General features: G+C 41.8%; 1 protein-coding gene across 2 annotated transcripts; it reads left to right on the top strand.

The window, feature by feature from the left end:
• The first annotated feature begins 50,387 nt into the window (after positions 1 to 50,387).
• On the top strand, positions 50,388 to 121,273 carry cdh11 (cadherin 11, type 2, OB-cadherin (osteoblast)). Of its 2 annotated transcripts, none has more exons than XM_047602117.1 (16): positions 50,388 to 50,885; positions 82,576 to 82,636; positions 97,206 to 97,534; positions 98,764 to 98,903; positions 99,611 to 99,905; positions 102,404 to 102,523; positions 103,959 to 104,126; positions 108,356 to 108,543; positions 112,920 to 113,033; positions 113,202 to 113,341; positions 113,648 to 113,784; positions 115,712 to 115,833; positions 115,930 to 116,047; positions 117,521 to 117,772; positions 118,286 to 118,437; positions 118,643 to 121,273. In XM_047602117.1, the coding sequence occupies exons 3-16, from the start codon at positions 97,390 to 97,392 to the stop codon at positions 119,003 to 119,005; spliced, it is 2,454 nt and encodes an 817-aa protein (XP_047458073.1). In that variant the 5' UTR covers positions 50,388 to 50,885; positions 82,576 to 82,636; positions 97,206 to 97,389; the 3' UTR covers positions 119,006 to 121,273. The 2 variants fall into 2 exon arrangements, with proteins under 2 accessions (XP_047458073.1, XP_047458072.1); XM_047602116.1 differs by having other exon boundaries at positions 82,572 to 82,636.
• Positions 121,274 to 144,179: the final 22,906 nt, after the last annotated feature.

Raw genomic sequence — 144,179 nt, 5'->3', positions numbered from 1 at the left:
AGCTACAATTTCAGCCTGTAACAAAGGTTCTGCCTCCATGCCTCCAAGTAGTGAAATAATAACTTCAGCCTTTAAAATTTAAAAAGGGCTCAAGGATGTTTTCCAGTTATTAAAATCTACATTGCTCAGTTTCTTTTCTTAAAGCCTATGATGCACCATATCTGATCAGGGATCACAATTCAGAAATTGAAATCGAATTAAAAAAATTGAATTGAAATTCACCGCCTTTCTGTGTGGAGTTTGCATGTTCTACTACCATCCATAGACATGGTCATTGGTACATTGGTGATTCAAAATTGGCCGTAGGTGTTAGTGTGAAGGGTTGTCTGTCTCTCTGTGTTGGTCCGTGATGGAGACATGTCCAGGGTGTACCCCATCACTAGCCCAATGACCATGATGGTGTGTTAATCTAAATTCTATAGCATATGTTTCAACACACCAACATGTATTTGTTAATAAATGTACCTGTAGGTCATGTATAACTTTAAAGTAGGGTAGGGTTACTATAGAGAGAGCTGTGCTCGAATGTTTTGCTTAGGTCCTTGGATGACCCTTGATACATCTTATTTTCAAGCTATTACACTACACGAGAGGCTTTGATGCAGGACAAGGGCAGTGTCATCTGCAAAAAGGTGCTTTCAGAGTGCTTTGATTTTGAAGCCTACTTTTTAATGAATGACGCACACAGCTATCAATGCACAACTTTCATTTTGCTTATTTTTGTAACCTGACCGAGCTTCTGACTTTCTGAGATGAGATGCTCACCGTTGCCAATTAGTCTCAAAACACCAACGCAGACAACACTCAGTATCAGAATGGTGGTTGGACAGGGCTTAGGCATTACAATTTACAATGTTACAAATTCCCGCAACAAAAGTCTGCACCATAGGGGGTCTGCACTTTTGTAAGCATTTATGGCACTGATGAGTCTGCATCATTCTGTAACTGTGTTACTAAATATCTGTCTATGAGGATATTCAGCTGTTTTAAGTCTCCATGGGCATTACAAACGATGGCATTTAGAAGTGAGCAGGTCATGTTGAAGTTGGAGCTACAGATGTTTGAAACCACTTAATTTTAGTCCAGAAAGAGGAGACATCTGAGTAGATGGTATGTTGGAGGAGTAAGGAGTTGGAGATCTAAGCGAGGAAACACATTCAAAGCTATTGCTACTCCACTGGGGAGGTGTATGTCGGGTAGATCTATGCACAGACCTACTCCTGCATGAAAAGTTAGGATTTGGTTTTATTTGGGCACAGATGGATAGGTTGTATGGGTTTTCATCTTATAAGGATCAGGGAACCCATGTACCAGTAGGAGCAGTAAAATGTTGTGTATTTATTGGATGGTGAACTCTTTTCTTTTAAGTTTTATTTACCATCCAAAGCTTCCGATAGTGAACAACACATGAGACTTCCTGTCTAGTGTCCCAGATTTCTTGATAGAACAACATCTAGAGTGTGCATGTTCATTAAAAAATGGTTATGAATCAAATAAAAATAGGTCAGGAAATAAATCAGGGTTGGTGAGATGTACCCGTGGTATTTTGGATGTGTTCTGACCTCTGGTCCTGGACAAAACCGCCAAAAGGTGTTCAGTTGGAGAAGAGACTCTTTGGTTTTCAAGCTCAATAAAACCATTCTGGTCCCATCAGAGTCCTATTTTTTTTTTTTTTTTTATCTGTAGGGTTTCAGTTTGGTCAGGTGGATGAACAGTGACACCACTGCTGGGGTGGTCACTTTTACAAAAGGATTATCAATGAACTGCAGCCAACTTTTAAGCCTCTTTCCTTTTCTTATCTGCGTTGTGTCCTAAAAAGATAATCACTTAATTAAATATTGATGATATTTCAAACCGGATGCTGGCAATCTAATTCCTGGATGGGCAGAATGATTAGAGGGCAGGGTTTACTGAATCATAGCAGCTGTTTCAAAAGAAGATAGAGAGGCCTGCGAGGGGGATAGACAGTGGAACAGCAGATGAGAGGGGGATAAACTATGCATAAAAAGAGAATGGAAAGCATTGAACGAGTTAAAGAAAAAGAAAATACTGACAAAAAGAATTTAAACCCACTAGCAGACTTATTGGGTGCTCTTAAAATCAAATGATTAATTCACAAATGTGTAGGTATGGGCTCTTCTATGTATTATATCCCATCATGCATTTTTCATTCAGCTGTAATACCACGATTGGCTTTCCCCCCCGTGGACACTTGGGAGCCCGTTGGTCCATTAAAGTGTGTGTGTGTGTGTGTGTGTGTGTGTGTGTGTGTGTGTTGAAATGGGATCTTCGCTTTTAAGAAGGATGTCCAAGCAGAGTGAGGGTCATGGTACGGAATAAGTAAAAAATAAATAAAACTACACACACACATGCATGCACACACACGCAAACACACACAGAAATACGTCCTTTTCCATCTGCTGATGTTTACTTTAGTAAGCGAGAGCGTCTGTTCCTGCAAGAACGGAGGCAGCAGAAGGAGGGGGGTGAGCTGCAGAGGAACAGTGATAACAGAGGGATGAAGCAACATACTGATGGAAAAGTGAATATTCCTCTGGTAGAAATCTTCAGATTACACGCCTGGTTAGATTCTATCCCCCCCGAAGGAATTTTTCACGGTGCATGTATACTGCATGTACTCAAGTGATTTCAATCCAAGACAGCCACTACTTGGGGATTTATTGATGCTTTTCAAACAATACACTGACCAGGTATAACATTATGACCTTCCTAACAATGTGTAGGTCTCCCTTGTGTCTCCAAAACAGTTGAGACTCATCAGAGAATGAATATGTGCCTTCTGAGGGTGTCCTGTGGACTGTTGTTAGTGGGGGCCTTTGGGTCCTGTGAGTTGAAGGGAAGGGCCTCTGTGGATCATCCCACAGATACTTGATCAGTTTGGGATCTAGTAAATTTGGAGGCCAGGACAACACATTCTGTTGTTCTTAATGTTAATGTTTTCATGTTTTTGTGTCTGTTTCAGGCTGCATCCTGCTGGGGATGGTTGCTGACAACAAGGGGGTGGGGGTATCTGGTCTGGTCTGGTCTAAGTGGTTTGGTACATGTCTAAGTAACATCCCAATGAATGCGAGGTCCAAAGGTTTCCCAGCAGAACACTGAATTGCCGAAAGATAATCACTGTTATTTAGTTCTGCTGTTGGGTGTTTTAACAGGGCTGATTGATCGGTGTATACCTTGTCTCCACATTGGGTACAGATTTACATGTATGTGTTTTAAAGCAGATTCACAGTGTAAGCACAAATAAAATATTCATCATCTGTGTTGCCTATGTTAAATGGGGATGGTAGATTTCAGCTAGATTTCGTTAATTTGTTCTCTACATGGCAAACGACGAAGCATAACACCACTGTGAGCATGCCAACAAAGCATTTGTTTGACACAGTGAAAAGACGAAAATGAACAATTGTGTCGAAAAATGTCCTGTCTCTGAATTAATCTTCATAAAGCCCCGGGTTAACTCAGCGTGCATGCTTGTATTCAGCAACATCATGTAACAAATGAGCAGCTGAAGGTTAACGGCCTTATTCAGGGGCACCTTAACATCAGGCGCTGAGAAAATCTTTCACATTACCTGCCATTTTTTTTCCTAGGTTTTTTGATATTAAGTACCGACTCTGTGCTGCTCTAGTCTTCATAAAGAGCTGCCTCCCAAATAAAAGTCTGAATCATTATAGCTGTAAGGAGTTTTGACCATAGTGAGACCTTTGCCTTTAATAGATTTTCTCTGTTTCTTTTACTTTTTAAAACTTGCCTCTGTGGGAACTTTTTTTCAAATATTTCTTCAGGCTTTACCTTCAGTATATAAAATGGAAATCCATACTCTAGGCCTTTCTACAATAGATTTGCTGCTGTGTCAAGTACAAAGGAATACAACACTGATAAGAGTGACAGAGTTATTATTTTTTTCACAGAAATGACAAAAATACACAGACACTATTTGGGTCTATTAGATCCGGGTTTTGATACATGAGAAGGCGGCTATACAGCCAGTAGGTTTTATCAACGTTCTGCTCAATTGCTTGCCTTCAGTGCATGAGCCAAGTGACAACTCAGGAATGATAGTTTCTGTAGGAGAGGCTGCACTGTTTCATCCTTTGCCTGAGGCAAGTTTTCACCCAGAGTGGCCCTCTGCGTCATCCATGTAGACTGTAATACACAGGAGGCAGCTAATGATCTTACATTCCCTGCATTTACACTTCAAGCTTTTAGTGGACCCCTTTAAATAAGAGCAGGAATTTGCATAAATCAGCTCCAAGATTGCATGACCACGTGGTGAGAATACTGCACTGCCTGAGTCGGTGGCGTGGCTGCACCTGTGATCAATACATTCTGTTAGGCGTGCATTTAAGTGCTGACCAAATGGCCTTTCCGGGTTCCAGTATGTAGCTCTCATTTTCAGTGGCCATGTAATAAAGACGTTGAATCAACTATCATAGGCACAGGACGTCATGTGATGCAGAAATGCCACCCCTACATCTGTGCTTCAAGCCATACGTTTGGAAAGTTGACTTTGTTTTTACTAAAATTTACTGCAAATATCTCCGCTTCTTTCCATGTAGTTCCCTTTCATATCAGATGTAACATCATTCATTTTACACCACCACTTTTTTTAGTAACTTTGCAAATTCAGGCGAATGCATGTAAAAAAAAAGAAAAGAAAAAAAAGCTCAAAACCATCAGACGAATGAAATTGTGAAGGATGATGAAATGGGTGACGTGAGAGGCAGCATGTTTAGATAGGCCGGGTTTAATTAAGTCAAACATTAATGTGTTCATCACATCGATAAAGATTGAGCTGATTTAAATGCTGCCAGGTTGTTTGTAAATTCACCACTGGGATCGATACAGTCTAATTACGTCATATTTTATTTTTACAATTATACACCGATAAGGCAAAAGATTATGACCACCTTCCTAATATTGTGTGGGAATACTTTTGTGTGTGTGTGCCTGTGTCAGACTACTGCCATCAAGGAGTGCCATTGCTATGGGGTGGGGGTGACTGGTCTGGTCTAGGTGGGTGCTATATGTCTAAGTAACATCCACACAAATGCCAGGTCCAAAAGTTTCCCAGCAGAACACTGAATTGTCACAAGATGGTCAATGTTATTTACTTGTCCTGTCAGGGGTCATAATGTTGTGGCTGATTATGTATTGTATTGTATTCTATGTATTGAATTCAGTTATAAATGCTAAAATAAGGCTGAAATAACTGCATTTAGAATGGAAGTCAGCACCTTTATCTCCTAGTCATTACAAATAGCTGTGGAGAAAATAGTGGACAAGGTTACAACAAAAGAGAGAGATAAAAAACAAGGAGTGAGATGACAGAGGCCAAACACACAACGCTGTGAACAAGAGGCAGGATAAAAGGTTGTTCCCTGAAAGATATGAGATGCTAATTGTGAAATCGCATAAAAGGCAAAGACACTTAACCAGTGCACAATGCAGAAGTGTGCCCTGCTAGACACAGGGCTGGATGCTAATGATGGAACCTGGTTCGGATGCAACAGGATAATTTAGATGTAAAAGGAATGCTTACCACAATGCACACACACACACACACACACACACACACACACACACACACACACACACACACACACACACACACACACACACACACACTAACCTCAAGACAATGCAACAAGCAAAACACTGGATAAAAGCTTGCTTTTATGAAGATATGGGAACTAGCTGAGAGCAGGGCAAGATAAAAGCCCATGGAAGACAGCTGTGTAATATGTGTGACTGTTTCTAAACGGAAGTGCTGAGTCATCAGGGTTGGGGAGTGCAGGATAACATGTAACAGGATTATATGAATCTGATTATGAAAAGAAAAAAAAAAGTGAAGCTGAAATCTGTTACAGTTACTGAAATAACACAGCACAGTAATCTGATTATCATTATTTGTTGTGACCTCTGTTTGATAGTGTTTGGTGGAAATAATGAGTAATCAAAGTCGCGGGGAGCCACAGATTATAAGAGAGAGGATTTTTAATAATCTCTGACAAAACAGCTTTAAAGCTGTCATCCTTTGATGAGTAGCAGATCTTCCGTTACAATTTCACGGCAAGCCCGGTGCAGAGGTGTTTAATAACAAAAGCCGATGTATATTAACTACTGGTTTAACTGCTGTAATCTTTGAGGTAATGTGGCCAATTTACCCACAAGACTCATTCATCTTTCATAGGTTAACAGCGAAAGAAAACTATTGGATTAAGAACATGAAAAATGTTCAAACGTCCCCGTGCCAGCAGATTTTTAATTTCATATCATCACACTATTCTTCATACAACACATCAGGCCAATCCACATCTGTAGGCTCTGTGTCCTGCCAGCTCAGTGGCCTGAGACCAGATTCACAAACCGCATTAGTGACATTATATCCATCCTGCACACACACTTTCAGGCCGCCGAGAAGCCATAAAAATAATCTTGAAAAAGCTGTTGACAGCCTCTATAATAGTGCTAGTTATCATGCAAGTGGCCCATGAAAGAAGCAATCCAACTGAATGCATTTATCTGACAGCAAACAAATCGAAGGACGGGACAATCATGGAGAAGAGCAGCAACAATACCTGCCTCAGAGAAGAGAGGGGGAATAAGGCGGAGAGAAGATACGGTTAGCTCTGAAGTATTGGACTTCACTTAATCCCCATCATGTGTTGATGTCAGCGCGCTGATGTTGGTCACTGCATTTGCCTCCCACTCATACGCTGTGCAGACAAACAGAGACACAGGCAGATGTTACTGCTATGAAGACAGATCACTGTGCGACCAACGTGTTCTCCCTGAGCTGCGTTTCAGGTTTATACACAGACCATGAGTCACGTGTGTCTGTGCTTGTTTGTGTATGAGGGAGAAAGACAGAGAGAAAGAAATGAGTGGGAGTGTGTCTTTAAATACATGTCATGTTTTTTTCCCAGTGTAAATACATGTAGCATTAGCACTGACCTTGTATTAACAGTTAGAATCAGACTACATGTGGCAGCCACTGAGCCTCACCCGGACAGGACATGTGACTCCCAGTGAAGAACACCTCAGCCTGTGGAGAATCAGCTGTTCTGGCCCTGAGGTGCAGGAAGCCCAGAGGTCTGGATTTTACTTCAAGTCTTTAACCCATTTTCAAAAAGATATATATTTGAAAATCCTTGAGCTGACAGTCATGTCAATTGAATTAGAGCAAATACATGGATTGATAGAGATGCTGTGGTAAAAATGTTTGTAGATGTTGAGTCTTATACCAAGAAAAAAATAATGAATCATTAAAATACAAAGAATAAAAACCTTCTCTGTCAGATACAGCAACTCTGCATTTTATTCTATATACGAACTACACTTGTCACAAAAGTGAAGTATGTTTATCGTAGGAGACTATTTAGAGAAAGATTGTTAGCTCAGGAAGCTGAGTGTCTCGACAGAGCTCATTGCATATGAAACTGCTGTCGTTTCTAGCAGTATTTCCTTTCTCCTTCCATTTCACACCCCTTTGCTCCGTTCCAGAACCCACCCATGTGTTTTTAATTTGTTTAACACACAGGTCCCCGTTTCTTCCTGTGCCTCCGTATTTTCTCTGTCTGCGCTGCCCTCATTCCCATCATCTGCCTACTTAATCCTCCCACCTCAGTCTGTCACCACTCTCACCTCTTACAGCAGCTACATCATTATGTAACGTATCTCTGCTCTCTATAATTACTGATTTTTCTTCTTTGATGTTATATTTTCCACACGTAATCAGACTGTAAATGTCATATACCTGCACCGGTCTCAATGTTAGTAGCTGAAACTCCCTGCCTTAAATACCAGCCAACCATTACGCTCTTCTGACTTTAGCAAACTCACCTTCCTTGGAAGCACAACAACATGTCATCCAAAAAATACAAAATATGTCAAACACAGGCTGTGGTACACAGGGAACACTGAGGATTAGCTGGAATCACAAGCAGTTTCCTTTCTCCCACATTTCAGCCCTGAACAGGGTACATTAAATATTTCTATTATTATTATTATTCTAATATGTCACACAACAAATATTAAAAAGGGGTATTTATGAAAAATTAATTAGCATGCCACGCCTGAATGTATCTGTTAGTGGAGGTGTTTTATGTGGTTGACCATTGTCATTGAACACTTTCTCATTTAGCAGTTTTATTGCTTGTGATGGCCCTGTGCAGGAAAGGTTTCACACATTTTAAGCCATAAAAGAAGGTTAAATTGCCATAGGCAATGGAGTATTTGGTCCTTGATATGCAACATTTTTCTCTGACAGTAGAGCTGGGGGAATAGTGGCAGCAGTAATGAAGCTCAATCCGTTTTCATAGTGTGTTACTGCTGTAAAAAAAAAAAAGTTGAAGGGAAGGAAGGAAAAGGAAGTTGAGGTACCAGTGGAGATGGATAATCTGCAGTGACTGATGTAGGCTTCATAAACCAGAGTAGGTTTCCCATTTCCAACTAGTATTATCGTTGATAACATAGTCAACTGCGTGCAGTGTGAGCACATATAACAAAGTCACATGATTAAACTAATTATATGGAATCATTTGTAATGACATCTACAACACTGCACTGATATGTCAAATAAATCAGTAATCCTCTATTCCAAAAACAATCTATAGATTAATCCAAAATCTATGAAATATCAGTCAATGGGAAACAAAACAAAAATTCACTTAAACCGAAAACATCAAATACGAACTCATTGGTTGGGTTTTCTACCCACCTGTCACAATGCAGTCACACTAACTTCCTGCATAGTCTTTACCTCTCTATTATCACAGAAGACATTCCCAGAGTAAATAATATGATGTAGATATTGTTCTCATGGACCATTAACAGGTTTGCTGAAATACTGTTCAATATTACTTGGACTATAAAGAAATAATATGAAAGTTGAGAGCGTCCTGATGAACTGATCCCATGCAAATGTCTAGTGACAAAAAAAAAAACCCCTCACATACAAAATACCCCTAATGTGCTGAAAGGAGCCTGCAGAGCTGAACTCATATGAACTGTAACCAGAGAGAGAGAGAAGTACTCCACCAGCTCTGCCCCCTGCCCTAATGGAAGTCAACACCACCTTTACTTGCAGCCACTCATTTCTTCTGCACTCCAATACCTTTAAAACTGTAATATATTAATCACGGTGGTAAGAATGTGGAGAGGAAGATGCCTTGTTCTACCAGGACAGCATTCGCAGGACACAGACATCTCATGAATCTTGCATACTGCACATTAAAGGTCAAATGTAGTGTGTCATGTATGTCAAGGTATATTACAAACCCTGTATATGTGGATGAAGGTGCGGAGGTCAGAGGGCGGGACAGAGGAGCAGATATGGCCAAAGAAAAGAGACATGCAGGGGTAACGAGATAAAGGCTGACCTTGGCAAAAGTGAAGACAGATGCTGAAACAGAGTGAGGGGAGGAAGAAGGGAGGAGAGAATGAGATTACTGTGGGAGGAATGGATTACAGCAGAGGATTGTGAAATGCAAAATGCAGTACCAGCTAACGGGACATTAAGATGGATTCGGTTCATGAGCAATGTTCTCGCTTCAGTGTTTCATAGTGTAGTTTGTTCTCACACGTGACATTTAAATTATCAGTGTGTTTAATCTAAACAGAAGACGTGTTGCGTTAATATTAAATAAACTTATGATAATTGTGAAAAATGCTGCAATGGGATGACTGAAATGACTAAATCACTCGGTGGCCTATTAATAATCATTGATCATTGTTGCTAAAACGCACCACACATCAAGAGTTCAACATATATGTATTTAATTTAACCTTTGTCTACAGGGTTTACTTAAAGCAACAAGTGTTGAATGAGCCAGCATAAATGTTTAAAATGAGACACCTTCATTTGTTTAAACGGAGACAGTATCAACACAAGGGGCCCTAGACAAGCAGCTAAACTAGATGCAACTAGTTCACACCCCAGACCACAGTTAGGTAATATGCAAGTTTCATAACGTCCTAGATTTATAAGAGTATTGTTAGTGCATCATTTTATTTATTTTTTTTAATGGCCTCAGTTCCCCTTTTACCTTTTCCCCCTACTGGTCACTTCCACCATGGCCTTAAGTGCTAGTTTGACAAAGGAAGGGAACAAATACACTGGAAGCAGAATGGAGATTCATCTCTGGAATAAAGTTCCAGCTCTCATAAAACCACTCTGCTTGGTGCACTAAACCTGCTCAAGTCTGGCCGAGGTGCTTGAAAAACGCAATTTGTCTCTGCAATGCGCCGTTTGACGTGACCCGTGTCTGAGTAAATTCTACCTACCACCAACCAATTTTGTGCCATGTCTGGCTGCATGTCCATCTATCTGTCTGCCTGTCACAATGCATCTTATTCTCATCTGTTGAAGTGCCACGGCCCTCCAGGTCGAGGTATCCTTCCTCATTCAGCACATTTTTGATGTTTGATAAATAGTCTCCACTTAGTGGCATGAAGCTCGCTGGAGACCTGACATCACCTTCTTCACAAGTGAACTTACTTCCTCTCCGACTGTCTTCTTCCTTAATTCTGTTGCCACCCTCAATATTTAGTTGTAGCCATTGGTAGTCTCGCTTCTTCTTCTCCTACTGAAAAAGAAACTCCTCTGTTCTTTTATTAATTCCCTTCATTCCCTTATTCAACTTACTCTTTTTGCATGTGGGTGAATCTATTATTGACAGTGAAGCTTTTCCTTGAGTGTTCACAGCCTGTCAGAGACACTCAGGTGTAATGGGAAGGGATATGGACCCAATGGCATTGGGACAATAAATAAAAAACAACCAACACAGAAAAGCCTACCTTTTAAAGGGAGAAAAACATGCTGCGAGACAACACAGACAGGAATAGAGAGGAAGAAAGAAGAACTAAGCACAAGAAAAGAAGGTGAGAAAAGGGAAATTCAGGTAAAATGAAACAAAAAAAAGTCATCAAAAGAAGAAAGACAGAGGCATAGTAAAAAAAAACAAAACAAAAGTCAAAGAGGAGTGCAGAAGAGGACAACGGAGCGGAAGGCATTCCCGGCAGTGCTAACATGTTGAGGCTTAGTTTGGAGCGCACACACTCATCCACGCACATAAAGTCGTTCCTCCTAACGAGTGAAAACCCTCTGAACAGAAAAACTGTGATGTCTCTGGTGGCAGGTTGCAAAAAGCTTTCTCTTCGCCTGTGTATCACCCTCTCTCTGTGCTTTTCTGCCTCCCTTAACCCCGATTTCCCTGCTGCAGTATACAACATGTGCTCTCATTCTGTTCATCCCTCTATAATGCACATCTCCCTCCATCCCACTAATTATCATTGCCATCCATTAAGCCAGTCTCTAGGCCATACATTCATCAGTCACATATGAAAATAACTCGAATGCCAATGCTACTCCACTGCAGTTGGGCGAACCTGAATTCAATATTGGATTATAGGAGCAGTTACGACTTCCTCCAAATGTGTTCTGCAATCGGAAATTTCATTTGAGCATAGCTAAACGAGAGGAGAGAAGCAGTGAGACGACAGAAGAAAAAAGAGGAAGAGATTTGAAATAGACAGAGGTCCAAGAGTAATAAACTATATCCCAACTCTGCACATGCTATTCCTGGAGCTTTGTTCAGTTATGAAATTTTGAGAAAGTGCTACTCACTTGTGGAAAAGTAAAACTCGCTTGGAGTGGTGTATGAAATGAAACATGCATGCTTTAATTTAACTTTTGGAAGTTTCTCCATAGGGTTTCATTAATACACTATAACACTTGCTACTCCTATCCATAGCAATGATTCTTTAAACCATCCACCCCAAAGCTTGTCTTTCTTCCTCATAAAAGCGTGTCCTATCCTAAAGTAAAGGTTCGGATACATCAAACCCACAAAAAGAAATTTCTGCAACAAAGGCTGAGTTTGACGTTTCCCCACACTGCCTATTAGAGACTGACCGATATGGATTTTTTAGCTGATGGCTGATACATGCTGCCGATTTTTCTGACCCAATATTTGGAGCCGATGCTGCTTTTTCTCCCCAAAAATGCAAATGTAAGCCTGATATATGGGCCAGCTGAAAAACCACTAGCGGGGCACTAAGAAGCTAGGAAGCCACAAACTATCCTTCATAATGGAATTTTCAAATTAGACGTTTGTTGCAGATGTTCTGTGTGTGCCCTATGATCTTTGTAATTCTTCTTCTCCACTTGTTTGCTGAGCTGGACAACCAACGGGGCGCTCCAGACTGGAGAAACTAGGGCCCCAGATGCTCCCCAATGGCCGGACCATCAGCTTGCTACGACAAAGCCTTATTAACGACACTAACCGACTCAGTAACCATTCCACTCATCCATCAACTCATCCCTCCCTCCTACTATCCCCAGCTCATCATCCTCCCCGTATCCTCACTGACGCCTGCAAAACTGAAACGACTGACAAATCCCTGAACAAAGAGATAGTGACACATGAACAAGGAAAAAAAAGAGCGTGCTTTTAATGAAGTGAAGTCTCAGCAGGCTAACCCACTAAAAAAAAGCTACTAAAGCCCCTACTTTGCGTGTATTTATATGTAATGCCCCTCTAATAATATACTATGATGCACTCTCGGTTTCTGTGGCAGTGTGTCTTGTAGGGTTTTACGGTGATGAACTCCTGAACTGAAAAAAAAAAGAAAAAAAAAAAAGGATGAGGAGCACAGAAAGAAAATTGAAGGCTGCAAAAATAACCAGAAGTCTTCACTCTGCCTCTGAATTGAAAGTTGCTCACAAGCTTCTCTTTGAATTTTTAAGGTGGCATACATTTATTTTTAGTGAGCATATGCTTCTAAAATGTAGAATCATCACTCGTCCTAAGACTTTTCACTTAAGTGCATTTCATCGTTTTTGTGCTTGCACAGACCTCAACTGGCCCTCAGGGAGGCGGAAAGCATCGGGGTCTACTGAGTAGCTCACATCCAGTGTCTGGCTTTGTCCGCCCCGCTGCTGTTTATTACCTAGAGACTACAGCAGATAGAAGAGGAGTGAGGACTACAGTGTGTTGTATGATGAGCCGTTTAAATATACAATTTACAATCGCATGCACAAAGCGAGCCACAGTGACACCAGCGGAAGCGGCAGTGTTTCTGGTCTCTGTCTCATGGGCTGTGGTTTCTACTTCAGTGTCATCCACAAAGCCTTGCTAAGTGGCTAAGATTAGGGTTCTTACATTTTTCAAATGACAAGTCATATTTGAGGTCGCTGCAGAGTTTGCACGGAACTTTCTTAGGGTCGTCCTGTATTTTATCCAAATTATATTGTACATATTTACTAGGTATTAACTTCATTTGCCATGTAAATGAAAATGGGATGTGATATGTGTCTGGTTGGCTGGGTATTCATTGTATGCATACTTACAATTAATATTTGCTTGGTTGCCAATTGAAATCTTCCTTAAATCTCCAGCATATAATCTAGGTGATGGCTCTACCACGCCTGTTCTGCCCACACACATTCTCTGTGCTAAAAGGGGCAAGAACACCTTGCGGTTCTCAATGTTTACCTGAAATGTAAACACTCTGGAGTCCACAAATGTAAAATCCACATACTGTTAACAGCTTGCACACATCCAAAGGTGAGACAAGGTTTTTAAATACACTAAGGAACAAGCGAATGTCCTAGCCTGAGGCTTTCATCAATGAAATGTCAGCCTTCGTGCCGAGAGACCGAAACTAAAACATTGTTCCTACTGTTTTTACAAAGCAAGCACAGTAAGTGTTGACACATTAATTGTCAAGTTGCTTTAAGGTTCGCTCTTCCAACTAACTGATTGCATTATAAGCAATATGATTGTACCTCACATTCAGTTTCTGTGAACACTGTGTATCTGCCTTAGTTCATCTCAAATGTAGAGTGTAGACTGCAACTATTTCATCTACTTAGTACTTTACTGAGTAGATGTACGGTTTCCACACCGGTTACTAGTTCCTGCATTTCTTGGTTACATTTGGCCACATTAAAAAGCTTTGCCAAAGCATATAACAGGAATAAAGTGGACTTTTGGGGGGGGGCTTTAAAGAAACAGCACTGCTCCCTTCAGACAGTGTCAGAACCGAACGGCTGAATAAAGAGCCAGTATAAGATAAATAAAACATTCTTGAACTGTGAATTGTGCAAAGCTGCTCTGGTGCAGTCCCTGAATATAAATATAGAGCTGGAAATTAGCATAAGTCCTCTTTAAGGATCACAACACACACGTATACATCCTCAAATGCCTTCTCAATTAATAATAGTGTCCTTTGGCTTTATCCACTGAGCGCCAACATAATGGACTTGAGCGAAAAAATACTTCTCATTTTCACTCTAAGCCTGTTTAGTGGAGTCTGGGTGGAAAGAGAGGAGAGAGAGAAAAAAAAGAGAGGGATTGTGATTGAGTGAGAAAAGAGGCAGAGAATAGGTGATCAAGAGAGGTGAGACACAGAGGGAAAGCATGTTTATACTGCTGCGAGGAGAGGGGATATTAGATACAAATTATTCATGTGCTTACTCCACTCCCCATCTCATGAGAAAGGTCCATTTGTACCTCAAAGACAACATCAACCTCAGATACAGAGGAGTGCAGTGACAAGCCTGCTGAGCCGAATTAGGTAATGGAAAGTCCTTAATAAAAGCTCAGTCTCCACCTGTTATGTAACGTTAGGTATTGTGACTGAAACGAGGTGCAATGAAAAAGGCTGAATGTATACACAGTGGAAATGAAGTCTAGAGTAAACTATCAGTGATCTGAACTTAACAAATAGCTCAGCTGTCAGTTAGAGAGCCAAAGCTATGTCTGGTAAGTGCCTGAATGTCCGTCTATAAGCAAGTGATGAATGTTGTCCAGTAGTTACTTGCTGTCAGGGTTGCTTTTGACTGAAACATATTAACAATAAAAAAAACAATAGGAGATGTACAAGTATGTCTAGTGAGGTTTTCTTCCTGTTGTTAGTATGACCACAGATGAGGATTTCGAGGCATTTTTCCTGGCTGTAAATTGAGGGATTTGCCTCAAGAATCAGCTCTCTCGCTCAAAGATCCTCAAAATAAAACCCCCATTCAGAAGCGAGAGTGCACCAGTCTCCTGTTTTCCCCTGCCTTCGCTGATGAACAACAAGCAAGAAAGAATACTTTAACCTGTGTATTTTGGGCAGCAACTCTCAACCCCAAAGAAAGCAATCCACAGCCCCCATGAGAGCTCAATGGCCGCAGACTCTCTGAGGGTGTGATTCTCATCACCGATCACTTCACACTTGGCTGCAAACCAGCCCAGTGATCACAGAAAGTCCTGGTTTGATGAAGCCAGCAGGCCTACGCCACGTACTCTCAAGGCCCACAGAAATTATGTCATTTGTTTTCTTACTCAACATAGCTTGTTTATAGCAGCTATTCTTTTCATATTTCATCATTTTAGTGTTTAGTGGCTGCTTTCCATCTTCTTCAAGGTTGGACGTGTTGTGTGTTCAGAGATGGTATTCTGCATTCCTTGGTTGTAACCAGTGGTTATTTGTGTTACTGTTGCCTTTCTGTCATCTCCAACCAGTCTGTCCATTCACCTTTGATCTCTCACATCAACAAGACATTTTCGTCCACACGACTGCTGCTCACTGGATAGTTTCTCTTTTTCAGATCAATTCTCTGTAAACCCTGGAGATGGTTGTGTGTGAAAATCCCAGTAGATCAGCAGTTTCTGAAATTCTCAGACCAGTCGTCTGGCACCAACAATCATACCATGATTAAAGTCACTTAAATCCCCTTTCTTCCACATTCTGATGCTCGGTTTGAACTTCAGCAAGTTGTCTTGATCACCTCTACATGAATAAATGCATTGAATTGAAGCCATGTGATTGGCTGATTAGCTATTTGCATTAACAAGCAATTAAACAGGTGTACCTAATAACACCAGTGAGTGTATAATTTGGCCGAGAGAAACGCAGGGACACAAAGATGGACGCGTGCCAACTTGGTTGAAGGATGTCTTAATGAAACCATGTTTACATCCACCAAACAGGGACTCACGCTGACGGAGAAACAGAGACGGATAGAGAACTTTAGTTAAGTTGGCGTTGAAGGGCAAATGCAGCAGGCAGCTGATCAATAGGAGATGACTAATAAAGACCGAGATTGCACGCACCAGAAATGTGTGTGTGTTTGTTGGTGTGTTTCTGTTCGTTCGTGTTAAAGCCGAACATGACGCCGTCCAGCCTGAGAACTCGGCAGTGATGTTTCACTGCGTGCACGGTGGATGGAGTGTGAGTTGGAGTGGGTCTGAGTGCGTGTCTGTGTGTGTGTGTAATATAACTCGACACACCCAGCAGCTCTCGTTAATGATGAGTGAGTAGTTGCTTCTGGAGGACACTAACTGAATACCACAAGCTCAGTGTGGGGAAATGCGCACACCAGGCTGCCACCTCACCCACAGCACACAGATCTGCATACGCACATCATAGTAACATGCTCAGTCTTTCACACACACACGTACAGGACAGAAGTGCTTCAGTGGTCCTTCCACTTTAGAGTCAGCTGAATAATTCAACACAATTAATGCTACGGTCCCATCTCTCTCCTGCTCTCTTGCTTCAGTTTGCTGAGTGTCTATCTTCACTCTCTTGTTTTCCATCATTTTCTCCTAGAATTGTCCTTTTTTTTTCTTGAGCTCTCATTGTTAAGGGCAAAGATTTTTTATAGTTTGCTATCTCAGTAAACCCCAGTAATCCAGGTTATGTATTGATGTACAATACCTCTAAATAAATGCCTGGTCTAGCAGTCGAGTATTAAAAGCAGGTCCAACGCATCGTCTTGACCATTTCTAGAAGGAACAACACTTTAATTTTAAAGAAATACTCAACAATACACAACAAATGTAGAATGAAGAAATACACATCACATCATTTCCAGAGTGACCTTGGAGAAACCGCGAGGGCTTCTTTCAAAAGACAGAGATGTAGAATGGAATGTGATGGATTCAGCGCTAACAATGCAGCAGCAGAAATTACTGATGCAGATTTATTCATCTCTAATGACGGTCATGGCATTTGTGTCATTAGGCTCTGGCAAAAAAAGAGAGAAATGCCTCGAGCCTCATCATATTCAGCAGAAACGTCACACTTACAAACCACATCTTTTTCATCTGAGTGGTGTGATTGATCTATTTTTTTGAAACGTTCCTCAGTGGCTTGACTTGGTTCAGGGGTCATGAATTGCATTTGGTGCAGGTGAGGGTATGGGACAGCTGTCAGACTAAAATCCCAAATTGGGGATACAAGTGAACTGTGGATATCACCGGCATTGGGATCTGTGTTTATTTGCCGTGACTCACCTTCATCTTCTATCTCTTCCTCCCCCTCTCCGTCTCTATATCTATGGTGGCCCTGAAAGGTCGAACTTTGCCAGACTGTAGCGGCTGGCAGACTGCTTGAAGCGTAATCAAGCATGCCAGACTATTTCCCCAAACTGAAACACACACACACACACACACACACACACACACACACACACACACACACACAGACACAGACACACAGACACACCTAAGCTATTTCCTGGTGTTGACACTTTGTCATTTGTTACACAGACATCTCTTCTCCTTCACCGGCCAGGCTGGACCATGGCCATAGTTTGTTTTCTCGTGTCTGCTAGTTAAATAGGAAAGACGGGGGCAAGGTGGAGAAAGAAAAAGGACCAAAAAAGTAGGAGAAAGGGGTGCAGACAAGAAGAGAAGGAAGATGGAGCACCAGGAGATTAAAAAAAAAAAAAAGAAGAAGAAGAAGAAGAAGAAATTCTCCATTTAGTGATTTATACCAGCCGAGATGGGGGACAGTCCAGCAAAATTACACCCAAACTTGGGCTTATTTTCGTTTCATTATTCTGGGATTCATTTGGGGATCTATTTAACAACGGCAAACCAGCTGTGGAAAATTATTTGGAAAACAGTCAACTCAATCATGCCATAAATTACGTGAGAACAAAATGAGTTTAAGGATCTTCTGAGATTACAGGAATGTCCTGTCCAGGCGGAACACATAGAGACTGTTTTCCCCAAAGTGGACAGACTTTCTCTGACAATCAAGATGGAACATACACACCCACTGAGGAAATACAGGAATCTACAAATATAGGGTATCTTTAAAAACACCCACTGAGTATATGTGTACCGGAACAAACACAGGTTTAAATTGAAGTTGTAATGAAGGGATGAATAAAGCTCAGTTTGAGGACTGAAGGACAAAGCAAACTTCAGGTAAAGCACTTTCTTTTTACATCTCCTCTCCTTGACACACAACTTAGGCCTTCTTTTGTGGGTTTTTGTAAAGCAACCTTGGCGCCTTCTATCTGCCACCAGTTACCAAACAGCTCCTTAAACCAATACCTTGTTTGCGAGTACCTGAGTTAGTGGCCGGGAGTTGGAAGCTCTCAGTGTTTGCAACTAAGAGAGAAGAGAAATTAAACTAGGATGGGAGGAAAGGAGATGAAGTGAAATTTAGGAGCGAAACGAAGGGAAAAGAGAGCGATATGAGTGGGCAAGTGATGCATGGAGTGCTGAAAAGGCAAGGGTGAGGGATAGAAAAAGAGGGATGGATGAAGTGAGGGGCAGATGAAGTAAATGAGGGAAGGATAGGATGGAGGACTGTATGGCAGAAAGACACAGTTCATCATGCACCCTGTCTCGCTGTGAAAAGAGGAAGGACAAAGTTTAACCAGGATTTATCACCTGTGTCTAGTCACTGGAATAAGGCTTGGGATATAGATCATTATGGAGGACACAAATAGACTTGCATGCACCTGAGATGGGGTCAGTTCACTTTCTTTTGACTCAGTTCAGAATATCTCAGCACTCAAACCGTGGGTGCAATTGGAGGGGATGCTGGCAGACAGAATATCAGCTACTGTCAATCATCGGTTCTAATAGGTGGAGAAGTTATTAGCGGCGCATAATCTCCTACAATCTCCTAACTTAGAAATTCCGATCACCTTGGAGAAGTTGTTTCCAGCTGCATATGCCTGGCAGTGTTTTGCAAATGTATGTATGAACAGAATCACATTCATACGGGGGTGGAGTGTGGGCACACAAAGTGCATTCTGGTTAACATACACACAGCAAAGTCCAATTAAGATGTAGACATTTTCTGCATTTAACCTGAGATTTAACCGGTTTAAGCAGCCATAATGCGGCAGTCATACGTTTATATTGTACTGCAGCATGTGGCATTTTGGTGAAATAAAATAGATGAGACAATCTGTAACTGTGTTATTGACTGTGGATGAATAAAATATTCATTCAATATATGTTTGCTGTTTTTCAAATTTGTTATGTATAAACTGTATTATTTGGAGGAGGATATGTGCTCTGGTGCCTGACAATTTGTTGCAATGCAACACAAAGTAGACTTAATAAAAAGAAGTATAGTTGAGTATAATACAGTTAGTCCCAGATGAAGCTCTAACATGAAACACAACTATTCACAAAACGCTAATGTGTCAGAAAACCATAATTCTCCTTCAGAAGACTTTTTTTTTTTTGTATCTTATGTATATTTGACTTGGCATTGATCAGAGCATGTGGATTAACCTCTGTGGTCGGCAAATTCTGCAGATTGTGTGATGGACCGATCTTTGGCAACACAATCCATACTGCCAGGAGTTTGAATGAATATCTCAGCAGCCTTTCCAAATTAGTTTAACCAGAGGATATGTAGAGGAAACTAATGTAACCAGTCTATGTTTATATCATTATCACATTTAGTGTGTCACTTTGAATAAAACATCTTTTTAATATTTATCAAACCGTGGGGATGGTAAAATATTAACACTAACATCAACAGGATTTGTCAATTAATTAATAAACATCACCAATTAAAAACCCATTAAATGAACAGTTCTGTTTTTGTGAAAGTGGCTTCTGCTTGGAATAGATCTACTATATAACTGAAGATTACAGGACGTCCTGAATTCAAAACATGTAGTGTTTAACATAGTCTGATAACATATGACACAATACCATACAAATTAGTGTGGAAACACGAGATTTTGAAGCAGACAGTGTCTTCACCAACACAAGAGGTAAAGAGGTAATCTACCTACCTACTTACCTACCTATCCATCTATCTAGTGAGGGTCGTAAGACCTATCTTAACATGTGAGGTAATATTTTTTCATGCATATATCACAAAATGAAAACCACTATATATCACCACCCAAGGAATGAAAGCTGACATCACATTTTCTTTAAATAAATTGTCCATATACTATGTATTTTGAACACTGTGCCACATGCTTGTAATGCATGTTTTCTCACATCAACAGGATAACAACTGCTGTGCCATAACGAGCTCATGTGCAAACATTTAGTAGTACATTTGCATTATGTTTCTCAGCTTGTGTCAACTTGGCTTGTCTCTGCGACTGGAGTCAATACATTGAAAATGTTCGAAGTAAACACGGTAATTAACCATGCAGCTTTGCCGTGAAATTCCTTTTTCGGTGACAGAAAGTGAGACCTGACTGAGCCGAGTCAATGCAGTTTCAGTCAGATGAAGACCAGTGAGTTAAAGAAGGAAAAATATAGTCGGCGAGACGTTAAGAAGTGTATATCAGACTCTATTATCATTGCGATGATTCACAGCAGATGGGCCTGAAGAAAAAGAGAGGGGGAGACGGAGGAGTGGAAGAAACATCAGTGGATGAGGAAGTATAGACGCTAAACAGAGAGAGAGAGATAGCAGGAAACGGAGGTAGAAATAGAAAGGAGTGTTTGAGAGAAAGAGGATGTCTCGACTGCAGGGTGTGTGTGTTGCTCTGTGGGAGGGTTTCTGATTGTAATGACTGCAGTCAGGTTATAGGTCTAATTAGTGGAGGGGCTCCACAATCAGGCACCATTACTGTACAAATACTTCAGATAAATTCAGCAAGGTTAAGAAGTTCCCTGTCTGACTTTAACTGCATACCAGTCTGGTATTCATTCCACCTCATTATTCTGCCCTGGTTGATTTCTGACTGCATATGTAAAGTGAGACGACACTTTCCTATACAGTTTAAGATCTTTGCCTTTAAATCATTACATGAACCTTTGAATAGTCTTTCTCTAAAAAATGTGAAGAAGATTACCCCAAAAATCTGTGTGATGTTGATAATTTTAGATACTGAAATGAACACTAAGTGTTCATCCCGGCTGAAAACCCCTATGCTGTATTTACAGTATTTTGTTTCGGTGACATCATTCTGTCTAATTAGAGCTTTACTCTGTGTTTTATGTCTACCGTTCTCAGAAAAGACCAGGTTAACTTCAGTGCTCACTGTGTGTACAAAATCTTCCATAGCTTTAGAGAGCAATTTCTCTGCATCATAAACTTGAGATGTGAGGTTTCATTTCTAAGTTTAATGAAAGTTGAGTTGCATTTTGAAAATGTTCAGCGATTTTGAAGCTTGGTTCATTCATAAATTAAAAGTCTGGATGTCCACATCTATGCTGTAATGATTTTTATCATTTATTTTTTAAATGATCTATATGTGTATTTAGAAAAAGTACAATGCTAAATCATTGCGTGTTACGCTAATTTGTCTCTCAATTTGTCTCTGAAGTTGTTTTAAAATAGTTGAAGACCAAATAGATCTCAGGTATTTCAATGATCTTTGTGATAAAATGGAATTGTTTTGCACATTTTCCCATGATGGTTAGCACTGCTTCATATGCTTCACTGCTGTGCGGAGTTTGCATGTATCTGGCTGGGCTTTCTCCGGGTACTACGGCTTTCCAGGTTTTTTTTTTTTTTCTACACTACTTCCCATTATGACAGCAATTTCCATCCACGAATTCTCTGTGGCAATCTTGTTAGAGTGCAGGGATGTGGAAGTGTCATATAAATACTGGTGGAGTTTCTCCTCCTCACCCATCAAGTTTCAGTCTTCTTCTGTTGTGTAATTGTGGTAAATACAAAATGCATTACATGCATTACTGCATCCCACAATGACAGATGGTATTACATGTGTGCAGGCACGCATAATGGGGACCAATGCATCGTTTGTGTCGACTAAGAATCAGGCCTGACAGTGATGTTATGGTTAATTTATACTCTTGTAACCAGGCTATGAGGAGCCTACGTCATAGGAGTTCATGGTGAAACTAGAGCATTTGAACCTGTGCTCTAGTTTGTCTGTATTGTTCTACAATCATGCTCCTTAAACATGAGGCAGAAACTAATCAGTGGTGTTGATTTTCACTGTCCTGGACACATTGGCAAACTGAGCGACTCACCCTGGAGTCACATTAAATAAATGCTGAAACAGAACATAGAGAAGGTGTCTCTGTGAGTAGATGTTGTGGAAGGGGGTGAACAGAGGATAACTCTGTACTTGTCTGGCACATGAACAAGGAAATGCCTTTTAGACCAGTCACAGTCATGAACACATTGTGACATGTCGTCACATTTGTTGGGAGGTGCAAGTGATGGGCGACTATAATGTAAGCTTTGCTCAAACACTTTTAGATGACAAAAGGCAGCAGATATCTTCTTTTGGAAGTTATTCATAACTGACAAAAACCTGATATATGCATCAAATGTTCTAGGTGATGGAATTATCCTCCTTTGGATTTGGCGACTGCGTAGGACCAATGTCAACAGCGCTTCATCATCTGGAGCTGCCAAGTCATTTGACTGTTTCTAAAAGACCAGTGTCAGCTTCTCTTTGGTGAGCTGTGGTTATCAGTTTTTTTTTTTTGGTCAAAGCATGCCAATCAGAGCACAACCTTGGCTGGATGTTTGATGGGCACAAGGATCAATCAGGCGAGGTAAGAATTTTTAATTAAGTCTGCTAGAGAAGTCACTTGATGTTCCCATGTTACTTCATGGATTAAATTGGATATTTGTGATGACACAACTACCTATATGTTTTTAAAAAAATCACGTTAGCATAACTTACAAACCGGTTCTGTCATTAAATAAAAGCAATCAAGTTAAATAATTTAAAACAACAGCACTAAGTGTGAGCGACCGGATTGTGCATATGCACAGTTAAAGCTGTGATGGTTGAATGAATGTGTTGCTGCTCTCCACTCACTGAATGCTCTTAGTCTAGACAGCCACAGTAACAAGAGAGCACATTTACTGATACATTTTGGCAATCATCGTCAGGGGAGAGAATGGCTCCGTCTGTGCTTAAAAATAATGCTGTAGAAGAGACTTAAAATGGGAAATCTAAAGAGAAAGTTGTCAGCACTGGGAGCAATAGCTATGGAACAGTGTGCTATCTTCATTTAGGACTTAATAATACATAAGGAGTGTGCTTTTAGATCACTATATCTATGAGTTCTAATAGCAACAGGATCACAATGCCAAAAGGCAGAAATTGTCAGTGCAGGTAAACGCAGAGTCTGATCCTCTATCTCGTATTTCGTTCTCCTCCACTTTCCTACTGTTCCATCTGTGTCTGGCCAAGTAACCTCACCAATCAGTCTGAGTTTTTTTCTGACAGCCTTTTCAGCAAAATCACAGACTTTCAGTACAGACTGAGAGGGCCAAGCAATTCCTGCCAAATGAGACAGCCACAGCTGCACCACCCTGGCTTGATTTCCCTTCTGCAGAGGTGAACTAAATTTTGACCGGGGTTATGACCGGTGATGGTAATCATACATCACTTGGTGGATCTGGACTGTTTTCAGGGAAGCTCGAACGGGGTCAGGAGGTCACTGGAGAGAGCTTTAACGAATGCCAAATTATCCTATCTGCCACCGCTGCCCTCTGGGAGGCTCACAGTGCCCCGGGTCGACAAAAAGACACACGCTGATGCACGCACACAAATGAAAACTGTGTCTGTTCGTCATTATCCTCTCCGCTCTTTGCCCCGAGGGAGCAAACCCAGTGCATATGGTGGTGTTCGTGTTGTGTTTCCAGTTAGGAAGGCTTTGTTTGCATGGGCGTATGGTTCTGGTTAGAAATGACAGAGCAGCTACAAGGGTTGATCTACATTATGAGGAAATAACTAGGGGAGTAGGGAAAGTAGAAAAAATGTATGCAATCATTTCTTGTATGTGACAGCGGAGGGACGACAGGTTTCCTAAATTCAGAACACTGCTTCTTATTTTGGCTTGACTATTCAGAAACAATTGAATCATAATAAATCAGGAAAACTCAGTTCACCCATTTCCATTGCTGTAACCTTTCATACATAATCTAAGCTGAGAAACGAATGCTTTTTACATACACACTAGCGATTCCGTTTACATGCTTCTGAATGAAAGAGAATGACTCCAGGCCTGGTTGGAGCTACCATGATTTGATCCAATACAGGGATTTGTTGATGATGTAATATGATGTCTGCAGGGTGGAGGGATGAAACGTTGCCTGGGCCATCTCAGCATATTTTATCATTCACTTCTCATTTCATCATTTTATGTTTCAGCAGATTTCGGCAGCGGCGGCAGACTAACCATCTCTCTCTCACCAGCTAGAAAATGTTTCCCTTTGTTTCCATGTCACTGGTACTCTCGTGGAACAGGAGAGGTTTTCATTTATTCCTTATCAGTTTTTCAGAGTCTGTTGTTTAGAAACGCTCATCTGGAACGTATTTGGTCATGTCCCCCTTTCGGTATATTTATGAGCTTAATTTCAAATATGCTCTATAATGTTTTTAACAGAAATTTAAACAAATTAACGTTATAAAAAAGGATTACAGTGAAACTAAACCCACTTGACATGGCCTTTCCATCATTTGATGGATGCATACATAAATTACTGTACAACCTAAACATACTTCGTGGTAAGCACTTACAAAGAAATATTAGATCCATGCTTTGGAGACGGAGCACGAGCAAAGGCTTTCGGAGGACATGATTCATTTTCATGTGTAACATGTTAGATTATTCATGTTAGATCTGAAACAGTGCATTAAAACAACTAATGATTAATGAACACGGACTCTTAGACAAGCTATGATTGTCTTTATTCTTAAGAATTAAGGCAAACCAGCTTTATCTTTTCTTTGTTTCAAGAGACAAAGTTTTCAACCACTGCACGTTGTGTATTGATTTACCAGCTTTCTTTGAGAGAAACACTGTCCATAATAACTACCTTGCCTCATAAACCACAGTCCACCTTCCAGGGGAATGGATTATCTACCCATTGCATGTACAACAGCAAATATAAATAAATAAATAAACAAACAAATAAATAAATAAATAAAACATTACAATTCCGTGAGCAGTTCTTTGACATTTTTTTTTTTTTTTTAATCTATTCAATTTATTTCTGCCGTTCATCTTAACAGATTTATATTTTATCGTGCCAGTTAGAGCTTATGGGACCATCCATTAAGGTGTCACGATACTGGGTGTCAGTTGTAGCTAATCGCTGTGCAGCATTTAAAACTTTCTACTTTGCACAGGCTTTTAGCGAATCCCTTCGAGTGAGACAGGTAATTAGATAAGCAGTCTTCTCTAGAACAGTGTGAGATGTGCTGTGGTCACATACAGTTTCACATTTCAGGATATTACACCTGTAAAACTATAGCCTGAGGAGGGTTAACTCAACACATTATAATTTGCAATGCAACATTACTCATTAACTCAAGATAGTGAGGCACAGGATCAAAGTATCCATACACCTAAGGCTTCAGAGACATCAAACAGCTGCCGTCAATAAAGACGTTGGTTTTCGTTGGATGATGTTGCCGCAAGTGTGTATCTGGACCATTGACTGCATAAATATGGACGGCAGAACTGCTTCTCAAAAGTGAAGCCAAAACAAGTAGAGCTTCACCTAGTGGCTGGCTGCAGTATAGATCATAAGCTCCACGTCCTCCATGTAAGTGGATGGGACTAAAACACTAAAAACCACAGCAAATAATTGTTTTTCAAGGATGTTTCTGTCATTTTATGTAGTTAATATAATGTTGACGTATGTTCAAGTTTCATTTATTTATTTTTTTGTTGGATAAGTTTAGTTTTAGTTAGTTATTTGACGCTATAGAAACAGGATGCGACATAATGGCAACCACCAGTTGCCATGACAACCACTCTGTTAAGCGGACCGTGAGTGGTTTTTTAAAAACAAGTATAGTTTGTAATCCAACATTTCTTTGTAACTGGTGGAGGTAGAGCAGAGCATAGTATTGATTAAACAAAACGTGAGTGAGTCTGGCGGAAGTGTGACTGGGACATCGATTCTGGTGGCTCCAGTCTTGGACCGTACTGCACAGACTCTGGGTCCAAAGTTGCAAGACGCCACCACCCGTATCCCCAGTAAAATAGTGTCACTTTGGTCAATGAGAGGAAGTGGCTGCATATGTCCATATTTACATACAGTCTATGATCTTGATCAAAAAGGTGCACTTGAGCACAGCGCAAAGTTGCAGCAAATGTCAAACAGCCACACACTGCGAGTTCTGTGACTCGTTAAAGAAGATAAGTCTTCACACCAGTAGGGGGCAGTATCTCTGTGAAGGTTCTCAGTCATCCAGGTCATGGTAATTCAAAAAGCATTGAAAAAAGGCAATTGTATTTGAAGACGTTTCTCCACTTATCCAAGTAAATTCTTCAGTTCTGAAGAAGCTACTGGTCTAGTTGTCCAGTTGACTTTTTTTCAACGCCTGATGGAGTAGAGGGCAGTAGTTTGTTTCATTATTCAAAGTATTAAAGTGGTAGACCAACTATTTGCTGGGAGGCTAGTAAGCTAGGAAGACCTGCAAAGCATCATGGAGGCCATTCAAACTGATCTGTTGGTCTAAAACTTGACACACTCCAGATTATTGTGTTGACGTGAAAGTATTCATGTATTATTCATGTGAAAGTTCATATGAGATGACCATAAACAGAAAATTAGAAGAATCTTCTATTTGCATTCTTGTTTAAGTGAGAGTGATCTATCTCACCACTGCTACTAATTCGACCTGCTGTTGAAAAGCTTCCAGTTGGTGCCAGAAATACCACAAAAACTAGGACCAAAGACAATCACTGGGAGCCCAGCACCGGCAAACGGCAGACAGATATGTTATATATTTTATTGCACTTTTCATAAGAACAGAGACCTTTCAGTATCAGCCACAGTGTTTTTTTCATGAGGTTGACTCATTGATATTTTTTGAGAAACATGTAAACAGGTTTTCGGTGTGTCAGCATGTGAGCTGTGAAGAAATGCTACTCCTTGCAAACCAGACTGTACACAGAGCATATGACTGTATGACGAAATACAAACCACATTATCCCGTGTAACTGTTTTATTGGGTATTCTAATTAAGACATGTGACTACTGCACTGAAATACTTCTGTCTTCTATCTAATTATGTGGCCAATGTTTGTAACTTAATCACTGTTGGGTTTATTTTTGTTTTTGCCCAAGGTAATGTTTAATCTTCCCCATTACACTGATACTGACAATGGTTTCTTTAAAACTGAATGGAAAATCATTTACCACAACACAGCGGTACTTTGAGTGTTACAGTAAAATGTCTAAACCACTGGCAGTCTCTTATTGAGACTCCTCTCACTTACATGTTTATTTCATATACTATACAAACTATATAAATATACACTATTTTTATGCTAGGATGAAATCAGGAATTTCGGCAGGTTGGAAGGTAGTTTTACTTGATCAAGAGCATAGCAGAACAAATGTCAAAGCCCTCTTAGCTTCAGTCTGAGTGTCTAGCTTCATATTTAGAACTTGGATGCTGGATTTACATTGGTGGAAAAAAGCTGAAGGCCATAGCTTAAATCATCTAATCTCCCCTTTGCCAGGTAATCTGATATCAGCTGGAGTTGGATGTTTGGGTGCAGAATCTGTGTTTAAAAGGTGTGTCACAAGGTAATGGATCACTGCTGAACCTGGTTTTCAGAGAGACAAGCAGCAATCCACCATGAGAGCGCTCGGAGGACTGACTTTTCCTGGTCGTTCACTCCAATCATCCTCAGTAGGACTGAGGTTTGTTGACGGACTACCAGACTGGAACCGTTTTTGAAGCTGTTATTTAATCTATGCGGCCATTTTCAGAAGGGAAGCGCTATGCTCATTGGCTACTAATTTAAGTTAAAAGGCTAATAAACATCCCACCCTCACCGGAGGACATATCTGTAGAGCTGCCAGCCCTTAGGCCTAAATTTTAAGTTCAAGGCTCATATTTTCAATAATTAGAATCTGCTGGGGTGGACTGGGAGGCCCTTCCTTCCTTCTACATCCCTCTCTCCTCTCGCTGTTCATATTTTCCCGTCCCTCTCATGATACTGGTTGATGCCTGAAGATATGGAAACTGACTGATCAGATAGTTAGTCACATTGTTGGACGGTTCAGCTTTCCTACCAAGATTCATGTGCTAACAACTCTGGTCCACACCACTGCTGGGCCTTGTCAGAAAAAGCATTTGAATATTTTGAATATTTATTTAACATGGGTCTGATATTAATGTTATCCAGTTGCTCCATCAGTCAATAGTTATGCCAACTATAGTAATAGTTTTTAGTCTTTGTCTCCTAGTACTTCTAGTAGTATAATACCAGAGAATATTTTTGTTTTCTCTCTATGATACATTTTTTTTTTTTTTTAAGATGAAGAATGACCTTAGAAGAAGAAAAGTTCAATACCCAGCAGCTGGTCTGTGGCACAGGTTTATTTTATGCTTTGAATATCCAGAGTTTAGCTTGTTCTGTATGAAAGTTGAAAGGCAAAGATTTAAGAGGGTGATCAAACAAATGCCTTAGCAGCGATGTGTAATGTGTTAGGAGTGTGAAAGAATAATAAAAATAGAAGCATACATAGAGTGTACAGTAATTACACTTAAGTGCGAAGCCACTACAGTTTGTGCATAGGATCATAATAGTGGTATTTAAAACAGCCAATTAGTCTGCACAGAGCACCGCTCACAACATGCACAAACACACAAGCATAAGGATGGTAGGAATGTCTGTTCCACTCTTCCTCCTCCACAGTCATCACGTCTCTTTGTGTCATATTTCTTTGTTTCCAATGCGAGCAGGCAGCCTGCTAGCAAACACTGGCCTGGCCTAAACATACCTGCTGTTGCTACGAGCTATTTAACATGACAGCAGGCCACAGTGACAGAAAGATCTGTGTATGCAGGTATGTGTGCCTGAAAGGCTAAGAATATTTGTTTCCCCCTTCAAAAAGAAGCATGTGAGATAAAAAAGAAAGGAAGAAAGAAAAAAAAGGAAAAAATGACTCAAGGATGGTGAGGTGTGTGTATGAGAGTCTGGTTGTCGCCAGATTGAGGCAATTTATGTTGAGCCAACTCTTTGTATTGCACACGTCATTTAAGTGTGTGTGTGTTTGAGGTCTTCAAAGCTGCTTGATTTCCTGTTAATGACTGTTCACTTCAAAGCCCCACACACACGCACACGCGCACATGTTGTCGTACATGTCCCCATCTGCGTTGCATCTCTTTCCCCTCCAAAAGACATCTCTGGTGTTCCCTCCAGCTGTGTGTGTTTATACTTATATGTGACTTTATGCATGTGTGCATGCATATGGGACAAATGAGTGTGCATGTGATTGTTTGTATTTGGCAGAGATTGAGTAAGAGAGCGGCAGATGTTGCAGGAATGCTGAATCCACAAGTCCAAGCGTTCTCTCTCTCTGTCCCACACACACACTGTACAAGAAGAATGAGTCGTCATTTGAAGGTCTAAAGCAGATGTATGTGCGTGTACTGTGAGATTATTGTGCGCTCCTTTCCAAAGCGTGAGCCGTACACAGACTGACGAGGAAACACTGCTAAATATAGAACAATCCTATACGTGGTGACCACATTCTGTTCTGACATGAAAAGAAGAGAAAGCAGATGATTACAGTAAAGGAAAGAGGAGAAAAGGCTCCATTTCCTTTCTTTTTTAAGCGTCCTGCTTTCGAGCTCATGGCCTCGGGGCTACGATGGTCCCTCGCTCTGTCTCGCTCACACATAAACACACACACACAGACACACACAGACACTGGCACTTCCCCTCTTTCACACAATCATTGTCGTGGTATGAATTATTAACTAATTGTCCTGGTTATGAGTGGTATGTGATGCGGCATGTGTTGGGCTTATTGTCTGACTAATGTTACTGCTTCAAAGCAGTCTTGAAATTCAATAATGAGCTCTCACTTCCTTTGTAGCCTCCCAATTTGGCAATATCAATCTTCTCACTATTAAAAATCTGTCTTTCATTTACACAAAGACACAGCTTTATATAAGGTGAAGATGATGGCTTCATATATTACACGTAAAAAGAATGGGAGAACTAGAGGAGAAGAGCGTTGGATCCTGGATCTGCTTGAACTGGAGTTCAGCTGACGCTTTTTTTTATTAGGCTCAAACAGGAACAAAAAGTCCATTTTACCCTGATTCTTATTTTATCTTTATTATTATTTCATTTACTGCTGGATGTGAAACGCCTCTGCCACCACATGCATGTTCCCAGTTCCTGATGCAAAGTAATATTCATCACATTCGACCTGTTAGACACACTTCTACCCGGGTCTCTTCTCATTCAGCCAATTGAGTTTCCTCTTGTCCTCAGTACTACAGTCCATCACCCAGAAATCAATTCATGTCCACCACTTTAGGGATGTTTCAGACATGTAATTGTCTCAGAAGTGAAGAGGAGCAAAGGAGCGTGGAACCAGGTGTATGTAGAAGTTCTCACTGCAAAGCAACAGAGCTATGCGTTTTGGTGTGCAACGGTGCAACAGTAGTGATACCGAGAAAAAAACACAGAAATTAAATACCATGCTATAAATAGAATCTCTCATATTTTCTAAACTGACTGAGTGTTTGGTTCGGTCGACTAGTTGCTGCAGAGGGAATGATGATGCTGTCATATTAAAATCACCGCCTAAATGGTGGAAAACAGCCCAACTACCTGTATAAACAGTAATAACAGCACCAACATGTCATTCATGTTTTTCTGAATTAAAAATGAAAAGCTGCTCCTTTTTCTTCAGTGGCTTAAATAATTTTTTCTGCTCATACTATCAGTAAAACGTAATAAATATTTGTCTTACGTACATACATATATGCACATATTTGGTTATTCTGAAACGTACAATATCCAGCCAATATTCAACTACGTACTGCACTAGGACACAAGGAGTATTTCTTAAATTCAATTCCATCATCTCCAGTGGGAGGAGGACACATGAGGATGAGTTGTGAGTGCAGGAAATATGGTCCTCGCTCAGCCTCCGTGGCTGCTATCTCTGTATTTTAGCTCCTGCTTTTTTAAAGCTTCATCTGCTGCACCAACCAGTGGCACAGATAACTTTACGGAACAGACAGCCAAATGTTGGACCCACTGCAAGGTCAGGTGTTTGGTCAGCGCTGATGAGCTCTGGCAGGATTCAAGATAGTTTTGGCTGATGGTGGGATATATTTCCCATTTGATATCCTAATATAACTGTCTTATCTCATGTCTACTGTCTAATAATCCCTCTGGGCTCGCCGTGTGTCCATGAAGCCAGTTTGATGCTAAATGTTTTGGACTGCAACAGAATATCAGTAGCGAAACCAGCATCAAACTCAGATTACTGAAGCTAAGTAACATTCTGCAAAGAGACTCAAGTCAAATTGTAGCAACGTTCAGAGATTCTGCAGAATTCACTGTTGAAAATCGATATAAATGTGCTGAGCTAGTCCATAAAGACTCCCATCCCGACTGAGATGCATACTTATCAAACTTTTACTGAACAAACTAGTAGGTTTGTGCAAATGTCAGAAACTATAAAAAGATGAGGAAAAGATCATCCAGTATTTTGTATATAAAACATGAAGGGGGGAATGTGAGCAACAAAGACTGCAAACTATATGACCTGAACTTTCATTACAAATAACACCAGCAGCTCAATATCCTCACCTGTGGTTCCTGGATTAATTGCAAGTCCAACTGAGTCCAAAAAGTCCAAAGTCCAAAAAAAAAAAAAAAAACATGGCTAAAACATTCTTTAAAATGTTAGGCAAATAGTCAATGATGAGATTAGAATCATTAAATACCACACACAATTCATACTTAGCTCTGCTTCCATTCAGCGATGACAAGAGAAATTGAGTCCCCACTGAGACACTAATTGGGGTTTAGGTTGGTCATAACCTATCATTGCTGTGCCATTAAATAATTTAATCCTCTACTTTCCACGGTACCCTGTAATTTATGACACTTTTAGCATATCTTCTTGCTACAAAGCCGTGGTAGTTATCTGTGTCTGCAACTTTGCTTCTTTAAGGCAATTAACCACTTTGCCGTGAAGAGTCTTACCTTGTATTTGATTTGTCTCATCTTGTCTTTACAAACACTTCAGCAGAGGATTTTTGGCAGCCGTTATGGAAAACCTGGTTCCTGTCCTTTAATACAATGTTCCTTACAGTTCAGTTGATTGTTTCTATGAATTGATGGCATGAAAAAAAAAGAAGAAACACACAACGCTGCTACAGCTCTCCTCCTCTACGCCCCTCTGTTCCCTCCACATTCCCTTCTCCTCAGTCTGCCAGACTTTTCATGCATAACAATGAGAGACCACGCTCCTGTTCCCACCACTAACCCCTTTCTAAAATTTATTCAGACTTTTTTTTTTCTCTTTGCTTCTCATTCACCAAATCCCCACACTGTATGGGTATTAAAATATCCGTTGCATGAGAGACGGGAAAAGGAGGAAGAGGGAGTGAGCAAAAGAAAGAAAGGCAATGACACGAGAACATGCGCATGCTTACGAGCATGTGCAAGAGTCGGGGAGAATGTTAGAGAGAGGGATGGAGGAACGAGAGACAGTGTCTCCTGGAGACGGCCTGTTGGAGAGACAGGATGTTAGAGTCGAGGAGGCAGAGGGAGAAGAGGGAGAAAGCAGACTCAAACCGAGCTCAGTCCTGCCTCGCTAGCCTGTTAATCTCCCTGGACTTGACATTTGAAAACCTCCACCCCTCTCTCCTCCCCCTCCCCCTCATCCCTCACCCCCCCCTCACACATACACCCATATTCCCAGCACACTGATGTGTATAAATCCAGCACTACCACTGAATGGGCTAAACTTCTCCTTGGTTCTAAATCCCTTCTGAAACCTGGTAGGACAACTATTTCTCAGTGGTAACATTCACCTTGAACAAATGACTGTGGCTTTACATAGAGACTGGAACTCTGTAATAGAGCACGTTATGGGCAATGACATGCAGGTAATTTTTGGATATGAGCAGTGTTGCCTCCCAGCCCAGAGTCCCTAGGAATCACATTCAAATTGCAGATTGTGCAGGAAGCAGTGTGCCACTTATGTAAGAAGGCAGTGAGTAAGGGTGTGGAGGACAGGGTGGTGGATGGGAAAGTACCACATTTAAGTTTCTCATCAGCCACAAGCCAGTAATTAGCTGCTTTTATCCACTTTCATGTAAGGTTTCACATGTATCTATAACACCTAAAGTAGCCCTTAGGTCGTATTCACATGTGTTAACTCCTTGAGCTGGTATTCCATATCATGCTTGCTTTATTTTTGTTTAGTTTATACCCTCTTAAAGTGGTATATATAGAACTAGGTGGTTATGCAAAAATATCCTGTCTGTAGTCTGTAGGTTTTTAGTTTTTAGTCTGTTTAGTTTGCCGCCACTTTTGGCCACTAGTCTGACCCTTGGTCAGCTTTTGAGCCTAGATTCTGCATGTTCATTCATTCATTCATTCATTCATTCATTCATTCATTCATTCAGCATCCAGCTCTGCAAGACAGTTTCTAGCTTCTAGCTCTTATTATCCATCCAGCTAATAATAGCTGTGGTAGTAGGGGGAGAGATTGAGGTTTTCTTTATTTAAAGTGTGCATACAATGTGTGTTTCAGCTGATTGTTCACTGAAGTCTCTGTTGTGTGTTTAGGTGCAACTTTTTGGACCAGACGCAGTAAATGCGAGGCCACGTCAAAGTTGGCCTTCAGTAGTTCTTTGACGTCAACTTGATGTGTCACAGCCTTTATGTGGTGGATACACATGCAGCACAAAGGTACACCCAGTGGAAAGCTATTGTTTCAGTAGTTTCACTCGGAAGTTGGAGTAAATGACAGTTTACCGGAATGCAGGTTGTCTTGTGGTGTTCTTTATTCCCGAGTGATTTAGGTGAATTAGTCTGTAATTTAATTTACAGGTGAAACCAGTAAATTGTGCTACGTAGTACGATTTTGAGGACTTCAAGAATATTGTTGTTGTATCGTGTATGTAACGTAAGAATATTCAGGTGATTTTGTTATATTAAAAGTGAAGCACACTTGCTGTATGTTTCTCTTCTCTCCATCTGTTAAATGTGAATCTATCCTCCTCCCGTAAAACAATATTCCAATATCTGTTGGTTTGGTTAAGGTCTCGAGATAATAAAAAAACACACACACATATTTTTTCCTCCCCTCTATGCAGAGGAAAATATTGCTTTTCTGTGGCAATACAAATACAATATTGGTACACAAAATAGAGAATGTTCACTTTGTGCAAAAACTGACCTGCCCACACTTAATGCATTTTCAGTATATATCATAAGTAATCTGTGCAGGAAAAGCATGAAGGGTCGCTATGTGCCCAGAATTCAGAAGAACTGTTGATCAGAACCCAGCTGTAGATTCAATCAGCTCAGACCTGCGATGTGTTATATGAAGCGGCAGCCACACTGAACTGATTCCATAGGTCGCAGGCGCGCACGTGTGTGTGTGTGCGTTTCTTTTTCAACTTGCAATGACCTGGTTACAGAAGCGGCATAATGATGGCCAAGGATCTATATTGGACTGAATGTACGGTGCTGTACAAGCTGACTGCAATCACATGATACCACACACCCATGCAGGCAGCATAGAGGGGTATCAGAAACAAGGCCAGATATACCAGGTGAAGGACAGTAACACTGGTTACACTACACACTTATCATACTACACTATATACATATATATATAGACAGTACAGTGCAACAGTATTGTGATAACATTCATCCTACTCTAGACTTAACATATGGCTGAGAAATTCAAAATATAAAGCAGAGGACGCCGACAGACACTCTTCGTCTATCTATATCAGTCTGTGCATGGTTAATATCTGAGGCAGCTGGATGCCAGCTGTCAGTCACTCAGATAACTGGCCTGACCACAAACGCACACACGCCGGACCACCCAGGGGCCAATCTTTCACCATGTATCTGTGTGTGTGTGTGAGCGAGAGGAAAGCCAGTTGTTTTCCATCCAACTGAAGTCACTGGCCCTCACCCTGAGCCATCCATCACAAGACAGATAAAGATAGAGATCTGGCCAAACATAGAAAGAGACAGAGAGAAAGTCAAGGGCTACTAAATGGTTGGACAGAAGAGAGACGGTAAAAGAAGAAGGAGGGAGTGGGAGGCAGGGGAGAGAGTGAGAATAGGAGACAGAGCCACAAGGCCAAACTGTGAGAGTGAAGTTACTTATTGGTTTAACAGACACAGAAGACATGAGAACATTGAGACAAACAGAAAATAGTTTGTTTACACTACTCCTCCTCAATTTAGGGTCACACAATTCTTCCCAAAGTCCACAGTTGATATTCGAGCATCTGGAATGTTTGATTCTTAATAAAGAAGACAAACACCAAGATTCCTCTCGAGGTCAAGCCACAACATATCTCTTATTTGAGTGCTATGTTCAAGCTGGTGTCCGCAGGAACAAGATCTGATTCGGTAAATGTGCAAAAAAATAACTGACACTGGTGACAAAGTGTTGCATTCTTAGAGACGCAAGACACAATGTTAGCCGTTATTCTCCTGTGTTGGCTCTCTTGTGTAACTGTGAGACTGACGACAACATCAACAACACAACATCATTCTCCAAAATGACAGATGCATCACCACAACATCGCCTCCTTCGTTCTGTTGCTCCAGCATGAACACTTGTCCTGAACTTTGACATTGAATTCTTGTAACTTTAAACAAGTATTTGTATTTACCTGAAATGTTTCCTGGGTTAGGGTTATTTATTTTAAGAAATTAGAATCTTATAGCCAATGTTCACAAAGCATTTTATGCTTAGATATTACATAGTGTGACTTGGAATAACCTTTGCTGAAGTCGTATAGTCTTTTGGCAGCATTAGCCAGAAAATTTACCCTCATTTGATTATTATTTCATTTTTTTTTTTTTTACTGGAAATTAGATTTGAAACTTTGGTGGTTATATCAGGAGTGGACAATATCATGCTTAAAGGCGACAGAGTGACTTGAATTATGGGTTGAAGCCTTAATGTTGCTAGGCAGGCGGGGGCTTTCAAGTCCAATTACGTTGAGTCTTTCAGAGTTAGTCAGCCATAAAAGGGTTTCATTAGCGCAGTCGAACCTGCAGGAGATCCTGAAGGTCCTGGACGGGCTTTGCTGCAAATAAAGACATAAATACACCAGTGTCTCCTGATGTCTTTACAGCAAGAATTAACGAGGGCAATATTATCTGTAATGGAGCCCCGAAATACAGGAAATACCGGTGACAGAGGTGACAATCCATGTGTGACTGACAGATGAGATGTGCAAATCAGGGTTGTCTCAGCGGGACTTGTGTTGTGTTGCTCAAAAACAGGTCCTAAATGGGGCTGTACCATACAGAGCAAAAAAAATGAATGAAGTGGTCTACTGATAAGTGAAAATGATTGATGATTTAATTATTCATGTAACATTTCCAAGGTGGACAAAGAAAACTGGACGTGAGTTTCATTCTAGTAAGTAAAATAATCTCAAACGTTAATGTAAATCCTGCTGATGTGCTATATCTGGTGGCGTTTTTTTTTTTTTTTCAGATACGCTTGTGAAGAAGACAACCATTTTCTGAGGAGCGTGTGAAAACGCTTACTGAAGACAAGCACAAAGCTATCAGGCGAACGCTGACTTCAGGCAAATGGGATACGTCCAATGTTTCCACTACCTACCTACATCACACCTCACAAAACAGTATCAACTTCTGATTTCGATTTTCCAATTGACACCCGTGCAATTCTGGCATTTTCCCTTTACCAGTGGCGGTCTGACATTTTCTCACAGTCGCTGGCTGCAGGTAGAGGGATGAATGCTAATCATGTCTACGCTGCGCTCGGGCGGTCTGTGTCTTAGAGGAAATGTCGACACAAAGATGAATTTTAACAGATCAAAAGTGGCTCATTCTTCCCTACACTGCACATGTCTTTACACTGTGAAGGTCTGCGCTCGTCATCTAATCGTTTTGTCCGTCACGTGTGCTCATGTACCCGCCGTTGCTATTTTTTATTTTTTACTAATTTGTGTGTATGTGTGTCAGAGAAGGAGGAAGGGTGTGAATCCTTATGAGGATCTACATGGCAGCTTCATAACTCAACCAACTCTACAGTGGGTGGTTGTGTTATGCTATTGTGTTACAAACATGACAAATCGCCAACTTACCCCTCGCTAATTGTCCCTTGAGCCTGGAACACAAGCGCTTGTTGTGAGCTAATTGTCACCCAATGGGAATGCACGAATCCGCTGAAGTGAGCTGAAACAGCGTGCACAATGTGTGTCGGAAACGCTGCTATTAAAAGCAGATCCGTAATAGATTACTGATCACCTGAAAATGGATTTTTACGATTAATCCACCGGGGATGTGACCGTTCAAAGCTCTTAATGGCTTTGGTTTTATGAACTGACCCTAAAAAATGAAATGAAGTTGAGGTCAGCTGAACAGTTTCATCTAATTTGCACTCTCATTCCAGCCGTCTAAAGCGGTAATTAAGTGCTGCCCATCGGGAGCTGCCTTAGGAGAAGAAGAAGCGGTTGTCCTAAACACTTTGTGCAAATAAAAGCATATTGCCTGTAACATAATCCTCAACGTGCCGAACGCTCGTATAAACCTGCAGATCTTCAGATTTGATTGCAATCTCAAACAGAAAAATGACATCATTTGTACATGAACTTTAATTAGATTTTTCTCAAAGAATCAAGAAATGATTTTGATTATTTAGCACGGTAGCTGTAGATATATAGCTACCTTCTTAAGGACTAAAAGACAATATTGGTTCTGACTCATAGGGGACCCAAAATGCAACTAATCTCTTTCCACGATCCTGGCCTCGATTTTATTGCTTTGTTTCATTGCTGACTTGTATTCTTCCTGTTTTTTTTTTTGTTTTTTTTTTCAAAGACAGACATGCTGTTATATTCACATATTAAATTTTAATCACACAATCTTTCCCCTGGATGCAACTGTGATTGGTTTTGATGAGTTAGAAGGATAACATTCCTCAACTGAATTATACATCTATCAAAATATCACACATGGGCACAGCAACATGTGGAAACACACATGCAGTTTTCATACTGATAATATTATGATTGAGGGAGTTTTTTTTTTTTTTTAATCCATTTAATTTTTTTTATATATGTCCACCACAGTCTCCTTGTCTCCCTCACACTGTTGCTACCCACTCTGTGTTCCTTCTGAGAGTAAATGTTAATTTTGACCCCAAAGATGTCGTGCTGTTTGTTGTTCTTAAAATGTTTGTGTATCCATGCGGGCGCATGTACAGTCTTGTGGTATCTTGCTGTTAGTTGCTCTAGATGTGAACCTTGGCGCGTCCATCTGATTCATCACTTCATCAATTATTCGTTGCCATGGCATCCCACGCTGAAGTCCCTCCTGAAAGAAGTGCAGTTCTCCGATTAAAGAGTACACCACACCACAGGGCTGAATCTAGCGGATTTCAGTAAGTGTGCAGGGTTCTTCTCAAAAGCCATTGTGTTGCCTCATCTGACCTACGGGGTACATTTGTATGTTTATATTTTGGGCCATTGTCCAGCACCTATAGATGAGTTGCTTATTTAGTCATAAATGTTACTATCTAAGTGCATACTACAACACAACACGTCATTGTCTGTAGATAAAGATGGACGAACCCTCAGTGCCATCACCCACATGTTCTCTTAAGAGCTTTAGAAGTGTGTCTCACACAGACTGATGCTGTCTTGGTATTTCCTGACTCTGCCTATCCCAAAAGTTGTCAAATAGGTTTAGCATGAGTGGAGCTGAGGTGACGTCTAGGAGAACAGTTGGCAATCTGAGAGTGTACCCGTCTGTCACCCAAAGGAACCACATCCTTATTTACCCATAATTTTAAGCCTTAATTTAAACAGATGGGTTATATAAAACAATAGCTAGAAACCATAACACCTGACTGTTAAGTTCAGCATCTTAACATGGAGGTCTGTGAGGATTCACTATTGGAGCCAGCCTCAAGAGGCCATGTGAGAAACTGCAGGTTTTAGTACTTTCCCATCAGGTTCATATTTCATATGAGACATTTTCAAATGTCTTCAGGCAGAGCCGAGTCTTTGTCGCACAAAATTCCTTATTTCTATTTACACAGTAGCATCAGTTTACAGAATTCTGCTCAACCATAGATATTATAATTTCTAGTCTGACTGGGAGAATGTGGCTGGGGGAAATGAACAATTAACATTTAAGTACATCTGAGCAAGGCTACACACCAGTGCAGTTGCTTAGGGGCCAGCAGGAGTAGACAGGAGCTGCACTGGGCAGCCTGAAGCAGTGATTTGCAACTTTACCCACTGCCAGGAAAACAAACTGTCTTGTGGAGAAGAAAGGGCTTAAATGTACCATAAAGCACTGTAGTGCTCATAGAGCAGCTATGTAAAGGGAGCCGGACAAAGAGAGAAGCAGACAGCGTGAAGGAGAAAAGTGTAGCAGCTCTGAAGGACATCAACGGAAAGAGGAATCAGAGGGTCTGTGTTTACTCATTCATTTTCTTTATCAGTCTCTCACACACAGATGCAGGCATGCTCCACTCAGTCATCAGCACGGGATAAGATAATGACAGGAGATGGACGGAGAGAGGAGTCCTGCTGTGAGAGGAGACGCAGGGAAAACACCAGAGTGTGTGTGTTGTGTCCTACTTGGCCTGTGCTCAGCAGGGAGTTATGTCTAAAGAAAACAGAAGTGGTTTTCACACGTTAGCCTGCAACACTTGATGCACACCCAAGGAAGGTTTTCACACGTTAGCTAGCCTAGCCCTGATTTGAAGGGATATTCTGCGCCTTAAATAAGGACACATAAGTGTAGCATCTGGAAAGTCTTGGAAAAAATGATACTTTATAGAAAACAGAGCTGTAAATAATAGCATGAATCTAATAAGTATAACTACCTCCACCAGAATGACCACACGGGTGCATGTTTATGTGTTTGCAAGGGGAAAATGGATTAAAACTTTAATTAGCTTTGCTGTTTTTAAAGGGGATCTGCTATCTCAACATAAACATAATGCTGCACCCCCCACGGAAAACCAAAACACACAATCAAACTGATTGACTGAGAGGTTTATACAAGACCTGTGGGTGTGTGTGACATCTGAACGGGAGGTCTTCTGGATTTCAAAAGCTGACTCAGCAAATCTGGCAGACACTGTAAAGTTTGAATTTAGTTGCTTGTTATTTATTGATGAAGGAAAGAAAAATCTCGCGTCAAGGTAAAAGTGTCTTGTGTCTTAGCACCAACCACTCTGTGTCCGGGGTGATTCATAAATACTGACTTGCACTTATCTGGAGTGATTTACAGTGTCAGCTTAATCGCTGAACAGCAAATTTGCTTACCATCAGCTGGAGTGGAGCACCTTCTTAGGAAGCATTGCATTTGTTTGGCTTCAACAGTGTGATGCACTGATGCGATGAAAGCTGCTTTGACACGAGTGGCCGGTGAAAGCATTGTAAGAAACAACATATGCTTCTGGGCAAAACCGTTCCGGGGACACCCTAAATTTACCCTAGGTGTGAGTGGTTGTTTGTCTCTGTGTTAGCCCTGTGACAGGCCGGAGACCTGTCCAGGATGTACCCCGCCTCTCACCCGATGACAGCTGGGATAAACTCTAGCAACCCCCACCACCCTAGTGAGGATAAGCTGTAGTAGAAGATAAATGAGTGATGAATAGAAGATGAAGATGAGTCCTGGGGACTACTGCCTGGGAGCTCCCTCCAGGACAACATACCTCGTTTCCACCTCAATCCAGAAGTGATATCATCGAATGGAGCCACAAGGCTACACATGACAGCATACATCAGCTGGATAACCCCTGGACTTCAGTGGGGTACCAGTTTTCCTTGTTTAGTTAAATTTCTAACGACTAATGTGTAATCTATAACACCGTAGTATGTTAAAAGCGTAGGGTCCAGAGCTACATGGTAGCCACGCTGTCAGTTTTGATATGGGCAGCCTCAGAAATGTAACTATAGTTAGTTATCACCAGGTTTTGGATTTTATCGACTTGGCTTCGATGTGCTGCGTCCACCCGCTAATTTACACCCGGTACGACTGTGTCATTGTAGAAGCTCCAGGGCTGCAAGCAAAGTTTTGGTCTACTCCCATAAGAGACCGATCTCTGAAGGGTAGAGATTTTTATCCATTTTTTCAATCACACAAAACCGATGGGCGAAAAGCTGTTTCCACTTTAGGGGGCGGTTTTCTGACGTGGCATAACAGCATACTACAATTTGACATATACGTTCAATAAAGCCTGGACATGTTCAGTCACATCTTTAAGGTTAGAAGTATGTCATCGGTTGGGATTTGCGTTGACTTCAGGTTACCGGTCAAAATTGTTTTCCATGAACACGACATGTGTCAGCAGGAATGAGCACTTCCCCTGGAATTAGCAGTTGGCAACTGTGAGTCAATCAATGCGGAAAACATTTACATCTACCTTGTTTTTAGATACCTATTGACTTCCCAGAGAAAAAGACCAGTCTCCCGCTGAAGGCTTGCATCCTTGAAACAAGTTAACCTTTGTTGAAGAAATGGGACAACTCAACAGAAACAGAAGAGCATAAATTAGACAGCTTGCATGTGGTTTTCGAGAGTGAAATACTTTGGTTCCCCACTGACAGTGACTACCAAATTCAAATAGGCCGCAGCTGCCAAATTCTCAAGCACAACAGCATGAAAACATTTTGGATTTCTTGAAGGAAAATGTGACATTAGTAAGTGTCGAAAAATCACCGTGGTTAGGGACTCATATGCGGGGACTTCTGAAAATGCCCCTCGACCCAATGCTTAACTGCAATGTGAGGCAGCACCAAGCCCTTGTCAATATTTTCTAATTGGAATGAATTGAGGTAGAAAGTGGTAAAGGGCATGCCGTGTCTGTGTGTGTGTGAGAGAGCAGGCGAGTGGGAGAAAAAACTCAAAGACTGAAGGATAGACAGAGAAGGATGGACAAAGACGAGGAGAAAGGGGAGATTAGGCAGAGGAGAGTTGCTATGCAGAGAACGATACTTAAACTGTGAAATCCAGTAGTCAATATTTTGTCAGAAGCTTAATCTCCCATGTCTGGCGAATGTGTGAGAATACCATTTTGTATGATGTGGTGTGCTTTGCTTGCGGTGTGCGTTTTAGTGTGTGCATAGGGAAGCTGTTTTTTTTTTATGTGTGTGCGCTTCTCGTCTCCCTCCCAGATGTCAGCCTATGACGTAAGGAAGCCACTTCTGGTCAGAAACTCTTGTGAAACAGTTTTAGATTCCTGTAAGGGCTGTTTTTTTTAAAACACTGAGTAATGTTAAATAATTAGGTCTCTAAAGTAGTACATGCGATATGTGTATTAAGAGTTGCCACTGTAGGACACTTTGATCTTAGGTGCATGTTGGGATTCATATGTAAGTCATAGGGTGGCCTCCCGCTGCTTGAATCTGAGAGCACTGGCCTAGTTCCCATCACGGTCTAACCAGCCATAACGTGCCACTGGAGATAAGAAGCAAAGAGGAGAGTGATCCAGATATGAAAGAGATTGAAATGGAAAGGGTGGAGCAAAGGCTGTCTCAGAGTAAGTCTTATTCTCCCCTCTTCTGTATAGTTGGTTTGTGTTTAGTTCTGTAAAGAAACGTATGAATAGAAGAAATTAAGGGTTTTTAGTCATCTTTCTTAAATTTTCCAAAAAGCTCTGTTAAGACTACAACTGTGGCTACCATAACAGTGATTTAAATACAATGTCTTCTATGACAGTAACAAAACAACGTACGAGAGATTGAGTTGATTTGCTGAACGGCCGGCAACTTTAGGATTGACTCACTGTCATTATGACGTTCCATTTTCAGTGGCAATCAGCAAAAACCCACACATCCTACTGGCTCAGCACCACACACCAGACACAATTAGGAACATTTGAAAAATGAAACGGGTAAGTAACCAGACTACTCTTCCAGGAGCTAATAGAGACCAGAGAATGAGCTGAAAAGGAATGGATATTGGATACATTAATCCAGTGGCCAGAAACAATTACTGTATGATTAATGTGTAAAACTATTAATGCTAACTTGGTGTAAATGTATGATTATGCTGTAGAAGCCAACATCACAAGTTACTGGGGATTTGTAATGATTAAAACACAATCCGTCATGGACAGAGAAACCTTAAGAAAGCAAAGGTTACTCTGTCTTCACTCAGCATATTGAAAGGTTTATTAAAGGCTGAAATGATTACAAATAATCATGCTGGTTAAGAGCTCTATGCCCTATTGCCTTCAGTGCAACTTTTAATAGTTTTGATTTGCACTGCATGATCCTTCTTCATTATTGTTAACATTACTGCATCTCCACCACGATCTCCAAAACAACTTGTCTGTCTAGTCTATAAACCTTTACCTGCTGCTTTTTCTGGTGCTAGATGTGCTTTATTAAAGAAGGGCAAAAGTCAACAGTCTTTTTTCATCCGTCTGCCTCTGTCCTTCTCGTTCTTTCTTATATGTATCCTTTGAAAGCCAACTTTTCTAGTACCTTTCCACTGCTTCAGACACTGATATATAAAGAGGAGCCTAATGCGTAGACTTAGAGCTCTGATTAAATGAGTCTAGAGAGTAGGAGGCGAGCTAATGTTTAGCGTGGTCTGGCTGATTAAAGCATAGCAAACAAGTGCTTGCTATGCAGCTCTGCTCCTCACTGCTAACTCATACACAAGGCTGCCCTCTGTTCTCTCTCTCCGCATCCCTCCATCTCTGGATCTCTCTCTTTAATTCTGTCTTTGCCCCTTTGACTCACTCATTCTGTCACTCTGATTTGCTCTCCCTTAGAAGAAAGCTTCATTTGCTTCCCTATATGCTTGTTGCTGTTTGTTTGCCCAAACCATTTTTTCCCAGATGGGACCAAACTTGCTGAATATAATAATAATAATAATAATAAAAAAAACAGTGTTTATAATATGGACGGATGGATTTCTCCCTCCAACCCGATCTTCTCTCTCATCGGCTTGATGTCTCAGCATTTTTTGTGTTCCTTTGTCTCCTTGTCCATTTCCAAATGACAATACATTCCTTTCCTATTCCCTGTCCCTTTAAGAAGGTCTCAGCTCACTCAATTTCCCCAGCTCAGTTACCGTGCCGACAGCCCAAATTCAATTATTGCAGACTGTGTGATAATCCCAGGCCAATGATTGGTCACTGCAGGCCTCCATTAAGTGAACACAGCATGGGAGGAAAGGACAGGAGAGGGGGTTAATATACAGAAATAGTAAGACTGGTAAAATGTGAAATATGACAAAGAAGGATGCAAGTGAAGAACAAAGGAAAAAAGGGGAAACCTAAGACATGGGTTAGAGGAATAAAACGAAACGTACGCCCCCAACTTTTCATCCCCGTAAAGCCTCTGGTATCCTTCAGGCTCAAGCTAAAACAAACAACCTTGCCCTTAAAAGCCCAGTCCATAATCCCTGTGTAATCACTCAGACAGCCTCACCACACATAACCAAAACATGAGAATAAAGACGCAGATATATGTGCGTGTTTTTGTTTAAAATGAATTGGCTGCGTTCCACATCAAAGAGCCGAGAACCTGGAACTGTATATTATCCTGAACATTACATGGATACGTCCTCTGAAAGTGGTTTCTATCTGCAGTGTTTACAAAGAAATCAAAGGAGAACAAATGTGGAAAAGACAGTTTAAACTATGATGAGGTTGGAAAAATGTATACAAGATTTCATCTTATATGAAGACACTCGGTCTGGGGAAAGAGATTACTGGAGCTCACTTTCTGAACTGGGGACGTGTTATTGGTATCCCCGAGGAGTTGGTCACTACAAGAGAAAACATTATCAGGTTTTTATCATCAATTCAAACTGTGAAAATGACACCTGGAGAATAGGGTGTTTTCTCACCTTTCGGGGTTCATATATAGAGTGCATGTGGAAAACATGGTTGAAGACCACAATGGCAACACAATGCAAATATGGTGACAAATGTATTTGTACGGCTGCAAAGCAACAAATCGATATTGTAGCGGTGTCAGGTGCTGTAGTCTACATAGGCCAAACCCCAAACCAAGGATGGTTAAATCAGACTAGCTGGTCTGTGAAGGATTTCCTATTTGCATCAATATATTTTCATGAGAATGCCCAACTCGTGTTATCTAGGAAGAAGAGTGGTATGAACCTAATGTGACTGAGACAGAAATTTTAATTTCACTGTTATTGTTTGTTTTCCCAGACCTTTTAAAACTTGTACTAAAAAAATGTACTACCTGACTGCTGTTTTGTTTGGAAGTCTGCTATATGTTGCTTTTGGTAAAAATAAATAAATAAATAAATCCAATCACTGCCACATAATAAATCTTGGAATAACTTGATAAAAGAAGGGACAAGGTCTACAACCAAAAATGTATATCACTCTCATGGTGTCATGGTATATCACAGTATTTTTTTTCATGCATAGTCAGGTCTTCACAACAATTTTCTACTGGTTGAAAGAGGAATACATGCAGTAGACTTATTAGACTTATTTTAGATGACTTTTCTTTTTCTTTCTTTGGACGTCGGATTATTTAAGAGTTTAATAAATACATGAGTACAGTGTATAATCCAACATTTCTTTGCAACTGGTTGATGTAAGACAGAGCGCAGTATTAATTAAACGAAAATGCAGAGTTTGGAGGGAGTGTGGTCGGCTCCATGTGACTCCACTCTTGGACCGTACTACAAAGACTCAGGCTCCAAACTCTCAAGATGGCACCAGCTGCATTCCCAGGGAACTAGCGTCAGTTTGGCCAATGCCAGGAAGTGGGGACGTGTTTTCCATATTTATATACAGCCTATGGAAGACAAATATTATATGTCAGCCGCTATAGAATTTATACAACTTCAGTTAACGGTGTAACATGTTAGGTCATTGTTTATTATAGTATATTCGTCCAAGGCAAAAACCTCTTTAAGCCAAATATCAAGCTGTTGAATTATTTTGATACAATTGAGCTTTTTGTTTCTAACAAATATGGTGGTTATATGATGAAATTAGGACGTTTTAGTTAAAGTCATAGTCGTGGTTTATCTAGAAACCACAGATTATCGTACAGACATAAACCTTGAACTTTTGTTCTGAGATTTTATTTTGACCCATTTATTACATTTATTAACAAAACAAGCTTTTTCACGTCCACTCTTCAGGCTGAACAACTCTACTCATGAGGGAAATAAGCTTTGGAACCTGACAAATTCAAATCCCAGCTTCTTTAGAATATTGAACACAATATATCAATTGAATTCCAATCCAACATTTTTTTTCCGTTCGATGGGTCACCAAGATCAGAAGATTAACAGCAGGGAAACTGTTCACTCACTACAATGTCAAAAATGCAACTTATATGTCATCTGAGGGTGTTTCTTTAAGTAAGCTGGTACCAGTCAAACTCAGGTGTATATATATGACGATATGACTGAATCAGCCTCATGCACACATACACAACTAAAAAAAACTCGACTAGCCAGTAGGTGTTAATAGTTTATAAATGAGCAGTGACATCACCAAGGTGAAGAGGGAAATGGCTCCCTCAGCGTGTCACAGTCTCACTTCCTCTCCACATCTTTTATTTTGCGTACCCTCGCAATATTTCTTTAAGTCCAAATTGATTTCTAGCTTGTGTTTCTGTAATTTTCAATAAGTCCTTGTCTCCGTACATTTATATAGATGTGTGTGTCTGTGCATCCTGTGGGTGGCCCAGCTCCCAGTGAATATTCTCTTACTGTTTGGGGTTTGTGGGTCAGCGTGCACATCAACAGACCGGTCTTTTGACTAGAACTGCAGCCTCAGCTGAATGTTTACAACTTGAGACTGCCACACACAGCATTACTGTGCTTATCCCCGATGCGTTGTGTTTAAGTTTCACATGCTCTTCATGACATGCCTGCTTAGAGCTTAAAGATTTAAAGAGTGAGATTCTAGTCAATCGGTGGTTTTGAATTTCAGGGTGGGAAAAACATGGGAGAAATGCTATCTCTTCCATTAAACGGTTTTTATGTAACAAACCTGCTTGCCGTGGTCTGTGACCCCCATTATGAAAATCTGTAAGACAAAGGGGCACTCAAGACAATCAAACCTAAAGACACAAAAAAGCCTTTTTTCCACAGAATGACAGAAACGTATTTAATTTCCACTTTACCCGTGACCTGACTGCCCTCGCCATATATACACTTATTTTACTCAGGGGTGTGTGCTGACCGCTAGCCATGTAGAAAAAGCTCATGCAAAAGTACGTGTCAAAGTCACAGTGAACGGAGCATTGAGAAAAGAACATCGGTCCATCCTAATTTGTCGCACTCTGGGAACAAATGAAATAACTTTTTTACACATTACATTACACAACACACCAGACAAATTGTTATTCCCCCAGACGACGACTCGTTCACTGCATCAGCATCTTTCGGGCTGATGCATCGGGGCTGGAGTCCAGTAGATTTCCACCGCGAAAAAGGGGGACATTTTCTCTTTTGACACACGTTTAATCTTAATATCTACATAAATCTGTGTGGCCACCTGGTTGAGTGGCCATGCGCATGTTCGATTACTGCGCCCTTTGTGTGTCATCCCCTCCCTCTCTCACCCCATTACTTCCCGTCTCTCTCCGCTAACACCTACGGATGAAAGGCATGAAGGGCCAAAGAAAATGTAGAAAAGAATGTCATCCATAGACCACGGGCAGCATAAGCAGGGCGGGCAGCGATGGTCGTGATGAACGACCACACCCACCTGACCCAGGGAGAAAATGGATGTGTATGAGTGTATTACGTATAGTACGTATAGTATGTATAGTATGTATAGTACTCCTGCTGCAATACATTTAAAGTTGTATATTTCTGTCTTGACTACACCCATTTGACTGCTCACACTCCACGACCACAGACCAAACTATCTTGCTGTGTCAAACAAACCTCCCTGTTTGTTTATCAGAGTAAAGATGTCCCAGATGAGTTCAGGAGCTTTTCATAGAAGTGGGTCACCACAGAGTCATTATGACCCAGACAGGACAGCAGTCTGACAGCATAGTGTGGTCCAGTCAAGCAGATAGCCCATCACTCACAGTCGGTTTCCGCTTCTTTTCCTTCAATGTCTCCAAGCAGCTTCAAAATGAGGTGCTGAGCGCCACTCATACATCACAGAAAAGGGCTTTGAAACCCTGTAGGCGCCTTTACGTTCTTTGATTTTTAGAGGTAAAATAAGCTTTGACGTGTAGTTTTGATGTACATTTTCTTACCCAAACAAAAATAGTCCAACAAGCCTTACCTTATAAAACTCAAAGCTTAAAAATTGAACGCCTGCTGTTTTCTAGCCTAGATGTCTTCTGGGGTGAAAATTGGTGGAACAGTTTTATCCTCACTCAGCACCGGTGAGAAAGGTGATCATGCATACAAGCTTTAAAAAGACCATGAAACTCTCCTGTCTTTGAAGAGGAAAAAAAGTGCATTCTTCTTTTTTTTTAAGTTCCTTTGACTTGCAGGCTCCTGGTTTAGAGGACTAAAAGTAAAGTGTCTATTAATAATTTTAAATACCTGTAAAGACTGGATGACTTATTGAAACCATTAATTAATCTGTCTGCATCTCAGAACCCTTGCAAAGGAGAGACTGCGTGTGGAAATGCTGCAATTGTTTACATGTTCATTCATTATGACCAAAAGCACACTCTAATTACATTTGACAACCTGCCCTTTATCTTAATCTAATTATGTCATTATGCATCCAGTGTAATAAAAGCCTGGCTGAATGCCAGCATGGAAATATGTATTATCATCTATGGACTATTGTCATCTACTGAATGAAAGCCCCTGCAAATGAGTGCCTTTCAAGCCTGTGCCATTAACACCCTAAAAACATACAGGCATTTACAAAGGGGAGTGCTTTGAGCCATGCACAATAGATTTCAGACATGGCTGCTTTGGAAAATAAGTTTCCAGAAATATCTCAGCGTGCCACTCAACTATGCTGCAGTTTGTGCCGGAGCAAGGGCTTCAGATGAGGCAACAATAGAATGATTTCCATTTTGTATATTGTCACTTGGAACTTTTAAGAGTCGATTCCGTCCACAGCTACAAAGCTGACGAAAGCCAGAGACTTCAATATTCAGACAGGACTCTATAGAGGTTACTCAATATATCCTCCAAATGAATCATTTTATCATTGGTTTAGTAGCAAAAATGATATTGGAAAATATGTCAGTGAAACCCAAGAAGAAGGCCTTAATTTGAGTTATGACCTGGAAAAGAACAATAACGAAGGAAGAAAAACAAAAACGGCCTTTTAGAGACTAAAGAATACAGCGTAGCCTGATTCAAAGAGTGTTCAATGGTTGCGGATTAACATAAATTTATGTAGCAAATTAGTCATCTCTAAAGTGCTGTTTGACCAAATACTTCTCTGAAACATATAAAGACTCATCGGCCATCTGTTTCCCCCTGACTGAAATGGTGATACAGTATTTTTCCAAGTTGTTTTCCACCTCTTCTATCGTTGGCCAGGAGATCTTTTAAATTGGACTTTCATGAAACCAATAACATTGCAAGAAAAAAATAAAAAGTGTTTTCCACAGCCAGGCTCCCTCGCAGCCCCCTCTCCTCTCCTCTCCTCTCCTCTCCTCTCCTCTCCTCTCCTCTCCTCTCACTGGCTGCCTATGAAACTCTAAATCTGCTCTGGTGGCGGCTGGAAGCTGCTCTCAGCCAATGAGTGGAGAGCAACTGTTGCATTCATTTACCCCCCTGCAGGGCTTCCACTGCTGCAGCCTCTCAGTCTGGTTTCTGATCCGAGAAGGACGCACCAGTGTCACGATATAAAGGAACGAAATACAGGGACTATAATACAGAATATAGACGTTTCGTCGCAGATGCTTTTAGCAAGTACTATCAAAAACAAAACAATCAAGCAAACAAACAAACAAAAAACCTGTGAGATAATTTTACTGAACGAACTGGGGGTGATATAAGTTCTCAGTGCCCTTATTTGCATGTTGTGGGGCATTTCGCTATCATGCTAAAAATGACTATATGATTACTGTAGCAAGGCAGAATACCGAGAGAAAGTGAGAGGAGAGAGATTAGTCTAGTTTCCAACGCCCTCCATCGGCAGCGACATCTCTCTCTCTCTCTCTCTCTCTCTCTCTCCCTCCCTCCCTCCCTCCCTCTCGTTGCCGCTGCCCCGTTCAGTTTCCCTCACACCGCTTCCGAGGCTCTTGGAGGGAGGACGGATAAACGGCGCAGACTGTACGGGATTTGAAACCCGAAAGGAGGGAGGGATGCTACGGTGATTTCCCCTCTATTCTTTGCTGACACCCACCTCCTCGCCACCACTTCCACTCCTCTTTATCACTTCAGTCTCGGAACCACCTCTGTGTATCATTTATTTTTCAATTCATCTTGGTTGATTTGGTATTTTTTTTATTCATTTTTTTTTTCTTTTACCTCTGTGCTCCAAGAGGAAACCGACTTGGCTGTGATTTTTTTTTAACCCATCTTCTCCAAGCGCACGCAAACAGAAATACAAACTGGGCTTTAAACCAGTGGATGTGTTGGACATCTGGCAAAAGAAGCAATAGCTTCTTACCTTCTACTGGAGAGAAGTGGACGTTTTCTACTGGCTTGTATATATTGGGGGGATTTCCTTGGAGAGACGGGCTGCGCACGGAGTCTCTCACTTCCACGGTAAGAACCCGCTTGAGTTTTAAGATTGGGATTTTGCCTTTGTTGCGTCAACACGGTCACATCCACCTAGTTTATCCCCTTTTCCCCAGTGTTTCTCTTTGCGCCCTGTCCGTGCGTCTCTTTCTGCAAAGCGTAAAACAGTTGATGGACCGCTAAGTAAAATGTTTAGGTTCCCGGGATGCCGAGGAGATTCTGGTCAGACTCTGGATTAATTCAAACACGGGGTTGTTTTATGGATACTCTGCATTAGAAACGTGTCACTGTGAGAGGAGAATTCCTTGTGTTTCAGTAGGAATGCGTTACAACAAGAACAAAAAAAAAAAAACAAAAAAAAAAACACAGACCCGTTGCGCATTGGCCGTGGTAAGATTCGGGTGTATGCGTTGCGCTGAGTGCAGGCTCTCTCCTCTGGACCACTGGATGACCGTTGGATTTTTGCGGTTTTAAAGCAACACAGTCAATTTTTTTTTCAAGTTTCTGGCGCAGCTCGTGTCCGCAAACATGCACTTATTTGGCGTGAGTGCGCGTCTGCGAACGCATCAGTGTGTGTGTGTGCGCGCGCGTGCCTGGCCGTGCATCGCGGATTATCACGATGTGTCTTTCCTTTCGCCGTATCCCGGTGGCTCCGCGTAACGGCGACGCACAACTTTTTCTCTGGATCGCAAGCGACACAGAGGCTTGCTGCGAGCGCACGTTTCACGGCCACATCCCGTCATTCGGCACAGAAAATGATGCACTCGGTCACTTCGGTTGCACATGTTACTAAAACAAACAGTTATTCCCTTTAAATGTGCGGATCTAGTTGGCACGAAGGCCTATTTATCCGAGAGAACGTTCTCATCAACTTCTTATCCGCGTGTACTTAATATGTTAAAGGATCAGTCAGAACTTCTTTTTAGTTTTGCGGGGTTCATTGCTGCTCTGTGGGGGTTAAGATTTCATAAAATGAATCCCTAAAGAGTCCATACGGTTTAGCATTCAGTACGTTTAAACACTTTAACCAGTGCTGCGCCTCTGCCCTTTCGCTGTGCGCCAGAGCTGGTGGAATTGCACAAAAAAAATTGCATACAGATCCTCTGCCCGTAGGCTCATTCAGGCCCATTCTGCACTCAATTAGTCCGAGAGTTTGCCTTATCGTCCCCTGTAGGGCCACGTTAGATCATTTCTAACGTTTCCTCACTGGTTGGATCTGTGTGTGCGCGCGGGCGTGTGTGTGTGTGTGTGTGTGTGTGTGTGTGCGTATGTGCTGGTCTGACACCAATAATTACGAATGGATGGAGCGCGGAGCGGCTGTGGAGCCGTTTTCAGCGTGGAGTAAGTGAGATATCTGTGTATAATTTGAGCATCTGCAATTCCGCTGCGTTTTCAATGGGGCAGCAGAGACGGAGAGGCGTTGACTGTAGGGCTGTATGGTCTTTGGTATTCATAGCGCAGCTCAAGATTGCTGCTCTCAAGCAGGCAATAATCCCCCCCCTCTTTCCACCTCCCTTCCCTTCTTTCTCCCACACTGTTGCTCTATGAAGTGTCTCTTTTGCATTTAATCTTACCCCTCTTTTTGCCACTCTCCCTGTCCTCTCTCCTTCTCTACCCGTTCCCTCTGTACTCTTGTGGGAGCCATTGAGAAAATCATTTGCTGCTGCTGTATTTTATTCGAGGGGGGTTCTTACCAGCCAGGCTCAGCTGGGTTGCAGGCTGTTTCATTCTGATGTCTTAAACTAAAAAAAAAAAAAAAAGAAAAAAAAGAAAAAGAAAAAAGAAATTGAGTTTGCAGCCGACAGTGGATAAAACAATGCACAGAAACATCCATCGGAGATTCTAGTTTGTTAAAAAGAAAGAAAAAGAAAGAAGAAAGAGAAAGAGTCTGGTTGTGTTACACCCTGACAGGCAAAAGCATTTTTTCCCCCCGACCCTGTGTTAGTTATCAGTGTCGTAAGACTGCTGTTGTGGTTTTCACCCACATTTCCCTATTATGTGGCTCCTTTTTCAGACAAAGCTGCACTGTTTATTTTTGCCCTCTTGCACTCTGCCAATTAGCCTACAGACCAGTCAACAGTGCAAAGAAGAAAAACAAAATTCCCCTTTCTTTTCGTTTTTTTGTTTGGTTCTGCGTGTTGACACTGTGGCCACTTAAAAGAGACATCATAAGAAAAGAATGTCCCTATTTTTTTCAAGGTTTGAGTTATTGCTTCCCTTCATGACAGAGCTCAATATCAGAGGCTCCTCACAGCAGTTTCATTTTGGTAAATAGCACCACAGTATCGTCACTTGTGCCCTTGGATGTTAGCTTTATTCACTAATTCGTTCTTCTAGGTGCAATATTTCAGTCACATAATAATCCCGTAAGGGTAGAGAGAAGGAGAGAGAGGAGCGGGGTGGTAAATGAGGAGACGAGGCGCAGAGAGGAGAAGAGAAACAACAGGGCAGACGATCGGAGAGGGAGAGCTGAGAGGAAAAGAGCATGACTCCTATCAGGATATGAGGAGGAGGAGGAGGGGGGCAGCGTGACTTCTATCAGCGGTGTATTCCGTCTTTTTTATGAGAGCCACTGCTGTCTGAGCCGAAACGAGACCTGCAACAAGAAACTGCCCGTCTCCACTCAGTTGTCGCAGGAGTGAACAGTTCCTGCAAAAAGTGTGGCTCCACGTCTGGGAGAGTGATTGTATACTTTAAAAGCAGGACAGATGCACAGATTTCCCCGGTAGCGGCACATCTCTGAGCTATTTAGGGTTGAGCCTCATACAGAAACCTGGCTTGGATGACAGATGAAAGCCGGGTGGTTGAGGTATCCGATTTTTCACTGATGTTCAGCCAAGAAATTGCACAGAACCCGACGCGGAAATGTCGTCGGATTTGTTGGTTCTCTTCAGAGCGGTTCGAGGACCTGGCAGTGGAAACGGCTCTGTTCTTTACAGTTAGTGAAGCTATGATGAAGCCTTATATTCAAGTTAAGCTATGGTCTGTTTGTGCCAGCATTTTTTTTTATGAGTATGCAAAATGTAAATTAGACTGAGATGAGGTTATTTGGCTGCAACCTCTCATTGATTTTGGAGGTGAACGTACATCTCGGTTTTTCTTTAGGCAGATCTCACTGTTTCAACGTATCATCTGAAATTGCCTTTCAGTTAACACAGATAAATCAAACAGTGTGGGACAGAATTATGGGATGGATAAAACTAAAAAATTTCAGTTCTCCTTGAGCCACTTTCAAATGTCCAATGATGCTCTCATTAATTGGATTTTGAAAAAGGAAAGAACCTTGCCGACTGGAAGCAGTTTAAAGGCTGCACGCGGTGCTGACATAGCTCACTAGGGAGGAAACAAGACAGAGAGATTAATTTATTACTCTATAATCGTTACATTTATATTTCATTAGGTACCAGCTGCTTATTCAGATGGTAAACTAGTTTTTCGAAACACTGACAGAGGGGAAAGGGTGGTTAAAAAGAGAAAAAAATATGGAGAAGGAGTTGTAAAATGAAGGAGTGAGAGAATGAATGAGAGATGTGCTAGAGCGTTTCTCGGTGACGACAGAGGGAGCTATTGGGCTTTGCTGCAGTAACGACTGCTCTGGTGGTTTTCTTTTTCCTTCTTTCTTTCTTTTCTTTCTAATTCTTGCCCAATTCCTCTCCCTTTCTCCATCCCTCCTTTCTCTCCCTCCCTCCCTCTGTCTGAGGGCCAGTCAGAGAGATGGAGTGGTAGTTGGGATCCCCAGGGACACAGGATTGAATCGGCACGCCCCAGCCACACACACACACACACACACACACACACACGGGAAAAAAAAATCTAGTCTGTCTGGATAAGCATGTCCACTGTGACTGGTTTCTGTTACCTTCACATTACCTCCCAGAGAGAAGGGGGGCATTGAAGGAGAATTGAGTCCTCCCTGCTGCCACTGCACTACTTCATTTTGTTTTCCTCCAGTCTCTGGGTCCACAGGTTCGACAGAAAGCAGAGTCAGTATAACTCAACTCCTTAAACGTCAGCCTCCTTTTTTTTCCTCCTCCTTTCTCTCGGATTTTTTTTTTTCCCCCTAGACACAGAAAAGTATTATGAAGACAGGTAGATGTTACACTGATTTATAATTTCCAATGGCAGCGTGATTGGATTATAACTCTAATCTTTAGTCTGGACCAGATTAAATGACGGAGTCTGTAATTAGTGTTTTGACCTCTAATCCCTTTACTTGCCCCCTAGAGGCAAAAAAAAAGACAGTGGCTGATTTGTCTGCATTTAATAAGGGAGGAGAAGGCGGGTGGGGTAATGGTTTCCTGCGTATCAGTGCATGCGAGGAAGACTGAGCCAGCACAGGTGGTTCAGTGTTGTTGACATAGTTCCCGTGCAGTATAGCACGTTGGGTTTAGTTTCCTTGGCCTCAAGCATGGGCCTTGTATGTTTTTTTTTTCTCTTGTGCTCATGTGGCTTCAATTAACCCTTCAGTCGTCATGCCACTTGAAATTACAGAGTGCTGGTTCCAGTTCACGCACTGCTGTCGATCTCTTTCTTGTGAGTTGTTTGCGTGCCTTTAGCCCCAACGCATGCTGGGACTGATTCCCTGCATCCCTAAAGTTAAAGTCAGCAAACTGGAAGACGTTTTAAAGTTTGGCCACAGAAACCAAGCAGCCAACGCTCTCATCATTCGATAAGCAAAGTCACACTGAAGCCATTTATGTGGTGCAGGCATGAACTGCCACGGAGACAGGAAACTGGGCCAGAAATAACGGCTGGAAACAACAGGGACATCATTTAACAACAATTAAAGAAAAACACGCGGTGGAGCAGAAAAACTCCAGCCTGATTTTACGGCCTCTCATCCAGGGAACATGAAGCAGCACTCTGCAGCTGAAATGTGTTGGTTCTTAATATCAAAGCTTTGTCAGTTATCCTCCAGGAGCTGCTGAATATGGCTCCTCAGTTTGGGTGACCTTTTCTCTTCCACATGGGACTAGAAGTGGGTGGATTTTAACGCCAGCTGATGAGACCGTGGTGTACTTTCAACAACGGCGGAATCAGGATCAATGTCAATTTAGGATTAATGAGTGATTCCATTGATTCGGGCCATCGACGATCAGAATACAGTGTTGACAGGGCTATCGATCGATCACAGTGAAAATTGATCACTCCAGATACGGTGTGATATTGATCAGAACGTGTGTGTGTGTGTGTGTGTGTGAGCGCGTGTGTGTTTGATCGCCCAAGCTTTCTCATCCAGAAAAAACGCAAGCCTTCGTGGGAAAAGAAAATGTACGGCCAACGTGATTTTGCAGGTGTTAAGCGTATACACGGTGTAGATTTTTGCGTGCGCGCGGGTGAGGGAGGGCAGATCTGCGCGACGCCGTGTAATTTGTTTTCCGTGACAGTCGTTAGGTGCAGTCAGGTGGTTTGCGGTCTCATGACACCAGGCACATGAGAGAAAGAAAAGCAAGGTTGTTTTTTTTTTTATGGCCAATTTTAACTGCATTTCTGCTTTGGTAGATGGTATTCAGTGGGGAGAGACACTGGAAAACAGTGAAGGAGGGATGAAGAGAAGAGAAATGGGATGAAGGTCGAGACAAAGATCATTTAAATTATGAATTCGAGGCCATTCTGTTTGGTACAAAAGTACTCCTGACTTGGGGTCAGTGATATATATATATATTTTAAAAGGAGGGTGGGGGTTAATTCCAATTAATAATCCACAGCTGAAAAGGTTTCTGGTTTGACAAGTTTTGTATGAAGTGCGGTGGAGTCAGTGAGAAAGAAAGGAAGAGGGGCTAGCTTCAGCGTGCAGGTCAAGGAGAGATTTAATGAGTCGTTAGCTTCTCATTATTCAGGATAATAATTAACTGTGTGTGTGTGTGTGTGTGCGAACGTTCATTTTCACTTTACAGCCGCCAGCGAAGTGGTCCTTCATGCCCCTGCCCTTGCCGTCTTTAACCTCTCATCCTGTAATCCATTTTTTGGGCCACAAAATGTTGTTGATTAATCTCTCAAATGTATCTTTCAATCATCCAGAGTTTCATTAGTAAAGCAAAGGGGAAAAAAAATAAAAAATCACCCATAGCCCACGGCGATTACTTTAATTTACTTTTGTTTGACATGAAAAATGTTTAATTGACCATCAGCACTTCTGATATATTTTCAATCAGCTGTCAGACTCAGGCCATCAATCTGTTCCTTCTGCTCGTCTTTCTTTTCCTCGTTCACCTCCATCACTCCACCTCTATCATTTATCTCCACTGAACTTACGGCTATGGTAAGCGCACGCACGAGCACACACGCAGCTTTGAGTGTGTGTTTGCAGGTGATTACAATAATTAACGTGGTTATGTAAATCGAAGCGGGTTAATTTTGCTGATGGAACACATTTGTAAAGGTGAACTCCGTGGACAGAGCGCGTTGGCTTCAAGGTGCGGTGTGCGTCTGGGCACGCAATTTCTCCTCGCATATTATGTGCACGGGGGCGAGTGTGTCGTTCCGTGTGCGTTAGCGGTGGGCAGATTGGTTCCAAACAGGTGCGTGTGTGCGTCTGTTGAATACACGCACGCAAACACACGTGCATAGCCTAAGAGACGGGCCAAACAAGGCGAATGCAGCTTATCTGATTATGAGCAGGGTTAGATAGAGGACTCTGGAAAAAAAAACATACAGATAGATATGATGATAGACTCATAGACAGCTTAAGTAAAAAGTGGCATCCCGGTGCCTCGGAGGCCTCAGCGCCATCCAACTGTGACCTCCAACAACATTAGTCTTTCATCCCTCCATGAATATGCTCGCTTTGTTTCTTTTGCCTGTGTTTAGACTAACAAGAAAGTGCAAAATGAAACTGGATGACACAGTGCACACGGGACAGAAATAGCTGCATAATGAACATTCTGAACATACAGCTTGGAGGCACACTGCACAACAAATTGTTATGATGTGTGGCGTCTCGTGTCATGGTGCGAGCACGGGCTCTGGCGCCTCCTTGTAATAATAATCTCTCTCAAAACAAGCAGCCTGATCACCACGTTAATGGCCCCCACCGTATTTTTTTACACTACATTATTTAAGCCCTTGCCTATGGCATCTTTAGCTTCACAACAGAATGGAAGCACTCTCCAATACTCGTGTTTCCTAGCTCCTAAAGAAAGCCTACAGTGTTTTCTACAATTCAGACATAAGTAGAGTAGTTGTCTGGTGTGTAATAGAAAGCCAATGGTAGTTTGTCTGGCTGCTTTAATCATGTTGTGATGTAGTACGAGTGGTTGTTGGATAAAGATCAGCCTGAAAGACATTAGACATTCATGTTTTTGTCTGTTGTAAATGTTTATACATGCGTGCTATCTTACTGTGTATCAGAAATGTCCGAATGGTTTGGATAAATGTAAAAGACTTTTTTTTTTCAAGCCACGCAAAATATATCAAGGTAGGTGTATTTCTTGCAATAACCAGTCAGCTTGCTGGCAAGGACTGCTCTTGATGTCAGGGGAAGGCTTTGATCACACTGGGACTTATCTACTAGTTCTCATCCACTCCTGTCTCGTCTTCTCATCCCTCGTCGTTCTCCCCTCCCTCCGCCCCTCTTCTTATCTGTCCCCTTCTGCTCTGCCCTATGCTTTTTTTTCTTCTTTTTTTCGTTTTAGCATGCCTTGGCCCTCTCTTCTGCATTTATCGCCGCCGCTGCGCCGTAGACGCGCGCAACCTGAAACGGTTCCAAAAATAAACTTGGCCGGGGCAGATTTATTAAGAACAGTTTCACTCGTAAATATACAGCTTGATGCAAGTACTAAAAAGCTGCTTCCTGTACTATCGCTCAACACGATGTTTGCTAAATTAAACACCAGAAGGAAGCGCAGGAATTATGCCTCTTTCCCCGTCGCATTATAAGCAGATTTACCAAAGAGACACTCTACTAAACTTCCTGTGAGCCCTTATTGATTGAGCCCCAGGTTGCCAAAGAAGAAGCCTTGAGATTATATAAGCAGCGCCTAGGGCTGATAGCAAAACACAAATAAACACCATAAGTTCCGATGATGTCGTTGTGCAGTGGCAGACGATGAATCCCTCACGTGCACGTACGCAGAGCGAGACAGCCAACGGTGCAGATGTGACACTGACACACATTGTTGTACACAATTCACACACAAAAAGCCTGTTTTCTTTTCCACAAGACAGAGCATTACTGTGAGCTTGACCTCTTTACCATAATAACCTCTCTTCATTTGCTTCACTGTCTCCTTTCTGTTTCCCTCTCCGTTTCTCTCCCTCTCTTCCTTTTTTTTTCCTCTCTACCTCTCATCCTTATCCCTTTATCCCCCTCCCTCTCTCTTTTTAGCCATGCTTCATTGTCCGTGACACACATAAAGGTGTAAAATGATTGAATGTGACTGCCACATCTTCATTGGACAGTATTAATTTCACTTTTTGTTTCCGTGTGAACGGCATCTTCGCCCGCGCTGTGCCTCAATCCCTGAGCACGACTCAGAGATTTATAGGGCGGCATTTATGTGAAGCAACATCTCTCTCTTTTATTTGTCTCGCCATGTCCCCCTCTAAGTTTTTTTGCCGGCGTATCTACTCATTTCTCTCTTTTATCTGCCGCTCTTTTTCGAAATAGTTTCCATTTCTCATCGCCTCGCGGTCGTTATCTCTCCCTTCCACCGCCTCCTTGGGTTTCAGCTGCAGCTGCGACTGCGCTGACCTTTTCACTGAAAGGAGAAGCAGGGCAACGAAAAGACATGTCCTCCTCTAGGAGTGGCTAATTGTTATTGCACGGTAGCAGCCATAGCTGCTACCGTGTATAGGGAGGGATGCAAAGACTAACACAAGGCAGATCCTTCACCTTACAGTCACTGACAGCTCCCCGCAATGCCTCTAATGTGAATAATGTGTGAAGGATAATTTAGACCTGAAATTCAAATCCTACATTTCTTTCTGTTCCTTTAAGCATAAAAAGAGCAGTCGTTTCTGTCAGTCAAGTACATATGTAAGGGTTTCTAATAAGGGAAAATGTTTCTCTGTGGGAAGGAACATTTTAATGATCTGATCCAGCAGGCTGAAGGCTGTGTCATTATGAGTGATGTTAAGAAAGCTACACCTAATTTCCAGTGCTTGCCATTAGAATATCAGATGTGACCCATTCCGTATATGGCTCTTTATAAAGTATAAATAGTATAAAATGACAGTGGCTGTCCCTGTAATGTCCATTTGAAATGCATATTTAAATCCAGCGAAGCACCAGTTCCTTCGAGCCATTTCATACACTGTATGTGTTTCCAGCGTTTATCTGGACTGACATCCAATTTGTCACTGCCGCGTTTATTTTTATTGTGATGTTCTGAAAGCGAATGCCATCAACATTGTTTATATACTAGTGGCAAGGTTGAAAAAACAAGGTCACCGCGTGTGCGTGTCTTCACGTATTAGTGCTAACGCTGACCGGGGCGAGGACAGCGTGTAGCCTGTGTGTTGGCGTGCGCACCCCAGAACAGAGAAATAAAAGTTGTTTCAGGCAACCTTGTCCGCGTGGGTCCGTGTCACCCAAAGGTGAGATGTGTGCGGGTTGACCCTGAGCTCTCTGTATGTGTGACTGTGAGTCTAGGTTCAAGCATCCATCTTGCCTTGTGCCCTTATCTTCATAAGAACCAGATGCCTCCGTAAGCTCAGAAAGACCTAGAAAATCCAGGCACGCTTCTAGTTTTGAACGCAAGTCCTCTGAGATTTTTAAAGTTGGGCGTCGAAGCAGGTTGACTGTAAGGTTCCTGGTGAAGGGCGCAGTACAAACAAAAAGGAGTTTGTGGTTGGATGCAGTGTGCAAAAAGTCCTTTCAAATCCACTGTAATAACAGTGGATTGTGTTTGCAGACTTCAGGCATACAGTGGTAAATAGATTACCGCTTGTCTAGACAGCTGTTTTGACCTTTTTATATAAGGAAAAAATGTTTTATTCATGGAGCATGCTAATATATTATTCAACAAGGTGATGCACCAGTCTTTAAGAGCTGTTTAGAGCAATAAGAGGTGAATGTCACCTGATTCATTCTCAAGATGAAACAAAAATATATCAAAGAAAACATCCTGCTGTGACATTTTGAGGTGGAAATAAATCCCTGTTAATGAGCGCTTCCAATCTCTGTTTATGCTTTAGATACAGCAGTAACTCAAAACAACTTACTTAGAGTGTGACGGAGCAGGTTCAGTTGCTCAGGGACACTTTATTGCAGTACTGCTGATGTCGCGCAGTGCACCCAGAAAAAAATAATCCTCAGTTGCGAGCTCTAGTTTTTATTGAAAGAGTGTGCGAGAGGGAGTGTGAGTGGTTGTTTGTCTCTGTGTTCGCCCTGCGATAGACTGGAGACCTGTCCAGGGTGAACCCCGCCTCTCGCCCGGTCACAGCTGGGATAGACTCCGGACCCCTGACACCCTAGTGAGGATAAGCATCATCGTGGAGACAGATGAGCCCCAAATAGAATGTGGAATAAATTAGTTTGGAGCCATTTTGCCAGAATTTATAATTAATCTTATATCAAAATAAACGTTTAACTTTAAACTCAGCATGGGCACTAATGCAAAACATATGGCGACATCAATGATTCATATAAAATCAGACTCTGTCCGGAAGTGACATGCATCCATTTGGGGGAACTTCAGACAGAAGAACAACATTCGCAGCTTTGCCGCGATATGTGATTCATATGAGGGTGTTTGGCTACAGAGAATTTTGGGAACTAACCCTGCAGACTAACTGAGGTATGAGACCGCAGCTCAGGACAACAAAAGGCTCTCTGTGTCAACCTGGAAAAAGAAGGGAGGGGACCTGGCTTCACCATGTGTGGATGCAAGGGGAGGGGGGCTGTTATCAAGAACCCAGTGCGCCCGTGCATAGGTTTGGAACCGAGAAACTGGGGAGGGAGAGAGCAGGGGGGGATCGCTTTGCAGGGGAGGATGTTTAGACACAATGACCCTTGTGTCCTCCATTGTGTCACTGAGTTGAGTGTTTGTCGGTGGTTTGTGGGTAATGGTGGGATATGTGATTTGGAGGGGTAATTTGGGTCATTACACATGTATGGTGGGTGTAATGGTCCGCGGCATTGCTGATCAATTTTTCCCTCTTACCCTGTAACCACGGGTAAGAAAAACCTTTGGGAAAGAAGTAATTATGGAACAACTCACTAAAATATACTGTTAGGTCAACAGATTTCATTTAATAAAAACGAGCAAAGTTAGCTCTGTGAGTAAATGACATTATACAGATCAATACTAAGTTGAAATTAAGCCCTTGTGAGTTATTGTATTTGGGTCATTAGTGACAGGTCAAAGGTCAAATTAGTCAGGAATCCAATTATGATGTAAAACATATTGAGGGTTAAAAAGTACAACCTCACAAACCAGATATTCACCCATCGTTTAAATCCCGCTTTTCTTAATTCCTTACTTTATATTCCACTCCATGTTATGAGAGCAGAACACTGAAAAGCTGACATGAGAAAATAACTTGCAATTAAATATTAATGAAGACTGTATGCTATCCCGATGCTTTTACAAGTTTACCAATGCGCACACAGCTTGAGAATCAATGCTATCTTTGCACGTTATCATTATGAAGAAAAACTGCTTCAGAGCTTTAAAACCACAAATGACTTCTAGGTGAGCAGATCATGACTCGCCTTTGAGCCAGACTGCTGGGCCTGTAAGGTCTCCACGGGCTAATTTGAATGTAAACAGTGTGCGTCTGTTTCTGGATAAATGGGATAGGAGAGCACATCCCAGGCTGAAGGGTGGTCTTTAAAAGCTTAGTGGCATCCACTAAGACCTTCTGTTCTGCCCCTTGCCTCCTCAATAGAGCAAAGCTAATCTGGGGCTGCTTCTTTCGTCTCTTGGGCGACTCCCTCCATCCCTCCCTCCCTTCCCTCCCTCTTCCTCGGTGTGTCGCTCAAGGACATTCGGACTGGACGCACGGTTTGTGATGCACGCGTGTTACAGTCGAAGGAGTGCCGACCTTTGAGCCAGAGATTCGTGTGTCAAACTGCTTGGCAAAAGCCGGCTGTTAGCGCACATAGGTCTCCATCCAAATCCCTCTGTAATATGGCTGCGTCTGTTTGCGAGACGGCTGCTGCATCTCAATTATACATCCAGGAACGGAATTTCAGACGTACATTGTTGAATGTGAAGACGTGTCATGTGCTTGGGGCTGTAGCGTAGAGCTGTAAAAACACCTGAATTTGCGCATCATAGAACCTGCGTCATGGAAATGTACGTATCTTTCACTCCATCTCACCATCTCTTCTTCCTCTGACCCTCGCTGGTTCCCCAGGGTCGTGGTGTCAGCTGTTGGACAATAGGACAGCTGTATCCAGATCAGCCAAAGAGCTACAAGCCCCTGGGGGTGGGATTAAGCCAATTAGTATCTGTCAATCACAGTGGCATATCATGGACAGCTAGATCAATACTTGGATGAAGGGGGGGCAGCACAGGCACATGGATGGAGGCTGGCAGTGAGGGGGACGGGGCGGATGGATGGACAAGCTGAGCAGCCAGAGCGGTAGGATGATGAAGGGATAAAAGCGTGGAGAACAAGAAAGCATATGAAAAAAAAAAGGAGCAATGGAGAGTGAGCGGAAGGATGATTGGACTGAAAAAGAAGAACCACCCAACCATGGAGGCCACTGGAAAACTGCGGCAAAACTAAATGAGATGTGCTTAGAGAGCGTGGAAGGTCTCATGCGACAAATACGTGAAAATAACGCAGCTAAATGTAGATGTGGGAGAAAGGGAAGATGAAATTTGAAAAAGCATGGGGGGGAAGAAGAAACAACTGGGGTGAAAGACCGAACAAAAAAAAAATACCCAGAGAGATGAATAAAGATATAATGAACTCTGAGAGACGGTAGAAATGAAGAGGTGAGACAATCAGGACGAGCCAGCTCCTTCCATCTCCTTCTCTGATCGTTTCTCTGTGTCCCATCTGGTTTGATATTTGTGGGTGTGCGCTCCGTATTCCACAGAGGTTTGCAGGGGAATTTGTTTATCGTGGTCGGGGACATCAGGAGATCTCATCGCCTCCAGACAGCTGAAAGAGGGGAGGGAAAAAAAAAAAGGGCCCCAGCCGAGAATCAATAGGCTTCAGATAAGAGAATGGCAGGGTGGGAGGGAGGGGGGAGGAGGAGGGAGAGGATGTGTGGGGGGTGTGTGTGGAAGGAAGGATAGCGAGAAATGATGCAAAAAAAAGTGAGGAAATGAGAAAAAGAGGAAAGGGGGAATGGGGTAGCAGATGGTTAATAAAAAAACATGCTATCATAGTCAAGTAAACAGGAAAGAATGGGCTGGGAAGAATGTGGAGGAAGCACCCATACAGTCAAGTATGAATCCAGAAAATCAAGAAAGACTAAAGAATCAAAATGAATGATAGAATTGCATGGAGGGTGGAAGAGGAAGGATGGAGATATTAAAAATCTCTCTGTTCTGGCACATCTGTCACATCCACAGTATGAGGAAATAATTGTGAATGGGGTTTCTGCTGCTTTCACCAGCAATGAACTTCTGTTCCTTCTTAAAATTTTAAAGCTAAATGGACTGCAAGGGATGTGGTGGAAGGAAAAAAAAATGGGGAGGAACCAAAGAGAAAATGGATAAGGGAAGGGGGAAAGAAAGGAAAGGAAGAGAAGATAGAAGAGATGTAGAAAGATGAAAATGAATTAAGGACGGGGGAGTAAGAGTGGAAGATGCAAGTGGCACAAAGAGAACAAAAAAAAAGAAATGAAACAAAAATTGAGAGGGGGGTGCCTTTAAAGCAATAATGATGGGAGAGGGAAATTGCACAGTGAAGAGGGGGTGGTGAGAAGAGAAGGTTTTATAAAAGTCGACACAAATGAATAAAAGGCCAGATGAGTGAGGAAAAAGAAGGAAACGCAGAAAAGAGAACTGAGAAGAAGAGGATGTTGTTGTATGAATACGAAGCTCGGAACATCTGGCATGACTCTCAAAAACTTCTTCTGCCTTTTGAATTTGTGTGTGTGTCTGTGTGTGTGTGTGTGTGTGTGAAGGATATTGGGTGGGGGTTTGTTAGTCTAAAGCAGTGATGCAGACGGAGACGCGCCAACCAGGCCTGCCACACTCACTTATACACGCCTGGATGGATGCAGAAAGGGAGATCGAAGGTTTGAGAAAGGAGAGGGCCGGGACACACACACAAAAAAAGGAGAGAGATGCTGGATAGGGAGAGGTGAATAAAAAGAAGGGACAGAAAGAGGGAGGAGGAGACGAGCAGATGGGGAGGCAGGGGCGGGGGGGAGACTGGGAGCGAGACAGGGATGGGGGGGGGCACGGAGAAGAGAGATTTGTTTTTGATTGATTTACCTTGCGATCCAAGGCCACCGAGCCATGTAATCACAGAGAGGGGTTTTGATCTTAACTCTTTATGCGGATGAAGTGTCATTTCTTAAGTTCATGGAGGCAAGACGGAAAAGTTCACCCCCCGGACCGTACGCGTCATTTCATAACTTTTAAGACTTTTTCATTACTATTAATTCACAAACACTCAACAAGTGTGTTTTCCGCCCGGCCTCTCTCTTAAGCAGGCTCTGAATAATTCATGGCGTTTCATCAGTGACATATTGTTCTAACATTTGGAGGAGAAAATCTTCTCCTCTTGTTGCTTTCCCTCTGAAACATGTCTGTCTGCCGTAGCAATAACTTTACTTTACTATGATTCAAAAGCAGTCGTCCTCTTTCTCGTCGTCTAAAAGAACCCTTTTCTCATTTTGCCGTCTTGATCTTTTCCTCTTTAAAAGTGTATTCTGTCTGCTCTTTGAGGTCTTAACAAGCATATTTTCCGCCTGTTTTAACCCTTAAGGAGGAGCTGAATAATTCATTTGGTTGCGCTCCCACTAGTTTTGCTAATAGGTCAGTCACAAAGCCATACATTTGTAAATGAGGGTAATCCACCTTTATGAGTCCCTGCGCATGTGTTTGAGCCACCATTTGTGTGTGTGTTACGCTTTTTTTTGTGTGTGTGTATGTGTTTAGACGGGTCGGGCTCTCAGGTTTTAAGACAAGGAGCGTTTTGTCCAACACGAATTTGTGTGTGTGTGTGTGCGTGCGTGCATGTGTGTTTTAGCTGTCGAGTGCTGAGTGCTGCCAAGATTTGTAGCTGTGCTGCCACAATGACCCTTTCATCCAAAGAACCATCTGATTGTGTGTGTGTGTGTTTGTGTGTGTGCACGGTCGCACATGTGTGTGTGAGTGATTCTGTAGGCCTCTTTTCTGTGGGACCCAATCTCTTTATCTGTCCAGTACAATAAAAGATGGAAGCCTGGAGGCACAGACACAAATGGACGGATGACAGGCACAGAGACAGACAGTGGGAAGATAAATAGACAGACAGACAGACAGACAGAAAGAAAGAAAGATAACTGGGATGAACAGAGGTGTATCATTCGGATCAATGGTATGGCTTAAACAAACACTACCTTTAATCGCAAGTTTTGATACAGGAAACCCACGTCTCTACCACCTCATTCGAATCTTCTCATCAACGCAGACCTGCTACCGCCGCTTTTCTATCCGTCCGATGAACAACACCACCTCCTTTATGCTCTCTCTTGTTAAAAATGCGTTCTTACCTTTTTAAGCATGCGGCCGATAGTGTCATAGCAATAGCAGAATATGGCAAAATTCCTAGATTGCAAACTTCAGCAGAATGAAACGGTGAGAACGGCAAGAGTCGGAGGCACGGGACAGAAAATGAGAGCAAAGCAGTGAAGTAGAAAAGCTTTCCGCTGCAAGATAAGAGAATATTAGGGCAAATACAGGTGGGAAAAGACGGGGGGCTGAACGCTTTATTAGTTCTTGATTAGGCAGCGTTTCAGCCAGCGGGAATGAATGAAGACTGAAACGACTGACTCGGAAAGGTTATTTCCACCACTGGGAAGCTCAGAGACAGATTCGACTAAAATTATACCTCCTTAAAATAATGCACAGAAATATTTCAGCTACGGTAAATGTGTCATCTGTAGCGTCTGAGAGGAGTCGGCATTTTCCAGACAGTTTGTGAACTGATTATGGGAAAAAATAAAAGATGTAAGGGGAAGGGGAGGAGAGAGAATTAAAAATGGAGAGAAAATGGGGAAGGAGACCGTGGAAATGGAAAGAACAAAAAAAGGAGAACAAAAACTGAAGCTCAAGTGTGCAGGCCTCGTTCGAGAGGAAATGTGCGCGTATCTGTTTGTGTGTGATGCCAGTTTCCAAGCTGCGAATAGCTGTGGTGAGTCTAACCTAGGCTGACAGCAATCACACACTCAAACTACCTGCTTTAAGGGGATGCCATTTGGAGTTCTCTCTTTCTTTCTTTCTCTGCAGATGTGTTTTTTGGCCTTCTCGGACCCCTAATTTGATGAGTTTTCCATAGCCGGGGCCCCCAGTTCCTCCAAATGCATGAGCTTGTGTGTGGTTTTGGCAAGCGGCCAAGCTATTTTTGGCATTCTTGACTAGTTGGACATGCTAAGCAAAGTCTGGGTTTGTTCCCCGCCAGTGTTTCTCATATTTCATATATTCTTTTGTTTTTGTTCTTTCCATGCTTCTCTAACCATTTGACTTGCTCCCTTCTCCCATTTTCTCTTGTTTTTTTTTTTTTTTTCAAATCTCCCGTCTCTACTAAACCCATTGTAGTCTTTGTATGGTAGAAACTGACTGACTAACCAGTAACAGTCTTTGTTATACGGTTAAAGCAAATTGTTCACAAAGGTGGTCCAGTCAAACAAAGTAAAACGTGCCTGCACGACAGGGACAGGTTGATGTGATGCCCATTAGGGTTGGGTTTAAAATAAATTGCTTGATTTGGATGATGAGGGGTGATTTAGAAATATGAATCCTCTCATTAGAAATCTGAGAGCAATGTCAGGCCTGGAAGCTGATGTGAAGTGGCATCGCCAGAGAAGAGCTGGACATATGCAAGAGGTGCCAACTAGAGTTCCAATATTGGGGAAATACTGCCTATAATTTTGTTTCGCTGAAGTCTCTTACATCCTTGGGTAATCTGAACTGATTGTGAAAATCTGTAGTGTTTATGTCTAAGGTCAAGACCAACCAAAGAGGACAGGTTTAATTAGTGACAGTAGAGTGTGGGTGGTCTGGGAGGAGGTGGAGCTATCGTTACGGGAACAGTGGTAGGTACAACTTCTTACCATTAGCGGATGGTGGAAGTTAGAGACAATGCACTAAAGTAGTAAAAAGAGTTTTGTGTGTGAGAAAGAGAAAGAGGCAGAGGGAGGGAGACAGAGGCCCTGCATCATCATCCATTTGCATAACACTACAGCCGACTGCAGTTAAAAGGACACTTTTTTTTTAATGGTGTGTGTGCCGGACCCGCAGGGAGACACAGTAGGAGGTGGGAGAATACACCACACACACACACACACACACACACACACACACACACACACACACACACACACACACACACACACAGTAAACGGTTAACAAATGAGACGGCTGTGATGTAAATGGTTATTCTTTTCACGGTCTCTTTATGTGCGTTGTTTGTTCCTGTTGAACAGTCAGCTCAGCCTTTTCACCCCAAACTTTAACCTCCGACAGAGGCAGAGAAGGAACATCACAACACACTGGGGTGAATGTGTGTCTGAATATGAATGGTCTCCTCTGCCTATGTCGATTTGTTGTTTGTTTACCTGGTGCATCGTGACACGCAGCATGGCCACTTCCTGGTGTATTACAACCTGCAGCTGCTGATTTGAATGGAGGTGGACTGTTCGCTCCATTTAGACTCTGTTTTCCTAAACAAATAGAGAAAAGGACAACGCCTGCTGTCTTGCTCTGTAGGATTAGATGCTGAATTCAACAAGGTTTCCTCTGATATATATTTGACAAGCTATAGATTTCTTAAGTCTAGAAAGGAGGCTTCTAAAAATCGAAGAAGACGCAGTTTATCCTCATTTATAGCACTGCTAAGGTTCATCCTTTCTTTATATGATCAGATAATGACCTGACAGCCATATATAAGTATGGCTTGGAGCTCAGCAGAGCAGCAAACACAACGGACTTTGAATGGTATTGCATTTGAGTATCATCATAATCTCCCGCTCGCAGGTAACGACGCCTCTCTCTTTATCTCTGTGTGCTCAGAAGTGTCTGGATGTGCGCCAGGAAAGTACGACACACACACACAGGCCAAGTGGCCTCGTTCCACGCAAATGAAAACATCGCAAAAAGCATCTGTACACACACACACACACACCACAGAGGAAGAGGAGAAAGCAGGGAGGGGCGTGCACGTGTGAGAGCTTGTGGGTGTGTGGGTGGCACACACAGAGAGCTGGAGATTTCACAAAAAAAAAAAAAAAGATCAGTCATCGTGTCCTTGGAGAAGCCATTTTTTCTTTCTCTCGTTTTCACTCTTTCCCTTCAATGTCTCTGATTTTACACCCGTGTCAAACTGAGTCCATCCTTACTGGGATGTGATGCTCTAGGTCAACTACATTATATCAATAATAATAATAATAATAATGATAAAAACGGTTAAATTGCCTTTTTATTTTTCTCAGAAAGACACACACAACTAACACTTCAGTCAGAACACTGGGCCTGACCTCCACTTGTTGGCTATTACACAGCCTCACAGGCTGTCCACTTGCTGGATTGATTAAAGTGGAAGAGAAAACCACCCTCAGCTCTGGTTTTTCACACCGCGATTTAAACTGCTGCGACGTGCGACAAACATGACACGAGTTCCAAAAACAATCTGCAGGTTTCCAGGGATATTGTGTGGGATCGGTAAAAGATGCAGAGAATCTCTGAAGGTGCTCGTCGGCTGCGCGCTGAAACCCCCTCAACAAATAAATTGCACTGAATCAAATCTCCCCGTTATTCCTCGAATAACCGTGAAATGCAATGTGCAAGCACTGAAGGCATTTCTCCACTTGCATTTCTTTCAGGGCGCTGATGCTGTGTTTCATCGGCTGTCAGACGGTCCCAGCTCCAGGTTTGACTTTTTGAAATCCCACCCACAAATAGGGATTTCTCAACAGGGGCCGTAATCTCACCTTAACTGAAGGGTTTTGTTCGAAATTAAATAAGATTTTTGGGCCTGTCAAAATCGTTCCTCGTCATAGAGCCACCGAGGCAACGTTTCTAGAGAGTGAATCACCAGATCTTTTTTCAAGTATGACATTCTTGAACATTGAAGTATTGACAGAGCATCTCATTGTCTCCTCACTTAGGTTCAACGTCCCATCTGAAACGAGACTTACACAAATAAACCAAAGCCTTAATTTCGCTCCGTCCCTTGAAAGTGCCTGAACGTGTCGTAGAGTGACGGTGCTTTGAACCTCGGTTAGATTGCTTTGACCCCTGGTCATGTCTCTAATCAACCTCCAACACTTTACCTCAATCGATTCCTGGAAGGCCTTCGTTTCGAAAGGTTATAGATCCACAGAAGCCATCAGGCGTCTGAGAGGACCCTGCTAACTTGCTAATATAACATCGCCGGTGCCTCTTGAAGCCAGCTGCTTTGAATTTCATCCAGACAGTAGCCAGCCAACGTCACGACTGCTTAGCAAAAGCACAAAAGCGCCCGTGAATCTTGGTTTAGTGACCCACTAAAAATAGATGGCTTGCCTGAAGATCTGCGAGTGGGGGAACAGGTGTTTACCCTCCCAGTGTGTTTTGTCCTGCTTTTCATTTCCTTTGCGCGGCCTCTCCGTGCTTATCTGCTGCACGGGACACACCCTGCATCTCTGCTCTCGCTCTCCTTCCTCCCTTTATCTCCCGCTCCCGCTCCCCCTCTCTGGATCCCCTGAGGCTGTTTAGAGGGGATCTGTGACAGATTTTGCTGTGTGTGCGTGTAGCACTAGTAGCTCTAGTAGTAATGACAGGCAGATGGGGGTTATTCATCATCAGCCAAGTCTCTGTGAGCAAAGCAACTATGCCTCTCTCTCCCATGCCATCTATTTATCTATCTATCTAAGTGACGCGTCTGAATAATGATGGATAAAAGAAAATCCTCTTTACTTTGCTCCGGAGCTCTTTATATTCTCTTTGCCTCTGTGTGTCGCAGTTACAGCAGCATTGCCAATGCACTGTAGTTCTAACTATTACATTTATTTATTTCTCGCAAGTTTTAATAATGAATTGATCCAAGATTTCCATCTGGTGCCTCATTATTAGACATTCACTTGGTTGTAAAAGTTTAAATTAATGTGTGAAATTCATACGGGACGACATTAAAACCAATTACTGCCTCATCTGGGAGTGGTGGACGTGCTCACATCTAAATCACAGCTCGCACACCTCTCTCTCACACACACGCACACACACACACCCACACACACACACACACACACATGCGCATTCACAAACGCAGCAGTATTTGCAAATAGGTCAAACCCCTTTGACCACATCCATCCCGAGATCCACTGCGCTACGGCAGCGCACACTTTCTCACACAGACAAACACGTGCACATCCATAGGAGACAAAAAAATAAATAAATAAATAAATCACACACCCACACACACTGCAACACGCACCTACATGCTGCAGGGCTGTCACAGCTCTATTATTTTTCTGAAGTGGCTTTTCAATTCCATGGCGGATGCTTGAGGCAGTGTGTGTCTGTGTGTGTGCGTGTGTGTAAGATTGTGTGATACCGTGATGGGTGAGGAGGGGGTGTTTGACAAAGATTGTGACATAAACCATTTAAAGTGCTGCCCTCGTGTTCGACTGTAGGCTTGTGTGTGCGATTGCTGTTGACATTAAATCCTCTGTTCGGGTTAGTTCGTTCAGGGAACATTAACATAAAGCGAAGAGGAGGAGACAGAAACTGTGATGAGAGGAGAGGTTCAGGAGGGGAAACCATTTGTTTTTACTTTGACTGGGAGAAAAAGAAGTGCCCCATGTGCATTATTTGCATCGAATATGGATTGAACAATATGTCCAACCAATGTACAATATGAATTGTATGTTCAGTAAGATTTTGTTGTGTGAACATATCACATATGTTTTTAATATGAAACATGCTTTGTACAAAGTACCTGCTGAGTCACCATGTGGAGACAGATTCAGGTTTCCACTTATAGTTAACAGGTAGTTAAACATCCAAGGAAATGTTCGGAGAAGAGACAACATAAAAAAATCAGAGACAACAGTTAAACAGAGGCAAGGATGAAGCTGAAGGACACAAAAAAGACCAAAAACACACAAATTCAATTTGTACACAAACCCTCAGTTTGAGCTGCACGGGACACTGAGCATTTTCCCAGCTGGATAACTAGGAGCCGTAAAAGTTCACACGTTTAACTGCAATGTTAAATAAATTAAAAGTAAGAGGAGTAAAAGTGACAAGAGAAGAGGGAGATCCTCCACTAGTTGATGCTTTGTCATTCCAGCCGCACTTAAGTGTCTAATTGATTCCGACGACCCCTATTTTCTAACTGTGGTCTCCTTATTGATCCAGTTACTGCTGCTGCTGCTCAGCTCTCGCCAAGTCATTCTCCTAGTCATTACCGCCAAGAAGAGGACTGATGTGTGGTCCCAAAAAAACAACTTTAATGCAAAAACTCAGTCAGCTCATCGGCGAGTCTTAGAGGGAGTAAAACAGGTCGATCTAAGAACAGGTTTTGGTAATTGAACTAAAGCTAACAAAAAAAAAGATTAAGTTTTTGCCACATTGAAACGTTGGCCTGTAAATTGTAAAGGTTAATAGTCAAAACTTAAGAAATGACCTCTTCTTAAGAGTGACTGCAATGAAAACAGTAGCCTAAAACACAGCAGGCAGAGGCCTCACAGAATATGTTCTGCCACTCTACCTTGAAATCAATTTCATGTTGGGTTACAGTATGTGTGTGTCCCGATCAGAGGTCATAACCTCCACCTGCTGACTGTGTCTCCTTTCCCAAATTAAAAGACTGCATCACATTACATACAGCTCCCTTGCACGCACACACACACCCACACCCACACACACACAGACGGTAAACCTAGCGGCCATACACACACTGGGACAAAGCACATCGTATTACCTGTGTAAGGACAGAGCCACTGCAGCTAGCACAAAGAAACTCAATAGGCTTTTAAGATTCATTTAGCCTGGACAGCAGGGCTTACTATAGCCACACCAACTAGATCTGATAGCACGTATGGAACGAAAGAGAGGCAACGGAGATGGATCGAGGCCGACTTTACATTACAACCTCCTGATAGCGACGCGAGAGGGAAATGCTCCGAGGGGTTAAGATGTAGAGGTTTGCGGAGAGCCAAAAGAGGGAGGACAGAAAAAGAACGACTAAATATATAACAGGTATGAGAAGGATAGTCGTGCCGGGGGTGGAGATCAATTCAGCGTGCACTCAAACAGCCAATAAATGTAACAGCAAAGAGCGCGATGAGGTAGATTTGTTTCCAGGTCTGCTGAATTGTAACACAGTAAGCTGTTGCATTGGGCTTTGATGGCTGCAGTGTGGGCAGGATGGCCAGCTTCTCTCACACAGCCCCTTCCAGCATCTCTACACCGCCTACTATGAGTCTACAGGATGCATGTATACACGGTTAGTGTTTGGTCTTTATTTCCAGCACCGCGTTTTTTTTTTTTTTTTTTTTTCCTTTTTGGCTTTCTTTCATAAATTATTTCGATTCTAATATGCTTATTAATATGATTATTTCCTTCTTTGAAGAACCGGCGACTCGTGTCAGCGCCAACTTCCAAGCTGCTTCACGTGGCACAGACATCATTATACGAAAAGATCTGGAGTCGAAATGAAAACACTGGCAGTTGCTAGCAGCGCTATATTCGAAAGCAGTTTGAGAACATGCCAAATTCAATTTAGTTTGGAGTTTACCGCTTGCCTTGGGTTAGGAGGAAGAGAGGGAGGCAGCAGGGGAGTAATGACAAGGATGGAGAGAGAGATGGAGGTAAAGGTGGGGAGGAGAGTGAGAGCAATGGAGAGAGATAAATTAACATCTATAAACGCTGCAGAACTCTTGAGCTGTAGGGAGAAGCTGAATGATAGAACAAACATCCTCATATTTAATGGACCTTCTTTCATTTCCACTCCTGCTCCAGATTAGGGCCGAACGTAACTCAAATATACTGGTGGGTGTGTTTGGGTTCGCATTTCAGAATGTGTGAGTGAGGCTTTAGATATCAGTTCCTATCTACATCAGCTTGTCTTTATGTATTAACTTTCAAATTAGACAAGAGGAGATTAAGAAATGAAGTACGGGGGCAGTGAAATATGATAAATTCTGAATGTTAGAAACTACAGTCTGGAAAGAACAATACAACATGGCATGTTAATATACACGTACGTTATTTAGTGTGACTGGCCTCAGAGGAACAGATGCATAATGGCAGGCAACAGACCGTGAAGGATGAGAAACAACACAGGTAACATCAACATTTAGATTTAACATAAATGTCCAGTAGCAGAACCACATGAACAATCACCATGTTTCAATCTATGCTCGACAATGTTACTATCGAGGGATTTTCACAGAGAGACCATTTCATTCTTTCTTTGATGATCAGATAACATTTTGAAGAATGGCAGAATCAGTTACATCAAAACTGTCCTATTACTTATCGCAGAAATGTCTTAAATCAAACACAATTTTAACATGTTAATGTGGCCGTAGATTATCAAACTGAAACTCTCCCAGCGTGCTTCAAAATCGAGGCAGCGCTATTTTTGGAGCGACGCGATCACAAATGGTACAAAAGGTACAAATTCCTTCTTGCATTGATAAGAGTTAATACCACTCACGGTTACTCAGCTTAACTTTCCATTACTCAGGCATATGGTGGATATTTTCTGCTGATTTATCAATGCCACAGGCTTTCAGTGGATCTTCAAATAAACGGCTAAGACACTCTGAGCCTAGAAAATCACCAGATGTACAGTAACTTTCACATCAAGCTTATTAAATCTGCATGTACTCCATGGGCACAGCTTAGAGGAAGAAATCCATAACATTTTTTATTTTTTTTTGCAGTAGCAGCTTTGCTCTCTTCCTCTCAGCTGCTCCCCTTTTCTCTCCTCTCCCCAGATGCCTTTTAGAGTTGTCATTGGAGAGTGACCTGTATTATCTATCTCTGACTCTCTCTCCCCGGCTCTGTCTCTTTCTCTGTCTGAACGGAGATTTAGATAAGAGAGTCTGAGCTGCGAGAGAGCGGCCGCTGAATACCAAGAGACGGAGCAAGAGAACAAGAGAGGGGCCAGAGTGGAAGCGGGGAGTGAAGGCCAGATTTACTGAGCCGCCCGCACCTTGTTTCAGACTCATCCCGCCGTTAGAGAGGTTCATGTTGCTTATCAGACGGGCGCACTGGGATCACAGTGAAGCTTGACTGTCATCTGCAGCTCACCCTGTGCCGCCCCTCTCTTTTATATATTTGCAAATGCGAGGGAGATTTACACAACGAACATGAGGATATGATCAGCGTGATTGTGCCTTCAGCTGGATTTACTGAGGTTAAGTCTGTCCCATATTATACACACGTCTCGCCGGCGTGATAGTGTATCCTCATCGTCTTGCGGTTTAGTTCCTTGTTTTTTTGTTTGTGCGTGAATCTGTTATTCTGCGTGTGTGTGAGAGTGTGGGGGAACTGTTTTCATCTGTCCGATTCTGCATATGACATACACACAGCGACGGGCCACCATTTAAAACGTCCCCAAGGTGATCGATGAGGTGCTGATGGAAATGTCATCTGGTGCTAAATCATTTATCATTGCTCATCCAGCCTCATGAATTTCTCCTTTTGGGTTTCAATCATTTTCGCTCTTTTTAAGCGACACAGTTTGAATGTAGAGGTCCACGGGAGTGTGCGTGTGGTTTGTATTTTTTGGCTTTTGGTTGTTTTTTCTTTTTATCTGACTGCAGTGAAAGTAGTAGTAATAATTAGTTATGGGCCGGACACTGATGGCCTGTGTTGACATGGACCCATGTGATCGGGAGCTTTTTAAAGCATAATGCCTCACATAATGTCATGGAGGAATCAAATACCCATAAAACCACAAGGCAATCCTCCATTCACACACTACAAAATGTCATTTTCCATCTTAAATCATATACTATAGACGGCACAGAGGAGCAGTAATATAAGCCATTATTGATCCCTGCAGGCAACAAAGCCTCACCGAAGAAGTACGTGGGTGAGGGGGGTTATTTTATGATTTAAACATACTTTAAAGGGTAATGTCAAACTGAACTCAAGCCTGTGTCATGATGCAGCTGCGTGAGCTCATTACGTATTAATGCCAATGTGCATCTGTGTGAAGTGCTGGCTGAACCACCGCAAGACAGAACGTGTCACACAGTAACAAACCAGCTAAATGAATGAAACTCGTGTGCACACACACACATAAACGGTGCCCACATGCAGAACTGCGCATGTTAATCGCATGTTTATTTTCTCTCGTGCCTTCTTCTCATCCTCTTCCTCCTCCTCCTCCTCTTTCTCACCTTTGATTTATCCGTCATCTATCTCTTTGCCTGCTCTTTATCCTTCCTCCCCACCCTGTCAGTTGAGCGACTGTTGCTCGTTTTTCTCTGTCTCTCTAAGTCAACATGTCAAGTGCAATATACCTCTTCCCTCAGTCACATCGACGGTAACACACAGCATTAATTGTGGAAGCGTGTGGCGGGTGTGTGCTGCGGTGTTTGCATGTACCACCCTAAGAAAAATTAGTCGTAAGGTTTGTGTGATTTATTACACTAAGACAGATTTGTGTGTTTTTATCTAGAAGGCAGCAGACTCTTACCTTCAAATGCTGCAGTTTTATATCCCTGCTTTGCCCTCATCTCTAAGTCCTTCACCCTTGGCACAGAGAATCTCTAAAGCTGATTGTTGTACATGTTACACAGGACAGTGTGGCTGACCTACAGTTCACATAGAGCGGGCAGTAATACGGGCTCCAGACGGAGTGTAAAAGACAGAAACCGGAGCTCTATAAGAAACACATTAGGAAATGAAAATGGACCAGTTCGGTGTACCTCTTTCATATTATTTTCCTCCTCGAAATTAGATTAACTCAACTGTATCATCAAAATTAGTTTTCTTTGTGTAGCAAAATGACAGCGCAGGGTTTTTATTTTCCTTATTTAGTTTGTGCAGTGACAAAAAAGAGAGATAACGGCTACATATGAAATAGTCTATGAATATACACAATGTAAATGGCCAGTTTGTGCAGATAAAAGCGCCTCGAGGGGCTAATAAGCGTCTTACCGTAATGCAGAGGGTGAAGTCGTAAACAATAATGTATTAAACTGCAAAAAACATGAACATCCTTTTTTTTTTTTTCGGAAATGAGCATCATTGCTTTTACAGAAGCAAATTAGTAGGACAAAAAAAATCCATGTGTAGAATATAATGAGGTGCAATTTACAGTGGCATCACCAGAAGACAATACTGAATGCACACCTAAAGTGCATCACTTTTAAATTCCCAGAGCCTCATGGACTTGAAGTTTAATTACAATGCATCGGCAATAAAATGAGCTCCTAAGTATAGTTGTCCTTGTCGACGTTCCATGCCCCATCATGAACTTGCAGCATCCTTAAGACAACTACATAGCGGTTTGCTCACTTGCTGAATATTACTCAAGGTAATCTATGGCACTTGATGAAAAGTTTCCTTTTCTGGGCATTTACAAAGAAACATCATTTTGTAAAGTAAAGCTGGAGGCTTACACCTGTACCTTCAGCAGATTTAGTGGTACCATGTCCAGCTTTCTTTAAAGAAGAATGACATCATCACTGGTGATTACAATCAGTTGATCAGTTTTTTGTCCATCACTCGATTGGACGATCAATAGTTTCATTTATCAACAACAACAAAAAAAAAGTCAAATATTCGCACAGGCCACAATCTCAAGATCACTGTAAGTCTTTGTCCGAAATAAATTGAAAACATTAAAAAGATACCATTTTTAGGTGAAGGCGGGGAATTTCTATCGCTCGTCGTAGGAGATGGAAAAATAAATTGACTTCTATCTTCCCGGCTTATCTAACGCCACAGAGATACTTGAGAGCAGAGAAACAGAGTGGTGTTTTAGAGGAGGAAGTACACGACTGTCTGGGCCAACTTCTGTAGGAGTGGCACTGTTGTGAGAGCAGGACGTCTGAGCTCGGGTATAGAGAGTCGACCCACAGTTACCACCCCCTGGAAAATGACGTCACCGCCATTTGCACCTGGGCAAGCTGTGCTGTTTTATTTCAGACTCAGCAATGACTCAGAGGCGAGGTAAGAGGAAACAAAGGAGGAGGAGGAGGAGGAGGAGGAGGAGGAGGAGAGTGAGAGGAGGATGCTTGACTGAAGATAAAATATATGAGAGGAATTGTGCAGCAGAAAATAAGTTGGAGGCATGTATATAAAGAAGAGGCAGTGGGTGTCCACTTTCCAGACTGGTGCCAAGTTCAAACAGGTCTAAATCATTGCTGGCCCACTGCTTGGCCTATGCTAAACTTGTAACTGTTTTCCACAATGTTTGCCAATGTGTCTGAGAGTAAATCATGGTGGGACATTTAAGTGAGCAGTGTGTGTGTGTGTGGGTGCAGGTGTGCATGGACCAGTACATAGTAACACTTCAGCAGCTTGTATACACTCATACAATGGTATGAGCTTGTGTTTGTCTGTGTGCCCATGCACCTGTGAATGCACAGATAATAGTGACACAGCTGGGATCCCCCAGTCGCTGCCAGCCAATATGTGTGAGTGAGTGTGTGTGTGAGTGTGTGTGTGTGTGTGTGTGGGCACCAGCTGCGCCCACTGTGCTCATCCTCAAAGCCGCTATCACATTCTGTTTGCATCATTTCATCGCCGTATTACTGACAGCGTCAAACTCATGAACACATGCTTAGAGTTACAAGCCCATACTCACTTCCACATCCATGCATATAATCACCTTCTCACATTCCGTGACACACGATATGATTATTACACGCGCAACAAAAGGTGTTTGAAGCTGCTTGCTACCAAAAAAAAAAGGGATTTCCTCTCAGTACAGAAGAGGAGAAGATTCAAGCTTTATACCAATCCTGAATGATGATCCCTTTCTCAATAACCATCAGTTCTTGTCTAGAAAGTCTAACAAAGGCCAAAGTACTTTAAACTCTGGGTCAGAGATGACTTCAACACAAGTTTCCCCGTGTAAAGGTCATCTGTTATACTGCCTCATAAAGCCAGAGAGGTCAGTAGCTGAGTGAAGAGTTCAAAAAAAAAAAAAAAAATCACTTCAAACTATATATCCCAGCCAGAAAATGGTATTGCTGTCCAAATGGCTGCTATCATGGAGTCAATCTTAGCATTTTGTTTTAGAACTCACATGAAACAGCAGATTTTAATCTCGGAGTATAATGTGTTTGGATAGAGCTCAGCTAGAGGACTATAATCAGAATAATTATTCTGGTCTCACTCCAGCTTCAGGCCTTTTAGCTAATGACAGACGCAACACTAATGGCTTGATTTCTAGACGCCTATTTACATCTGGACACGACACGTGTGCGCACATACTGTGCGTGTCTGTTCGTTTGGGCAGGCCGGCATAACCGCGCCGTTTGCAGACAGGTTGAATAAATAAATAAATAAATAAATAAATGCAAATTTCCGATTATTTTCTGCAACAATGGGCAACGAAGCAGAGAAAAAGATGCCTGTTTTCATTCTAAAGTGACCTTGTTCCAGGCAGCTGCAATCGATGTCTCTTCATACACGCTTTTGTTCGCTTGTTGAACGGAACCCATCCAACATGTCACAATAGAAGAAAAATATCCAATTTCTTACATTGCAAAATGAAACTTGAGCAAAAATGCTGGCGCTTTCCTCCCGGTGCTCGCTGTGCAGAACACGCACGTGGAATAAAGCGGGGCTGTGGAGTACTTCCATTGTATAGATTAACATGACAGGAGGCTGATGTGCTGAACAGTCCTATTAGGAAGCACACTGTAGAAGATGTATTCATTATATAGCCAAGACACACAATTTGCACATCCAGGGCCCTGTCTGAGTGCAGTCGTATATCACCACATTTTTCAGTGGTTTTCCTCAACTGTTATTTATTGCTGAAATATCACATTACATCCATAGGCTGTTGTCACTTGATTGTCGGGAAAATCCGTCTTCACAAATGAATGCGATTCATCAGAATAAATCAATAGGAAATATTATCACTTTCATGAATCCTGCATGCTGCAGTGAAACACGTCAACAACTGAAGTGTCGACAGCAGCCTACCAATCAATAGGCCTCCCTTCATACATTTCACAATCCAGACTGTGAAATTATTGACAGGATTGTCTCAGAGTCCCTAGCAGTACCACAACACGATAAAATCCATTTCCCTCACATAACGAGCCATCATTTTCTGGGTGGAGTGAGCTCAATCGTCTCTGAATATAAAGCAGGCAGATTTAGCTGCAGAACGATAATAACAACTGTGATTGGTGTAATTCCATAGCGACAGTACTCGCATCACACAGTAATGATTAGAGCAGAGCTTCAGTGAGCATGCCACCTTTAAAAAAAAAAAAAAAAAAAAAAAAACACATCTCCAGTGTAGTTACCAACGATGCGCTGCATTGTTGCTGTAAATGCTGTGTCAGCACGTGTTGTTCCAGATAATTAGATAAAAACTTTTTTTTTTGCTTTTCCTTTTTTTTCTCCTTTTTAACAAGGTGACAGGAGCCAGTGTGCTCTGCATACAAAAGAGGTCGACCTGCTACAGTACACGGTAATAATGATAGCACAATGATGTTTGGTGTTATGCGGTGTTACCAGCACCGAATAATAACAATGATGCTTTACTGATGATGAAGGAGTTTAGTGGCACACACACTTTTGATAAAATGAACTGCAGTATTAATGGCGCTGTAAATTTGATTGCACTGCTGCTGTCACTTTCATGTAATGCGGACAAGTTAATCAGCTTTCTTACTAATGACACATTTCAAGGAAAGTATGAGAGAACTAATCGATCTAAGTTCCCCAACCCTTCTTAAATGACAGATGACCAGTGTTTGAGGTAGTTAGTGCACTCTGTTCTAATGTGTCAACATGTTTTTTACTGAACAGAAAGAGCTTAAAAGCAGAACTTCCAGATAAAAAAATAACCAGGGTTCAATCAAATTAAACACAAGAGAAAATAAATTAATTCACAATGTGTTTAAAAGTAAGATTCAAAAAACAGCCTTTGTGCTGTGCACGAGGTCACCGTCACCTTTCAAGTCTCTGAGATTTGGTCTAAACATCTAAAAATCTTAAAGTGCAAGTCGGACTAAAAAAAACATAAAACATTCAATGTCATGCAAAAGTTGTTTTCTGCCGCAGCTACTTGTGTGTCTTTGTGTCGCTGTGAAAAAAAGAAATGAAGGGGGGGTTAATTATTGCAGAATGGCGCTCCTCAAAGCTGTGTGATCTCTCGCCGCACATTTATGAAGATGTGGATGAAAGGAATGTGGAACTGGAGATAAAGGCAGTTTTTTCGACTCTTGATATTCAGCCGTTACGACATTATAAAATATCTTCCTCACTTCACTCACGTGTCATCAAACCCACATAACTGCTGGGTGGAAGGGGACAATTCAACAGACTGCTTTCAGCAGCTTTTTAACCTCGTTCACCAGTTGAAGGCTCGTGAGGATCACAAATATTCAGTTTCCAGGAACGCCCTGCTTCATAGCCATGCTGAGAAACTGCTCTGTGCAACCACTGCACCGCTCCACTGGGACGGACCCAGGTTAAGTAGCTTGCTCAAGGGCTTCTCAGTGGTAGTTACCGAAGGAGGAAAGAGCACGTCCAGTTCAATTCCCTGTGCAGATAACAGCTCAGGAATGTAGCAAATACATATGGGTAGTGGTTTCTATATGATCACTTGTAATATTCTATTGTGCTGCTCTCTGGCCATGGCCCAGATTATAGCTACAGCACAGTGGCTGTCTAAACTAGTGCATGGTACATCATGGAGTGTTTTGGTGAATTTAAACAGAAGTGGTACTTCTGTATGTGAACAACATCCAGGTAGCACTATATCTAAAACAAAGACGACTAGCCTAGTTTGAGTTTTCGCCATCCACCCAAGTAGCCTCTCCTGTTCTAAATGACTGGTGGGGAGTTGAGATGTTTACTTGGAACATCTAAGGGTGGTGTTACATGGCTAGGGCATGATGAACAACCCAACACACGCCTGTAATTAGAATTACTCTGGGGTTGAATCTTCTTTTTTTTTTACAATGATCCATTAATGGCCAGAAACTATTTGTTTACACCCATCTTTTGTTTCAGATTTTATTATCATCACTCCGAATCAAGCAATGTTGATACATAATAAATTGAAAACTTCTTTAGTTTCTCCAGACTTGAACATTTGTTATCAGAGCTGAAGAGTGAGGTATCCAACAGCTTGATGTGTAGTTAGAGGTTTGTGCAGTGGCTAGCATTTAGCACAGAACACGGCACCATTTAAAGCAATGCTGTTTGTTAAAAAGCTTATTTTAATCAAATCCCTCACGTCTTTTTTTTCTTATACATATTCTCTCTGCTTCCTCTCTCCACTGAATAATTACATGCACAAAGTGATGAAATACACCTAATTAAAAGATATCTAATTACATCATAGTTACATAATACAGTATGTAATGTCTCTGGTCTCTTTCCTCCTCACTAAGTGCTGGTTCTCACATGTGATTAAAGGCAATTTCCTCTCTCCCACTTTTGTTTCTGTTAGGCAGATCTGTGTCAGCGTGCAGGGAAGGAAACCTTCATCGTATCCAGCCCAGTGATGAGCTAAAGGTGTGTTATGGCTTTTTTTTTCTTCTCATTTTATGATCTGTGTGTGAGAAATGTATCTATCTGATCTGATCTCATGAAATCTATTGGCATTGACACATCAGGGTTAGCGTGTTTAGCATTCATCATTAAACTGGTTCACTCACTTTCATTCATTTCCCTTTCCTTTCTTTTGTTAAGTCAGTTGCCTCTTTGACTCTGCCCTTCATGGTTAACAGAACAATATTTGGAACTGTTTAGCTTGTCTTTGCCTACAGCGGCTTGTTAAAGAGGACTTGTAAAAATTCATATTTATTATGGTCTCATGCTTGAAATGTGGCTTACAATGCATTTGCCCTTTGGGCACATGTTCCCAAAGTCACCGTATCGCGCACCTCACATCTTCCATACTAAGCATTTTTCTATTTGCCTGGAAAAAGTTGAATAGATTAAAGGCAGATCTAATCGATCCTGAGTGTGCTTATCTGTGGCTGGCAGGCTGACGAGCCGATTTCAGAATGGCACAGTCTAATCCTTCAACTGCAGGCTTGCGCAATAGAGAAAGACAAATACGCAAAAGACAAATGTGGAGAAAGAATCACATGTAGTAGGTCGGACATGGATGGCCGTGGAAAACGAGCCATTTAATATTTTGTCGAAAGTCTGGATGTAAGGAAGTGGATTAATATATATAAATCTAATCACTGCAATTCAATCATGATTATGAACAATAACAAATTAAAAGCTCACCCTTCCAAACACCAAGAACCGACACATGACTCAATGATGCATCAGTGAACATGCTGCTCATGACTCTGCATTGCTAAAGGGACGACTACATGTGATTTGTCCCAGTCAATGTATTGGTTTTCCGATTAGACGACTATTCGCCTTTGACCAGTTGTTGACATCCACCCGTGATTAGAGAACAAGTTGAACTGCTTAGATATTCACAGTGAGTCACAGTGTTAGCATGCTATGCTGCTAAATTGATTATGATGGTTTTATATCAACACATGGACATGTTCTCCTTCCTTTACTCTCATCTATCTATCAGTGTGTCCAGATTCATCCATTTATGTGTACACAATTAATCCTGGCTTTCAGTGGGGCCTGTCACCATCTGAAAGCTTCCATCAGTCAGACATAAAGCTCTTCATCCATCTGCTTTTGCCTGGATTATGCTTTGTGTCTGCCTATGAAACATGTCTTCACTGACATCTATTGATTCCATTGCTAACTTATTATGATTCCTGGTTTCAAAGGGTTTAGCTACGCTGCGTGCTGATTGGATGGTTAACCTTGTGACCTCCAAACAGAGATCTGAGAATATATCCCATAATAGGGGGCATTCATCCTGATGACCTCTGCTGTCACTGTGACAACTCGACGAAAGACAAACTCACAGAGAGAATCTCGGAACCTGTATTTACCCGTGATAACATAAAAAAGAAATAGTAGAGAAACAGAAAGCCTATGAGAATGATTCTCAGGTTATCGTATTGCTCCCTTTCAGATTTAGTGCCTTGTTCATTTGGTCTATTGCAGCTAAAAGAAAGCAACCGATTTATTCTACTGTGTGTGTCTGTCTGTGTGTGTGTGAGAGTTTACGTGGCTGTACTGGCATGCATGTGGCAGCCCTGGGCTACATTTCACGGTTGTTTCATTCTCTACCAGTTTCACAAGAGAGAAAGCAGGGGGACCTTAGGACGAGCAATCATTCTCTCTCTGCTTGTTTTACTTTTTTTATGATAAGGGGGGATAGTTTCTAAGTTACACTTCATTTCTGCTTATAGTCAGTTCAGCCACAGAGCTTTGCATCTGCCAAAGGCTTGAGGCTTGGTAGAGCTAATCTTTTCAGGCTGCACACTCCAGACTTCAGCTGCACAATTGTCAGCATTTGGTTCAAAGAGACAGACGTTCATTTTCAAGATTTAATTCGCGTTGCTTTCCAATGAAAGAGGATCTGCAGTTGCTGTATCCCTGCTTTGGCTTTGTTTGTATACACTAGACTTGTGTACTGATTTTTTTATGCATTAACTACAGTGCAATGTAGTGCTTAAAACAGCATTATTGCAGATGAAGTGTAGCTGCAGTGTAGAGAACCCAACGTTAGATATTGAGGCTGGAACTCTCCTGGATGTTTAGTATGCTTCTGCCAAAGCTGTAAACAAAAACACATCAAAAGGCCACCTAAGAGCACCAATCTAATAATGATCTAATCTACTGCAGATAATTCAGTTGAGCCTCAAGTGCATCAGTCGTTGCTCCTCATAATTTGTTCATGGTTGTTCCAAGTTATGCGACTTGTCAGCTCTGGATGATGGAGCTCTGGACTTGATTATCGGGATTGCTGGCCACTTAGGAATAAAGAAAAAAAAAAAACATACTTAATGGAAATGACAGATGTATGGGTCCATGCGAAATAAGCCATGGCATCATTGACTTTGGAAACACTTAACATTCACAAAGCTTTCTGTTCTCAAAGTAGGTGGAAAGTGTGCTCAAATGTAGGTTTTTACAAATGAGACCAGTCACGTTCAGCCTTTGTTTAATGCCACACCGGCAGTTAGAAATGATGTACTTAACCTACAGAAAAATGTCTGACATTTGCAAAAACCAGACAATTTCAGGTGCACCAGTGAATGTTAACACAAAAAGCAGAAAATGCAAAGTGCAGCAGTTTCCTGTATTACACATAAAGTCGGTGGAGGGTGCAACACGGTGCAGATAAGCCTCCCCCGAGAGTGTAAAGTAGAGTAGAAAAATGCGGTTGAAACTCATTAACTATCGGGCTCATATATCTTGAAAAATGTGACACTGATGGGTGTCTGGGAGGACAGATAAGGAGCAGGAATTAGAGAGGAGAAGATTTCTTTTTTCTAGGGATTTACACAAACACACACACACTGAGTTTTAATGCCCTCTACCAGTATTGATTATCCAGCAGTCTGACTGATTGAAAGCCAGATATAGAAAGGCAGACATCAATAAAATACCCTAGAAAAACCTGAAGAGAGTTTAAAGACACTGTCATGTGCCACACCCGCACAGCTGGGATGCAGTTAAATTATTCCAGGGATCCACTGAGCTGCAACAGTGACAGGTTGAGTTACCAGAAAATATTCTGGCAGTAAATCCCCAAAATCCTCAAAAAAAGGGGAGTTCAAAACAGGGCAATCAAGCAAATTAAAAGTAAGGCAATCTCACCACCGCTTCACCACTTCAATAGATTTAGCTTGTTTTCCATAACCTAGCTGCTTCTGTACCACCTTGCAGGAATACTTGTGTTGCTGTACTTGTAGGTACTGCGAGGCTGCAGTGCTGTGAATGCTAGCAGTGACTAATCAGGTCTGAATAGAGCTTCAGCTTAATTCCTAACAATGAATGTGAGGAACATTCTATCCAAAGTTTTGGAGACAGACTCTATAAGCTTTAGGTCATTTTCAGCTGCACAGAAAATTCAGACTGAAGACCCCCCCTCCCCAGATGACACAGTAAGTGAGAAATGATGAAACCATTGTGTGGATTGATGTACTTGGAAAACGGCGTAATTGCTCAACTCATTCCATTTCGTTTAATAAAATATATGCCGATATGGAATTCACTGATGTGGTTTTGGACTGTAAATGCTAGTTCTGCTTTTTCATCCACCAGGCTTCTTCAGTGATGTTAAAATCAGGCTAAAAGGTATCTGCAAACGTTGTATACCGAGGGATCTTGAAATGTTATGCTAGCAAACACTGTCGCTCACCAGTGGTTAGAAAAGTAGAGATACACCAGAGTTTCATTTGGGTAAACCCATGAAGTCTAAATGAGGGGAAACGGGAAGTTCTTCTTAGTTGAAGCCTAGATGTTTGTTTATAGAATAACTATACGGGTGACGATGTCAGAATAAGGGGGGATTGCTTTTAGGTTATCCTCCAATATGAGATTACAGGCTTGGCTCTATCAACCAAGCCTATGGCCACAAAGCCACCTGAAATAGATTTCCACCAGAACTATTAAAGCTGCGTGACCCAAATGTGTAGTTTGGGTCACGCAGAAAAAAAAAAAGATAAAGATTAACCATTATATGTGGACCAAATGGGACGTCCTGACCAGGAGATACTATGATGATTAAGATTTCAGGCCAACAGATACGATATGTTTTCCTGCCCTTTACACACAAGCCTTAGATGGTTTCCATTTTAATTCTGGTCTGCTTCACTCTGGCCTTTATCTGTGCAGTTGTGCCCTGAATTTGTATTCACTGCTCCGTTTCACCGCGTTCAGCTCTCCCTCGCTCTATTCTGTTCTGCATTTCTCCACTCTGTTCTTTTCTTCTGTCAGTACATGTCGCTCTGTTCCCCGCACAGATCAGATGTAAATATCCTATAAGCATCGTTGCACGGCTTAGGACCCCGCTGAGCAAAAAGAACTCAAATAAGAGGAAAAGAAAGAGAAAGAATGCGCAGATGAATGCTGCTTGCCGTGAGCTTACCATGCATCATAAACCCATAAACCCTGCGAGGAATCAGAGGGATGGAATTCAACAAAAGGAGGATATGGAGGGCAGAAAGACAAGATGTAAATATGGATGATAGTTAACAGCAGAGGGAGAACAGAGAAACACAAGCGGAGACTGAGAGTGAGGAAAAGCAAAGATCAGGAGGGAGCAGACGGGATATCAGAAGGCAGAGATACTGAAATACGCAGAGATAGGGAGGGGGGTAAAAAAAACTAATGTAAGCCCCCGAGGATTAACTCTCTCATTTCTCTTTGGGGAAGAATAGAAAAAAAGAGGATTTCCACCTTCTATCCTCTCAGACTCTCTTTCATATCTCTCTCTTTCTGTCTCATATTCTAATATCTTTAGTCTGTATTCATCAAGCCGGAACAGACTCGCTCAGCTCGCTAAAGTATGAACATACATGGCTAACCTAGCTGGACACAAATCCCTCTGTGTTGTTCTCCGTCTTCCTCTTTTTCCCTCCTGCTGGCAACTTCACTTGATCTCTTCATTCCGCCATTGCCATCACCCGCAACGTACTTCCACATAACGTCAGCTGTCTGGCGTCGGACTCGAAGGCAGCATCTTTTTACCTTCCTCTTTGTTCTCCATCTGAGGCGGTCTGGCAGCTGCGTTAACTGTTGCACGGGGCCAATAACACACAGCAGCGCTCATCGTGGCTGCGGTCGCTTTAACGAGCTTTGCTAATAAGATGAATGGGCTCCATGCTGAGCAGTTAACGGCACATGTTCACTGGTCCGCCAGTGTGCTGATTTACAGTTCTCACAGTACAAACATAAAAAAAAAAAAAATAAGGTTGATTCGATTACCAGCGTAATGCATTTCAGAACACTGAACACAAATGATTAAAGCAGAGGAACGCCCCACATCTTATACTTTAGCTACTAATGAGCACTTAAAGCGTCCTCATATTTAGAGAAAAGTGATCTTTTAGTGCGGCCACATAGCAAGGCATGATTAATGGGTGCGTCACTCAGTTATGTGTTTTTTCTTTTTTTTCACTTTTCTGCGTTAGCTGCCGCTGGTTTGGATCTTCTTGTCGAGAAACATTCCCTGCATGTCACAGTAGCTGTCAGTGGAAAGCTGGATGCTGCTGGAATGGGATAGAAAATAAACAGTTTCACAGCCGTAGTGTGAAAAGGGGCTTAAAGAGAATCTCAAGCCACTGCAGCAGTGTCTCAAGTTACTCTCCTTTTACGCAACTCTCTTGTTCTCCTCACTTTCCCTTCACTCCAGCTTTACGCTGCTATACTTTTCACAGTTTTTTTTATTATTATTTGCAGGTAATCCTTTATTAGTTTAAACCTAAATTATACTCTTTTTATCAGTACTCTATCCTATCTATAATGTGGCTTCATTTATCAGCCGGCCAACCTCGTCAAATATAAGGTGACATGATGGGCACAAAAATGGGCTCCACACGACACCATTTGTGCATCAATTTCAGCAGCGTACTTATGGCGACCTCACAGACTTTTATGCAGAGCTATAAATCCTTCTTTATGTTTGCCCCCTCCGTTACGTTCCCCTCTGCCCCCCCCCCCACCCCCACAGTTCTTCATTTATTTGTGGTCATCTGCCCCTGCACCCCGAGCCTTTAAGAATCCAAAGTATTTTATTTTTCCTTTAGCCTCAAATCAATTCCAGACGCCACCATTTCCTGCTGCCTCGACTTCTCCCCCCTCCTTTATAGGCTGCGGACCAAAACCACACACAGAGAAATGGCGTCAGAAAAGCAAAGCAAAAGGCATAAAGTTTAAGGTTTTGCCTCATTTTTTTTTTCCATTACACACATTCCTCTGTTTCCTCCTCTGCTCGTTCTTGTCCAGTAATTATCTTGTCTGTTAAAATGGAGAACAATCTTTTCCCGCTGACTGTTCTTTTTCATGTTGTTGTGGATCTGTGTTTGTCTTGGCATGCCTCCCGTTGCACTCATCTGTCTTTTCATCTTTCCGTCGCTCACATTAAAGGTAAACAGTGACAGTGTTATGAATCTCCTGTGATGGAAAGTGTGTGTGACGGCGAACTCTGAACCGCTGCAGATGTCCTCAATGAGCTGTGTTTGAAGTGCTTCACTCATTAACCACGTGCGGTTGCATAGTCTCGTCAAGAAGACGACTTTGTGACGGCAGCGCCAGAAAAAGTCTGTCCGTATGTGAGGAGCCATTTGGTCAAAGAGCGGGAGATAACAAGCAAAACAGGATAACAAAATTAAAAATAAAAATAAATAAAAATGGACTTCTGCTCCACCATGTGATTATGTCTTCATTTTCTATGCGCAAGTTTATTCTCAAAGTCTTCTGCAGTAATTACAGTGTCAGTTAACGCTGTTTTGCACAGTTGTAATTGCTGCAACAGGATCCTCCTGGACTTTGACAGCAAACTGAACGAAGAACAGAATATAAGGGACGAATATAGGGACGCAAAAGAGAGAAAGACAGAGAAACAAAGCAGTTGAGCACTAAAAAGGAAGAAAGAGACAAGGACGCCCTTTAAATCAGCCCATAAGAAGTCAATTCGGACACGGCCTTTTCACAGCGCGGCCCATTTCTTAACTCTCCTCACTTATTTTGGAGATTACTCGTCCTAATTAACCGGGAACATCCGTAATGCAGAGTTCATTTTTTTTTTCAATTGCAAGGAGCAGAAGGACTAATAGTCACACAGTTAAAGCCCATGAAGAAGGCATTCCCAAAAAGCAGCGGTCAGCAGGCTAATTGGAAACGCATTGTTTTGCCTCAAGCTTAACCGAATCTCATCAGTTCGCCCGTTGCTTTACTATTCTGGTGGCTCATTTGGAAGAACACAGAGAGACGATTGGTTTGGTCCTTAAATAATTTTCAGCCCAGAGGATATTCTTCTGAATTTGAGGGCCTAATAGGGAACAGCAGAGTGATGCACCCTGCTTAAACATTCACCCAATTATCAGCCTTATTATGTTTTCATAATGTGTAACAGCAATGGAAATGTATTTGTTACTCCTTGATGGTGGAAGCCCCCCCCAGGAGGACGCAGCCTGACACAGACACACACACAGAAAACAGTTTAGGAACAACTCAAAACTCACTATACGCCAAACTGATCAAGTATCAGTGGGATGATCCACAGACGTTCCTTACCCTAAAAAACAAGCGCATGGATTGTGAAAGTACCGAAGTACCCACAAAAACAAAAAAGACATTAATCACTGGAAATCTGTTCTTTGATGAACACGTGAAGTTATGAGGCAGCTGTCAGGACAGAGACAGTCGCTGATGATCCTGCACTTTGTTGAAATTCACAGAACATGTTTGCCAAATGCCGCTAAAATCAACTTTGGTCTCATTAGCAGAAATAAAAGTGTTCTGATTGCACGTAATTGTAATTTACCGTAAACTGCATATTATTTCCATACAAATTAGTGTGATTCTCTGTTATTGAGGTTGCTAATCAAAACGAGCAAAAACGAAAATGTTCTCAAAATGCAGATGTGAACTGGGTTTGCAAACACAACAATGGCAGAGTTAATTAGGTGCTAGTTAGATGAATGCAACAAATGTTTGTGCTTTCACTGCACTGCGTGGCCTCTTCGTTATCATTATTATAATTATTTTGAGTAATAATGATACTGGCTGCTTTAGAATGTCAGCGGTGGATCTGGATCAATAGACAGCATGAGAAAACTAAATGAAAAAGTATTGTTAAAGTAGTGGTTTATAAAAACCCTGCTACAAAGTGAAGTGTAAGCGTATCTTTCTATGAAACAAAGAAAGCTTAAGGTGACACAACAACCCGCTGCCCCTGCCACACTATGGACAAATCTTTACATCCTCAATGAGAGACTCAGATTACAATATCGCTCAGCTGTGCCTTTATAGATCTATGAGAGCCTTGAAGGTGCCGTGTTGTCGACAGATGACCCCGACTGCTTAACGGACTATTACCTCTCTGGGCGGCATGTATTCAACACTTTTCCTGAAATCACAGCGCTGTCTTCCGCGTGCCATCTCTTCTCCAAGAGCCCCAAGACACAGTTTGTTAAAGCAGCTGTGCTTAACTCCTTCCCAGATGAATGAGTCCAAATTCATTCACAATGATTCTGCCCCTTCGCGCACAAAGGCATCAATTTCCTCCTGGGAGTTGCTTGTGCGTTGCTGAAAAAAAAAAAAGGGGGGGGGGGGGGGGGGGGGGGAGCTTAACTGCGGAAACTGATCCCTTTCACACTGTTCTCTCCATCAAAAAACTATCAAAGCTCCATGGCGAGAAGCGCATTACCTTTGCAGAGATGGATAACAGGTGACAGGGTTTGGTTGTGACTAATGCTTATCCTCACCAAATCTACCAGGGGGACATGGGGACTTGCTTTTCATTGTGACCAGCACCTCTGTCTCCGGATCAGGCAGTGATTAACGCCAGAGAAGGCATATCGCATGTATATGTAGCGTGTGATTCACACTGACTTCCCCATCACTTATGTCAAACTCGAGTGTCTGACAAAGTAGAAACGCACAGGAACCATGAGACATTTCCTACTGCGTATTGTTTAGATTACCATGTTGTGGACATTAAACTGCCCTGGAACACTCACTTCTTCCATTCTTTTAATGTAAATGGGAACTAATGATGATAAAGTGAGGTTGATTAGTGCTAATGGTACATAAAGAAACCGCGTGTGTGTGTGTGGGAGGGGGGGATTCGCTAATTATTTCACTAATGACTTAATAGAAATCAGCAACTTTTATGCACAGCCATGTAAGCACACACTCACACAGCTCAGGCCAACCGCGCAGTTTCTCTGAGACGGTGACTGTGTGTGTGTGTGCGAGTTTCTAGCCTCTCGTTAATACCTATTTTGGTGAATGCTGAGAAAGCTCTGCAGCTTTCTCTTTGTAATTGCTTCACCGCACACACGCGCACACACATATGAACACACTCCTATTAGTTCCTCTAATTGAAAGGCAATTAAGCCTCAGGTTTCGTGGTGTGAGCTAAACGCCCGGTGTCTGTTTTCAGCACCGCTCTGTTTTTAAGCTTTTAACAGACCACAAAGAGCCGGCCGCCGAAACAAGACACCCAAAGTGAACTTTAATACACTGACTCTCTGACAGTCTTCGTGTTTTTCAGTTTTCCGTGTCCCTCTCTGTCGTCCCCTGTGGCCTCAGCGATATCGTCCTAGCTGCACTACGATGACAATAACCTTCTCATCTACATTTTCTGGTGGACAATTTTCAACCCCACGCATTTGCATATTTGGAAAAAAAAAATTGTATTTATGGTTAAATGTTTGCAACATGTCAAGAGCTTGTGTAAAATTCATTTGACAGTTGGGTCGAAACATGAACACACTGTTTATTTCTGGTGGTTGTTTTTCTCTCGCTCTCTCCCTCTTTCCTCTTACTCTTGAGCTGTTTCATCTCATTCATATCTCATCTTATCAAATCTCTCCTTGTGGAACATGTCACTTCAAGGAGCCAGACACTACAAAAAAAATCCAAAGTCTACAGCTTTTGCATCTACCACAGAGCAGCTTGGGGATTTGTTTCGGAGAGTAGGAGTGGATTTTTACAGTAACAGAAAATCTCATTTTAAACCTCCCATGACCCCCTTTTCTCATCCCAGCATGAACGTGGAAAGAAAAAAATATATCACATCTGGTTCAGATAGTGTGTAGGGTTACGGAGGTCCAGTGGTTACAGTTAGGTCCTGGCAATAACCAACTGTTGTGTGTTTGTGGTGTTTTTGAGTGCATCTCCTCAGGCAACAACTTAAACCCATACTGGTTAATTTACTGTAAATCACTATGGCTAAAAGCAGCTCTCGGATCAGGAAAGTATGGCCTTGTAACATCTTGAAACAATGAAACAGGGTAATGCCACAATATTAGTCATCGATCATAAAAAAGGTCAGTGTTTACCATCCAGTCAAAAACAAAAGAAGGAAACAACATGAATCTAAAACCAATAACACTCAAAATAGTTCAGTTTCAAATAAATCCTGCTTCGAAATCATTTGTGGTCTCCATACCGTACTGCATACCATCTGCACACTTAGCTCTGTGCCGCACTCATAGCTAGCATGCAAAATGATGCAAGTGTGGCGAGAACCAACAATGATACAGCGTGAATGAGAACACAGAAGCGACAAGCTTCACCTTCAGGCTGTGCTGAGGGAGCAAACAACACATCCCACATCCACTCTTAGCTAATTCAGACATAATCCCTTAGAGTTGTGGCTCAGGGACACTTCATCGTCAACAGTGTGAAACACAAACTTGGCTAATGTGTGTCAGAATCTGAAACGTGTAAATATGGCAGCTGTGATGTGTTAAAAACTGTAATTAAACTGCCAAAAAATCCATGCGGTTGTCAAGCCCAACGTATTTTTGTGGACGGCTAAGAAGTTCCCCAAACAACATATGGCAGAAGATTAAATAATAAAAATGTGCATGAGGACTTTACAACACAAAGCATCATGTCCATTTTTTTCTCCTTTATTCGTCATGCTTGTGTTATTTCTTTTGTATACGATGCTCACACAAAGTACAGTGAGATCATTGTTTGCATTCACCTGCCTATGTGAAGACCGAGGGAACAAAGCATGGAGACACACACAGTCGGCTACATACGCAATCACACACCACCGTGTGCCAAGGCAGACAGGGATATATATCACATTCACACATGGATGAATCACCTTTATTATGACTGACCCCTCGAGAGGGACGGGGAGAGGGAAAGTGTGAGCACAGAGAGAGAAAAAGTTGGGTCAACTCTGTGAATGGTTCCCAGGCATTTTCCAGTGTTATTTTAATGGTGGCTGTTGGAGGTTTGGCTCAGGCTGGAGAGAAAGAAATGCAGTTAGGAGAAAGACGCCAACGCAAAGAAAATGGAAGAGTGAGGGCTAGATAGTGGCCGTGGTAGAAAGAGGGAGGGGGGAACAGTCTTGTCATTGTTTAATGGTGGCGTAACAGTGATCTAAACCTCTAGCCCTGTGCTGACCTGTCCATTAATCCTGGGTCATGCCTGAATTTTTAGCCGTCCAAATCTACCGATGGCAGCATCACACCGTGCAAATTAAGGTTTGAAGAGACAAGCTTTTCAACTCTTCAGTTTCGATTCAGCTTCCAGCGTGGACAGCAGAAGTTTAAACCACGAGCTTGGCTGAAGGGAAACTGTCTACGATCTATTACAATTGGTGGAATTCTCCTGTGTGACTGGTTTCAGTTCTGGAGATCCTCACTATTGGGCAGCTAGTTTAGAGAAAGAAAAAGACAGAAAGCATGAAAAGAAAAGTGTTTACCTGTTCAATGGCCCACATCTGAACTATTTTGATGAGTGACTGCTAATCATCCATTATCCAAACTGAAATATGTAATTTTGTGTTTTTAGGAAAGAATACAGGACGAATGAATCACACGCAGACTATTAAAGGCACTTTTGGAGTACTGCGGAACCTAGACACTGTAACTAACCCACGCAGCCTGGACCAGTATGAACCATTTATAATGGCTAACTCTGGCCAAACCCCCTCACTTAACATTTCCTCGTTGTGTTCCATCTTTATTGATCCAAATCAGTCAATTCGAAAATTACGGAGATGGAGAGGCAGACAGAAAAACTAACCGAAAATAAGCAACAACCAAGCGGACTCTGCACATAGTTACATTTCTGGGAAGACGCACATCAGTACGGGGCTAGGTCGCTTCTGTGTCAACTTAACGCAGAAGTCTAAACTGTCTAAGAAGTCTAGGAACATTTCAGACAGAGGAGGAGGTCACTCTGACTTTAACCTGACCTCTGTGTGACACACACACACACACACTCACCGTGAGTCTGTCACTACCTTCTAATGCTGGCAAATGAATCACAGCTGCCTACTAAAACACAGACTCGCTGGGAGCCCAAGGGAACTGTGCATATGCATCCACACACGCCATTCACTCGTCTAATATGACTCTTGAGTCATGTATTCAGACAGAGGAAGTGGTCTGACCAAAAGGCATGCTCGCCCTGGGGAGTCATTATCTCCGCCTGCTTCTGGGGTTCTGCCTCTGACTGCCTCGCTCTTTCTCTGTAGCTCCGTAACCATTAGAGACTGAGGATATTTCACCAAAACTCTTTACCTACGTTGACATTTACCTACATACCGATAATGTATTTCTAGTCAACATTTTTCATTTACAAACAGAGACCAGTGGACTCGGACGCCAAATAACACCTATTTAGCAGGAGTACATTGTTTTAACAAAGATTTTTTTATTGTTACTATTCTGTCACATCACATGGTTGCGTTTAAGATGTTGAAACAAATCAGTTGTATTTTCAGTTTTCGTTTCTTTTGATTTTAATTCCCTATTTTCTAGCTGATTGCCTTGGATTTGACAGCGGGGTCATTTCTTTTCATGAAATGAGTCACGCTGAGTATTTCTGAGGTGTCACTTGGTTCACTGCCATCAATCTACTGCATTAACATAGTTTTAATGAGTTTGACTTGACACGTACCTGACAGTCTTTGAGACAAGTAACAAAAGAGATGTAGAAGTAATTCAGGATGCCGAGGGAAACTGTTTATTTTCGACTTATTTTACTTGTTAAATACAGCAGGCTCTTAATTTGACAGATAAATGACGGTTTGCGATCCCGTTCATAGATTCTACACAGCAGGTGTCAGCTCAACAAGTGCTCACTGCAGTCTATTACTGTCTTTTGCCGTGTTGTTGTTAAGACTACTTTGAAGTTTGCCTCGTTCTCTGTTTGGTTTCAACATGGGTTTCACCTGAAAGTGTCAACTTCCAAATATATCCCTGATTTGTTGCTTTTTATTATGTGGTTATACATTGTTGGGCTACTCTGATTTGACAGGAAATTACAACAAAGCAAAAGACAGACAATATCAGCTCTTTGAATGTGTCTCTAATTTCACATTTACTCATGCACACTTCAAATTGGACAACTCCTTAGTGTAATGAGGTATTTTGGTTCTAACAAAGTCCACTACGTTGTTCTACTGTTCTTGATTGTTGTTGATCTACTACTACAACAGAAAACAAGTTCCAACACTTTCATATTAGTTTGTCCACATTTTTGTGACAAACAACCTCTTGCACTCATGCAAAAAAAAAAAGTAGAATGACATCGATATACTTTTTTTTTTATAGTCTAATGACGGGACAAGTTTGTCACCCTGACCACTTGTTTTCAGTAATATCAGACCATAAATGTCAGATCAGAAATAAACAAAACAAAAAAACAACAAAAAAAACCCAAACCCAAAACAAAACCAAACATATGGGTCAGATTGAAAGGAACTTAAAAACAATGTGGGACTCAGTGCTAAAAACAGGGAACAAACATCCCTTTTTTTGGTGGAACTGTTAAATTAGATGTTTAGAATTCCAGCAGGGCAAAACTTACGAGCTCCCTCTGGAGATTCAGTTTCCTTCAGTCTTCCATCCCCTACATCTTGGCATCATTTAATTCCTTCATTGTTCTCATTAAATTTATTTTACAACATGCTCATATGCCAAGATTTTTCATTAAATTCCACTTGAGGCATTTCTCAGACATTCATCTGGAGTTTCTTGGAATGAGCCAGCAGTTTTCTTTCTTTTTTTTTTCTTTTTTTGCTTTCTTTGCAGCTCAACGCTGTTGATGGACACTTTGGGTTGTACAGATCAAATTTACTGCTGAATCATTCACTGCAGAGAAGCCTGAACCATCTCCCGCACAGCCGTCAGAGTGCTGCTTAAACACATTGTACTGATTTAACACCCCCTTTGATTTTGACTTGATTTTTTTAATACATTGCTTTTAATGTATTTCAGAATGGTTTTGGTTCAGAAATTAGCTGCCCCGCCTACACTGCATCAGTCCGTCTAATTGAATTAAAGCTAATGGGTTTACAGAGACCATTGTCTGTATAATCAGTGCAATGTTCTCATTAACTTGAGACCATTTAAGGAGTCAGATATCCAACTGCATTTGTAAAATTTATCAATTTCATTAAGGTGAATTTGTGCATGGTGTATGTTTTATTAAACCGTAATTGTTTTGATGGTTTTCTATCACTGACTGACTGCTTTCTATTCTGCTCTTTATTTAGGCTTTGACTGGGAGACAGAAAGTGTGAAGCTGCAGCAACAGGCTCCATCTCAGCTAATGAACTAAGAAGTTCATCAACAGTTTTGTCAGAAAACCACCTCAGTGGGAGCGGAGCTCCACTGAGAGGAACCAGGCAGTAGGGGGCGGAAAGAAGTGCGCAGTTGCTCAGTTTGGGCAAGACAGCGATGCTGACGATGAAGCGGCAGGGCCCTGGCGTGTTGAGAGCCTTCTTGGTTTTGCTGGGAATTTCTGCACTCTGTAGCGTCGCATTTGGAACCAAGAAAGGAAATGCTTCTTTGGATCAAAAGGCCCACAGAAACAGACATCCAGGTATTGGGAAACATGAAGTCTTTATCGTCAGAACATGTGTCATGTCGTTAGCCTAATAGCACAATTCCATTATATTCTTTGTTGATATTGTAACAGTAAGTCAAAAATGACTTATGAATGAATTATGCTATTAGTCTGACGTTGTACTCCAATGCCCCACACAATTTGTCTTTTTTATTGTATTTCTATGTTTATAAACTGATCATTATCCCTTGCATTAATTTTTACTCTTAGTAACTTTGTGAGTCTCTCTGTATTTCAGAGATCGGGCAGTCCATTATTGACACCCACTACAGAGTTGCACTATTACACAAGATGTTAAGCAACAATCAACATCAGCGAACTTATTTTCTTTTCTTTGTTATGTTCCATTTAAATTGATTTGTCAATGCGATGTCTTAAGGCAAAGTCTCACCACAGAAAAACACAGGGCCCTGATGAATGGCGGCAGACACCCTGTAGCCCGGCTAAAAACCAGACTGAGTTGCAGCATTGCTCTATGGTGTGCCAAGCACTATTGAATAGCCTGAGTTTGTTGCTTTCCCAGACATTGGGAGTTTTGAATTATTTCTCACCAAGAGTTGGATACCATCTGTGTATCTGTGTACTCTTTAAATTAATTCAGATCACTGTACACGGTCTCTGTTTTTTTTTAACATACTCTTTTACTGCTGCATGCCCCGTCTGTCCAGGCAATCAGTGCACACATTGTGCGTAGTCACAAGTTTTAGGCTCTGCATGGACACCTACAGAGGGTAAAGCATGGATACTAGTGAAATTGGGCAAAGAACAAAATGTGCATTGTGTGGACGCTTGCCGCCATGCAGGTTTCTAGATAATGAATATATGCATCATGCAGTCTTTATATGTCCAATGTTGTTTTACCTTTATTATTCACTAATTTTCTTCCATTGAGCATCCTTCAGCTACAGATGTTCAAACACTGAGCAGCTGCACAGTATCAAACTGAGGTTAAGCCTGTTGGGATTTGAACCAGTCACCCACCAGTCAAAAAAGGCCTCTCTGTTCATAAGGTTACTGCTTTCCACCCACTTTTGAGTTCAGTGTCTAGAAAAAAAAAAAAAAAACTTGGAAAATGACCCGCAGTTGAGACGATTACTCATTCATCCAAGACAGAGTGAACTAATTGCGGATTTTTGCCTCTAACCATTTAAAATGTACATATCATTTGCTAGCATTGGTTTAAAGAACTGTATTTGTGCTTGTAGGTCACTTGTCACTACATAAACACAAACAGAGGGCGGGGAAGGAAGGGCAGGTACTCCACCGGTCCAAACGAGGATGGGTCTGGAATCAGTTCTTCGTCATTGAGGAGTACACTGGACCCGACCCGGTTCTTGTGGGCAGGGTGAGTATAGAAATGTGTGACATATTAAGGACCTGTTGTTCTTTCTATTCAAACTGAACTGGTAGAGGACTAACTGCTTCACTAATAGCCACACTGCCCTCCTGTGACTGTCGCTGAGGTAATACAAGGTGACAGGAAAATTCCACTAGGATTTAAATGTGCTTTTCCATTTATCAAGGAGAGAGAAGAAGAAAAAAAATGAGAGGTCATGTTCACGTTCAAGGGTGAAGATGATTAGTGGTCGTCCTCCACAACAACACCATCACTCATACTGAGCAGCGGCTTTCACAGCAAACAACAAACGATGTTAACAATGCGTCATATTTCACCATCTAGGAGCTGTAAAGGAAGAACAAGAGCTTAATTGAATGTTGAACATTCTTCACCGTTTTATGACAATATTTTAAATCTCTTACTTATTAGTGTTTGTCTATCAAATGCAGAATATTCCTAGCGTGCCTGTCTCAGATTTCCAGTCTCTAGAGTTTGTAGACTAGAGCATTCGAAACCTCAGGCGACATCTTCCTGGCATCCGGTCTACTGCATTTCTTCCAGTCTTGCTTGTGGACCAGACTACCTCCCTCGCAGTGGAACTTTCAATCTGTTCTTCTTTCTCTTTAAGTTACACACAATCTGAAATCTAGTTGTGGGTCCAACATGTCCATTTAACTCTTTACTGTGCTTATTTGTCTCACTCCCTCCTTCAGCTCCACTCAGACGTAGACTCGGGCGATGGTAACATCAAGTACATTCTGTCTGGCGAAGGTGCGGGAACAATCTTTGTGATTGATGACAAGACAGGCAACATCCACGCCACAAAAACCCTGGATCGAGAGGAGCAGGCCCAGTACACTTTAACAGCCCAGGCTGTGGCCAGAGACACAAATAAGCCTCTGGAGCCTCCATCAGAGTTCATAGTGAAAGTTCAGGACATCAACGATAATCCTCCTGAGTTTCTACATGGTCCATACTATGCCGGGGTCCCTGAGATGTCCAATGTTGGTAAGTAGTGAAATAAAGGTTTGAAAACATGAGAGGAGGGTAAAATAGCTTAGATTAGAGGTTGATTAAAAGCCTAAAACAACCATGACTGATGCGAAATGCCGGATGTCACTTTTTATGAATAGTTTGTAGTAGAAGACATTATCTAGGAGGATAAATGCATTTTAACTATGCAAGTTAACTTACACTGTGTCTGAAATTGTGTGCCTGTGCTAATATTAGTAAGAAGTTTGGTTTTAATATTAACAGCGGCTCATAATGAAATAGATAAGCTTTGAGCAAACCGAATATATCCATTAAATGATCAGCGGGGTGTTGTGTTTCTTTCATAAAATATGATGACAACGATGCAAAAGAGTCCATCAAAATCAATATTTAACAGATTTTCAGCAGTCTCCGTTTCACAGTGAGTGACATTTGTAAATGAAGTCACTGATGGAGTTCATTGCGGCTGTTGTTTGTCTGCTAAACAGCCTTCTTCATACATTATTAATAATCCCTGAAATGTGAACACAAGAAGTGTGACAAAGACGTGACTGATCAGAAAACACCCATTAGCTGACACATTCTCTCTCCTGCAAAGCTGTTCCCCTTTTTGTCTTATATGGAAAAAGTTTGATCAAGCAGAAGCAGAAGTAGGGAAATAATTAGCACAAGGTCGACACGGGCAAGATCCCCTGCCATCTCCTTTCCTTGGATTTTCCTTCCAAAGCTCATGTGGTCACACATTTTCAGCCCCTCCACGTCGACCTGACATGAACCACCATTTGCAGTGGTGCTGCCTGAATCTGTGAAAGCCAGAGAAACCCCTTGTTTGAAAGGACTGGACTTCCAAAGAAAGAAGATCTGAAAAGACTGAAGGAGTTCTATTTAGCCTTTTTTTTTTTTTCCATCCCTCCACTTTTCAAGCTGAGCTCTGAATACAGAAGTTTGGCAAAAAAAGGGCCTCCATCTGCCATCAAATGTGACCACAGAACTGAAACAGAAAGCTGTAATTTTACTAAATAGCATCCATGTTCCCTCATGGATACCACAGTTAAAATGGATAGAAAGGGCCAAATTAGAACGTATCAGGTACACTCAAGGCCACATTGAGACCAGAGCTTAAAGAGACTGGATTACAGTTTTCAGCAGTACCCAGTGGATTTGGTGTGGAGAAGGATGGCAGTGCTCACGCTGATGCAACTGGAAACAGAAATATCCAAATAGCATATGTGAAACTGAGAAGATTTTAAAGTAGCTTTACAGACGAGGCCCAGCCAACATCATCCCATTGCAAAGACGCAGCGACACAGTTTTAGACCCACAGGCAAGTTCCAGTTAATCCTGTATGACTCACAGAGTGAAATGTGAACGCTGACATATTAACATATCAGATAAGGGAAGAAGTAGTGTACTGCATACATACAGCTTGCTGAAAGTTTTACATTTAACTTCATTTTAAGTTTTCATTTTATGTTTTACATGCCAAACACTAAGAGTAGTACAAAGTTTATGCAGAAATGTCAATCTCGCCGTGGGTTCTCAGTCCTACGTTATTCAAAGGAGACGCTTCTAATCAAATTAGACAGATTAAGTTCTGTCTTTGATTGTCTGGATTTTACAATCACTGTCTGCATTTTGATTTGAGCAAATAATGCAGTGCCTTGATTTTTTTCACCAATTGGCTTTTGACAGAAAAAAAGAAAAAAAATCTTAGACGTAGAAACTTCTGTGAATCGAACTACAGCTGGAATATTCACTGCCTGTCAGTGGTGTGAATGAAGCCATTACTTTCTTTGCCTATGGTGGTGATGACACACGTCCAAAGCATTGCTAATGCTACCTCTTTAGTAGGCAGTGCACGCATGACCATTGTGGAGATTGGGTAAGAACCACATAGCACACAGAGCAACTTTGAGAATTTTTGAGCGGGTTCATTTCATGAGCTGTGTCACATCCGAATAAGGAAATTTCAACAATTATGCAAAGTTAATAGAATATATTTCGCACTTCTGCAAATTTAATTGACTTTTGCTCAGCTTAATAGTGTCAAGTATAGTAATCGGAGATTTACTGGATGTAGATGTTGTTGTTTGAAAACATATATACATTTTTTTTAGGGGCCATGTTTTGAGCAAGCAAGTATGCACATTTCAGATTATCCAATGGTTTTTATAAGATTTTCATCAATCTAAGGTTTGATGAACTGTCAGCGCATAGAAGACATTTAATGTTTTATTAAAAACACGAAAATCATTGAAACTGGAGACCGGCTGTTTCCATCAGACAATGATGAAATGTAGAGAAATAACAGAGGAGACCAGCCTCACAGGGGCCACTCAGCTTCAGTGTCTGAGAGAAAGGAGAGTGGTTTTCATTTCCTTTCCCATCCGGCTGGCGCAGGCAGGTGAATCGGCACACGCTTTGTGACAAGCTTGTTTGTCAAACCATTCCGGAACCGAATCGCTGAGGTAGAGCCTCCTCCTGACTTGTCTGTCATGTCTGTGTGTCTGTAGGTACGTCAGTGATGCAGGTGACAGCTACAGATGCTGATGACCCTACCTACGGCAACAGCGCCAGACTGGTGTACAGCATCCTCCAAGGACAACCCTATTTTTCTGTGGAGCCTCAGACAGGTGAGGTTGAGAAAGAAAAAAAAACTGCCCTGGGTCTATAATCATCAACAACTCATACAGACACAGGCTCATAGACCTTGCTCCTAGAGTGAGGTAGTATCATACATACAGAAGACTAAACACATTAACAAGTCTACAAGATTAAAGAAAACTAATCATCACTTCAAAATCTGATTTTGCTTCTCTGCAACTGACTGGAAATTCTTGTTTTACAATAATTAAATATGCAAAGAAAATCTCATAATCAATAATATGACTTGAACCTTAACCGGAGTATCTACCAGGCATCTCGTTGCTCAGGTCAAATGAAAAACCTATTTCTTTCCCCAATATTCCTTTTTTCCAACATCTTCTACCACTCTCAATGTAAAAAGATAAGAACACCCTGCTGTGGGGCTCATGCAACAGCACATCCTTTCCGCTGAAATTGGTGAGGAAAGGAAGGCGCCGCTGTAAAGAGAGCTCCCCAGAGGACATTGAGCCTGGTCCCCGCAGAACCCAGGCCTAATATTTGAGTTTGCATTAAAAGGAGAAATTGGATGTAAGGAGAGAGGTTAGGGCAGACATGGAGCTATGTGAGGTCAGAGGGAGCGAAGAGGAACTGAGAGCGGGAGGTTGGGGGGTGGGTTGGTTAGAGAGTGAGTCCATGGAAAGAGAGTAGTCAGGGCACAGAGAGGGAGAGAGATTTGGACAGAGTAAATCTGGCTAATCAAACCAGTGTTGGGTATTTGACTGGCTCAAATCCATAGCTCACATTTCTAATTGGTTTGGAGATTATCAGCTTGTCATGCTGTCACATGCACACACACTGACACATATGCACGCACGCGTGCGCACACACACTGACACATATGCACACAAACTTGGCATAATATGACAGCAGAAAGCCTCCGTGTCACTGCAGCTAGGCATGTGGAGACGGAGAGCGAGAGATGGGAAGAGAGGCGGGCGATGAATTAAACAGAGAAAAAAGATTACTGGGGCTTGAAATAGATAAAAATAAGACTTCACAAATGTTCTACTAGAATTTGTATTTATTTGAATGGTGAGTGGTGATGTGTTTTCATCCAGAAAGGAGTATTTCTGAAATAAGTGTCTACTCCTACTCTTATGAAAGCGAATCAATAGTTTAAGCTCAGCAAGGGAACCTTGAATAAGAAAATGAGACTTTTGAAATATTAATTCAATGAGCACAAAAATTCTTAAAATAACATTTTACTGTTTGTTCAACATAATTTAGATGTATAATGATTAATGCAAAACAAAGCTGTACACCACACTGCTTGTGCACATAACCATGTAAATGTGTAGACAGACAGGGTACTTGTTTGTGTGCATTCTACTTGGATGTAGATACCAAGAACACAACATTTCAGAACAGACTCAAGTAGTTTAGTTGTTCACACAACTGCATACTGCAAATCTATCTTCTCAGGTATAATTCGGACTGCCTTGCCAAACATGGACCGCGAGGCACGTCAGGAGTACGACGTCGTGATCCAGGCCAAAGACATGGGCGGCCACATGGGAGGGCTCTCAGGCACCACTGAGGTTAAAATCACTCTCACAGACGTCAACGACAACCCTCCGAAATTCCCACAGAGTAAGTAAATGCTTGCACTGTTCTTATCTGTCCAGCTATAATATCTCATGTCATTTTCTTAAGGGGTGGCATTTCCATGAGAGGTGGGAAACACTCAGACCTTTAACCATCAGCTACGCCGCAGTCAGTCTGGTCTCCCAGCATGTGGCTTCTTATATTCTCTACACCTTTTCTCTGCTATATATGTGTGTGTGTGTGTGTGTGACCCTGAAAACATGTCACTCGTCTGCAATATAGAAACTTATGAAGTCACTGCAGGAGGTACAAAAGACGTCTGAAAAAAAAAAAAAAAAATCAATTATTAAAGGTTCTTTACTGAGCTCCTGCTGCGTCCTCAGGCAAGTGTGCACTTGGGTGTGAATTTTGGAGGTTGACTAATTTTTTTCCTGGGGACATTTGTTGAATTACTGATTGGCTGAGCAATAAAAAGCAGTAGCATAGGTTTGATGCTTTTAACTGTAACTCAATGTGATAAAAACACAATAGTATTGGCTGCGTTGTTCATCGGTTGTATGGATGCTTGCTTCAGTTAATCTTTGGTGAAGTTGCTAATACGTCAGGCAGTAATTTGAAAGTGATACACAGTATATACACCAATAAGCCACAACATTATGACCACTGACAGGAGAAGTAAACCCCACTGACCATCTGTTGAAATACTTTTCCATTCATGTGGATGTTACTTAGACATGTACCATCCACCTGGTGCGTGTCTACTGCAGTTTAGAAACAAGTAAAAAAACATGAAAAACAGAACGAGGTGGGATGATCCACAGTGGCCTCTCCCCTCCCCACTAACAGAATCCTGTTGCCAGACACCATGTGTCCATTCTCTGATGTCCACAATATTAGGAGTCTTTTTACATCTTCATCCGATTTCTGCCGTTTAGAACATCTTCCTGTCTCCATGTTTTGTTTCCTCCACACTGCTCCCTTCCCTCCCGTAGCTCTGAACAGAGGGGCCGCTGCCGGAGATTCAGCAGAGTAGCTACACGAATGGATGGAGACAAAAGGAGGGGAGAAGGGAAGAGAAGAGGGATCAGGATTTAGCCTGTGGAGAAGCTGAATAGGCAGGAAAGGAGGGAGACACGAGCAGAGGCAGCAATGGAGAGAATGCAAAAGACAGAGAGATGCAGAGGGAGCCACGGAGAGAATGTCAAAAGCATCACTCTAGTTGTGTTTGGACCACCAGCCAACAGCGTTTCAGTAACTTGCAATGAAAGGCTAAACTCAAACGGACATTTCGAGGGAATTTAGACTTTTGTAAGAATCAGTGCTCAAAGGGCAAAACTTGTTTTTCTAAAGAAGGCTGTCTTCAGGAAGTTTCCGTGCTGACGCATCCACATTTGTTTATAGTTGCATGTAGTCTTAAACAATGTCGGATAGCACAAAGTTGAAACACATGTGAAAGTCTGGTCAAATAGAGCCCAGATATTTAAGTGGTTGACGGATAAACGTGGGGTGGTTAGTAGCTGAGTGACTGCAGTTCTTCAGCAGCACATCCTAACCTTTGATAAATTCCTCACTTTTTAAACCAATGACTTCATGAGCCGCCATCAAGGCCTTTCATAAACCATTGGAACATTTTCCACATCGAACCCAAATTCTCCCTCTGCTCCTGGAAATAATGAGGCCATGACAAATGTTAAACAAGACGACTCCAATCACAGACATAACCACATCCATAAAAATGTTGCTTGTTTCTCTGACATGGTAAGAAGTCAATGAGGATGTGCTCTCTAACCACAGGCCACCATTTTGGGCCTGCTATCCAAAAGCAGGCCCAAACATTACACTTACAACATCAGTTGTGTTTACAAAGCACCTTCTTGCTTAACCTCTAAATAACACTGCGCTACACTGGCAGTTTCCATCTGTGATGCAAGATATGACACCAAACAGCAATATGTTGAGGTATTTGCCATCCTTGTTCAGAAAAAAAAAAGAAAGTAGAAGCAGCACAAGCACCTGCAAGAAAAGTCTCCCAGATGGTGTGAATGAGGACACTGATTACTTATTTAGCAGTCGGGCAGAATGAGGGAGGGCAGAAACATAAAGAAAATGAGAAATCGGATAAACAAGTCGAGAAAGAAAGTCAGAGACAAGACAAAACAAAATAGAAGATATACAGAAAAAACAAAGGCAGAAACAGACTGAATGATGATATGTATACTGTATAAGGCTCTGCTAGGCTCTCGGTTTACTGTAGCTTTTTCTGTCACTCCGGGGCTTGATCTCTGCACTCCTCTCTTTTCCTCACAGACTGTCTGTCCCTGTAATTCTCCCCCTTTTCACCTCATTATCAAGCATCGTTTGTTTGCCACCCCGAAAATCCATCTCGGCGCAGATGGCAGCAGGAGCGGAAAAAAAAAAAAGACAAATAACAAGCGATTGTTCTATAACTCTCTTTGACTTCAGTCTTTATTAGGCTGAGATGACAGAAGCGTTTCTGTTAAATACTGCCAATACGTCAGCCGCGGTGTGTCACAGCCCGCTCTCTGCCATTCTTGTTCAAAGATGAAACAGATAATAGATAATGAAAGGCATCTGAAGCAACGTAATGTCTTTGGGTTGATGTCTATGGCCTTCTGTTTGCATGTGGCATTCACCTTTACTGTCTGTGATCATATAGCAAACCGGAAGCAGCCAATTACAAATATAGCACGAGTTGAAAATGAAAATGTGAAGTTTTATTCTCTCAGATTTAGAAAGAAAAGTTTGAAAAACAAATGCCCTCCAGGCATCTTTTTGGATGATTTTGAGAATAAGTGTTTTGCTTGTAACCACATTAACTCTTTGTCTATATGATAACGTATGAAAGTGACATCAGAGTAAGAGAAGGATATTGCAAAGTCATACAAAGCATTTTTTGGTTCTAAATTTAAGGATACTCTAAGGATGAGACTCTTTATTGGTGTGCTATCTTAATATTTATGAGATTCTCATTCCAGGACTAGACATCTAGTGAGTGACTGCAACACTTATTTACGTATAAGCAACTCTTTATTCTCTCATCGCCACATATTCACTTCTTTGCACGAAGCAACTGCACAATATAAGTCTTGTGTTGGTAGGACATTTTGAAAAGACGACCTCAGTGAAGTGGACCTTGAATCTAAATGTACATTTCCTGTACGTGCTCTGCTTGATTTTCGCCTGCAGTCTGGTATGCCCGCTGCCTGTGGGTTCTGTCATACACTGTTTAAATCAACTGCCAGAAGCCACTGAAGTTAAGCTACTTAGGGAAAGCAAGAATAGAATGACAAGAGAAGAGACGGAGGAAAGGGGCAAAGGGATGAAATGGGCTTTTAGCCAGAAAGGGAGAGAAAAATAGGAGGAAAAGGAGTTGAGGCGAGTCTGAGAGAAATAGGGCAATATGGGGAGGAGAGGTGAGGATGAATGAGGAGGCGCAGAAAAGGGAGGGAAAGGTTTTAGGAAAAGAAAGTCCAACGGCATGAAGAGGCGTTAGAAAGGCAGAGAAAGAGATGAAAAATGAAAGATGGAGGGGAGGCGTTTGGTGAGGATCGATAGATTAGAAAAAGTAAAGAGGGTGACGGGAGGGATTGGGCCTGGATGAATCAAGCCTTGTGAAGCGCTCTCTTCTTCCACCTGCACTCGCTCTGAAACCGCACGGCCGCATGAATTTCATGATTCATAAGACTGTCACACCTGGACGAGCAGGATAAACATGCTGATGGTGTACAAGCCGTAAAATGATGAGTTCACTGGATGAGCAGCAGCCGAATCAGAGGAAAGCTAGAGCAGAGGGGGGACCGGTGAAGTACGGAATTCAAAGGAGAATCGCTTTATGATCGAATCAGACCAAATGGGGAGGAATGGTTCCAATGATTGGGGGTTGGGCTGAAAAACACATGAAGAAGGAGAAAAGAAGGGGGAGTGTAGACATATGGTCCTACTGCTCTCATTCTGAAAAACCAGGTGTCTGCTCCCTCACACACACACCTGACACTATAGGGGATATTAATATCCTTTGGGCCATATGAATATCCTTTGGGGCATATGAGACAGATGGTATGGTTCATGTTAATCTCTCTCCGCCCTCCAAAACTGACCCTGCCTCAGATAGTAAACACAGTGGCAGCCGGCCAGGAATCCTCTGAAGACTTAGAAGAGTGTTGAATACTAAAGCAACCTATGACCAGAAGTTGACACTAGCATCAGCAGCCAAGTACATTTTCTGCTTTTTCTTTTTTGTTTGTTTGTCCCAGGTGTGTATCCCATGTCTGTGTCAGAGGACAAAGTGCCAGGAGAGGAGGTGGGCCGTCTCAAGGCTAAAGACCCTGACCTTGGCGACAATGGACTGGTGAACTACCGCTTGGTGGATGGAGATGGAATGAGCATGTTTGAACTGAGCACAGACTCCCGGACCAGAGAGGCTGTCATTAAACTGAAGAAGGTAAGGGATGGGAAGTTGGACCACCAACAGTGGAACACACTGGTTGGGTGGCAGTGTCTTCCCCAGCTATTCACTAACCACATTTGTTGGTGCTGAGAGGACAGTGGACTCCTTTTAGAGCAGTTCTACTAAGAATGGGAAAACAATACTGTGAGAGGGAACCAGAAATAGTAACAGAAACTCACCAAGTAGCTCTGCGTGGTGGAGAAGAGCCGAAGACGTAGGTGATGATTCTCTTTTAGCACGTCGCTGCAAAGGAGCCTGGAAAGTGTTTCTCTATTCTGACTCGTCATTAGAAAAACACTGATCATGAAATAGTCATTACGGTGCAGCTGACATTTCACAAGAACAACGAGCTCCACAGATGGAGACAGTGGCTGTAAAGATGCTTACAGCGCTGTTGCTCCTGTGGTCATAATTGTTGAGTATACAAAAAGTAAAAAAAAAAACGAAGGACTTTGTGGCAAAAAACCCAAACAAATGACTGTTCATTAACAGTGGCTGCTTGAACGGCTATCTCTTATGGAAACTATGTGTGCGTCACCACCCCCCTTTTTTTTTCAATTTGCCAGCACAGAAATCTTGTCAAGACAGCATTTTTTTCTATAGACAAAGCAGTTTACCGTTTACCGCCTCAGCTGGCCCCGATTTAAGGTGGCGTCCATATTTGTGTGTTGATGTAATGCAAAAAAATAAAAAATAAAAATATCAGAGAGGTGACTTGAAGCAGCAGGAAGATTTTTCTGTCTTCCTTCCTTGATGACCCCCGTTTTCTTATTGTGCTTGATACAAACACCAACTTATACTGTTGTGCATGCGCGTTATGTGAGAGTGCATTAACTTTCACGCTTCCCTGGGCCACAGAGCTCATCTTCTCCACAGTGACTGTAGCCCACTCGTGAGCACACGCACTCCGACTGTAGCTCGCAGTGATCCAGCTCGGCGCACACAATTACTTTCCCCTCCCTCTTTGTCCTCTCTCTCTCTCTATCTGTGTGCCTCTAAAGCAGGCGCACAACCACCACGTCACTCTCCCGCACAGTCGGTCCCCTCCATCTCAAGAGCGCTGAGAAACTCATTCATTTCTTATTTTTTCCTCAGACATGCATGCACAGAAACACAAAGCTGTGTTGTGTGTGTTGCTGCAGGTGAGGATTATGAGCTGAATCTTTCAATGAGCTGAGGTATCCCGGGCCGACTGACCTTTGAGTCTATCACTTAAAAAAAAATAATAATAACATTTAAAGTCGCGCTACCAATGCGTGAGGTAAAATAAGAAGGAAGCATGCGATGAGGGCTCTTTTTTGAATGGCTATTTTAGAAATGAAATGAAGAGCTTTTGTGAAAGTATTTTAGGTCTGTCAGATGTTCAGCCCATATAATGGCACAGAGGGGCCCACTAGCTCTGAAAGTTTCCAAACCCACGCCGTATTCAGTGAAAGACTTGACATTCAAGTATGTAATTATGTGCTTAAATGATGTATGATGGCAGTCGCGGCGTGTTGAATTTCCTGCCCAGACAGCAGTGACGTAGCTCAAAAGAGCAACCAGCCTCAACCCACAGTTGGTTTTCACTGATGCTGTGGGAAAATCTCAGTCTGAATTAATCGATACGAGTCTGTTTCATGTTCATTTTTTTTTCTTTTTTTTTCCCACCCCTCAATCGTCTGCGTGAGCGATTCCTTTGCAACAGGCATTACGAGCGCTAGCGTTAAAGACTCAGTTCCCACTGGTGTCACCGGATTTAAGCAGGGAAATGAGTGAGTGATAATGAGAGATGCTCCCTTCTCCTCTCTCGGCAGCTACATCCTGTGCACCCTTGAGCCAGGCGGCTAACCAATGACAGAAATAAGGCAGCTTTCAGTAAATTTAAAGGGCTACCCAAATAGAAATTGCCATGATTTTTCCCCATTTCTGCTTGTGTGTTACATGCAATATGTAGACTTTTATGCAGAATCTCACAAAGACGTTGATCGAAGCTATAATGTAAATGAGCTGATTAACAAAACAGGACAGTCAAATCAAATTAATGAGAGCAACTGACTACATTAATATGGGGCGATATGTATGTATGCTTGACTTCAAAGCAGCCAAAGGCAGAATATTGCTTCAGAAGTGCTAAATACATATGTGGACATTTTATGCCTAATTCGACGTAGATAAACGTATACAGGACCTGTCACACATCACCTCTTTGCCGCAGTTTCCTGTGTTTCTCCAGACAGTAGCGTGACACTAATGTAATGTTTGCAAGCGCAGAATTAGAGATGCTCACATTTTGCAACTACTCTCAATCTGATCATGGTATTACTACTTGTGTGTGTGTGTGCGTATTAGCTTTGTGTTTATGCGTGTGAGATTATTGGGTGTTGATGCCTCTCGGGGGAAATCAAAACCTTTTTGCCCCCTTAAGGCATCTGCAAAATTAAAGGCCAAACACACACACACAGGAGCGTGTGGATAGTGTCACGCCTAAAAACAATTTCAAATCAGCATCAGGAGTAGCCTTCGCTAATCTCTATTCTCTCACTGTCATCCTCACAAACACACACACGCCTCCGTGCGTGCGTGCGTGCGCACACACACGGGGATGAGCTTTAATCATCTATTCTCTTTCAACTGTGTCCTGACGAAAGCCGTCCACGGAATATTAAGGAGCTGTGTGTATGTTTGTGCGTGTTACCGAAAGCAATGAGGAGAAGGAGGGGCGTTATTGTGAATATTATTATTATCTCGCAGTGATTACACAGAGAAGGAGAGAGAGAAAGAGAGAGAGAGAGAGAATGAGGGTGTGATGAAGAAGGGGAAATGAAAGAACTGGGTCACATCTATTCTACTACTATTGTACCTGTCTTCACTGCTTTAAACACCTTCACTGACACCACACAGAGTCTGACACTGCTGCTGCTGGTTTTTCCTTCTGGCCTCCACGTTGGATCATGGACAGCGCAGTAGACTTCATCCATTCAATGCGTCTATCTCCATAATACGGAGAATTGCACGCCTCCAATACGTAATTAAGGATAATAATGTCAATCAGCAACCATAATATTTGGTATGGCTAGACTTGGTCAGCATCCAGTTTGTCAACTCGCAAATCTCCAGTAGCTTTACTTTGCTTTCAACGCTTCACTCTGGGCTCGTGAGCTCTCTCTTCTCCCACGCAGATTTCATTAAGTGATGGCAGCCTTGAAATAAAAAGATCAAGCTTGCTCCTGGGACTTTGCCAGTGCATCATCACTGTACCAGCCAGAAAAAACTGGTGGCAGGAGAAAGTGGTTATTATCTTGGTTTAGAAAACAGCACTGATACCCAAGAGTTACTTACTATGATTATGGCTAGAACAGGGTTACAGATGAATTCGCAGCCAAGTTTAAGTTGGCAACGCACAAGTCCCCAAATTCAGAGCCGACAGCAGCACTTACTGTATGCTATGATTGCCAGCACATTTGTTGACTTTTAAGTTTCCCCCACAGCTGTATAATAGTAATAAGTACATAAGGAAAATGAGTAGAAAGATTCATTAGATGTTTACCATCAAGCAGACTGTTGGCTGAGTGAGGGTCATCTCTTTATAATCACTGTGTTTTTCTCCTTTCTCTGACTGAATGGAAATGTGATGCGTTCGGAAAACATGTTTGGCACTGAATGGGACACCTCAAAGCACACACTCAAATTCAATATCAAGGCTATCGCAAGTCAATGGGTTTTCTCCCAATGCAAAGTAAATGACTGCAGTTCAGTGTCTCAGGGTTTTACACTGACCGATGATATTGGTGATATTGAAAACCCAATGCCGGGGATTTTAAACGATAATGTCTTATTCATTTGGATGTCTCTTTGCAGACTGCTGGTCTTCTGGTCTCAGACTCGAGCTTCATCTCCCACCTGGTTACTGAAAGCACTTTTTATTCCCTCTTATCATGAGACGTCCCCAACTCCCAAACCTCATCGCAGCTCATTAGAAACACGCTCGTCTGATGATGAAAACAACCTGAAAATTAACAGCCAGATGATTCATTCTGTCCCCCAAAATAATTACGTTGTGTTATATTATGCAATACAAACTGTCTTTAAACTAAAGTCAGTATTTGGGTTCGTCTTTGTTTTTTTTGCATGGGCGCAATATAACTCATTTAATGCCACTTCTCATTCATGTAGCAACAGCTCCCCCTAGCAGAAATCAATTATACAGCACATTAATGTGCTCCAAAGAGCCAACACGTGCTTCTGCAGGAGACGTGCGGAAGATTTTCCTCAGAATGCAGATTGTTACAGCACAATGAAAAGTCAAATTAGCATTTAAATGTGTCTGTTAACTGTTGATATTACAGTTGTTAAACGATTTGTCTGTCCCATCTCTGTCTCCATCTCAGCCGGTGGACTTTGAGACGAAAAGGTCATACACTCTAAAGGTGGAGGGATCCAACCCCTATATCGACCCTCAGTTCCTTGCTTGGGGACCCTATAAGGACGAAGCCACAATAAAGGTATAAAGATTATGTGTATTTCTGAACGTTTACTGTGATGTGAGGAGAACAGGCATACCATTTGTTTGTGTCCACGGGGTGTTTATGAAAACAGCTTGCATAGCATCTCATAAGACAAATATCACAGGAACCCCAGAGCGCTCTGATTTTGTGTATTTTTTCGCGTAGATATCAGTGGAGGATGCAGATGAGCCTCCTGTTTTCGTAGCTCCCAGTTACACTTTCGAGGTGGAGGAAAACGCGCCTCAAGGCACCCAGGTGGGACGAGTTCATGCCAAGGACACCGATGTTGCCAACAATCCTGTCAGGTAACAGAGACACCCATCATCATCATATACACTCCAACACAAATGGATTCAGTTAGCTTTAGTGGCGGGGAAGAGATGGCATTTTTCTCATCATACACTGAACAACCAGCATGACTCAGAAACTTGGCTTTCCTCTCAGAATGGGAATGTCACATTTTATAAAAACTGCCTGCAAAATAATTCAAAGCTCAATATAGTTTTTGTCAAATTCTTGATGTTGTTTTGTAATGGACACTGAAGAATATTCCCTATAAATCTCTTAAATGTGTAAACCAATCATGTAACTCGTCTTCATTTCCTCCCTAGGTACATGATTCCACGGTACACAGACATAGAGCAGTTCTTCAGCATAAACTCGGAAGATGGCATGATTACCACAACAAGACCACTGGACAGAGAAGCACAGGCCTGGCATAATATATCTGTATCAGCCACAGAGATTGGTACGTACACACACTCATACACACTTATGAATCTAGAGTGATTTAAAGAGAACTGGGGCCGAATATGAGGATTTATTTTTGTCTGTTTTACTTCTTCTCAACCGAGGCAACAACACTTACAACACTAATTATCATCATGGCACAAGCTTAAAATAAGAGTATCTGTACCCATAACTGTTGTCGGTACACTCAATCCTATCACGTTTGAATGTGAAGTAGCACAAAGGCTGTGAGGCTGCCAGTGCCAATTTTCAGCCATTCCAGGAGTGCAATTACCTAAGGAGCTTCATTCTGCAGTTTGTTTGCTGTTTTCTAATGTGTACCACCAAAGTGATATACAGGTCAGTCAAGGCCAAACATCAACAAAAAGATGGAAAAGTACCAGATAACCAGCAGGCAGTACATTTGCCGGAATCCCAAGCCTTAACTGTCAATTTGCCGTCCAGGACACATTCAATGACATCTTATGTACGGACTTTGAGAGGATTCAAGCTGCTGCTTTTCATTTTTTCTCCCTCCGGGTGAGAGAGGATTAACACTTTTGCAGTGACTAGCTGCTTATATCTTGGTAAACTAATATATTTTCAGAAACTGCCAAAAGAGATTGACTTTGTGGTATTATTTTTGTTAAGTGCAATTGGTGTTGCATTCATTTGTGCGTCTTACGTTGTTTTCATGTGACTTCTTGACAAACACGGAAACAAACACATATCGGTTGTGTGGACGCTATTAATAGAACGCATGTTAGTTCTGTTAACTGTATTCACAGAATGTGTGGCGAGGGCAGAGCAGACAAAAAACAGATTTGTTAAAATGCAACGTGAAGTCAAACAGCTGGAAGGACTAGCAAGAATGTAACTGTTAATTAATTTCCACAGTTTTCTGCAATTTAACTGTCGATGTGTGAATTGTTTACCACACAAAGTTAGTACATGCTCAGTTACACAGGCGACACGCACCTAAACCCTGCTTGAGTGAAAGGAAAGTGAATGAAGCGACGGAAGCAAAACTAAAACCTTTAACTCCCACCTCCCCCCAAACATTCTCACTAACTACACGGAGAGTTGAGGGAGAAAAGGGGGGGGTGGGGGTGGGGGTGGATGCCAGTCAACACACAGGCCTTCCGAAGCTTTCTCTCCCTGGCTTTAGCCCCACACACCATCCCGCAAGCCACAGTAGCCCCACCCTGGTATTTGGTGGTTGGGGCTCAATCTAGCAGAGAGCCGCGTGGTTTCCCTGTGGCGTGCTAGACGCCAGACGGACAGATGGAAACGGGCCTGCCGCCCACAAAGATAGGACCATTGCAGGCTACGCTAACCACTTACAGACCCTGGGAAGCTAAATAAATGCCTTGTAATGACAGGGTAGCAGAAAAATCACCGACTAGAATTGCAAATATGTAAGTCTGTATGGATTCTTTCTTTTTTTTTATTAAAGATGAAAAGATCTGAATTTGAATTAGCATTCAGCACGAGTGTGGATGTTGTGTTTTTTGTGTCTATTTTAGTTGTTAAGACATCATTCTGTGTGCAGCACACCATTTCTTCTTCATTTGAATCTCCAGCAGGGATAACTTGACATTTGTTCCGTTTGCATATCAAAATGGTTTTGGTATGCGTGGGAGCTGCCACTGACTGCGTGGCAGACTGACTGGATTTTTCTTTTTTTGGATGTCTCGGAAACTCGCGTCTATAATTTTTGCAAATCAAAACAACAAATAGCTGGCTGAGTGGCTGACTGATTGACGGGCAATCTTGCCGGAAAATATTCAGAGTTAGTTTTGTGTTCAGTTAGTGCCAAACATGACATACAATCATAAATACATTCGGGCACAAATGACGTTCTGTCCTTAATGATTTTGACAAAGCGTTGATTTATTGTATGCAGCAGAATACTGATGATTTCCTCCTACACCGTTTGCCTACAGGAGGTCACCACCAGGACACCAAAGTGCGTGTTAACATCAAAGTGAAGGACGTCAACGACAATCCCCCAGAGTTTGCGACCAACAACGAAGTCCTTATGTGTGAAAACGTCACACCAGGAAAGGTACGGCCGTCAGTGTGAACGTGCAATAATGAGGAAATTTACCCAGTAACAATATTTCACATTGGTGTGTTGTCTTCTGATTTTGGTGCGGTTTAGCTTATTGAAACAGTAAGTGCGGTGGATAAAGATGAAATGGCTCCCAGACAACACTTCTCATTCAGCCTTGCGCCAGAAGTCGCCCACAACCACAACTTCTCCCTCAAAGACAACAAAGGTAGGCGACCTTCACAACGTGCTCCTCCTCATCCCTCTCGCTTCTTTTGTTTCATTCCTTCTTTCCGTCTCGACCTCTTTCAGCAGCCAGTCTTGCCGTATCTTCCTCTGTGGTCTCTTTCTCTCCCTCCCCCCTCCTCTCGCTCAGATTAGATCAAAGCATAACCAGATGGAGGCTTACAGTACCTTGTAGAAATCAGCAGGTGCTCCGAATCTCTCTCACACACACACGCCAATGCACACATGTCCTGCGGGCTGTATTAATTGCAGTGGGGTCTCCGTCCGTATGTACATCTATCTTAGGGGGCCAACTGATTAAATTAAGTTTTGTGAATACTGTGATAGACACTAAAAGAAGGAAAATGAGACAGAGTCCAGAAAAGACGACTGTAAATAAAGAAGAAGAAGAGGTGTACAGGAGGCTGATGGTGAAACAACGGCACAAAACACAAAGCAAAGAGACATCAGAAAGAAAGTGCATCGGTGATGAGTTTCCTTTCTTGAGCTAATATTCACTACTTCGTGTGACTCGTGGTCCTATTCATGGATCTGTTCCACAGTGCATTTCTACAGAGAGCTGGTCTGTGTCATCTAACTTGCTGCAAAGTGTATTAAAGTAAAGTGATTTAAAGAAAGAGTAATCACATGTTGGATTCAGCCCACAAAGATTCTCACATCCAGCTCACGCGGAAACAACTGGAGAGATGAAGGGAGTAGATAAATCAGTGGAATTAGAAGGAAGTCCCCGTCTTTTGGAAAACAGCAACAAGAAGAGAAGACGAGAAATGAGATGATGACAAAATTGAGGAAGGTGGAAATTATCGCGCTAAAACTCTGAACAATTACAGGCTCCAGTCATACTAACATTAAAATCAATATATAAGTTTGTTCAAAAGTACACATTTAATACATTTAAGAGCTTCTGTCAAACAATGCTGAACTATAATTGCTAGCCCTGTTCAGTGCAAAGACCAATGTGATTCACTCGTATGGGTCTGTAATGTATTTGTAATGACCATGTTCTTGATCTTATGAAATGCCTCGGGAATGTCATGAAATTTTTGGTTGGGAAAAGGTGTTGGTACATTTGAAAGGAGCTGTTCTGATATGAAGCAGAGGCAGGCAGGGACACCACAGAGGCACAGCTAGCGAGCCTGTGCAGTAACAGCAATAACAGGGGATTTTGATTACATTTCCTATTCAACTGTAGCATGGACCCACTATTAAAACAGAAATGAAATACCACCAAAGTCACACATCATTGGCTGTTATGTGTGGGGTTGATAATAAAAAAAAAGAAAAAAGAACAAAGAAAAGTGCATTATGTGTGTTTTTGCATCTGTATAAAGGAGCCATGATTAAAGCCTACAATCTCTGGAGTAGCCTATGTAATTACTCCATTTTCTGTGCTCTGATCATTTTACCATCTCATCTTTCTATCTGCTCACCAACATCTCTCTCTCTGTCCCCACAGACAGTACAGCCAGTATTTACGTGCTCCGTAAAGGATTCAGTCGTCTCACCCAGGATGTTTACTCCCTTCCCATTGAGATAAACGACAACGGATCACCCCCCATGAGCAGCACCAACACCCTGACCATCAGAGTCTGTTCATGCGACAGCAAAGACACCATCCGCACGTGCAACGTGGAGCCCTACGTCCTACCTGCCGGCCTCAGCACCGGGGCACTGGTCGCCATACTGGCCTGTATCGTCATTCTGCTCGGTAAGGGGGGGATGCAATTTTGCTGATGACTGCAGATCTGTTTGTCATAAGGGATTACTGATTCACATGAGGTTTTCTCGCTGCGACATTTCAGTCGCTCGCGCGATTAAACTGATCTACCGGTGAACAACAGACATGCCTGACATTAACTTTACACACAGACGGAACATGAACATGAAGACGTCCTTGTTGGATTTGCACTACATTGTTTGAGCATCTAAAGAATAGAGAGAATAATCCCGGGGAATTCACAGCATCACCCTCATATGTCACCTTTGCAAAATGATTTAGTGTTTGAGGAACAAGGTGTTTTCCCAGGAGTCAAATAGTGCATCATCACATCTAGAGCTGTTGAAAAGCCTAACATGCTAATTATTCTTTCTCCATAGTAATACCTCGTAATTATCTAATACTCACCCTTCCACTTTCTCACAGAGATTGTGTGATGATTTTAACATATTCTCTAAATCCAATACTAATTTTGAACTGTGGATGTGTGCTTCTCTTTGGCAGCAATAGTGGTGCTGTTTGTAGCACTGAGGCGTCAGAAGAAGGAGCCATTGATAGTGTTTGAGGAGGAGGACATCAGAGAGAACATTATCACTTATGATGACGAGGGAGGCGGTGAGGAGGACACAGAGGCTTTCGACATTGCTACACTGCAGGTGAGGAAAAAGAGCAATCGAGATTCTGGTATAAAACCTGAAAGGACTAACAGAATGATGTGTGTTTGACCCTGGAAGTACCTACATTTAGCCAATATCCAGCGTTTCTGTCACCTGTCCGTAAATAAATACGATTCCTCTTCAGCTCTTTCAGGTCTTTAGCTGACTATTTTTAAATCAGGAATTTCTCTTTCCAACTGTTCAGAACCCAGACGGCGCCAATGGTTTTCTTCCACGGAAGGACATCAAACCAGAGCTTCAGTACCCCAGGATCGGAATTGGCCGCCCAGCAGCCAACAGCGTGGACGTCGATGACTTCATCAAGACTCGAATTGCAGAGGCAGACAGTGACCCGACTGCACCTCCTTACGACTCCATTCAGATCTACGGCTATGAAGGCAGAGGATCGTTGGCTGGGTCACTGAGTTCCCTCGAGTCTGTCACAACAGAGTCTGACTTGGATTATGACTATCTGCAGAGTTGGGGGCCGAGGTTTAGGAAGCTGGCAGATTTGTACGGGACCAAAGACTGCTCCATCAACGATGGGGATGATGGTGAAGACTCTTAACAGTGGTCTTACAGAGTGGACGCCCGCCGATTTCTGATTTAAGGATCCCATGAGGATTTGTTAACTGAGGGTTAACATTCCCCAGTTCCCGTTTGTTACCAACTACCAACCGATCAGTTCATGCCATTTTGTCAACCGATGATAACAGCTCTCCACCCCTGTGGCACCTCTCTGGTCCTCCAAGGCGATTTGATAATGGACATGTGATGAACGCTTGGACTTGAACCGCTCCCAGCTTTCCCAATGTTTTCTTCCTTTGTCTCTCCCTCTCCTTCTGTTTCTACAGACTTCAGCATCGCAGGGCTGGGAGTTGTGATGTCGCCAGATTGTCAGTTTGAAAATTAATTTGATGGAAACTTTGTTGCTGTATGATCAAAATGACTTGCTTATCGCAAACTGTTTAGTTTCTTAGAGGTTCTACATACCTTTGTGGACTGGATTCACATACTTCCTCTATGTTTCCTGAGAGAGATCTTGCTCTCTCAACGGGTTCCTGAGTGGAACTTTAGTTGCTCTCTCAAAGAAAAAGAGCAAGAGAAGTGTACGAAAAGAAAATGTTTGTATTGGATCCAATGACTGCCTGATGTTATGGAAGAGAAGAGGAATATAGAGATGTGTTAGTTCAAACGAAACGATTCTTAAAATGTGTTGTTGTGTGTGCCGAATTCAGCAGGTACTGTTGTTTAGATGGCGTGACCGACTCTGGGTTGTTGATACTGTTAAGACGCTCGCAGCATCTTCACAGTATGGTGGCCTTATAATAAATAAACAACAACTCCAGGGGTAAACACAACAAGAGTAAAGATAGAGACCACTAGCGTCAGTAGCTGTACGCAGATAAACGAACATACAAGGACTGAGTATCTGTGAAAATGCTACACAAATACCATTTTTGTTTTGTTTTTGTTTTTTAATTCCAAAAAGAGACAGACTCAACATGGATTTGATTTTAAAATTGCGGATGATTCCTTGTTTTCATTCTTCACTGCAGAGAAGGCGTGAAAAGAAAAGCTGACCCTCTCCACTCCCACCTGCCCGTCCTCTGTGTTCCCATTCTTCCTATCAACAATCACTTCCCATATCAGATCCACCAATGAATGATCACTTCCTCATTCGGAGTCCACCAATGACGATCAATCAAAATGAGTAAAAACCTGTGAGCTCTAAAAAACGCCTTAAACTTAATGGACACTCTTGCAACGCAGTGCATTCTCTGTTTTGTTTTTTTCCTCCTTCTTTTGTTTCTTTTTGTAACTTGAAAAGTATATTCAGAAAGCAAACTATTCTCCCTGTTAGGTGTGTACAGAGCGATGTGCAGACATGCGATATATCACTTTGAGGATCCAACCTGCGCCTCATACACTCTTAAAACGGGATGTGTTCTGTTCCCGCCGGAATGGTAAATGTAGACTGGCAAAATATGCATTGTGTTTTTCCCCAACGTCACATACGCAGCAACATCTGTTGTATCAACACATGTTGCTAATTAAACATAAAATGTGCACATTGGGAAATAACACAGGGCTTGTTTTTTTGAGCCACATATACAGAAAGGCTGAAAGCAGAACATCCTTTTTAAGCGTGTAAGTTCTTGTTCAATCTCTTTTTTAATGTTATTATATTATTATGATTATTATTGTTGTTTTCTATTATTATTATTATTATTGTTATCATTATTCTGACAATTGTTCTTTCATTGGCTACAGCTACACGGGAACAAATTCATGTTTAACTCTTTGCAGCACGGAGTCATGTTCTTATGGTTGTCTAAACATGGACGGACTACAAAGTTTTTGATTTTCATTTTTGGGCAGCTGTAAGAAATATACTGCTAAAAGTTAAATATCCGCTTTGGATTTGTTTGTTGTATTTTTATTTTTTTTTTGCCTGTGATTACAATCTCTCTCATTTCTTCTGTTTTTGTTTCTTTTTCCCCATTATTTGGCGTTTCTTCGTTCTTTCTCCCTGTTCAAGAGGAAAACTAGCAATCCGTGTTTGTTGCAGTGAGAGAACGCCTCGTTTTTATTCTCTGTCAAGTTTTATGGTACCGATTTGTACAATTTTAAAAGTTCTTATTTTAGTATACATGCAGAATATTCCAGTATTACAACAAAAAACATGTTAAGAAGATAAGAATAAAAAAAAATGTTACAGCATCACACTTATATTTTCTGAACATTGTACTGTTGCTTTATTATGTGCTTCAATCTCCGAAGCGAAAAAAAAAAAAAAAAACTTTGAAATAAATGCTCTTTTTATAAAATGATACTGAAATGTGTGCGGGAGTTAACTTTGTGTTAGCTTTGGGAACTGTGCTGTTTTCACGTTTGAAGGAAAAATGAACAAAAAGGGAAAATCATTAGGTGATACAGCGGCAGCGATGTGGTCTTCCTCATACATATAAATACATCAAATGTAAAAAAACAACCATGTGACGTGTGGTTCAAATACATGCCACTCATAGGTTTTACCCTGAAACAGAAGCAGCATCAGTTTTCTTTTCAGAGAAACAAATAATAATAATAATAATAAAAAAGATGTTTATTGAGACTTTAGTCCGGTGTGAAGAAACACATTTTGCTCAGGGATTCACACCACTCTCATGATGAGCTTATTGAGTCTATTGGCATCCTTCACCCTGCTGCCCCAACACAGGCAGGCGGCATGAGCCAAAAGCACATCGGAATTGGATGCAATAAAAGCATCAATAAAGCAGACTGCAACATCCACAAACAACTGCGACTTCAATTCTGCCTCAGTACTGTAGCCCTGGCTTTTCTTCCATGGATTATATAGACTGCACGCAACAATAGCTTGTTTTTGTTGACCTGGCGGGTCAAGACAATTCCCACTGCCAGCCCCTGACATAAGTGGTACCTGGTTCTCGTCTCCTGGCCGAGTTTTTCTTTGTCTATCAAAACGCAAAAGAGTAGTTTGAGCTTAGACAAATGCTCCAGTGCAGCCATCACCTCTGAAGTTCAACATTTTTATGTTTGCCAGACATAATGTTTATTGTGTAAAGCGTTTCAGCCCAATGTGCTCATTTTCTTTGATGCACAGTACTTCATTTTTACCTTTTCATTTACTTTTACTGTGTTTTTACCAAACGGCAAGACAGATTTTTTCTATATGTGACATACGGAACTATGAATCATATGGTATTATCATTCCGACTCTGATGTTAGTGTAATGTCATGCTAACATTTCCTTTCACCTTAACGTGCAGCTGAAGCTGAGGAATGGTGTTTTCCAAACTGTCCATCATTACAGATAAACACAGCCTGTTTTGATATTTCCGAAGCTAATTTTCTGCATATGTGTGGGTGCAAGAGACACCAGGACAAATTACTCAGGAATCTATTTTTTTTTTTTTCCTGTGATATTGATCATTTAACCATTGGCAGACTCACCAAGCATAGCTGTGGAAAGGCAACGCATCCACAGAAAAGAAATGTCATGTGCAAACATGTGCACACAAAATACACAAACAGACACATGCGCAGGTTCCATTCACTAACTCAGAGGGGAGCAACACTGGGAAAGGTCAGACTGCACTCTAGATGGAAAAAAGAAGTGATTTACTGTGGTAGGGGCGAGACAGAGCCCAGACAAGAGAGAAAGGCTCAAATACTGTAGATCAGAGTGGGCAGGGAGTGTGATCGGGCCAAGATGACTAGTGCAAAATATAACCGTAGGCTACTTTGCAGATTATATTATTCTTATCTGTGGACATGAGTAGTGGCTGGCGTAAAACACAGCAGGATATTCATGTTAAATGCTACAACTCTTCTCTTCTTCTTCTCTCTTGCTTGTTCACTGCTTCTGTTTGTCTATGCAACCGAGTGTGTTCTATCTTCATTATTTAAATCCTTAAATACCTAAACTCTGGGATTCCTCAAGGAGCCAGGCTGCATTCTGCTCCACAAAATCTCCTCAATGGACACTGACACTGGAGTACGGAAGGGTATTAGGGCCACCCATGGGGGAAAAAATAAGAGGAGGTAGATTATTTTGGAATCATGCACTTGCACACATACTAGTGGTATCATCTGTCCTCATGGGGAAAATGAAATCTTTGACAGGCAAGATGGACGAACTGCGTGCGCTTGTTGGGAACCAGAGGGAGTCTGCTGTGAGCAGGGCTTTGCAGAGACCTGGCTACATGCAGACTTCCCGAACCACAGTCAGTCTGTGCCCAGCTTCTGAACTCTTAAGGTGGATAGGGACATGCTCCTGAGCACTGGACTTTACATCCAAGCATTCCAGCAGACAAGGAAACAGTGTGTGACACTATCCACGCCACTGTTGCCATGCAACAGTCCTATAGAATATATCAGCAATATAAAATAAAATAATATAAAATAATCAATTTTCTATTCTTAATTACCATTAATTATTCATCCATACGGTAGGCTACCACCGGTTTGATGGTCGACTTTTTTCTCTATGTTGTATTTCACCTTTATTTTCGCCATTTTGACTTTTTTTCCCCGAAATCCATGATGAAACAAACATCTACATCCTAGTTTGTTTGTTTTTTTCTCATGGGTAGCCCTAATACTTTTCTGTACTGAAGTGTGTGAGTGAGGAAAAAAGAATCACTTTTTTGGTTGTTTTTTTTTAAGAAGAACTTTGTCATTACACGTAAGTTACAACAAAATTTTGTTTGGTAGCTATCTCTAGCAAGAGCTAAGGGGTTCTGAGTTGTAGTTTGTGCAGTTTGGTGACCAGTCGGCTGGGGCTGAGATGGAGTTGAATGCCGAGCTGGGAGCACTGTGGAAGTCATATAGATGGTGTCCTCTGTCAAACTGTTCAACATGTAGGCAAACTGATGGTCAGGTGGAATCTGGTCCTTGATGTGTTGCACCACCAGTCTCCCCATACATTTCATTATGACCAGTGACAGGACTACAGGCTGGTAATTATTCAGTCCTGTGATGGAGGAGGTTTTGGGCACAGGGATTACAGTAGCAGTTTTTAGGCAGGTGGAGACTGTGGCTTGCTACAACGAGCGGTTAAAGATGTTAGTGAATACTGCAGCAAGCTGATAGGCACATGATTTTAGCACCCTCCCTGGTGCTCCATTCGGTCCTTGTGCTTTCCTGGTGTCGATGCCCTGCAGGACCTGCAGGACCTGCAGTACCTGGTGGTGAGGAGATTATCTTTTTCTGATGATCTTAACAGTATGTCCTCTGCCTGTCTCCTGTCCTCCTCTAAGTGTCCAAAAAAGGTGTTGAGTTAGTCTAGCACAGAGGTGTCGACAGGGGAGGTGGTGTTGAGGAGTTCCTTGTAATCCGTAATGTTCTGGATGCCTTGCCACTTTGAGTGGAGGTTATTTCCTCTGAAGTTGGCCTCTATCTGCCAACTATGTATTTTACCTTTGCAGCCTTGATGCCTCTGTCCAGGTCCACTTTTGCCTTCCTACAGGCCTCCCCGTTTCCTGCCCTCAGTGCTGAATCCCTGGCCCATAGCAGAGCTCTGACCGTGGAGTTGAACCAGGGTTTGTTGTTAGCAAATGTTTGGACCTGTGTACCGGTGTACCGGTGGTTACACAGTCTATAAAAAGGTGTAGGCCTCAATGCCTGGCTGTTCAAAGATCTCCCACACAGTGCCCTCAAAACAGTCTTGCAAAGACAATATTGCCTCCTCAGTCCAACACCGCACTGTCTTATACACTGGCTTTGACCTGCAGATGAGTGGCCTATAAGCCGGGGTAAACAGGGATAGATGGTCTGAGTGTCCCAAGTGTGGAGAGGGTCGGCTTCGTAATCTTCTTCAGATTGGAGTGATTGAAGTCACCAGTTGCAATAAACAAGCCATCAATAAACAAGCCATCAGGGTGTTTGTTTTGTTGCTTGGTAATGCTGACATATAGCTTGTTAATTGCTATGTTAGCATTAGCTCTCAAGTGGATATACACAACAGCAACAAACAGTGGTGGTTTCCGTTTGCAGATGGAAAGGTCTGCACTTGAGTAAAACAAATTCCAGGTCCGGACAACAGTCAGTGCATTTACACGCACGTGAAAAATTGGACTCTGCCTGGAACTCTATTTTAAGTGCATGTAACCACATTACTTCAACTAAAATCTGAGTTCTCCTTATCCGGTTAAGATAACCAGATAATACAATTGAAATTCAGTTTTCTCAGGCCTGTATACACTTAATCGGACTACAACAGGATAGCACATGTGCACATGCTCCACAACTGCTGTGCTGGTGTGTGACCCCAGAACAAAAACATCCAAGAAAGCCGGTTGCAGAAGAAGGTAAACAGAGCCGGTAGTGGAACCACCTGAGGGATAGCACAAATCTTGTCAGCAACAAAAGTAGTGCACACATTACATACGAGATTAAAAAAGCTGAACTATTATCCATTTTGTCGTTGTTTGAAATGCCAGTCTGCCGCATGAACGACTCTTGTTTATTATATGATGTAATAGGTCAACCATTAAGGGGGCCGTATTAACCTGGTATTATCCAGCTGATAAGACACATCGCCACCTAGTGTGGAGGAGGAGGACATGCTCCTGTCAGTTATTTGCTTCTCTACGCTGCATGTAAACTGGGACAAAGACTGCATTTAGAAAGTCAAATTTCAAGCATAGCTCGATTAAGCTCTGCATGTAAATGCACTGACTGTCTCTCAATATCAGGAATGTCTTTGTGTAGCCATGTTTGGTGATTGACAATCTGTAATTTAATTTCATCCATTTTATTCATCAGAGAACAAGAACAGTTGGTAATAAAAACACTGGGGATCGCTGGTTTGTGAGGAGCCCGTTCCCTTGCTCCTCTTCTGCCGTCTCTTGCATTCCCTTTTGGTTGGTCTTTGTCCAGTTGTTTTTTGTCGGCGTATCATCTCCAGGAATGAATTCCTCCAGAGTCCAGACGTTTTTTTTTTTTTTTGTTGTTTTTTTTGTTCTTATATAATGAACTTAACTTGAAAGTAAGTCGTTCTCGGTAAGCAACTGGTAACTAAAGCAGAGCACCGGGCCACTGCGACTGTTCATGCCGCCATCTTGAGAAAAAACTGTCATATGTATATGTTACATCATTGGTATTCATGTCTAAAACATACTACGTGGCAGGGTGGTCTAATCTGCAGTCCATGCTGTGCTCCTGCTGCCTCATGTGGAGAACATGCTGCTGCTTAGTCATTGCATGAAACAATGGTAAAGCCGAGAGGTGTGTTTGTGTCCTCCTCTGCTCCTATTTTTTGGGGCAAATAGAAGCAAGTGAGTCCTAAAATGTTCTTCGAGCCAGTGAAGGGAGGCTGTCATGGGGGAAATTACATTTTGCCTAGTTATAAAGGCAAATCACAAAATGAGGACAACAAAGCTCTTTCTCTCAAATGTAACATACAAGCACTTGGAGACTGATTTAAGACATCTGGTACCAGACGACATACGGCAATTCAAAAAAAGAGTCAATAACAACATTACTGCCACTGTTAGACTGGTGAATTCACCAGTGACTCCCTGACTGAGGTGCTCTTCGTTTTATTGTCTGGTCCCTTTATAGATAATCTTGACAAGACAATACCTTGGGAACTCTAATGCGATTACATTTGATTATTTTTCACATACACAAAAAAGTTTTACCGATAAATAAACCACAAAAACTTTATCTTCCAAGTGCAATGAGAAAGTATTATGACTGGGTGACAAATCACTTCCCCTGGGAGTAATAATTGCAATTTTGAGTTGAAGTGCAACACCGCGGTGTTCAGTTTTCTTCCACAGAGCAGCTCTTGTGCCACAATACCTTGTTTGCATGTGTGGGAAGAAACAAACAAAGGCATGACTCAGCAGACTGAGAGACTGGAATAATCACAAGACATTACAAGTGGTGCTTTTTAGCTTCACAAATCTTTTGTTTTTGCTCCTTTTGTCTTCAAACTTTCACTTCAATTTTCTACCCGACGTGAAAATATCTGAGGGAAACCATTTTAGTTATGATTTGCAACTTAACCAAGCAAAAAGTCGCCATCTCATGTGACATGAACATGAGGATCATCATCGCACTAACTCCATTAACAGCTTTAACCAGCTGCATATCTTCTCCACTTTGCTTCCCTGCCTTTATCTCACTTTCAGGATCTGACATTACTCCTGTTTTATCTCAGTCTCTTTCCTAGTTTCTCTCTGACCACTCACCTTCCCCTCACTGTGGTCTTTTTACTCATCCATCCACCCTCTACCTCCAACTGTGTGTCTGCCTCTCACTTCACTCCCCTGTTAAGATAATTATAGTTCATTCTGTGTCAGTGTGTAGGGGGATCCCAGCCTGGCTGAAGCCTGATTAGTTTTTAATCATGAAGTGGCACTTGAGTAAACAGGGAAATATTCTTCCTCTCACTCCAGAGAGGGGTGTGTGTGTGTGTGTGTGTGTGTGTGAGAGAGAAAGAGTTTGTGTACAAACTGGAAGGATGTCCTTGGGTGCACTACAAACAGACAGACAGTAAGTTAATTAACCAGTCAGGCAGCCAGTCAGTAATGTAGTTATTCCTTCAGTTTGCCAGTGAGTGTGTAAGTTAGTTAGATGCATGGGGAATGTGTTTTTCTATCAGCTGAATGTCCTTGAGTGCACTGCAAACAGGAACACACTAAGCAACCGTTCACATGGAAAATGAACCCATTAGACAGCCAGTAAGTTAATTAGTGAAAAGGAAAGTCTGTCAGTTATTTAAGGTGACCTACATTTCAACATTAAGTAAGCTAGATTCTACTTACGACAGCCATGCATGTCAGTTTGACAGCTAAAGCGCTTAGAGTACAGCGGGACCTAGATGCCACAACTAACCCACGTAGTCTGTCTCCTTGCTCATCAGGCTGGCTCATTCTGAAATGCTAGGTGGCGCCGTGTCTTTTTTTGGAGTTGGGTTCACTCTTGTTTCCACTTCCTGACTGAAACACGAGTCATACAAATGTTTGTACCTCTGAACCACCTCACTTAGTCTTTCCTCGATGTGTTCCATCTGTATTGCTCCAAAACAATCAATTCAGAAATCGTGGAGGTGGAGAACCAGCCAGAAATACTAAAGCGGAAACACGAGACAACCAAATGGACCAGTTTCCGGGGAGCTGCACATCACTTAATGCGCTAGGGTCTGCGTGAGGGCCTACGCTGTCACCGTATGCAGAAGTATAAACTGACCATAAGTTGGGAAAAAAAAAAATGATTAGCACCAAATATTGGTGATATTATTATGTATGATATTATATTATATTAAAAAAAAGAATATACAATATTTTTTTTTAAAAAAAGATGACCTCACATTTAGACCTGCAATTCAAATAACAAATACACAAAATGCAGGATTGTTAAAAGAGGCGTTAGAACTAGTTTGCTTCTTGCAAAGTGTTAGCACTCATTTGAAAAATAAATATCGGAGTATTACTGTATTTTTCATAACAAACGAGCATAAACCTAATTAAAAAACAAACATACAACTCCAAAATAACATTTCAAATGGAAACTAAACATGTGTTAGATGAATGAACTAAACGCTGCCTTAAGGCCGTGACACGTCGAGCTGACGGTTGACGGTCAGCCTGTGTCAGTCCGTCTGGGGCCGTCTGGCCCTTGTTTTGACAGCGTGTCCTCTCATGCAGAATGCATGTACCAGCTGGCTGCTGGCTGTACTTTTTGTGGTGTGTTCAAGTTTAACTTTTTGCATCAGAACAAGGCTCCATTGGCAGTGGATCACCCCAAAGTCCAAAAGTCTGGTGAGTTGCACAATGAGTCCCTAGAATACTAAAATGCAAAACATGTATCATGTATGCATGCCAGTATTATCAGCACCAAAACAACATGGAAAACATGGAGGCCTATAATGAGATCTCTGAATGATTCAGCACTGCTGTAATGCTAAGTGAGCAAACAGAGTGAGAGGTTCTATTTAAATGACCAGACTTTCTAATGAGTATTGGACTCATGGAGCCAGTCTGTTACACTGCAGAGCAGAGTGACGTGGATGTTCTTTGTGTTTGGGTTTTTAGTGGGTAAAAGCGAGGAAATATTTGTCTGCTGCACAAGTCTTCAACACGTCTAGGCCAAAAATCCTCATCATGCTTTTATTAACAATTAAACCATTAGGAATAAACTTCATCTATGTGTTGTTTTTTGGATATAGATTTGCTGATGTTGAAAGACAACAATGTTTGCTGATAATGATGCAGACACTGTCAAGCGTGCCCTCAGGTGGGAAACTTTTTCTGTTCACATTGATAAACACAGCAGCAGCAGCTAAATCTCAGCTGACAGATGCACCTGCTTCATGCACCGGGCAAGCATGAGGGAAAAAAATTCTTTTGATGCAATTTACAAAAAACAAAACAAAAAAAAAAAACACTGAAGGTTTTGTTGGCAATTAATTGAATTAAAAGCTTATCACTGTTTGAAGCCACCAGCTGGACTATTATGAGTCAAAATCTGGGTTGGTACTCGAAGCTGTGTCATGGGAAGATTAAACGGGTCCCCGAACAATTTGAGGACAAATTGGTATTCAAAGCGAATTGGTGAACTGTTTTGAAAATGTTTCTCCAAATGGCACAGCATCCAGGAACGTGTTGAAGTGTTTACTGCCAAGTGTTTTATTAGTTTACTTTTATTCATGGTGTTGCTGTATGTGACAAACTAAGGGGATTATCAGGACCTGTCTCTTGCTACAGACTCCGATATAGAGGCATGTCTGAAGGTCACTGTTGTTACACGCACCGGGATGTACAATATGTCACTTTGTCAGCCACATGTATATACACACCAGTAGACATCAACAACTGAAGAACATCCTAGCAAAAGCGTGCACGTACACAAAGGAATCGACAGCAGGCTCTCTCTTATGAAGCAGTATTGACCTCCGGGGTCTGGTGAATCAAACAGCAGCTCTCTGGTGGTGTGTGTATGGCGCATGGGTGTTTTGCTGTGTGTCTGAAGTTGAATACAACAAAGGAGAGATGCTGAAGAGGGCACTTTTACACAGGAGAGACAACAGACGAAACAATGAGACCAGAGGAAAAAATGTGCGTGTGTGTGTGTGCAGGACACAGCGGGCCTGTGTGTCAGTGAATGAAGGTTATGTAAAAGCAATCAGTGGCCTGTTTAATCTTTCAGAAAGAGAGCTCGCTCATTTCCATAATCATCATCTCTCATTCCCTGATCCCCCACACTTCTTTTCCAAAGAGCCACCACTCCTAGACAGCGAACCAAAGCCTGTGTGGGATCGAGGGAGACCGCCGTGTCCTCTTCTTTGGTCCTCTTCCTCCCCCTCCGAGTTGTCCCCATAATCCTTCTCTGGTCTCACTGGCCAGCCACGCCCAACGGTGGCGTGAAAAGTCTGCTCACAGAGATAATCTCAGACAGTCCACACCAGCAGGTATTTGTTGTGTCGGACAAACCAGTTGCAAAAAGAACGGACAAAGGAAAACTTAAAGGAGAAGTTCAAGACAGAAAGATGACACAACCCATTCATTCCATCTATCCATTATCTAGCGCTTATCCTCTTTAGGGTGGCAGGGAGGTTGGAGCCAATACCAGCTATTATTGGGAAAAAGACGTGTTGTTAAGAGGGTGAGTGTGGGAGGAAGCCAGAGACAAATCCACAGCAACAACATACAAACTCCTGCAATGTAGGCCTCCACAAGAGACGCCAGCTTGGCTGTTTTATTCGCTGCTCTGGTAAAAAATCCACTAGTTTCTGCAATAGTAGTGGCAAAAGTTCAGTTCTTCAGCCAGCAAGGGTTCAGCTCATCCACACTACAGAACAGATGAGCTGGCATTTCCTTCTCCATGGTTCTCCACAGATGCTGCATGATATTTAGATCAGGGCTCCAGGAGCGTCCAAAATATTAATTCATCAGACCGACATACTATATGTCATCACAGTGTTGGGAGACGTGTTTTATAATTGCTTTAGTGCAGTTTGGTTGTGACCTGTCAAGTACTTTATCTTTCTTAGTAAATAAATAAACAAATAACTGTAACTTTGTCTCCAGACACCTTTGGCTGGTATATATATTAAAGAGTTTTGGTGGTGAAGGAGTTAAATCAGAAGTCTTTTTCTTCAGATTATTTTGACAGAACGCAGGCTTACATTCACTTTCTATATGCAGCGTAGCACTTTTTGCTGTCTGACTACTTTAAATAAGACGTCATCCCATGGATTTCTTCAAGCTGTGTTTATAAAAGAAAAGCCTGCATATGCTCCCGTTTGATTCCTTCAGACAGAGTTTGGACAACGTGTGTTTACACATGTGAAATGCTAGTCCCACATTTAGAGCAAGAAAAAAAAACATGCTGCAGCTACAAGATGTTTAATATAAAAAAAATCACATACAGATATACACAGACATTACTGATGAAATACCTAAAGTACAGTGTTGCCAAATATACTTGTGTGTGCTATTGAACCTGCCTGAGCCATTAGCTGTAGCTCTTTACGATGTAGCTCAGCATGCGGGAGTTTACTTGAGCCTTTATGCAATACTATGACCTCAATGTCTCCCACTGGCACCAGAACAAAGATAAGAATAGGTGTGCAAAGAACTTGTCTCACATTCCTCTCTCCTCTGTCTCACATAACCCGGCACACAAATTGCCTTCCTGTCTCCTCAGGAAACAACTGCCAGTTTTCTAGTCTGCAGTTACTCTTCTCTTTCCACTGTGACTTCTATCATCCCATCATACCAGCTTGAATTTGGTGACAGGTCTGGAGCCACAAAAATGCTTTCCCCCCCAAGATACTGATGTCGGATTTCCAAAACAACACATCGAAGAAGCCTGGTTTGTATCGAGATAAGGAAGCCTTAGTATTGCTGACTGAAAGTAAACACAATAATGGAAGAGAAGAGACTGGCTTACACACATTTGCTGAGACATATTTTCGACTAAATGGGGGCATACAGCCACGATATCTGAAATTTAGAGCAACAAACTAAAAAGTGTGTCCCTAGCCGGTGTCACCTGTTAAACGAGCACATTAAAATAAAATGAACAATCAATGGGGATGGAGCCAGGCTGGATTTCATCTTTCACAAACATCTGATTGGACAAACAGGTCCATCTTTCTTCAGGACGGAACAGTGGGACCTCAGTTCTCCAAATTCAAAAATCTCTGATTGGATCAACTCTTGTGCATGACCGTTTTGCACCCGAAGCCCTTTGATCGCCGGCTGGCTAAATGAATGTCACCAGTGGACAGGCAGAGAGATAGAATGACTACGGTTACATGCAACACTGATTCTGACATGAAAGAAGATACTGCAGCTATCTGAGGCGTGATCCTGCTGGCACCAGAAAGGGCAAAGGAGTGTGAGAATACAAATTAAAGGGGGAGAGAATAAAAAGAGACGGACGAGATTAAAGCAACTTCACGTGTGTACACACATCTATACATCATGCACTCATATTAAATGCATTCTTAATTAACTAATCTTTCATTGAGAAGATGAAGCTGATATCGTCTGCTATGAATCTGCTTGTTAGCCAACATGCTAAAGCTGACAGTTGTGGTGGAGTGTGCGCGTTAAAAGGGGATTGCTGCAGTGATATGTGTACAGGCCAGTTGTGGTTGTTGTTGTTGTTGTTGTGTGTATTGCTGTGGGTTCCACTATGCCTGTGTGTGGCTCACAGATGGGTTGGATATGCAGAGTGGGCACAGAGGGGCTGGCTGAGCTACATGCCATATCAGCCAATAGCGTCATTACTCACAATTAGACCCTAAACAGATTAAAGAACAGGGTGACAACCAGCCAGCCGGGCAGTCCCATAGAAACAGAGAAAGAAAAAGTATCATTGTGTCCTCAGCAGTTTAGTTTATGTCTTGTGATGCTCCTTCAATCAGAATCCAGCACCGTGACGCGCATTTTTTTTTCTCATCACGATACTTGGAAGTCATTTTCATTGGATCCTCCTTCACGACCCTGACTTCACCTCTAAGCTCTGGAGTTTACTACTAATGGTTTCACATAAATGCAGACAGAAACCCTCTCCTGGTATTAGTATTGTCAGGGGATGCTGGTAATTTGGTTTTGCCCATGCACACTGGTAATTTCACTCATCCAGATGGTAAAATAATTTACCGCAGGTTTACGGCAAACCAGGGACGCTGCACGCCATGACACCAACAGTGCAATAAAAAACTAAAATGAATGAGTGCTGCTGCTCTACGCTGTTTACGGGTTTTACTTTTTGATCGTATCAAAGGAGACTTGACTAACAGAAGTCACTTTACAGTCTGGTCTTGACAGACTTTATGTGGTCATGGACAGAAGAGGAACGGCAACGCAGGCATGCATGTGGAGTTGAACAAAACGGCTGATTGGTATTCTGTCATGAATAAAAGAAGGAAAAGTCAAGGGGACTCATTTAAATTCCTAGCTACCTTGACCGGCATGAGTAATTTGACGGTGTCTTTGCCTTTCTGGTGGTGGCAGTGACTGAAGCACAGAGGTAATTTTTTTTTTTCCTGCATCAGATGAAACATGCATCATAATGAAATCTGAATGCCATGTAATCATGCATAAGAACTGAGTCTGAGTGCTGCAGGCAAGCATGTTATGTAGTATCGAGAACATGGAAATTTACACCAACTTGTCTGTTTTTAGGATATTAGGACCAAGACTTATATATGTAGGGTACAAACAATTTGAGAATAGATTTACACAAACTAATTATAATTATCTAAAACATTAATAAAATGTAAAGAGCTTATGTCAGATAAATTCAACTATTTTGCTGCAGTGATCTTTTAAATAGAAAGCACCTGTAGCTTCATCCATGCACATACACCTTTATACTGATTAGATCAATAAGTAAAGACACAAGTCTGTGCTTTTATATCACTGCCAGAAAACATTACTTCCAAATGGAGCACTTGTCTGGAGAACAATTACTTTAAAATGATATTTGATTTTCACTGTTGTTTTCATTTACAGAATCTAAAGCAGTAATACATTATGAACTGCTTTCAGTGCATAAGATACACAGCCAGCCTCAAGTACATGGCTCCCCATGCAAGCTGGGAAATGCACAACATCTTTTTTTTTTTATTCTTTTAATGTTTACTCCGGAGATCTCTGGTCTGTGTCTTGAGACAATTTTGACCACATAAAATGCAAATGTTTTTTTTTTTTCTTATGGTTCCAAACACTTGAGTTGTTTTACTGTTAGAACTCCTTGATCTCCTGTTTAATGTACTCAGTTACAGGGATATAATTACTCTTTGGAAATTAATAAAAGCTCAAATTTCACCAAATGGAGCCAGAAGGAAACATACCGTTTAAAATGCCCTTAACTTCAACCACTCTTTCTTCACACTGTACACTTATGCCCAATAAAAGTAAAGGAAATCGCTGCTTCATTGGGAAAGATTAATTGAGAATATATGATGTCTCCAGAGGTTGCAGTGTGACAGGTTATACTGACTGTATAATTGAACCTTCAGGCACACAGTAACTCCATTTAAAACATTGCTAATTGATTTGTCAGAGAAACTCCTCAATGAATATAAACTATGGTCAGAATGGGGAAACATGTCATGACTCTTTTAATACGTAAGTTTTGATTTGCAGAGGTTTATGTTCATGTAAACTCAAAGTTCTATGTCCCAGATATTACATTTCTCCTTCAGGTTAAATTAGATGAGACGAAGAAAGACATACAGTTATTTATAAACAGTAAGAATTTTGCACAAATGATTTATTCTTATCTAAACATAAAAGCGTGTCACGTACCGTCAGAGTCTTTAGGACATTAAACATGTTAAATAAGGTGAGTCAAATCCCTTAATTAGGTTTAATTTCAAAATAAACGGACACCACTGTCACTTGCACGAAATAGTTAATTATTTTATCCCCAAATAAACTTTCTTACCTTGCCCAGTTCTTCTACCATAGCATATGTTTGCTTATTGGAGGGCAGAATATATTTAAGTGGCTAACTAAAAGTATACTATCACAAACAAAAAAGGAAAAGTCAAGGAGTCTCAGCTACCTTGGCTGTAATGAGTAACTTGACAGTGTCTTTGCCCCTCCAGTGTTCATGGTGGCTTTGAAATGTATGGAAATTACTTTTTGCTGTTTAGAGGTTGGTCATAATTTCAGCCAAGGCTCTTAAGATACAGAAAAACAGTTTAGTAATGCCTTTGGGATCCAGATTACGCACTGTTAAGCTTACACTGCTTGATAACAGATTTTCCATTACACACTGAGGGCTCTCTGATTCATTCATAACGTAGTATGTGGCATAAATCTGTTTAAGTGGGAAACAGCATCAAATTACATCGACTCTCTCAGCGTTATTAACAGCATATTGAGTAAGATTCCCCACACGGTGAAAATGTTAGCAGTGAATCACTGCAGTGTGAGGATTAAGTGGTTATTATAGTCCAGGACAGACAGAGAGTGAATGTGTTTCTACACTGTATATTCCACAGGATCTCCGCGCTGAAATACATGATGCTGACCTCCTCACCGCAGAAACAAGAGCAGAAAATAGGGCCAAGGATGTGAAGTACAGTACGTCACGACACAGCTACACAGAATACACGAGACACATTTCTTTAGTTTCACAGGTATTGTGGCACACTGATCCTTGTGTGGAGCGGTGCACACACACAAACTGTGATCACATGGAGAAAAGAAGGTAAATGTTTTTTTTGCAATTAGTTGAAATTAAATGAAAGCAGCGCAAGAACCGCACTGTGAGGCGGATATAATGTGGGCAGGGGTGAAACAATAAGTCGTGCACGAACACAGACGGATGTGTCACATCACGTTTAGGTTCCATAACAGACTGCTGTGTCTTTTATGAGATGTTCTTGGAGCTGGTAATGAATTTGCGATCTGAATGCAGTCACACATTTCAGCACAGCACATCAGCACAAATGCAACTGTCTGAATGTCCCGTGTGTGTCAAGTCTCATGGCTAAGAGACAGATCATAATAAAATTTGAAGAAACAGAAGGAATAAGGGCATCAGGTCATCTGATTTCACTGTTTCCATATCTTTTTTTCTGCATTTTCCATCCTCATTTTTTGAGCTCGTCGTTCATTTCTCCTCTTCTTATTGTCGCCCGTTTCGTCTCTTCTGTCCATCCATCTGCCCTCCTTTCCTCTCCCCTCATTCCCATCCCGTTCCCTCTTCTCCGTCGCCTGTCCTCGACATTTTCCCCGCTCCCCTCCTCATTCTCTCCTCCCCCTCACCTCCTCCACTCCTGACAGAGCTATGAATAACAATTAGAGGATATACAAGTCACAGAGAAACCGTTTAAAAGTTTGAAATCACTTCTCTGTAAAGTATCAGCCTGAGGGGGGAGGGCAGTGGTTTTGGCTAAACCAGGTCCGTTGCTGAGGATACCGAGAGAAAGGGGGGGAATTATTATTTCTCCTCCGCCCTTGTGACTGCCAGTCCTCAGTAAAGAGGAGATTATTTATCAGCTGTTCCTGTCTGCTGCCCAGAGGGTTCTAGTTATCATGTGAGAGGTGCTTGAACGGCAGCACAAAGAAACTCCTCTGATTGTTGTCGTCATGCCGCTACAGCTTTAATAACAAGCTGGTAACAAAGGAGCATCTTCGCCTTGCTGCTTATTAAACAAGCTGCTTTGACAAAGCACATGAAGTCAAGGTGAAGGTAATTTTATTTTATTTCGGGAAGGCATCTGTGGTGATGTGGCACGCCTTTCTAAGTGTGATCAGAATGTGTTATCAGGTTCTGCAGCAGTGACCTGTTAACCAGATACAATTTTAGGGATTAAAAATTAATAATTCGATTTTTCTTGTGTGTAATCGATAAAAGAACATTTCAAATGGCAAGCTAAGGACACAAGAAGAAAAATTACATACATATATTAAAAAAATGTTATTTCAACATGTGTATTCATTCATATGTATTCATTGTTCCTTTAAATGCTGATCAGTTCTTATTGCCTATAATTATGTTTTTTCAGTTAATGATTATTAATGAGTGGTTGATATGCTACTTCATTTTCCAAGCCATTGTTCAAATGATCGCCTCCTCCGATGTCGGCTACAAATCATTCCTGTGTGCGAGGCGTGACCCTCTTTTGTCAATAAAAGTTCGATTAAGCTGTGTGGAACTTGATGACACAACACATCATTGAACCTCGTGTACCAGCTCATACACACGCCGCAGCAACATTTCCACTGCACTCGGAGAAGAATTCACAAGTGTGCATAGATGTGGGCTCATGCTGGTTTGGCTTGAGATGCTCAAATGAAACCTCATGGAAAGACGCTGATCAACCGCCGCGATAAATTCCGACATTTCTGGACGTCACCAGCTTTGTTCTCTTTCTGTTGTCTGGGGTTTCTCACGCGTATTCTCACCATCCAAACTCTTGTGTTGCCCCCGCATGTTTCTTGTAGAGCTACACCACATTCCTCCACATGAGGCCTTTGTGAGTGTTTTATTGTTGGAGCTTCCAGCACAGAATGTGCGTTCTTTGGAAACTCACTTCTAGAAGCTGCTCTCAAAAAAATTATGCTTGTAGTGTCTGTGTATCTCATTAACTATCCAATATTCTGAATCAAATTATAAGTTGTTTAATGAAGTGTTTTTTTATTTAATGCCACAATGCAAAGCAGCACTAATACCAGCTTGTAAAAACAAATTACACTTTTTAGAGGGACTTCATTAAAGGCAATTTCAGCATGATTAAAGTATTAAAAAAAAATAAATAAATAAAAGTGAACAGCACACTTTTCAGACCGGTTCTGCTTCCGCCACGCTGTGCCAGCCTCCCTCCCACCGTCGCCGCCACCCCTATTTTTGAATCCCCCTCCACCAACCAATTTCCACCACAGTCACCTCTGTCCCCCGCGCTGCCTCGCCCTGGCTAATTGAAATTGGCACATTTAATTTTGCCCCTCAGCCAGCTTCATTCCGGTGATGGATGGCAGTGGATGAATGTAATTGAACTTTGGAGAAAAGAGGAAGGAAGCAAAGGAGGGAACATCAATTAGCATAACCTGACTGGCCACTCCATTTATCAGCAGGGACTCAGGGCTTGGGACAGAATAAATAGAATAGAATAGAATAGAATAGAATAGAATAGAATAGAATAGAATAGAATAGAATAGAATAGAATAGAGCATGTCAAGTGTAAATGTTCAATTCATTTAACTGGATTTATGCCACAAACAGAAAACTGCAGAGGAATAAGGTTCAAAAGGGGAGTGCAATACAACTGACAATTACGATCTCTGGATTCCATTTCATCTCTCAGCACTGAAGAGGGAGGCTGTGCTGTGCATGACGTTTTTAGCTCCTCTACTTCCTTTTACCTGAAGTTTGATTTCTGAAGAGTGGATTCCTGTCAAGCCTCTTCCCTCAGTGTTTAATGGATGAGTTTTCTTGTTTTTTTTTTTTACTCCCTTTTGTTCTGTGGTGGCTGCCAATCAGACCACACAGGACAACAAAGTATGCACTGCTTTCTAAGTAATACATTTTCCCTTGATTACTTACGCACTCTGCATTTCTTCTGCATGACTTGTGCTTCTACTAGTGCTGTTTTTTTTTCTTCTGTCATGCCCATGTGACTCACACTATTTGATATACACAAGAGATCAGGTTCCAACACAAATTACCAACATGATCTTTTCTGCTATTGTTGTGGTTGTTCCAGCCATGTTATTTAAATGTGCGTGAGTTCAAGACACAAGAAGAGATTCAGACCTACACAAACACACACACACACACATGCATAAGGAAGTCCTGCAGAGAAAGTTCCATGAACTCAGGAAGTACTCTGCAGCAAACACTGTTTGAAGCATGTTTACAAAGCTTCCAGGCAAAACACTTGTTTCTCCCCTTTCTTGATAGCTTCCTTCTTTCTTTCCCAACTTCCTTTTATTCACCTCTCTCCCTGTCCCACTGTTTGAATTTCCATCTTTTCATCTCTCCATCCGCTCTTTTGTTTCCTCTCGCTCAGTCTCTCCTCTAGCTAATTAGATCAAGACATATAGTGGCTGTGTGACAGTATTCTCCGTAGAGCGTAGGGGCAATATGAATAATTGAGAAGCTATTATCCCCTGCTATTACACTCTGAACAGAGCAACAGGGTTGGCTGACACGGATAATACCACAACCACTGTCATCTGTCATCATTTGTGTCCGTCGCTAATGAATAAGAGGACATCTGCTTTCTTTCTTTTATCCAAATTATTATTATTAGCAGCACTAGTAGTCCTGCCGCTAATAGCGTTATTTTTCTGTTCGTCACTGCAACAAAATAGAGACTTCCCACCTGCGATGATATCCAAATTCAATTTTAGTTCTCGTTCCCATGTTGACTTTTAATTGAACACAAAACAAATCAAAACTCTGAGGCAGAAAATTCATCAAGGGTGAGACAATAAATCATTTGCCACAACCTTTTTCATCAGCACGAATACTTCAGAGACGTGGTAATGCAGTTCTTGTCCGACTGCTGTTGGCATTTCTTTAGGGACAATTGATGTTAATTATCTCTGCCCACACGAACACATGTTGATGCTTCTGCTGCCGACAGGCTTTGATGCAGTGGGAAAACAAATTAAACTATAAAAAGAAAGACTGAAGCAAGAGATCGGCCGTATGGATTATATACTGACAGCACATCAGCTTGTGCTCATTAACCTTTGTGAAGAGTGCACAAAGTCCATGCAAACAGCTCGCTTTGCGCAGAGGGAAGAAACAGACGCGACAAAACTTGACAGAACCGGCGACACATCTGACCACAGCCGAAGGGGAACAAGTGTAATACGTAGAACATCTTTAGCTTCAGGCATGCAAAGAAAAGAAACTGAATTTGTCGGTGGCATATGCCGTATATACGCGAGACATTTCATTTAAATACTGTAGGTTTGATAGGAGGAACAGCTACAATGGTTTAGGCAATATGACGGCAGAGAGATATGAGAGTGGCTGTTGGTTAGAATACAAACAAAAACAAGATAAGTCAGTGACAACTTACAGTATTTCATGATAACAGTCTGAGTATAAGTTTAAAGGTTAAATAAAACACTTAAAAGTCAAAAGATTGCAAAAAACAGAAAACAAACTTCACAGTCCCAAGTTTGTGTCCAACTGATGCACCGTATAATTACATACACACACACCTGATATTAATGCAGTTACAAGAAGAAATCTTTAAAAATGATTCTCCAAACTTTGAAGTGGCAGAGGCTGCATATGATTACTCGTTATCAAAGATCGCCTCTCAGATGACGTCTAAGAAAAAGAGGACACAGTATCGATGGTGCTGAAAAAAGTCAGATTAGAAAATATGTTCTTGCTTTGCAGAGCAGAATCCACCTTCATTCCTCCCACTCTATTTTACGTGGATGTTTTTTTTTTTTTTGGTTCGTTTGTTTTTCTGTGCATTATCACTCTCTCTTTTCACCAATACTTCTCATTACATCCTTATCTCCTCTCCACCTTTGGGTTTTTTTTTCTTTGCTCGGGAGCTGTTCGTTTTCCATTTTCTCTCTCACAGTGCTCTATGCATTGCACCATATGGCTGAGAGGAGGTGATATCAATTTAAGTGGCTAGACAGGAAAGAAGGTGAGATGGAGACAGTGTGTATGCAGGAGAAGGAGAAATTGAGCAGGTATAAAGCCATCAAGCCCACAACACCCTCTGTCAGGAGAAGCCATGCATAACCAAGCAAGACTTGGCACATACACACACACACACAGACAAGACAATTTATACACAAGTCATACCAACCTCCATGTTGTCGCAAATACACACATAGGCTGAAGTATATGATCTAATGAAACAGACAGAGACAGTCAACGACTTCTGTGGACTTCTGCATGCAACTGTTTACATGTGAGGATAAATAGTGGAACGTACTGTATGCCAGGTGATGGGATGTATCATGGGACACAGCATCAGCATCGCATAAGGAGTTTAACCTGTGGTCAGGCAGTTTGTGTCAGTATGCCGATATAGTACCTGATTCAAACTGAAAGATTGAACTTTGTGTTTTGATCCTCTAGTGTAATAAACAAAGAGCTCAAGACAAGACAACTAGGGAAAACAACGTATATCACTAGAATAAATAAGCACTCATAAATAAATGAATGTTATGGAACTCAAATTTTTGTGTGTGTGTGTTTTTCTCCTGTCTGATTAAAAGCCCATAATTACGATGCTATCTCAATTATTAAAACAATTTAAACGTCTGCATATAAAACAAGAGCATCCATTTTGTGTCAGTCCGTCTTTAAATTACAGCAATGGCATGACATGAATATTGGATTAGGGACAAACAGCAGCAGCCTGTACAGTTCATCTACTAAACATAAGGCTGTTGAGACGTGGCATTCGATGGTCAATTGTATGTGACATTTAATGTAACATTAAAAAGCATCAGCGAATAAATTAAATGTAAAAAAAATAAAATTTATTAATAAAATAAATTAATAAATTTGTAGCTCCTATAAAGTTTAGCTCGTTAACGTATAAAGTTTCATGTATTGCGCGAGTTATCCGTGCCATAGCAGAGCAGGTGAGCGACCGTTGTTTGTGGAGGGTCTGGGGGGAGGCAGCTTTAGGAAGGAGGAGGAGGGAGAGGTGCTTTCGTGAGCAAATGGGAAAACACAAGATTTTTGAAACGCTCAAAAATATTCTGACTCATTATGAGACCGTGGCGGAGTATGTTAGACCCTGACGGGCCACGGTATTATTAACATTGGATGGGAAACCTTGTAAGTAAAGGAGAACAGTGAATAAAATAGCAGTGACAGCGGAATGTAAACATGTTACATTAAAAACTATCTAATACTAATAAAAAAAATAATTGTACATTAAAGTAACAGCAATGGTAGCAGATGTGTCACTGCAGGATCTGTCCCCCTTCTGACGTCATTCAACCATGATGTGATGTTGTGTGAGCAGTCTACCTCCGCTATCCTTTGCCGTTGGTACATGTAGTATTCTGTTTAAGTATTGGTAGTACAGTAGTAGTACTAGTATTCAGCTGAACGAATATGTTGTCAGGAAGCTAGACTAAGTTTAGTTGGCCACCGTTTTGGATGAATCATTTCTTATAAACACTCCAGGAATATGGGTTAAGGTTAGAGGTGGCTGCCTCTGTTTTCTGTTTTGAGTAGGAAGTACACGCTTTTCTTTTATTTTTCTTTTGTAGTACATTCACCAAATTTAATTTAGCAGTACCCTCTGACTCTTGTTTGATACTTTACCGATTGCAAAGCACCACATCGTAGTGTTTTACGCATTTCTGTGCTCTTGCCAACCTGTCAGTTGTTTTTAGCTCATGTCTAGTATGGAGTTTAACTTCTGGAGAGCTAAAGTATGTTGAAATAGGTCATCCATCACACTGAACAGCGCATTTCCTTTAGTGTCTGTCAAAATTTGATAGATTAAGTCCGTGCTACATTAGTGTACAAAAAATAACGCACTGCATAAAATACAATTTTCCTATCAGTTTCACCAATATATTACCACACAAATGTGGCAATAAATAAATTACCTGATGTTGGAGAGTCAGCAGCCTTTCACACCAGATGGACGTAAACTTAAGTTTAAGTATCTTAAGTTTCCATGTCAGTATTAATATACTTTAACTTGTTACACCATCTTTGCAGTAAACTTAATCTGCCCCATTCAATCACCAAGCAACCTTCAGACTAACTCTGTCGCAGATATTCAGCAGTTTGACTTTTAGTGACTGTTCAACGGTTTCCTTTGGGATTTTTGAGTCACTGGTGTGGTAGTACTGTCCCCCGGAGGATAAAACTGTAAACTGTAATTATTTACAAGTGACCCTCAATCATCAGGGTCTCTCTTTAATTAATTTGTTAACTTTTGACATTTGTATTCGGGGTTTTCTTTATATATATATAAAAAAACAAAATGGCAAGCCATGAATGATATCGATGAGACGTTGCAATCCTACTCCAGTTAGATTTTCTGTAATTTACAGAGTTGCATGTACATAACTGTGCATGTTCTTATATGTTTAAAAGTATAAATCCTTTTTGTTTTAGTGACTAAATGCACACAGGTGAACAATTGAATTTATTCAGGAAACAAGGAGCATTAGAATGTGTTGTCATTTTGAGATCTCTGAGTTAAAGCTAATTTTCAGTTCCTGTTAAAATGAAAACAGGATGCAACAGTTTTGGAGTTGTATGGAATGGAAGTGTATGTATACCTGCTGAAACCTGCACGTTCACTTGGGAGCAGATGAAAGTAGGGCAACCAACACTAGTTGTGCCTAACTCACTACTGAAACAGAGGGGAGAAGAAGAGAAATATGAAAGGATTATTTCTGTCATACCACAGGAGAACTGCTGTATGAAAACAATTAGTCTCATTTCGGCAGGTTTGATTAACATTGTACCTAATGTTTAAGCCCCGAGGTGTTAAAGCCACAGGAGACGGCCCTAATTAAAACATATATCCTCAGCCTTCCATTGCTGGCTAATTAAAACATATAGCACCTTCAATAGTCAGAAATAGCTAATTTAATCATACAATATGTTCTGTGTTGGTTGCTGCCTAATTAGTTCAAGTTACCTTCAGTGATTATTGTTGGCTAATTAAAACATACAGCTCTGTTCTTAATATTTGGGTGTTCTTGTGGAATACTGACTCTCTTGTAACCCAGAAGTTCTGGTTCTTGTTGCCTTGTCACTATAAATATATAAATAAATAAATTATCTACCACCAGAACATTTGTGACTCATCAGAGAATGAACATGGGTCTTCAGAGGGTGTCCTGTGGTGTCTGGAAACAGGATGTCGTTAGGAGGTTGAGGGGAGGGGCCTCTGTGGATCATCCCACAGATACTTCATCAGTTTGGGATCTAGAGAATTTGGAGGCCAGGTCAACAACTTGTCTTCTTTACATTTTTTATTAGTTTCCGGTTTTGTGTGTCTGCCTGTGTCAGGCTGCATCCTGCTGGGGAGAGCTGCTACATGTCTAAGTAACATCAACATGAATGCCAGGTTCAATAGTTTTCCAGCAGAAGTATTGTCACAAGATGGTCAATGTTATTTACTTCTCCCGTCAGTGGTCATAATGTTGTGTCTGATCAGTGCATATACAGTGTACATTGGCAAGTAGTCATTTACTAACTGATCAGAATGTCATATGAGTGCAGGAGGAAAGAAAATTGCAACATCTGCAGTCAATACG

The sequence above is a fragment of the Mugil cephalus genome, chromosome 13, assembly GCF_022458985.1.
Source record: "Mugil cephalus isolate CIBA_MC_2020 chromosome 13, CIBA_Mcephalus_1.1, whole genome shotgun sequence".
NCBI classification, from domain to species: Eukaryota; Metazoa; Chordata; class Actinopteri; order Mugiliformes; family Mugilidae; genus Mugil; species Mugil cephalus.
Note: the sequence above shows the minus strand (reverse complement) of the source record. Positions and strands in the feature narration are given on the sequence as shown.

Coding starts and splice junctions, on each gene's coding strand:
- cdh11 (XM_047602117.1), top strand. CDS start 97,390: ATGCTGACGATGAAGCGGCAGGGCCCTGGCGTGTTGAGAGCCTTCTTG. Junction 113,034..113,201: donor AGGACGAAGCCACAATAAAG/GTATAAAGATTA, acceptor TTTTTCGCGTAG/ATATCAGTGGAGGATGCAGA. Junction 113,342..113,647: donor GTTGCCAACAATCCTGTCAG/GTAACAGAGACA, acceptor TTTCCTCCCTAG/GTACATGATTCCACGGTACA.